The sequence below is a fragment of the Hordeum vulgare genome, chromosome 2H (assembly GCF_904849725.1).
Source record: "Hordeum vulgare subsp. vulgare chromosome 2H, MorexV3_pseudomolecules_assembly, whole genome shotgun sequence".
Lineage (NCBI taxonomy): Eukaryota > Viridiplantae > Streptophyta > Magnoliopsida > Poales > Poaceae > Hordeum > Hordeum vulgare.
This window is the reverse complement of record NC_058519.1, coordinates 363,478,818-363,622,996: the sequence shown is the minus strand read 5'-3', so window position 1 is coordinate 363,622,996 and position 144,179 is coordinate 363,478,818. Positions and strand designations below refer to the sequence as shown.

At 45.9% G+C, this 144,179-nt stretch overlaps 1 protein-coding gene across 1 annotated transcript; it reads right to left on the bottom strand.

Annotated features, from left to right (window-relative positions):
• Positions 1-18,759: 18,759 nt before the first annotated feature.
• Positions 18,760-21,020, bottom strand: LOC123426303. The gene is made up of 2 exons (XM_045110111.1): positions 19,985-21,020; positions 18,760-19,899 (listed from the first exon to the last, which is right to left on the bottom strand). Exons 1-2 carry the CDS (start codon positions 20,629-20,631, stop codon positions 19,173-19,175), a joined length of 1,374 nt encoding a protein of 457 aa, XP_044966046.1. The 5' UTR covers positions 20,632-21,020; the 3' UTR covers positions 18,760-19,172.
• Positions 21,021-144,179: the final 123,159 nt, after the last annotated feature.

Genomic DNA, 144,179 nt, shown 5'->3' with positions numbered 1-144,179 from the left:
CAACCCCGATCGTGTTAGGAGCGCTCAATTATGGAACATAACACCGGTAGCCGAAAACTAAGGGGGCAAAGGTGGAACAAAACACCAGACTAGAAAGGCCGAGCCTTCCACCTTTTAACAAGTATATAGGTGCATTAAATTAGATAGCATTTAATAGGGTGATATTACAAGGAACCCATGTTATCACATGGAAGCAACTACACCTGCAGCTAGCAACGCTAACAACATGGATAAGCAAGCGGTAACATAGGCAAACAGTGGTTTGCTAGGTTGAACAGGTTGAAGGTTTCATGGCATTGTAGAGAGGTTGATATTTAACATGTGGTAGGCAACGAGACATAAACGATAGAAGCCGTAAAACTAGCATGGCAATGATAGTAATGATATCTGGGGAAATGGTCATCTTGCCTGAGATCCCGCTTGGAAGAAGAACAACTCCGAGAAGTCGGTGAACCAACGTAGTCGAACGGATCCTCACATTCTAACACGCTTGCGGAACTCTATCGAGACGGAACAAACCGGAAACAAACATCAACACAGATATTCACCACACGATGCACAACATGATGCACACCCTACTATGATGCATGATCAGCTCAATTATGCAAGGCATGGCATGGCAATTCACCTCACGCAAACACTACACGTTAAGTGAAGCTCGATATGCAACGAGTTACATATCGACAAAACTCCATGTTTAATTATTTAGTTCACTCCCGTTTAGTACACACAATATTAAAATGTTGTTAACATGGCAAGGGATGAAGCGGGTGATTCTACATGTCATTCTAGACGGTTAACATGCGGAACATAGAACGGAGCTACGTCACAAGAAACATGCAACACAAGGTATCATGCCATGAATGCGTCATGCATGCGAGTTCATAACATCACGGCAAGAAGAGAAAGAAACATGTGTCGCCACAGCGAGCGAGAGGGAACCATGGCGGCAAGACGGAAACGATGCCACGGCAACGTTCCTATCATGATAACCCAACGAGATATCGGTGCCAACGAATAGGGAGCGTGTGCGGGACAAACCAAATAATGATGGGGTGATCCCGTTTATCGGGTTCCCATTTGTCGGGGGCACAACAAAAGAAGAACACATGCAACGGACAACAACTATAGGCGCAAACATACGGTTACAACTCATACATCACATGCACACGGTACACGACACGTTCCAACGATATACCTTCGAAGCGTGCGTTCGGGCGGATCAGGTCATTGCGGCGAAAGCATAGATTGTCGTGGTCGTCGTGGAAGTAGTAGAAGTCACGGTACTCCGGTCTCATCGACGGTAGTCGTACTCTTGCGTCGGCAGACGGGTCTTCGGCGACGGTAGTTGAACACGCTCTGCAGATGTCCGGGGGTCGTCAAGGACATCGTGGTACTCGTGAACTTATCGTCGGGCCGCGGTGGCGGGATGGAGCACGCGGTCTTCGGCGACGGTAACCAGCGTCAGCAGCAACAGTGGAATAGCAACAGCAACACGCTATGGCAACTAGCAATGCTAGCAACCTACAACGGCCTAGCAACTAGCAGCAATAGCATCGACGCCAGCATGCAACTAGCATTAGCAATCTAGCAGCAGCATCAGCGGCTAGCGGCAAACAACGATAGCAGCAACACGACAGCAGCATCAAGCAATGGCAGCAGCAAGGCACAACAACAGCAATCGCCAGCAGCGGCAAGGCATCAGCAGACAGCAACAGCACAAGCAGGAAACAACTATTAGCAGCTACAGTCAGCAGCAGCATCTACTAGCTAGCAGCAAGCTACAACATGCAGCTAGCAACATCATTAGGCAACGGCAACAGGGCATCGGCAGCAGCTAGCAGCAGGCTACGCAGCCAAGCAAAAGCTAACAGCATCACCAACACGCAAGCTCGGCAGCTGCGACAGCACAAGGCGACAGCAGGCAAGCTGGCAGCAGCAAGGCAGGCAAGCATCAGGCACACAGTGGTAGCATAGCAGCAACAGAACGCAGCAGGCCAGCAAGCAACCGCAGACAGCGAGCAGGCAGCAGCCACGGGAGCAGCACCAGCAACATCCAACAGCACGCAGCAGCATCAGGCAAGCACATCGGCGACAAGGCGGCGCACCGACGAGCAGCAGCAGCAGTTGAGGCCAAGGGCGAGGGCGAGGGGAGGCCGTGGCACGGGGCCTGGAGGCGGCGACCGGGGCGCACACAGGAGGCGTCCACGGTGAGAGGAGGCGGCCGGCGGGGGCTGCGCGCTCGGGACGAGGGAGGCGAGGTCGAGGCCAGGAATTCTCCGAGGGGCGAAGACCATGGCGGGCGGCGCGGGGAGCAGCACGGCGGCGCGGCACCGGCGCGGGCGACATGGCGAGCACTGGAGGGGCGAGGCCGAGGGGAGCACAGGAGGGGAAGAGGCTGACGGCGTTGGGGAGCTAGGCAGGCGCAGGGAGATGAGAGCGAGGCGGTGCGGCGAGGTGAGCCGGCGAGGCGCAGCGACCAGGGGAGGAGAGGGGAAATCGGGAGGAGAGAGATGGCACGGCACACGGGATCGAGAGGGGAGGACGACGGCGCGGGGGAAACAGAGGGAGAGGGATCGGGCTGGGCGCTAGGGTTGGAGGGGACTTGGGCCGGCTAGGCCTTGGCCTTGGCAGACTCCTCCTCTCCCTTCTTGCTCCTTTTCCCTTTTTTTAAAACAGAAACACACACAAAGAAAGGTCTGAAACAAAAATAAATAAAAAAAAGAAAAAAAATACCTTTGACTCCTTAAAAACATACCCCGACTATAAAAATAGATTGGGAATTTTTTTAACGAATAAAAATGAAACCTTTTTGAAGAATAAAATAAAACCTCTTTTATAAATAAAATGAGTCTCTAGTTTTGAAAATAAACAAAAGGAAAAAAATAAAGGAAACCCAAGGGGTTGCCCCCACATTTAATAAAAAGATTTTAAAAGAAGACGAACTTTTAAAAGGGGGTTAAAACTGAAATCTTTTACGCAACCACAAAATAGAATAGAGAGGAGAGAAGGGTTTTACGTCCTCGCTGCAACAGGGTTTTGAAGTGGCTCTGTTGCACCCACTCTCACTACTGGAATCAGAGAATTTTCCATCTGCTGCTTCTTTGTCGCGTGCTGGCTGATGGCAAAGACACTCTTTGCCATCAGCTACCCAAAACCAGACGGCAAAGAGCAGGCTGATGGAAAACATCCTCTTTGCCATAAGTGTACTCTTTGCCGTCTGCCAGCTGACGACAAAGCACATGCAGGCAGACGACAAAGAACCCACCCCACACCGCCCTCTAACCCATGACGGTCCAACACTTTGCCTTCAGCCTGTTACCACTTTGTCGTCGGGGGCAGACGGCAAAGAGGCAACTAGACCTAACGTTGTCAACCCCCACCCCACCCCCTCTCTCTCCCCCATAACGGTTCACCGCAGCCCCCTTCTCTCTCCCCGCGCCGCCGCTGGAGCTCGCCCCCTCCTCCTCCCCGTGACCTGCCGCCGGAGCTCGCCCTTCTCCCCGTGACCCGCCGCTAGAGCTCGCCCCCTCCTCCTCCCTGCGACCCCCTCCTCCACCACCGTGCCCTTGCTCCACCACCGCCCCCTCCTCTCCGTGCCCTGCTCCACCATCGCCCTGGTGCCCTCCTCCCCGCGACCCCCTCTCATCCACCATTGTGCCACCCCTCGCACTGGTTCCCTCTCCTCCCCGCGACCCCCTCCTCCACCAGCTCCGGCCAGGTCACCCACCGCCCCGACCGTCACCACCCCAACTGCCCACTACTAACAAGGTGATTTTTTTTTCTTTTTTGCTAATTAATAGATTTAGTGGTATATATAGTTTAGTTGGTAGGTTAGTTAATTAGTAGATTTAGTGGTAGTTTAGTTAGTCGGTAGATTATCTTTAGTTAGTTGGTAGTTTAGTTAATTAGTAGATTTAGTTAGTTAATTAGTAGATTTAGTATGTAGTTTAGTGGTAACTTCTGTTTTGTTAATTAGTGGTAGCTAGATTCTTTTTTAGTTACTTAGTGGTAGATTATGTTTTTGTTATTTTTTTGTTGTTTAGTGTTGTATAGGTTTAGCGATAGGTTTAGTTAGCTTGGTTAGTTAGTTAGTTAGCTTAATAGAAAGAAGAGGAAGAAGTAGAAGAAGAGGAGGAGGAGGAGGAGAAGAAGAAGAAGAAGAAGAAGAGGAGAAGAAAAAAACAAGAAGGAGAAGAGGAGAAGAAGAGAAGAACAAAAGAAGACATAATTAGCCCATTTAGCTCTAAAATGCCATAATAAGTCCAAAATGGCATAAGAACCTTGGTTAGCTCATGAATATTATATTCTTAGCTTGTTTTCCTATAAAATGGTATAATTAGTCCATATAGCTCCAAAAAGACATAATTAGATAATTTAGCTCCAACAAGAGGAGAAGAGGAGAAGAAATAGGAAAAATGAAAAGAAAGAAGAAGAAGAAGAAGAAGAAGAGAAGAAAAATACCTTCTCCTTCTTCTCCTCCTCCTCCTTCTCCTTCTTCTTGATTTCTTCTTCTTCTCCTCCTCCTCTTTCTTCTCCTCTATCTTATTCTCCTGACCTTATTTTCCTCAACAATGAGATAATTAGACCATTTAGCTACAAAATGGCATAAAAACCTTGGTTATCTCATGAATATTATATTCTTAACTTGTTTTCCTCTAAAATGACATAATTAGAATATTTGTGTTGATCGGGTGGATTTACATGTGATAGTTGTCTCGTCGCTGTGAGGTCTGCTGTGCGAATACCTGCCCGTGCGTTGTACGAGCTCCGCCCCTGCATTCGTGGGTCACTACAAATTTCATCTCCTTCCCGCCCCTTCATTTACTCTGGCTCGGTTTCCGGATGAAACTTTCTAGATTTAGGTAATTAAATTAATTTATCAGTATGCGTGACCAGTATGTGTCTCCTGTTCGAAAGGGCGACATCTATAAATATGCATGTCTTTGCATATTTATAACTGCCATCCGTTCGAATTGTCCAACATTATCCATGGACAACCCGAGTATGTGTAGATTGGGTTCGTTTTCCCATATGCTGTGCTCTGGATCCGATGCGGAATTTCGTCAGTGCCTCCCTGTTGTTCTCCGGATGCATATCCTCTCTGTTTATTGCGGACACGTGTATCAAGAGAATAGCGGGGAGGTGCTGCCGAAATTTTGCGTTGGATCCGGAGCAGACCATGGGAAAATGAACCCAATCTACACATACTTGGGTGGGATTAGGACCTATCTTTACCTATTAGCGTATAGGTTGCCTGGACGTAATAAAAATGGCGAACCTGATTAACCGATGAATATAAATGCTAAATTATATATAAATATATTTCTTTTGTCTTTAGTAGCTATGCAAGATGAGTGATTGTGCGTGGATGTATACCGGTCACCCTAGTCAGAAAGAGATGACGAAAGAATGGTTTGTAAAAACAAAGGAATTTAAGAAAGACGCATTCCCAAATGGCCAGGAAAGAAACTATTGCCCCTGTCCTGGATGCGACAACTATAAAAAGACGACAGAGGCTGTAATGATTAAACACCTGCAGAGGAGGGGTTTTAAGCCTAATTATACGGTGTGGACATTTCATGGTGAGTCTATACAATGCACAAGAGCTGAGGTGGTCTGTCGTCGCACGGACGAGCATGGTACCGGGATCAAAGACATGGTGTAAGACTTTGATGATGCTCGGGATTCGGAAGATGAGATGGAGGAATCTGCAAAGGCCTTTTATGAAATGTTGGAGTCTTCAAAACGTCCTCTCCATGAGCACACTGAGCTCTGTCAGCTTGATGCAATTGCACAAGTAATGGCTCTGAAGGCTCAGTTCAACTTGGGAAGAGAATGCTACGACGCGATGATGACACTATTTGGATGCTTCCTACCCAAAGGCCATGTCATGCCTGCAAACCTGTACCAGTCGGACAAAATACTTCGTGTACTTAAGATGCCCTATGAGAAGATAGATGCATGTCAGGAAGGATGTGTCTTATTTAGGAAGGAGTATGCACACTTGGACTATTGTCCCAATTGCGAGTCTTGCAGGTATCTTGTGGTAGAAAACGGTATGGGTGAGAAGAGGCAGACCAAAATCGCAGTTAGTGTTCTTCGGTATATGCCAGTCGTACCAAGACTTCAACGTCTTTTCATGGTCGAAGAGACAGCCAGACAGATGACATGGCACAAATTGGGCAAAAGAACCGAACTAGATGCGGATGGGAATAAGATGATGGTACACACATCGGATGGGGAAGCGTGGAAACATTTCGATGGATTGCATCAGGATAAAGCGGCAGATCCAAGAAATCCTCGAGTCTGTGCCGCCACTGATGGTTTTAATCCCTTCGGCATGACGGCAACCCAATACAGTTGTTGGCCTGTATTTGTCATTCCACTCAATCTCCCCCCCGGGCAGATTATGCAAAGAAAGAACATATTTTCTGACGTTGATAATTCCAGGGCCCAATTATCCGGGGAAGAATATGAATGTGTACCTGCAACCGCTTAAGGATGAATTGTAAGAAGCTTGGGATAATGGTGTCAAGACATACGATGCCGCTAGAAAAGAAAACTTCAAAATGCATGTGTGGTACATGTACTCTATGCATGACTTGCCAGCGTATGCGCTATTCTCTGGATGGTGTGAGCATGGAAGGTTCTCGTGCCCCCAATGCAAGGCAGCTCTTCAGTTTCATTGGTTGCAGGAGGGTCGGAAGTATTCTTGCTTTGACTTGCATAGACAGTTCCTGGATCGTGACCATCAGTTCAGAAAAGACAAGAAGAACTTTACCAAAGGTAAAGTTGTCAAAAACTTGGCACCACCTGCGTTCACAGGCCAACAGATCCTGGATCAGTTAAACGCCCTCGAGCCTGATCCAGAGCATCCAGGGTATTTCGAGGGGTATAATTCAAAACACGCCTGGACTCACAAGCCATGCTTCTGGGATCTGCCTTACTTCAAAGACCTCCTTCTTCCACATAATATCGACATGATGCACATTGAAAAGAATATCGGAGAGGCTATTTTTGGTACATTGTTCGACATAGATGGGAAGACAAAGGATAATACTAAGGCTAGAGTTGATCAAGAGACACTATGTCATAGACCGTTACAAAACATGCGAGAAGGCAAAGGAAAGCAGAAGTGGTCGAAGCCAAATGCCTGGTTCAATCTTGGAAGGCCAGCTATGAGGGAAATTATCTTGTGGGTCAAAATGCACTTGATGTTCCCCGATGGGTATGCAGCAAATCTAGAGAGGGGAGCGAGTCTTGAAAAATTAAAAATCTTTGGTCTCAAGAGTCATGATTGGCACATATGGCTAGAGCGGGTAATGCCGGTGATGTTACGTGGCTTTATTCCTGAGGATGAATGGCTAGTACTGGCGGAGCTGAGCTATTTCTTCCGTGTTCTTTGTGCGAAAGAATTGTCGCCTGGCGTGGTATAAGACATGGAGGAGTTTGCACCGGAGTTGTTGTACAACTTAGAGAAGATCTTTCCACCGGACTTCTTTAATCCAATGCAGCATTTGATTTTACATCTACCGACCGAGACAAGATTGGGTGGGGCCGTGCAAGATCGTTGGTGCTATGCAACTGAGAGGGTGCAGAAGACCCTTCGAGCTAAATGTAAAAATAAGCGTAGAATTGAAGCATCGATGCCTGAGGCATTCATTACTGAGGAGGTGGCAAACTTTGTGACAACACACTACGAAGCCAAAAATCATCATTTGCATAATCCGAAGCCTCGGCACAATGATGCAGACCCTAAAAAAGGTGGGTCCAACCTCAGCCTATTCAAAGGGAAGCTCGCACCAGTCAGTGCTTCGAAACCAATAACGTTGGATGTCGAAGAATGGCGGAACATTTCGTTGTATATCTTCAACAACCTAACAAAAGTGCGGTCGTACATCGAGTGAGTTCTCAGCACATTTTCCCATAACTTCTAATTCATTTGAACTGCCCTTATTCTCGGATATTTCAAACAACCGTTACGTCGCCAAATTCTTGGATGAAGCGGCGATCGAAAATGATTCCATCGAAGAGTATGAGCTTCTGTCAAAGACAGGAGGCAGCTATCCCGGTTTCATCTCTTGGTTCAAACAAACGGTAATTATCAATAATGGACCATTTCATTTCTTCGTCTAACTTGCGGCTAATGCAACAATCGTTTCGTATTAAACTTGTAGGCTAATTCAGAGTCTATGGACGCCGAATTGAGACAAGTCGCTAATGGTTTTAAATATAAGGTTCGTTCATTTGAGAAATACAACATCAACGGGTATCTCTTTCGTACCTTTGGCAAAGAGCTATCTATGCCCGACCGGAAATCTACAAATTGTGGTGTCTCTGCTATCTGCGAAGGTGTTATCGAGTATTATGGAAGAGTTGAAGCAATTTATGAACTTCAATTCTATGGTGAAAACCCACCGAACGTCGTAGTCTTCAAATGTTATTGGTTCCAGCTGAAGAAGACTAGAAGGACTCATGAATATATAGGACTAGTCGAAATCAATCCAAACACCCATTTAGATGTTCCCGATGTCTATATTACGGCTCAACAAGCGACCCAAGTTTTCTATCTACCGTGGGCATGCCAAACGGATAAGAATCTGGAAGGTTGGTATGTTGTTTATGAAGTGCCGCCACATGTCAGACCACCTCTCCCAAATGAACAGGATTATGAACCTCACATTAACCCAGACACATATGATGGAGAATTCTTCCAAGAAACACGTCTTTCCAAGAAACGTTTCAAGAACCGCCGTGCTTCACCCAAGAACATGGAAGTAGACAGCGACAATGAACCCGACTCCAGCCCTGAGCCGGAACCAGAAGACCTGGAAATAGTAGAGGTTACTGATGCGGATGACCTGTCAATGCTTCAACGATTAAAGGAAGGCCTTTCACAACTTCACGCCGTTGAACCCGACGAGCACGTCATTCATGAAGAAATGCGTGATAGTGATGATGATGGTGCATTTATTGATGATGATTATTAGTTTGGAAGATTCACAACTTAAATTATATATTTTTTAATCTTTATTATTCATGTACATATTATTATTTATGTCAGTTATTCAAATTTTTTATGTTGTACTAATTTATTTTAATCTTTATCATGGCAGGTCACCAGGTGTGGAAAGATGGTGGGCGCTGGTCCAGATCGCTCGACAGGTTCTTCCGAGGCGCCCCGCACGAGGGGTGGTACTTCCCTTCCACCCCTATCTCTCCGTAGAGCCTTGGCAGACAGTCTGTCGACACCACTCGTGGGTTCTTCTTCGTCGGCGGCATTGCCCACTGGGAGAGGTGTTGGTCGGGTAGGGAAGAAGGGGAAGGGTACAGGGAGAGGTGGTGGCCGCGGAAGATCCAGGAGGACTGTTGTGCCGTCCTCGCCACCACCACTAGCTCATTCACTCGAGCATAGGACTACTATGGTCGACCCGTTTGCGGAGGAGGCTACGGGGACTCCGTTCCAGGAGCCTGGTGTTGAAGGGCATTCGTCCCATGAGACTCCGGTCTAGGAGCAGCCTCGGGTCGAGATGCATTCGGCCCTGGAGACTACGGTTCCGGAGGCTTCACCCGACGTGGAGAGGCCCGGATGGGAGACCTGGCCGGATCGGACCGAGTTGCCGGATTGGGCCGAGGGTCCGGGTGGCTCAGGGGGCGGGGATGGCGGGGATGAGCTTACAGATAGTGAGGGTGATGTGCATGTGGACGGGGCCACCGTGTACAAGCGTGGTAGTACACATCTCCCAGTCGTGCCGGCTACCCGCAAGCAGAGGCTGTTGATTAAACCTGAAGGAGATAGGTAAGTACATTTACTATTTTTTTAGCTTTTGCCTTCAAGTTTGTTCAAATATCTAATGCGTTGACCTTATCATACTGCAGGGGATGGGTACACCCTCTTGGAGTCCGCAGGCCGAACTCCCTCCTTGGTGTGCTTTGCCGGACAAATTTCCCGGGGTTTGTCACGTTGCCTGGTGAGGGTCACGTTCCTACACTAGGATTTTCCTGGGAGCACTACCAGGCTGCGCAGGCCCTGCCGGAGGAGATTATAGATGGTATCTTGTGCCACACGAGGGCCAAGATGGTGATCAAGAGCTTTTGGGTAAATTATCCTTTTACAGAATCTAAAATTAACAATATAGCTAATTATTGTACTAATCGGTGTTTTCACGTTTGATTGCAGACCTTCTATAGGTGTGAGGATGGATATGAGGAGGAGGCGGCCAGGGTTCTCGAGGCCGAGTGTAGGCGGTTACTAAAGAACTTACGCCACGAGGCTCGGCCGCAGGCTATTCGAGATTACTACGCCACGCGTGGTATTAAGAAGCAGAAGAAGGATTGTCGCAGAAAGTTTCTGAAGAAGGAGCAATACATGAAGGTAATTACCTATTCTTAAGTCCTTCTACATAGTTTTCTTGATTTCATTCATAGGCGTAGCGCTCAAAATTCTTTCTAATAACTTACAGGTGCCCCCAAGATGGTGTGCGGATAAGATGGATTGTTGGGAGGCGTTGGTTGATTAGTGGTGCACAGGCAACTGGCGAGCCGTCCACGAGAATGCAAAGGATCGGCGTAGCCAAATGGTTGGTGTGCCACACCATCAAGGCAGCACCAACTTACTTCAGTTCGGACGAAACTGGGTATGTGATTTGCTTCATGATTCATGTAATTCATTCTTCATGCTAATATTTTGTTCCTCTCTTTTAGGCGCATCACAATAAGACGGAGATGCCACACTTGTACGACCTTTATGGCATGGCCCATACTGCCTCGTACAAGAAGGCGGAGGCATTCTCTGAGTCTGAACTGGATGATCCCAATAACTTCACCAACATATCATCCCACCAGAAGCTCGTGGCATAGAGGGACGCGGGGAAGGCTACGAAAGGGGATGACTTTAACCCTAGCCAGGAACCTTTGGATACAGAGTTGGTGATGATATCTGGTGGCGGGAGGCCCCATGGCTCGATAGCCATTGGAGATGGGATAATACGTTGTCCACTCACTCTCCCGAAGATCAAGGCGTGCCAGTCGAGCAGCTGTCCTGAGATAATGCGTCGTCCACGGCCAGTCGATCTTGCCATCGAGGTTAGTTGTACGGACTAAGAACACTTTCATCCATTTCATTATGTGTGTAACCATAGATCATTACTGTGGTAACGAGGAATGGTGTTTCAGGGTGCTCTTCGGAAAGAGAGATTGGAAAACCAGGCTGCTCTTGAGAAAGAGAGGTTGGCAAGCCAGGCTGCTCTTGAGAAAGAGAGATTGGCAAGTCAGGCTACTCTTGATGAGAGGGACCAGACCACGGCACGATTGATTGAGGAGGAGAGGTCCCGGAATGAGGCGGGTCAACGGGCCCTGTACGAGCTTTTTGTGGTAAGTTTTTTTTCACATTAGCCAAATCATGTGTGTAATGTCTGTTTCATTACTAACTAATACGACCCACTCTTCAGGGTCTGTGCGAGAAGAGCGGTCAAGTCCCTCCGCCGATGCCCGTCTTCTCTTCGATTGGCACGGTGAGTTTCATTATAAACTAGTATTAATAATTGAGTGTCATCATGCTAACTGAGACATTGCAAAATATCTATTCTGCAGAATAACTCCCGAGCGGCATTGCACGACCCTTCTCCACGTGTTTCTCCTCCTTGATGACCACTACGGTAAGTTTCTCTTCTCCTCTTTCATATTCTCCTTGCCTTAATTTCCCCAACAATGACATAATTAGCCCATTTAGGTCCAAAAAGACATAGTTATCTAATTTAGCTCCAAGAATAGGAGAAGAGGGGAAGAAATAGGAAAAATGAAAAGAAAGAAGAAGAAGAGAAGAAGTAGGAGGAGGAGGAGGAGGAGAAGGCCAAGGACCTTCTAGTCCTTCTCTTCCTCCTCCTCCTTCTCCTCCTTCTTCTTTATTTCTTCTTCTTCTCCTCCTCCTCCTCTTTCTTCTCCTCTTTCATATTCTCCTTGCCTTAATTTCCCCAACAATGACATAATTAGCCCATTTAGCTCCAAAATGCCATAATAAGCTCAAAATGGCATAAGAACCTTCGTTAGCTCATTAAAATTATATACTTAGCTTGTTTTCCTCTAAAATGAGATAATCAGCCCATTTAGCTCCAAAAAGACATAGTTAGCTAATTTAGCTCCAAGAAGAGGAGAAGAAATAGGAAAAATGAAAATAAAGAAGAAGAAGAAGAAGAAGAGAAGAAGGAGAAGGAGGAGGAGGAGGAGGAGGAGAAGGCCAAGGACCTTCTAGTCCTCCTCCTCCTCCTTCTCCTCCTTCTTCTTTATTTCTTCTTCTTCTTCTCCTCCTCCTCTTTATTCTCCTATTTCATATTCTCCTTGCCTTAATTTCCCCAACAATGACATAATTAGCACATTTAGCTCCAAAATGCCATAATAACTTCAAAATGGCCTAATAACCTTGGTTAGCTCATTAATATTATATACTTAGCTTGTTTTCCTCTAAAATGGGATAATGAGGCCATTTAGCTGCAAAAAGACATAGTTAGCTAATTTATCTCCAAGAAGAGGAGAAGAGGAGAAATGAAAAGGAAGAAAAAAAAGAAGAAGAGAAAGAGAAGAGAAGGAGAAGGAGAAGAAGGAGGAGGAGAAGAAGGAGAAGGAGGAGGAGGAGGAGGAGAAGGAGGAGAAGGCCAAGGACCTTCTAGTCCTTCTCCTCCTCCTCCTCCTCCTTCTCCTCCTTCTTATTTATTTCTTCTTCTTCTCCTCCTCCTCCTCTTTCTTCTCCTCTTTCATATTCTCCTTGCCTTAATTTCCCCAACAATGACATAATTAGCCCATTTAGCTCCAAAATGCCATAATAAGCTCAAAATGGCATAAGAACCTTGGTTAGCTCATTAATATTATATACTTAGCTTGTTTTCCTCTAAAATGAGATAATTAGCCCATTTAGCTCCAAAAAGACATAGTTAGCTAATTTAGCTCCAAGAAGAGGAGAAGAGGAGAAGAAATAGGAAAAATGAAAAGAAAGAAGAAGAAGAAGAAGAAGAGAAGAAGGAGAAGGAGGAGGAGGAGGAGGAGGAGAAGGACTAGAAGGTCCTTGCCTTCTAGTCCTTCTCCTCCTCCTCCTACTCCTTCTCCTCCTTCTTCTTTATTTCTTCTTATTCTTCTCCTCCTCCTCTTTATTCTCCTATTTCATATTCTCCTTGCCTTAATTTCCCCAACAATGACATAATTAGCCCATTTAGCTCCAAAATGCCATAATAACCTCAAAATGGCATAAGAACCTTGGTTAGCTCATTAGTATTATATACTTAGCTTGTTTTACTCTAAGATGGGATAATTATCCCATTTAGCTCCAAAAAGACATAGTTAGCTAATTTAGCTCCAAGAAGATGAGAAGAGGAGAAGAAATAGGAAAAATGAAAAGAAAGAAGAAGAAGAAGAGAAGAAGGAGGAGGAGGAGGAGGAGGTTGAGGAGGAGGAGGAGAAGGAGGAGAAGGCCAAGGACCTTCTAGTACTTCCCCTCCTCCTCCTCCTTCTCCTCCTTCTTCTTTATTTCTTCTTCTTCTCCTCCTCCTCCTCTTTCATATTATCCTTGCCTTAATTTCCCCAAAAATGATATAATTAGCCAATTTAGCTCCTAAAAGACATTATAAGCACAAAATGGCATAAGAATCTTGGTTAGCTCATTAATATTATATACTTAGCTTGTTTTCCTCAATAATGACATAATTAGCCCATTTAGCTCCAAAAATACATAGTTAGCTAATTTAGCTCCAAGAAGAGGAGAAGAGGAGAAATGAAAAGAAGGAAGAAGAAGAAGAGAAGAAGAGAAGGAGAAGGAGGAGGAGGAGAAGAAGAGAAGAAGAAGGAGAAGGAGGAGAAGAAGGAGAAGGAGCCCTCCTTCTCCTCCTTCTCTTCTTTTTTCTTCTTCTCCTCCTCCTTCTCCTTCTTCTTCCCCTTCCCCTCCTCCTCCTCCTCCTCCTCCTCCTTCTTGTTTTTCTTCTCCTTGTTATCTTCTTCCTTCTTCTCTTTCTTCTTAAATTTAGCTTATTTGTCATATATATGTTGTTGTTCTTCTTCTTCTGACTTTCTTATTCCCATTTTGCAGATTGGATGTACTACATGCATGGAAGTTGGCATTGGAGTGCTTTAGTTTCCCTTTTTATTTGAGTTGATGAACAATGTGGAACTATATGTATATGTATATATGGATGAACAATATATGTGCAACTATATGTATGTATATATGGATGAAACTTTGTATGTGTTGGTTCTTTTGATATATGGGATGTACGTTGATGAACAAATGGCACTGATGAGCTTTATATGTATATCATATATGTGTTGTGACCTATTTATCATATATGTGCTATGAATTATATGTATATGTGCTGTGAAATAGAAAAAATAAACAAAAATGTGACAATATAGGCTCTTTGCCGTGTGCCAGCTGATGGCAAAGGCCTTTGCCGTCAGCTGGTCGACGACAAAGGTGCCACGTCGCGCCCAGCTGTGCAACCTGGGCAGTAGCAGCTGGTCATATAGTATCTTTGTCGTCTGCTTCCAGGGGGGCAGACGGCAAAGAAGAGGGCACAGAGGAGGGGTGGAGGAGGTAGAGGCTGACGGCAAAGAAGAGGAGAGGGGAGGCAGACGGCACAGAAGAGGGGGAGGCAGACGACAAAGAAGAGGGGGAGGCTGACGGCAAAGAAGAGAGGGGGGAGGCAGACGGCAAAGACTCCGTTAGCCCCTAACGGAGGCAACGCCTGTCGGCTTCCGTCTCGACCACTTTGTCGACTGCTCCTATGAAAAGCTGACGGCAAAGCTCTTTGTCGTCTGCTTTGGGGAGACAGACGGCAAAGAAGCTACGATGCCGTCGTAGGCTGAAGCAGAAATTTTGCTGGCCGTGAGATTCTTTGCCGTCTGTGATATTCTCTTTGCCGTCTAGGATTTACTCTTTGTCGGCTGTGATGGCAGACGGCAAAGAAGCTAATTCCTGTAGTGTCTCATCATTCCAACAAAACAGCGCCACTCACAAGCATTAACACCCAACAACACGGAGCAACAAGCAACACTGACAAAACACAGTTAACATGATGCCATGCATGATGCCATGATGCAAACTAAATGACGATGCAACAAATATAAATAACACACGACGGAAACGAAATAGAATGGGAAATCTTCTGGAACGTCAGCATCGGGCTGTCACATATCTGCAGACATTTATCTTTCATTTGTCGTGCGCCATACATTGCTAACATGTATGTTTAATTGCAGTTGGGCCAGGCACCAACGAGGACAAAATACACATCTTCATTGTGCGGATTTGTGTGGAGCCTCTTTGTGTGGATGTGGGAGTGGTTGCCGGTTGGACGGCTCGTGTTAAAGAACCCCAATAAGCCAAACCCCAATCCGCATGAAGGGCTTCATGATCAAAATCCATATCCTCGCCCCCACAATTGCCTATCATTGGGATCAGGTGTCTGTTTACACTGGAAGCTCTCATGTGCAATACAAGTGCTATGTGAATGAGCTGGACACCTTAACTGCTGAGCAGGTACCAACATTTCAGTTCCTTATATTGTAGGTTTTCTGGCGGCCATATGAGAATGTGTACCTAACATCTCATCTCATCCTATTGTAGGTTTTTTGGCATCCTTATGATGATGATCATGAGTTCAACCTCAACCAGATGTGCACGCGTGATAATCATATTTGGAGGTCTAGGTGTCCAATGATATTCTTTTACATTGTCAAGTATCACTTTGTAGACCGTGTTGCAAGGCAATTTGGGAAATGACAAGGTATTCCAATTGAGGAGAGCAAGGAGAAAATCACGATGTTGCATCGGTGAGCAAAAATGTGTACGAGATTTCTACTACAACATTGTGAAAGTCTATGTTTGCTAATGGTTTAAAATGTGCATCATTTGTAGGTTCAGTCGAAGGAACAATCATGATACATCGGAGGGCGAACAAACACCATAACTGGATAGCATTGTGGAATCAGAAGGAGAAGTTAGTGGAGTCAGAGAATAGACCCCACAATGACTCATCCTACCAGAAATATCTTGTGTGGTATGGGCAACATTACCTGTTGAAGCTTAAGCCCGGTTGGACTAAGGAGGAGTGGTCTGAGTTGGTGTCGAAAGATCGATCAACTGCAGAAGGTTATCATGACTTCAACATGGTTGTGTGAGAGACCGGAGGGAGTCAAGTTAACTACGCACCCATGCATGATGAATTGGTAATTGAATAAACCAGAACCAACTTGCATTACCTTGTCTTGTTCAAATATTAACATTTGTTGTGTTAATGAATTGCAGGACAGAGAGTTCCTTATGTGCGTGAATGATGTCAATGTAGCACTAAGTCATCCCTCGGGAAGTGGATTATCTGAGGGAACTCTTAGGACCATAGTGCATGTATGACCATGTTTACAAATGCTTGTCTTAATGGATTAGTTATTTGCATCTGACATATTGTGTTGTATTGTCGCGGAAGTTTAAGACAAGGTTCCACAAGTGGGAAGCTATGCTTTCTTGCCATGGTCATCAGTCCGTGGACGTGTTTACAGTTGGTACTAGCCTCTCCTCCAGAGCTAGACGTTGTCATCTCACCATTGATGATACAGAAGAAGAGGAACAAATACAACAGGAGCAGGCATAGGAGAATGAGATAGATATTGATGCTCCACAGCCGTCACAGCCGGCGACGAAGAAGAAAGGCAAAGATAAGACACCACGTGCGCCGAGAAAGAAGAAATTTAATGCTCGTTATTGTAGTCCGGAGTATCCTCATAAGCTCTTGCCTAAGGCTATGGGTAGAGAGGAATCTAGCAAAGAAAAGGAGGAGAAGTCTACCGAAGAAGAGGAGGAAGAGGAGGAGTCTAGCGAAGAAGAGGAGGAAGAGGAGGAGTCTAGCGAAGAAGAGGAGGAGCAAGTGCCTACGAGAAAGGGGAAAGCCACGAAGAGAGGAAGAAGGAAGTGAGCATGAAAGCTCCTTCGTAGTCGTGAAATGAATTTGTCGTGTAGTGAACTTCTTGTGTTATCTTGAAAGGTCCTTCGTAGTTGTCCTGAAGTGCACTTGATATGTTAATTTTAATTTGTGAACCTGTCGTGAAGTGAACTTCTTATGTTATCTTGAATTTGTGAACTTGTCGTGAATTGAAGTGAAGTGCACTTGATATGTTCTATTTAATTTGTGAACTTGTCGTGAAGTGAAGTGAAGTGCACTTGGTATGTTATATTTAATTTGTGAACTTGTCGTGAAGTGAAGTGCACCTTCCTCTTCTTTCTATGTCATAAAATGATCTGCACGGAGTTCAAACAATAGAACATCATAGAGATTACATAGTTCAATATGACATACAACACCAATATCTTCACACAGTTCAAATGATAAAGATTACATAGTTGAAATGAGAACAAGTTATGCAAATGGGTACATGTCATTGTAGTTCCAAATGACAAATATTACATAGGCCCATGGTAATGAACATACATTTTATTTGGCATAAGGTCCCGAATTGCAGCAAAGAACATCATTTCTTTCTTTGACCCATGCCCAACGAGATGCATGCTTCGGTTTCGACGAAAAAGGTTGCCTCAGTAACCAATCAATGACCTGGCCATGGTTTTTCATGTTAAACTGCTCATGTTCTTCCCTTGTTGCACAAAATGCAACTTACATTGCAAGATCACGCCTACAATCTTTTTCCGTCTTTTTGAGCTTGGTGATCTCCCTCTCTTTTTTGTCGATTAATTTTTGCGTAGCGTCCTTACAAAAATAGTAGTTTGAAAAGGCTTTACATGCCGCGTTCAACGCATCAACGGCTGCCACCCAGCGGTTCATCTTTTCCTCAATAAATTGCATTCACGCTTCGCCGCCGCCTCAAAAGAACCTCAACATAAATGAACAGTCTCATCCTGTATTTCAATAAATTCTACTCATAAAATAAATAAATCAAATATATTACCAAGGATGGGCTAGGGTTTCTCTAAGATGTAAAAAAAATCTAAGATGTAAAAAATCTAGCATAATAAGAAGACTTAACAAAAAAAATTGGATGATTCAGGAGAGATTACTGCAAGCAACAAAGTTATGGAAAGATCCATGTAAGGGAAGCACCTTTTGGAGAGGATTCGATGGAGGCCTTGAGGGGTAGGGGAGGGGATTTGGAGAGGCAACAAAGAACAAAGTGATGGAAAGATCCACGAAGGGAACCACCTTTTGAAGAGGATTTGAGGGGTTGGAGAGAGGGGAAGAGGAGAGTGAGAGGAGAAAGCTCGAGCGGGAATGGGGTGGGTCTCATCCACTCTCTCGTGGGATGTGTAAGTTACCCGGACCAGACGTCAGAGTGCGCGGCATATGGGTCTAGCGACGAGACGTCGGGGTCCCTGACGTCTGGCCCTTTGCCACGCCAGCCGGTCAACAAGGGAGGAGGGGTCGAGCGGGCCCGTATCAGGCATCATGGTACTTGGCGTCTCCAATGCAATTCAGACGTCAGGAATGTTAGATTCGATTTTTTTTTTAAACTGAGGTTAGATCTGGATTTGTTAGCCTCAAAGATTTTTAAAAAAATGTCCAGCCATGCACACAGCAAGTGTTGAATGGCAAAGAAGTGGACGAAACCTGGTACCAAGACATCCCATGTGCACTTGCAAGGCGCCACACTGCAGGCGTTGCCCCCTCCCTCCTCTTTCCCAGCTGGGAGGAATGCCGCCACGTCCCGCCAACCGCCTGCATCGCAAAAGTAGTACTACCAGCTATACAACTCATCACACAACTACAGTACAAAAGAAGTTCTTCATTCTGCAATGGGTTTTATGACCACATCTGTTCTACACCCCTTCATCATGGCAAAAAGAAACTTGAAACTGGATGGACGATCGGGACGGGAACACGCACACAACACGAACTCTTTCCTACGGCTGATTGATGATTTTCTTCTATAGATAGAACTTTAAAAGGCAGCTACTAGAAGGCTAAAAACTACTGCCAGTGACGGATTTTAAAACAAGAACACGCCTCACCAAAAATCACGAGAAGTGATCCCAAAGAACAGTTTGATCTCTCACGGACAAAAACAAGAACAAGAGACCAGAACCACCGCCATCAACTCCCTCGATCTCGCCACTACCGCTGTACAATTTGTGGTGGCATGCGATGCCAAATCTCTTGGCCTTTGGCGCTCGGTGGGTCTCCTCACCGCAGTGGGTCGGAGCGGGTGCTGGAGAGCTCCCTGCGGAGGCGGTGCGAGAAGAGCCTGCACGCGTCCATGCTCAGGTCCACGGCTGCCGCCAGCGCCACGAACGCCGCCGCGTCCTCCGCGCAGCCGACGTGCGGCACCCCCACCTCCACCGTTGGCCGGCTGCACCGCCCTTCGCCCTGCACTGCCGCCGACATCACGAACCCGCGGTAGCTCCCGAAGGGCCAAAGCCCGTACCCGCCGCTGAAGTCACCGCTCCCGCGCGGGCTGCACCCAGGCGACCCGCTCCGCCCGAAGGGCTGCGCCGCCGTCAGGTCAATCACGAAGCGCCCGCCGCGGGAGGTAGGGACGTTGGACTCGGCGACAGAGACGCCGACGCCCATTCCGGTGGGGTCAGGAATCAGGAGCTCGAACCGGTACCCGAGGCTGTCGCCGGCCGCGCCAGCGCCGCGCTCGCGCCAGCATTCCAGGCGGCCCCACGGCTTCCAAGTGCCGTCGCCGGGCCGGAGTACAAGCCACGCACCCGGGTTGGACCGGCTCACGCGGTCGGAACCGGGGGACGCCACAAACGGCGTGACCATGGACGCCAGTGCCACTGGCGAACCGGACAGGTCGTGCACCGTCACCGACCATCCCTTCCGCTCCTTCCCTGCGCGCTCGCGGTCGGAACCAAACGACATCAGCCAGTTGCGGCCGCCACTCCCTGGATCGGAGTGCATTGATCTGGAATACCGAAAATTTGACGAATTCCGTCAACATTTGTTTGGGAATTCAAGTTGAATTGTTGAGCATGACGACGAGGACTCACCGAGAGCGGAGGTCGCTGTTGCTGCGACAGGAGAACTTGCAGGTGAACATGGGCTGCATCATACCGCCCTGCACCTGGAGCACTTGCGGGCTGCACTCGGGCTCGCCGTCGAACTGGAACACGAAGCGCGGGTCGGGCTCGGCGCGAACGGTGAGGTTGAGCTGCGCGGAGCCGGAGACGGCAGAGGCCTTACGGCCGCGCTTGTTGATGGGGACCCAACCGCTGTGGAACACGATGGGCTTCCCCACCGCGGTCTTTAGGTCCAGCGGGATGACCACCTTCCCGAGCAGCCGGCCGGAGTTGACCCCGCAAGTGGTGCCCCGCCGCCCGGCGTACACGGCAACCTTCAGCCTCGCGGATCGGGCGACGAACAGGGACGGCTTGGCCGTGACGCGGTCGAGGTCGGCCTTGGAAAGGTGGAACGCGGCTGCCAGTGCGCCCGTCGCGGCGGGACCCTGCGTCATGTCGTCCGAGGGCAGCAGCGGGGCCGCGGCACTCTGAAGCGGCAGCTTGTTGAGCCGGATCGTGCAGTAGCACGGCGACGTGGTGGGGTGTACGCCGGCGCCGGCGCCGGCGGGGCGCGGGGCGACCGGCATTTTGAGGGCCAGGTTGCCGACCAGCACCCGTACGAACGGGCACGGGTCCATCTCAAGGCCCTGCTTCCACTTTCACTGCGACCACCTCGTCCTTGTTATCTTCTTCTTCTTCTTCTTGGCCGTGGCTAGCCTCTGTATCCTCCTTCTGTTTCTTGGCAATGGCGATGGCGGAGCAAGAAAAGGTTGATGTTCTGGAGAGACGATGCGGAAGGTGTGGTGACGAGGGATAATAGGGTATAAAGGCCGGCTTTGGGTGTAGCCAGCCTGGATCCCCTTAGCTGTGACCGGGGCGGGGCCTCCTATTCCAACCCACCCACCTCGCGTAACACCTACCTACACATACACATGGGTCCGAGCATACCTGGTCCACCAGTCATCGGCTTAAAAAAACATCTAAAGGCGGTGTCAGTGGAAAAGCGGCCTCCGCGGAGGTGTCACACGCGAACTGCGGCCGCACTAGATCCCGCCATGCGGAGCTCTCCCCTGCACTCTAGCGCTAGCGACTTTTCCCCACACCCAGAAGCAAACGTTCCCCTGTTTTCTGTTCTTTTTATACGCAAAGTAGTACTCCCTCCCTTCCTAGATACTTCCTTCGTTCCAAATTTTTTGTCTTTATATCTAAATACTAAAACTTAATTAGATACATTCATGTATAAACAAATATAAGACAATAATTTTAAGACTGAGGGAGTATAAGTCTTTTAAGAGATTTCATTAAAAAAACATACGGATATATATAAACATACTTTAGTGTATAGATTTATTCATTTTGCTCTGTACGTAGCCCCTTAGTGAAATCTCTAAAAAGATTTATATTTAGGAACGAAGGGAGTAATATACTACTCTGTATTAGTTTACGGAAGGAATATTATATAATTAGGACGCTGTTAGCATCCAGATAATTTCAATCATCCGTCTGCACAGCACTCCAATCCTTCCCTCACGGCCATTGAATTGACAGTGAAACAACAAAACACGAGTCGTTTCACAAGCAACGCCACACTTCGCAAGCAGGATCCGCAATCCCTCGTCGACGGGATTGGGCGTTCGACAACAACAACAGCACGGAAATGCTTCACTGCAGTCGCCGACATCGGCGAGGCGGCCCTCCAACGGAGCACCGGCGGCCCATCGCAGCTTCGACCATGCTTCATTGTAGCCATGACACCGGCATGCCGTCCTGCAATGTAGCGTCGATGACCCGTCGCACCTCCGACCATGCTTCATTGCAGCCACGACACCGGCACGAGGTACTCCAACGCAACATTGGCGACCCGTCACACCTCCGGCCATGCTTCATTGTAGCCCCTACACCGACACGCGGTGCTCCATTGCAGCGTCGGCGAGCCGTTGCAGCTCCAGCATGCAGCAACGCAACTCCGCCGCTTTGGTGTGCATCACCACGTTGGTTCATTGTAGCTCATTCGCATCCCCACGCAACACCACGTTGTTGCACTACAGCTCCGCCGCCACATCGTCGTGTTCCACGTCTGTTGTGCTACAACTCAGTCGCTTGCAGCTTCGTCATCCGCCGAGACCTGGGAGGGCGCCACATCTCGTGCGTTGTGTGGGAGCAACCCAGTTGCGGACGAGATCCAACGCTTGCAGCACTCCTCTCTCAGCAACACCTACACATTGCAAACACCGGCCACGGTGAAGCAACGTTGCTGCCCGGCGGAGCTTGGTGTTGTGCAGCAATGTGGGAGATCCCCCCCTCTCCCATAGATTGCAGCTAGGGAGGATCAGGTACGAGCCATATTAGATAGCATGGTTAGCGGCGGTGGCTCACACCAGCTGCAGGCGACTATGTCCATGGCGGATGCGTAGCAGTGTGTGGGAGGAGAGCGGGTAGGTTGCAAAGAGAGGTGAAGGGAAAATAAGTAAGAAGATGAGCGGCGAGAACGGCTCGGGAAAACATAAGGAAATGTGGAAGAGTGCTGGATCGGTCTCATGGAAACACATGTTAAGCGGGGGAGACAATTTATGAAATAGAGAAATCAGCCGTTTGGTTTTAAACAATTTTCATATAATTAACGTTACACTGGGTTTACTTTAAGTTTGCCCACATAGCAAGGAAAATCCCGTGTGAAATGGTCGCACACATCATTCTCACATGTTTGCTTGAGGCGGGTCTAAAAGAGAACCAAGCATTCACTTAGTCGCTACTGCTATCTTGTAGCAGTAGCGCTGGTTGGCACGCGCTATTGCTATCCTTATGTAGGAATAGCATGTGTTTATCCAGCGCTACTGAAAACTGGGTTAGTAGCGGCGCGCTTTCATAAACAAAGCTACTACTAATAGCGAGCTTTTAGAAACCGCGCCACTACTAAACGCGCGTATTTCCTTTTTTTATTTATGTTGTATTTAGACAATTTCATACATATTAATATACATTATGCATAAAATAATATTAGATTAAAGTGGGTGTATGCAAGTGATCAAATTGAATTAGAGAAAAATACGAGCACAATATCATATTTTCCTATAATTCAACTTGGTGACTTGCATTCATCTAGTTTAATCTAATATATGTCATATAGTTTATCATCCTCTTAATCATGCAACAACTCATCACCATCTTAATCATCTAACAATTCATCATCCTATTAATCATTAACAACTTATCATCATCTTGATCATCTAACAACTCATGACAAGTTAACCATTATTACATAATGTCATAAACTAAAAAAGGTCCTCTCTCTTAGGTAGAAGATATTATTCGCTCCGAGATAGAACCAATTACTCTCTACTAGGTAAAATAACATAAAACAGGTAAGCTCATCTCTCTCCATTGAGATCTACCTATCTTCCACATGTGGTCTGCGTAAATTCTTCGCGTCTCCGCCAAGTGGTTGTCTGCGGTCTTTCATTACTTTGCTAGTCCTTTGAGCTTCAGGCTTCCATGCCTTCTAGAAAACGAGTATGTATTGCGGAAACATGTAGACCGTCATGGCCATAAGCTGATAACATTCAAATGATGACCTTCTATAAACATCATTTCAGGTACAACCTCTAGCGGGAATTTCTGTTAAAGAAGATAATAATAACATAGTTAACAATCTAGTTTTGCTTAAAAAAATTAATGTATGCAAAATATGGACTAATTAATTACACAATAATTAAAAATAATCTTACCATGTTATCTACATGGAAGTTACTAGGGTTCAACTCGTGCCCTAGTGACACGTATTCAGAATAACTTTCGCAAATATCTTCATAATTAATCTAACAATTATCAACATCATCAACAAATGAGATCACATGATTTTTCTCCGACCAAGTTAGATCGGAGCCAGGACTATAGTAGGTCATGTCTTCTATCTTTTGAGTTTTTTTAAGAAGGGAAATAAACTTTCAATTAAAAATAAACAAGTTAAGTACGGATGAACACCAACTATTTTTAAATAAACAATGCAAATTACTTAACAAATATAGTTGACAAACTCACATAAAGGTAAAGCTGAAAGCATATCGACATCCACCCAAATGTCAGTATTTCCTTCAATATCATCTTAAGGACGAATATCAAAGGTTATTTCCATATCCTCGTGAAATCCATATGCCTTGCCTAGAGCTTCCCAATTCGAGCAACCAAAATGCGTTTGATAAACTCCATTGTATAGTTTAACCAGAAATGTGAAACCATGTTTAGTCTTCACGTGAGCTCTTCTCGTCTCCATATTCTCCATTTCTTGAAAAATGAGCTTCTCCAAGACGTATCGTCTTGTATGGCAGGGGGTGCACTAGTCGGATTGTAAAAAAGGAAATTACACGTCGAAGCAAAGAAACGCAATGCAAAGAAGCAAGAACAGTTGTCATCGTTGCGTACCGTCAAAACATCAAAGGTTTCATTAACCTTGATGGTCAAGAACCTGTCATTTCACACGTGAGGGATCTTCACCACAAAAATCACACTCACGGATCCCCTCATCGTCAGACATTTCCGATGTTCATGATTCAAAATTTAAAATCAACGATAATTATACGAGAAAGTATTCAACATGGGTTGTGATTTGATATGTCGAGGCTTTCCATGAAAAACTCTCATATCCCATGGTGTATATGGTGCACACTTTATCACACTGATATGGTGGTGTATGTTGGTGGACACTCCCTCACACTAATTTTTTGACCGTCGGTGATGGTCGCACCTCTTCTTGTCTCCTCACGCATTATACCAAGGTATATATCATGGGAAGAGAAGAAGAGGAAGCGACACCCACAACAACAACCGGTATTCCTTCATCAAGAACATACTAAAAGTCACACAAGGAGCTTCGAGAGACTAAAAGTCAACCATATAAGCATTACTCAATTAACATTACATTTGTGGAGTAACGACATCAAAATGACCCATGTTTTGCCGGAATATCATCTAGTTCCTATTTTGACAAAATTTCGGCATAAACTTTTCATAAAACGGGACACGCCGAGCGCATGAAATCCGCTGGAACTGAAATTAAACAACATTCCGGCAAAACATAGGTCACTTAGAGGTTTCATTTTCATTTTCATTTTTGTTTTCACATTTTCATTTTTATTTCTTGACATGTTCAAACAGAGTCAAGTTCCTTACATTTTCATTTAAAAAAAATCATATCTTCACATTTTCATTTGAAAAAGAATACTAAAACTATCCTAGTTCTAACCATGACATCTATCCATCCATTCTAGTTCTAACCCTAGAGGTGGGAGAGAGGGAGGGAGGGATGGAGGGAGAGGGTAGGAAGGAGGGAGTGAGAAGGGAGGGATGAAAGAGAGAGGGTGGGAGGGAGAAGGGATGTATGAAGGGGAGGGTGGGAGGGAGACATATCGAGAAGGCGGTGGTGGCAGCACGGACGGCGGCGGGGGGGCGGCAGCGGCGGGCAGTGGCTTCGCGCGACGGTGGCAGGGGGCGGCACCAGCGGGAGGCTGCGGTGGTAGAGGGAGAGGAAGACTAGAGAGGGAAAATGAGGTCGTGCATGCAGGACGTACATAAGGTGGGATTTGCAGTAGTGTGGGTCTGTCCCGCGCTACTGCTAACCTACCTAAAAGTAGCGTGTTTCATCGGCGAGCGCTTCTGCTAAGTTAGGCTGGTGAGCTGCGCCCGGGCTGGATGTAGTAGCAGTGCTCGGTGTGCTCCCGCGCTACTCCTAAGTGAATAGTAGAGGCGCTGGTTTTGGAAGAGGGCCACTACTATGGGCAGCCCCGATGGATGACTATGGGACGACTTAGCAGTAGCGCCGACTTACTGCTCAACACTACTACAACATACATGCGTGTAGAGCTTGTTGTGTTGGGGAACGTTGCATGGGAAACAAAAAATTTCCTACGCACACGAAGACCTATCATGGTGATGTTCATCTACGAGAGGAGATTAGATCCACATACCCTTGTAGATCGCTAAGAGGGAAGCGTTAAGAAACGCGGTTGATGTAGTGGTACAGCTTCGTGATTCAAATCACCGTCGTCCCATGATCCGTTCCAATCTAGTGCCGAACGGATGACACCTCCGCGTTCAGCACACGTACAGCTCGATGACGATCTCGGCCTTCTTGATCTAGCAAGAGAGACGAAGAAGTAGATGAGTTCTCCGGCAGCGTGACGACGCTCCGGTGGTGGTGATGATCTACTCCTGCACGTCTCCGCCCGAGCTCCGCAGAAATCCGATCTAGAGGAAGAACTACGTGGTATAGGTTTGAGTTGCACGTGGCAAAGTTGTGTCTCGAAAAGCCCTAAACCACCAATATTTATAGGAGGAGGGGAGGGGCTAGCCTTGTGGCTCAAGGGAGTCCCAAGGGCGCCGGCCCAGTGGGAGGAGGTGGACTCCCACCCCAATTCGGTTTGGGGGAAGGAGTCCCCTCCTTCCTTCCCACCTCCCTCTTTCCTAGTTTTTTTCCTTTCTTTTGGTATTTACCACTTGTGGCACCATGGCCCTATTGTGCTGGACTCACCAGCCCAATAAGGGCTGGTGCGCCACCCTAGGGTCACTGGGCTCACTCCCGGGTGGGTGGGCCCCTCCCAGTGAACACCCAGAACCCATTCGTCACTCCCGGTACACTACCGGTAATGCCCGAAACTTTCCGGTGACCAAATGAAACCATCCTATATATCAATCTTCGGTTTCGAACCATTCCGGAAACCCTCATGTCGTCCGTGATCTCATCCGGGACTTTGAACAACATTCGGTAACCACACATATAACTCAACTATACTAAAACATCATCGAACCTTAAGTGTGCATTGCGGGTTCGAGAACTATGTAGACATGACCCGAGACACTCCTCGGTCAATATCCAATAGCGGGACCTGGATGTCCATATTGGATCCTAAATATTCTACGAAGATATTATCGGTTGAACCTTTGTGCCAAGGATTCATATAATCCCGTATGTCATTCCCTTTGTCCTTCGGTATGTTACTTGCCCGAGATTCGATCGTCGGTATCCGTATACCTATTTCAATCTCGTTACCGGCAAGTCTCTTTACTCGTTCCGTAATACAAGATCCCGTGACCTACACTTGAGTCACATTACTTGCAAGGCTTGTTTGTGATGTTGTATTACCGAGTGGGCCCCGAGATAGCTCTCCGTCACACGGAGTGACAAATCCTAGTCTTGATCCATACTAACTCAACGGACACCTTCGGAGATACCTGTAGAGCACCTTTATAGGTACCCAGTTCGTTGTGACGTTTGATACACACAAGGTATTCCTTCGGTGTCAGTGAGTTATATGATCTCATGGTCATAGGAATGAATACTTGACACGTAGAAAACAATAGCAATAAAATGACATGATCACATGCTACGTTCATAGTTTGGGTCTAGTCCATCACATGATTCTCCTAATGATGTGATCCAGTTATCAAGTGAGAACACTTGCGTATGGTCAGAAAACCTTAACCATCCTCGATCAAGTGGCTAGCCAAATAGAGGCTTGCTAGGGACATTGTTTTGTCTATATATCCACACATGTATCTATGCCTTCATTCAACACAATTATAGCATGGATAATAAACGATTATCCTGAAACATGAAATATAATAATAACTATTTTATCATTGACTCTAGGGCATATTTCCAACAGTCTCCCACTTGCACTAGAGTCCATAATCTAGTCCTCACATCGCTATGCGATTTACATTGTAATGAATCTAACACCCATACAGTTCTGGTGTTGATCATGTTTTGCCCGTGGAAGAGTTTTAGTCAGCGGATCTGCAACATTCAGATCTGTGTGCACTTTGCAAATATTTACGTCATCTCCTTCGACGTAGTTGCGGATGAGGTTGAAGCGTCGTTTGATGTGTCTCGTCTTTTTGTGAAACCTTGGTTCCTTTGCTAAAGCAATGGCACCAGTGTTGTCACAGAACAGAGTTATTAGATTTAGTGCGCTCGGCACAACTCCAAGATCCGTCATGAACTGCTTCATCCAGACACCCTCCTTAGCTGCCTCCGAGGTAGCCATGTACTCCGCTTCACATGTAGAATCTGCTATGACGCTTTGCTTGGAACTGCACCAGCTTACCGCACCCCCATTAAGAATAAATATGTATCCGGTTTGAGACTTAGAGTCTTCTAGATCAGTGTCAAAGCTTGCGTTGACGTAACCCTTTACGACGAGCTCTTCGTCACCTCCATAAACGAGAAACATTTCCTTAGTCCTTTTCAGGTACTTCAGAATATTCTTGACCGCCGTCTAGTGATCCATTCCTGGATTACTTTAAAACCTTCCTGCCATACTTATGGCCAGGCTGACGTCCGGTCTAGTGCACAACATTGCATACATGATAGACCCTATGGCTGAAGCATAGGGGACGATACTCATCTTTTCTCTATCTTCCGCAGTTATTGGACACTGAGTCTTACTCAATTTTATACCTTGTAATACTGGCAAGAACCCCTTTTTGGACTGTTCCATTTTGAACTTCTTCAAAACTTTATCAAGGTATGTGCTTTGTGAAAGTCCTATCAGGCGTCTCGATCTATCCCTATAGATCTTAATGCCTAGAATGTAAGCAACTTCTCCTAGGTCCTTCATAGAGAAACACTTGTTTAAGTAATCTTTTACGCTCTCTAAAAACTCCACATTGTTTCCAATCAGCAATATGTCATCCACATATAATATTAGAAGCGCCACAGAGCTCCCACTGACTTTCTTGTAAATACAAGATTCTTCAACAACTTGTATAAACCCAAACGCTTTGATCACTTCATCAAAGAGCTTATTCCAACTCCGAGATGCTTGCACCAGTCCATAAATGGATCGCTGGAGCTTGCACACTTTCTTAGGATTCTTTGGATCGACAAAACCTTCGGGTTGCATCATATACAACTCTTCCTTAAGAAAACCGTTATGGAACGCCGTTTTGACATCCATCCGCCAGATTTCATAATTGAAAAATGCAGCTATTGCTAACATGATTCGGACAAACTTAAGAATCGCTACCGGTGAGAATATCTCATCGTAGTCAACTCCTTGAACTTGTGAAAAACCCTTTGCCACAAATCGAGTTTATAAACGGTCACATTACCGTCCGCGTCCGTCTTATTCTTAAAGATCCATTTGTTCCGAATAACCTTTCGTCCTTCAGGTAATACTTCCAAAGTCCACACTTTGTTTTCATACATAGATCCTATCTCGAACTTCATGGCCTCTAGCCATTTGTTGGAATCTGGGCCCACCATTGCTTCTTCATAATTAGCAGGTTCATTGTTGTCTAATAACATAATTGATAAGACACGATTACCGTACCACTCAGGAGCAGTATGTGATCTTTTCAACCTGCATGGTCCGATAGGAACTTGATCCAAAGTTTCATGATCATCATCATTAACTTCCTCCTCAACCGATGTCGCATCGACAAAGGTTTCCCCTGTCCTGCGCCACCATCTAGAGGGATTAGAGGTTCGACAACCTCATCAAGTTCTATCTTCCTCCCACTCAATTCTTTCGAGAGAAACTCCTTCTCAAGAAAAGCTCCGTTCTTAGCAACAAATACTTTGCCCTCGGATTTGAGATAGAAGGTGTACCCAACTGTCTCCTTTGGGTAACCTATGAAGACGCACTTTTCCGCTTCAGGTTCCATCTTTTCAGGCTGAAGCTTTTTGACATAAGCATCACATCCCCAAACTTTAAGAAACGACAACTTTGGCCTCTTGCCACACCACAACTCGTATGGTGTCGTCTCAACGGATTTTGATTGTACCCTATTTAAAGTGAATGCACCTATCTCTAATGCATAACCCCAAAACGATAACGGTAAATCGGTAAGAGACATCATAGATCGCACCATTTCTAACAAATTACGATTACGACATTCGGACACACCATTACACTATGGTGTTCCAGGCGGTGTTAACTGTGAAACGATTCCACATTGTCTCAAGTGAGCACCAAACTTGAAACTCAGATATTCACCCCCACGATCAGAACGTAGGAACTTGATCATCTTGTTACGATGATTTTAAACTTCACTCTAAAATTGCTTGAACTTCTCAAACGTTTCAGACCTGTGCTTCATCAAGTAGATATAACCATACCTACTCAAATCGTAGTGAAGGTGAGAAAATAATGATATCCGTCGCGCCTCCACACTCATCGGACCGCACACCTCGGTATGTATGATCTCCAACAAATCACTTGCATGCTCCATTGTTACGGAGAACAAAGTCTTAGTCATCTTGCCCATGAGGCATGGTTCACACGTGTCAAGTGATTCAAAATCAAGTGACTCCAAAAGCCCATCGGAATGTAGTTTCTTCATGCGCTTTACATCAATATGACATAAGCGGCAGTGCCACAAAAACATGGCGCTATCATTGTTAACTCTACATCTTTTAGTCTCAATGTTATGTATATGTGTATCATCACAATCAAGATTCAATATGAACAATCCTCTCACATTGGGTGCATGACCATAAAAGATATTACTCATAGAAATAGAACAACCATTATTCTCTGACTTCAACAAGTAACCGTCTCGCAATAAACAAGATCTAGGTATAATGTTCATGCTTAACGCAGGCACTAAATAACAATTATTTAAGTTCATAACTAATCCTGATGGTAACTGAAGTGAGACTGTGGCGATGGCGATTGCATCAACCTTGGAACCATTTCCCACGCGCATCGTCACTTCATCCTTTGCCAGCCTTCGTTTATTCCGCAGTTCCTTCTTCGAGTTGCAAATATGAGCAACAGAACTGGTATCAAATACCGAGGCACTACTACGAGAGTTGGTTAAGTACACATCAATAACATGTATATCAAATATACCTGGTTTTTCTTTGGCCGCCTTCTTATCAGCCAAATACTTGGGGTAGTTGCGCTTCCAGTGACCCATTTCCTTGGAATAATAACACTCTATTTACAGCTTAGGTCCAACCTTGGTTTTCTTCGTCAGATTGGCAACAAGCTTGCCACTCTTCTTGGAGTTACCCTTCTTGCCTTTGCCGTTTCTCTTGAAACCAGTGGTCTTATTGACCATCAACACTTGATGCTCTTTCCGGAGTTCCGACTCTGTGACTTTCAGCATCGCAAATAACTCGTCGGGTGACTTGTTCATCCCTTGCATGTTATAGTTCAACACAAAGCTCTTGTAGCTAGGTGGAAGTGATTGAAGAATTGTGTCAGTGATAGCCTCTTGCGGGAGTTTAATCCCCAGCTCAGCTAGACGGTTTGAGGACCCAAACATTTTGAGAACATGTTCATTGACAAACGAATTCTCCTCCATCCTGCAAGCATAGAATTTGTTAGAGGTCTCATACCTCTCGATCCGGGAGTTCTTCTGAAAGATGAACTTGAACTCCTGGAACATCTCATATGCTCCATGACGCTCAATGCGACGTTGAAGTCCCGGTTCTAAGCCATACAAGACTGCACATTGAACTACTGAGTAATCCTCCTTGCGCGATTGCCAAGCGTTCAAAACATCTTGGTCAGACGTAGCGGGTGGTTCATCTCCTAGCGCAGCATCAAGGACATAATTCATTTTCCTAGCTTGTAGGATGATCCTAAGATTACGTGCCCAGTCTACAAAGTTGCTTCCGACATCTTTCAACTTAGCTTTCTCTAGGAACGTAGTGAAATTGAGGGTTGCTACTGCGTGAGCCATTGATATACAACATAAAATATTGCAAAGTGGACTTAGACTATGTTCAAGATAATTAGAGTTTAACTAATAAAATTACATAATAAACTCCCACTCAAAAAGTACATATCTCTAGTCATTTGAGTGGTACATGATCCAAATCCACTAACTCAAGTCCGATCATCACGTGAGTTGAGTATAGCTTCAGTGGTAAGCATCTCTATGCTAATCATATCAACTATACGATTCATGCTAGACCTTTCGTTCTCTTGTGTTCCGAGGCCATGTCTGCACATGCTAGGATCGTCAAGTTTAACCCGAGTGTTGCGCGTGTGCAACTGTTTTGCACTCGTTGTATGTGAACGTTGAGTCTATCACACCCGATCATCACGTGGTGTCTTGAAACGACTGAAAGGATCGATATGGTTGACTAGAGGGGGGGGGGTGAATAGGCAACTACAAATTTATAGCTTTTCTTAACAAATAAGGATTAGCAACATAAAGGTTCTCTAAAATAGCACTAGGTGAGCAACCTATATCATGCTACTTACAACGAGTAAAGAAGCAAGTAAAAGATACTCTACAACAATAACAAATGCAAAGTAAAGGTAAGAGATAACCACAAGTGGAACCGATGAAGACGAGGATGTGTTACCGAAGTTCCTTCCCTTTGACAGGAAGTACGTCTCCGTTGGAGCGGTGTGGAGGCACAATGCTCCCCAATAAGCCACTAGGGCCACCGTATTCTCCTCACGCCCTCGCACAATGCAAGGTGCCGTGCTTCCACTATAGGTGCCCTTGAAGGCGGCGATCGAACCTTTACAAACATGGTTGGGGCAATCTCCACACAAAACTTGGAGGCTCCCAACAAGACCACGGAGTTTCGCCACAATGTAATGTGGCTCCGAGGTGACCTCAATCGTCTAGGGTGCTCAACCACCCAAGAGTAACAAGATCCGCAAGGGATTAGTAGGGGGAATCAAATATCCTTTGGTGGAAGTGTAGATGAAGGCCTTCTCAAGCAATCCCTAGAAAATCAACAAGGTTGATTGGCTAGGGAGAGAGATCGGGCTAAAATGAGCTTGTGGAGCAACAATGGAGCTTGGAGGGGTTAAAGGTAAGCTCTAGGAAGAAGAAGATGCCTTTATATAGTAGGGGGGCACATCCACCCGTTACCCACCTACCACATAAATGCACGAGCGGTACTACCGCTCTTGGAGCGGTACTACCGCTACCTAGAGCACTACCACCACTCCTAGGAGCGGTACTACCGCTCAGCTTCTCACCAACCACTGTAGTACCGGGATACTACCGTGCCACCACCTCCGTGGAAAAGTATGCGAGAAAAAGCCCGTCGACGCGGTAGTACCTCCCTTGGAGCGGTAGTAAAAAACTACTACCGTACTTCGGGCGGTAGTACCGCTCCTGGAGCTGTAGTAAAAGTTTACTACCGCACCTAGGGCGGCAGTACTGCTCTTGGAGCGGTAGTAAAAATTTACTACCGCTGTGCAAGCGGTACTATCGCTTACCCTTTTCGCATAGGCATAGAAAACACATATTGGTGCTCCATTGAGGCCAAAATATGGGTGGGTGCATGAAGTGTGTGCGTGAGGATTCCACCCAAACCTTTCCGACGCGGACCCCATCTTAATAAGAAGACTTTCCTATGACTCAAACTAGGAAGAGAAATGTAGAAGAAAATCCGTCTTCGAGAACCTCCGAGGGGCGTCGAGTCATCTTGTGCCTAGAAGAGAATATTCTGAAATGCTCAGGACACAAGATTAGTCCGCACAACAATTGTCATCAATCACTAGAACCACTTAGGAGAAATATGCCCTAACAATCTCGCCCTTTTTGGTGGATTGATGACAATGTTGGATTTGCACAGAACAATATAGATAGGCATATGCAAACTCCAAAGATATCACAAGGGGACTAGTTTCCTTTGGGTATGTGCATACCAACAACTAACCATAGAGAGAACACTCCCCCTATATTATATAGACCAAGCCATCCTTAGTACATATGTACGAGAGATGTAAGAATATTGAAGCATGGCAAAGCATGTGAGCAAAGGAATACTGGCACAAGATACTATGTCTCACAGGCTAATAACAAGATAGATAAAACTGATAATACTGAGACAAAAGATAAGGAATATAAAACATATATCTCACATCATGATAGGGTCTGCCGACTCACAGTCTCAACCATAAAGCAAAAGCAACGAATGAAAGCAATAAAGTTTTATCAAACCAAATAACCAGAAAACCTAGAGAACGAGCAAATCCTACACCCTCTCCCCCTTTGGCATCGGAACACCAAAAAGGCAGAGAGGAGCCCTATGACCCAGGTGGTAGAAACATCAGTCGGTGTCCTCCTCATCACGATACTCCTCATCTGAGTCATCGTTGGTGTCCTCCTGAGATGCAGCCCACTGAAACCGGTGCTTCGCGATCCATTCAGCCTCTGGGGTGATCTCGCGCTCAGAACCGCTAGAGAAGGGCAGGTCAAGCTTCCTCATGATCAATTTGTCGCGCTGGCGACTCTCCTTCTGAGCAACATGGGTCCTGTACTGGCCCTTGGCCTGCATGCAGAACAGGGTCTTCATCCTGTTGGTGAGCCGTGTGGCCCATGATGGCTCCGCAGAGGCAGGCGTGTGGGAACCCTCACCCTGTCGGTGAGCCTCTGGAGGGGCCTCATCCTCAGCCACATCCTCATCAGAATCCCATGGGGCAGCAGGACGAGAGGAGGTGTTTGCCCATTTGTCCTTCTGGCGCAGTTTGATGGGCTCATGGTGGACCCAATCAGGAGCAAGAAACTCAGCCCCGGGAGAAGTGTTGGTCCAAGTGGTCTTGATGAAGTAGAACAGGTAGGGACCGTAGATTGGGACCTTACGGTTGATGACTGCGGAGTACATCTCACTCCACATGACATGGGAGACATCAAGGGGCTGGCACTGGTGATTCTTCCCCTTCTGACACATTAGAAGCATGTCTACCAGGTAAGAGTGAACCTGGTCCTTGTTGCCAACCCTGGGAAACAACGTGTTGCGAAAAATGCGGTGCATCACATCCAAAAAGGGGTTCATGACATAAGATACCTTGCCAGCTGGGGTGTGCTTCACAATGAGGTAAGGGTGCAACTTCTCCTTGGCAGCAGCTTGAGGCTTGGCATGGGGGCGCAAGCCAACAGGAGTATTGAGGCCCTCATCCCTAACCTGAAGGAGATCCATGAAATCCTTCCACGTAGCCATCAGCTGCACTCCATTGGTCAACCAAGTCGTAGTACGAGCATCATCTTTCTGAAAGTGCACTGTAGCAAAGAAGTGAGCCACAATCGAAATATCAAAATCTTGGTGAAACGAGATGAGGTCCGCAATCTGAAGTTATTCCACCATAGAGATGGCCTCCCCAAAGTAAGACATGTCCTTCTTCAAGTGATCAAGTTCAATCCATTGCACCAGTACATATAGGTTCTTCTTCGATCTGAGAACGTCTTCATAAATCAAGAACTGATCGCGATTCCAAAATAGTTAACCGCCAGGGAATGTCTCCCTATTGCTAGCATAGGGGTTGAGCTTGCGACGGTGTCGAAACTCAGCAAGCGGCATGGTGTTCCAGTTGACTGAGGGCTTCTTCGGAGCAGGCTTCTTGAAAGTGCGCTTGGGGGCATTGGACCCTTCAGATGGATCGGAGGAAGGTCGCTTGGGGCTGGCAGTGCGAGACGGGTTGGAACGCCGGGAACCACCACCTGGGACACGCAAAAAAAAACACACAAATCACGAAAGAAAAGAAAAACAAGTCAAGGGAGAGATCAAGAAAGTCCGGAAAACCCACAGAACACAAGAGAGAAGTGTGTGTGTGCACAGAGGGGAGCGGTAGTACCGCAGATGGAGCGGTAGTAAAATTTTAATACCGCTCTGGGAGCGGTAGTACCGCTGCTGGAGCGGTAGTAAAATTTTACTACCGCTCTATAAGCGGTAGTACCGCACCATGAGGGGCGGTAGTACCGTACGGGAGGCCTAATCACAGATCTGTACATGATTTTTGAATAGTAAAACTTGTGAATGACGATCTAAAGCCTCAGATCTGGATCCTTTGCACTCCTGGACACACACACCTCCTATGCCAAGGAATCATACTAACCAAAAACTGCCACTAAATCCCAATCACGGTGCCATGAGACCATATGCCCTAACCCTAGATAGAATCAACAAGAAAGCACAAGAACGCAGATGAGCGGCAGTACCGGGGTCCATGGCGCGTGGGGAAGAGTCCCACCGATCGGAATCGGAGGACGATGGCCGGATAGGGAGATCCGGCAATGCCTTAGGGCAGTTCTTGAGGAGAGGAGAAAGAGAGAAAGAGATGAACTCGGGGCCGAGGGGAAAAGAGAAAGGCCTCCCAGCCCTTTAAATAGCCCCTAGGTCGAGGCAGCGCGGTACTACCGCAGTCATCGCGGTAGTACCGCTCCCCAAGTGGTAGTACCGCGCCCACAACGGTAGTAAAAAATTACTACCGTGCGGGGGGCGGTAGTACCGCTTCCCCAGCAGTAGTAAAATTTTACTACCGTGCTGGGGGCGGTAGTACCATGCTGTAAGTCACAAAACAGCCACAAAATGAACTCTCTACTCCTTAGGTGGTAGAAAAATCCTGATCAAGCCAAGAGAAACAAAACACGGGAACAAGAAAGGATCACCGAAAGAAAACAATCAACATAGAGTGTCCAACGGAGAGGACGGTGGGCGAGGCCACCTATGTTTGAGACAAATGGTATGACACCGCGAAGAATTATCCTTGGGTTCATGACCATATCTCATCTTTGAAGCACAAGTGCCATTTAGTAATGGCCAGAGTGAAAGACTTGATCGATCTATGCATAATGGGGGGAGGGAAAGTTCATTGACAGAACAACACTCCCCCTATGTCCATGCCTACATCTTGAGCAAGATGTAATGTAGAGTGAGGTGCAAAGTGCCTAGTTTCAGTCCACATTACTTGAATCAATGATATTTAGCTCATGCCTTAACTCCCGGAACCTTGCTTCATCTAGGGGCTTAATGAAAATATCTGCAAGTTGCTCTTCAGTGTTGATGAAGTGAATCTCAATATCACCTAGCTTGATATGTTCACGAATGAAGTGATGGCGAATATCAATGTGCTTGGTCTTGCTGTGTTGTACCGGATTGAGAGAAATCTTGATAGCACTTTGATTGTCACATAGAAGAGGCACTTTGTCACAAGTGACACCGTAGTCCTTTAAAGTTTGCCTCATCCATAGCAACTGGGCACAACAACTTGCAGCTGCTACATACTCAGCTTCGGTGGAGAATAGTGAGACACAATTCTGCCTCTTTGAAGACCAACTTACCAGTGAACGACCAAGGAATTGGCATCCTCCAGAGGTTGACTTCCTCTCCACACAGTCTCCTGCCCAATCTGAGTCAGAATAGCCCACTAGGTTGAAGTTTGCTCCTTTGGGATACCATAGACCAAAGTTTGGGGTATGAGCCAAATATCGAAAGATTCGTTTGACAGCCATATAATGGCTTTCCTTTGGTGCGGATTGCAACCGTGCACAAATCCCTACACTCAACATGATATCCGGTCTAGATGCACAAAGATAAAGGAGGGATCCAATCATGGAGCGATATACCTTTTGATCCACTGCTTTACCATTGGGATCACTGTCAAGCTTGCATCTTGTTGGCATGGGAAACTTGACCGACTTGACATCCTCTAGCTCAAACCTCCTGAGAATGTCTTGAGTGTATTGGCTTGTTTGATGAAGGTCCCTTCTAAGCCTTGTTTGATCTCGAACTCGAGGAAGAACTTCAACTCACTCATCATAGACATCTCAAATTTCTCGGTCATCAGTGCATCAAATTCTTCATTGAAAGATTCGTTAGGAGAACCAAAAATGATATCATCAACATATAGTTGGCATATGAACAAATCCCCTTTGACCCTCTTAGTAAAAAGATTGGGATCAATCTTCCCAATTTCAAACCCACGATCTTGTAACAACTCAGTAAGATACTCATACCACGCACGTGGGGCTTGTTTAAGGCCATAGAGTGCCTTATTGAGTTTGTACATATGATTGGGGAGCTTGGGATGTTCGAACCCCGGGGGTTGTTTGACATAGACCAACTCATTTAAAGGACCATTAAGAAAGGCACTTTTCACATCCATTTGTTGCAATTTGAAATTATGATGAGAAGCAAATGCAAGCAGCATACAAATAGATTCTAGACGAGCAACAGGGGCAAAGGTTTCACCGTAGTCGATACCCTCGACTTGGGAGTAGCCTTGAGCCACCAATCTTGCCTTGTTTCGAATCACAATCCCACTGGCATCTTGCTTGTTTTTGAAGATCCATTTGGTCCCGATGACATTATGTTCCTCCTTTGGCCTTGGCACTAAATCCCAGACTTGATTACGCTCGAAGTTGTTGAGTTCTTCATGCATGGCCATAAGCCAATCCTCATCATCAAGCGCTTCCTGTACCCGTTGAGATTCACAATACGAAACAAACACTGATGCTCACAATAATTACAAATTTGTTGACAAGTGGATACTCCCCTTTTCAAACTACCAAGTACATTCATCATAATATGTGACTTGAGTCTCTTGTTCGCAATCTTGGCTGCGCGATGCTCCAAGAGTTCTGCATTGGATAACCGGGGAGCATCGACTGGATTGCTTTTCTTGCCCTTGTGTTTTGATCCTCCCTTGGCACCAGTAGCCTTCTTAGGCGCCGCGGAAGCGAATTGGGAGACAACATCCTGATCAACTTGATCTTCGACTTGAGCAGGTTCACTGGTTTGTCCTTGTTCTTGTGGTTGCTCTTGATCTTGATCTTGTGCTTCTATTTTGTCTGGATCGTGTAGTTGCACTTGATCTTGATCTTGAACAGATTCGGAACCTTGTGAAAGCACTTGTACATCATGGGACACATCACCATCTTTGAGCAATTGATCTTGTCCTTGAGTTTGTTCAATTGGTTGAGGGTCTTCTCTTTGTTCATCGGAAGCGTGTGGGGCTTGTGAGGATGATGGCTCCACTTGAGTAGAGCATTGTCCTTCTCCTTCGGTCACAAGGGGTTCCTCAATGGGGAGTATTTGACCAATCCCCATTCTTCATATGGCTTGGGGAGGAATTTCATCACCTACATCACAAAGACCACTTTGCTCCATTTGGGAGCCATTATTTTCATCAAACTCCATGTTACATGTCTCCTCAATGAGCCCGGAGGACTTGTTGAGGACACGGTAAGCATGAGAGTTTGTAGCATAACCAACAAAGATGCCCTCATGAGCTCTAGAATCAAATTTAGCTAAACGTGCACCTTTCTTGAGAATAAAACACTTACACCCGAATACCTGGAAGTACTTGAGATTGGGTTTGTTTCCGGTGAGAATCTCATATGGGGTCTTGTTCAAGCCTTTGCGGATATAGAGACAATTGGACGCATCACATGCTGTGTTGATGGCTTCGGCCCAAAAGTTATATGGATATTTGAATTCCGCCATCATTGTTCTTGCAGCGTCCATCAATGTCCGGTTCTTCCTTTCCTCCACACCATTTTGTTGAGGGGTATATGGTGCTGAATATTGATGTTTTATTCCCTCATCACCTAGAAACTCATCCAAGGTGTAGTTCTTGAACTCGGTGTCGTTGTCACTTCTAATCATCAAAATCTTTGCTTCATGTTGACGTTGAGCTTTGTTAGCAAAGTTGATAACAGTTTGTTGAGTCTCACTCTTCCTCTTGAAGAATATACCCAGGTGTATCTTGAGTAATCATGAACAATCACCAAGCAGTACTTTCTGCCCCCAAGACTATCAAATGATGGGGGACCGAAGAGATCCATATGAAGGAGCTCCAACGGCCTCTTAGTGTAAATGAGAGTCGTTGGACTATGAGCAGTTTCATGAATCTTTCCTTCAATGCAGGCACTGCAAGCACGATCTCTGGCAAAACTCACATTTGTTAGTCCACGAATATGGTCCCCTTGGAGGAGACTTTGCAAAGATCTCATATTGACATGAGCTAGTCGGCGATGCCAAAGCCAGCCCACATCAACTTTAGCCATTAGACAAGTCGCAGTCTTAGTGGGTCGCTTTGAAAAGTTCACCACATAGAGACCATTTTCGACATATCCAACATAGGCTACTTTAAGAGTCTTGCTCCACAAAAGGACCGCAATATCAAGATTAAAAAATGTGGAAAAGCCCATAATTGCAAGTTGACGAACCGAGAGTAAATTGTAAGCAAGGGACTCAACAAGCATGACCTTCTCAATAGATAACTCTTGAGAGATGACCACCTTACCAAATCCCAATACCTTTGACGATGAAGCATCGGCGAATTGGACATGGTTGGGCATAGATGGGGAAGGATGCACATCCACCACTAAGTCCTTGCTTTTGGTCATATGATTTGTTGCTCCACTATCGAGCAACCATGACACCCCACCGGAAGCAAACTCCTGCAATAGATCAAGGCTTGGTTTTAGGTACCCATTTTTCAATGGGTCCTTTAATGTTAGAGACAAGGGTCTTAGGAACCCAAATAGCACATTCAATGAACTCATAGTAAGAACCAACAAATCTGGCATAAACATGCCCATCACCAGCACGACATAAAACATAGGAAGGATTGAGTTTGCCAGCTGTGTTGGTAGGAATGGTTTTGCCCTTCTTGATGCTCCCATTTTCCACCTTGTTCCTGTTCACCTCCGGAGTCCCTTCGCCCTCTTTGACAAAGATGTCCATGAGGGTGGGGGTCGGTTGTTCATGTTCTTCCTTTTTCTTTTAGACTTGGATGTAAGTCCAAGTCCCTCCTTTCCTACCACACCCTTTTGATTGCTCAAAAGGTCGTTCAGGCTCTTCTTGCCTTGGATGCATGACACAAGGCCCTTCTCAAGTTTATCCTTCAACTTGGCATTTTCCTCCACAAGATGTACATGCTCACAACAAGGGTTAGTTGTACAAGCATTATCAATTAATACAAAAGGAGGACAAGTAGAGATTTCCTTGGTAAGCTTTGCTTGGAGTTGATCATGAGACTCTTTTAGGGAGAAATGACTACCTTTCAAGACCTTGTGAGCCTTGTCAAGTGTGTCAAACTCCACTTTGAGTCTGTCATGGTCAACCCCAAGAGCATCCTTTTCAGACTTAAGCATACGAGTAAGCACAGTAGCATGATCTAGTTTCTTTTGCAATTTAGCGCAGTCATCGTTGTATGACTCCTCAGGAGCCAAAAAAAGAGTGCGCTCCTTTTCTAGTGCAATAGATAGTTCAACAATCTCATCGGCATAGTCACGACTATGTCCTTGCATCTCGGAGATGGTCTCCTCATGAGACTCGATGAGGTCATTGGCCTCATCCAGTTGTTCCAAAAGAGCAACAAAGTGCCTTTTGGTTTCTCCTTTGATAGTACATAGAAATTTGTCAAGATCATGCTCATTAAGTGCCACAACATCACTATCATCAACACAATTCAACAATGAGGGAGCACTAGTGATGTTGGTCTTAATGCTGGGTGTTACCTGATCGATACCTTTAGCCATGAGGCACTTGGCAATGTGATTATCGTTGGGGGCGTTGAAGAGAGACACATTCTTGGGAGAAGGGGTGGCAATAGCGACAGTCGCAGTTGCCACCATGTCATCATCATCATCATCATCATCGGGGGGGTACTCTTCAAGCGCCACCATATCCTTTGGATGGGGTTTCTTGACAAAGTTGTTCTTGCTTGGGAATGACTTTGTTTTGTCTTTGAGAATGAGCTTGCCTCCGTTGTCTTCCCTCTTCTCATAGGGACATTCCGCCACGAAGTGGATCACATTACCGCAGTTATATCATGTCCTCACTCGTTGCTTGGGTTTGAACCCACTTGAGTTGTTGTTGGTGAAGTTGGGTCTTGAGTTCCTCTTGTTGCCCTAGAATTGCCTTGACGCAAGAGCCATGTGCTCGTGATAAGCATACTTAGTGTCTTCAGGGCAGCTCTCCTCTTCCTCATCCTCTTCTTCTTCTTCAGAAGCAGCCTTTGCCTTTAAAGCAAGGTTAGGTGAAGGTGTCTTTGACCGAACTCAAGCAAGTGCATTGTCAGCGGTCTCGTTCATGATTGACATTGCAATGAATCCATCCAACACCTCACTGGAAGAAAAGGAGTGGAAATCTGGTCGTTGGCGAATGACTGATGACATTGCTTTGTTGAAAGGCATGATGGCCTTGAGAAACTTGCGCTTGATCCATGTGTCATCCACATCCTTGCTCCCATGATCCTTGAGAGAAACAACAATAGCAGTCACCCTTCGATACAGATCACGAGGGTGCTCATCTTCCTTCATCACAAACTCATCGGCCTTATCAAGTACCACTTCATAGTTTGACCGTTGAATGCTTGAGCTTCCCTTGTACAGCACCATAATGTGCTCCCAACAATCCTTAGCGAGAGTGAAGGGGCGCAAGTGAGGGAGATCTTCAGGAGATACTGCGGACTGTAGAATAAACAATGCGGAGTGATTATATTGATTGTCCGCTTCTTCTCTTGGAGTGAGGTTGCTTGGGTCATGAGGATAGTAGCCTTGCTCGATGATTCTACCTCCACCACTTGATCTTTTGTCAGAGGCGCGAATGATGTAAAGGTCAATTATGTGGTCTCCTAAGAACAACAGACCACCCGTGAGTGCCAAGAACATGCAGTGAATACTTGAACAAATTGAAAACTTAACCTATCGGTTTGCAAGTTCTTAACAATTTGTAAGTCTAGAACACCCTACACATGCAAGTCTACTACTCCCTCCGTCACAGTTTAGACGATGCACATGAGGTTTCTCAGCACCCAAGGTTAGCACTATTTGCCTATAAAATTCATTGCCCATGACTTAATTTTAGCATCTCTAGTTAGACCCACATGTGCTGCAACACCCAATAGAATTGTAATTATCTCCTCAACCAATAAAAAGTGCATTCATTGGGTCCATGCAGATTCCCAACAACGTTCACACCCACACATGTAGCATATACACCGGAGAAAGGAATAGGGAGGAGAGGAGACTCCGGTTACTCATGCCCTAATTAAGCCAGCAATTAATACAATTACGCCTAAAATCCTTCTCGACCTGAAAATGCATGATTTTGAAACCGCGTCATGTAAACTATGATGGAGGGGGTAGTATAGTTGCAGAAAATAATGACATTACAAGTGTACGTAAAGGAGGGTAAGGGAGTTCAAAAACAATGAAGACACACAGATTTTTGGCGTGGCTCTGATAGGTGGTGCAATTTTGCGTCCAAGTTGATGGAGACTTCAACCAACGAAGGGTAACGACTATGTGAGTCTAAGGAGGGCTCCACCCACAAAGGATCCACAAAGAAGTAACCTTGTCTATGCCATAATGTCTTATGTCTAAGAAGGACTACTCTCACTCGGGGTAGATCTTCATGAAGTAGGCAAACTCCTTGCCCTTACAAACTTCTTGGTTTAACTCCACATGATTTGGAGGCTCCCAAGAGACACCTAACCAATCTAGGAGACACCACTCTCCAATAGGTAATATATGGTGTATGGATGATGAACTCGTTCTCTTGTGCTTCAATAGATAGTCTCCTCAACACTCAAACACTATGTCATAGAATTTGTCTTGGTAGAAGAGGATGATTGGGTGGAAAGCAACTTGGGTAGGCTAGAAATCAATATTCATACAAGATTCATATGGTTGGATTAAAATATCTTAATCTCAACACATGAGTAGGTGGTTCTCTCTTAGAAAATGAATGGTGGAAGTGTGAAAATGTTTTCAGGGCTCTCTCCACGAAAGGGAGGGGTGGGGCGGTATTTCTAGCCATCTCCAAAAATCCGACCGTTACAACATTATTGCCCAACTCAGACTAAAAACTCAGTTCAACCGACTAGTGCAAAATGTCCTAAATTTTGGGTTTTGGGTGAGATCGAATGATCAACTCGGTGAGACCGATTCAGTTGGCCATGAGTAGATCCGCAATTTGGTGCGACCGAGATATAAAACTCGAAAATTCCAAAATCAAATATCCTCATACTAGAAGGTTGGTCACTGGTTTTTTGTTCTACCGAAGCAAATCTCGATGTTACCGAGGTGGTAGGGTTTTTATTGGGTGTTGTCTAAGGATAGCTCGGTGGGACTAATATGAAATTGTTGGTGTCATCAAATTTAATAGTTTAGGTTTTGGACATAATATATTTGTGAGAGTTTCGCTGAACTTTTTGGTGGCATATCTCTAAGCACTCGAGCAACCAGATCATCATTAGTACCTCATCCCCTTTTAATAGTATTGACTTCCCTATGTGTCGAGGCAATGATCCTGACAATGAGTACCAGGGGTACGAACGAGAGACAAAGCCTAGCAATGGCACAAGCGTTCACTGGGATTTAGCGAGTTTGGGTCCCTCTCGTGGAGGTAAAGACCCTATGTCTTGTGTTCGGAGTCTTGTGTTTTCTATGAGGGTGTATGAGTACAATGGCTGTTGAACCCTTGTCCAGGAGCTCAAGGGTGGCTTGTATAGAGTTCGCTTGGACCCATTGAGCGTGATTACAAGGGTGAGTTAATGTCATTATGACAACAGTTTCTAGTATCGTTAGCCTTTATCTACAAGAGTTACTATGTAATGCCCCAGATGTAACCTTGTCATATTTGGAAACCTTTCATGTTTGGATCCATGATGTCATGCTTTGGAGTTATCATTTCATGTGATCATGTGGCTTACTTTCATGTCTTCTCTTTGCATCATGGCATTCATTGCGTCTATCTCTTTTCCATGTTGTGTAGATGTTGTTGCTTGATTCTTCATGAGTGAATGTCGTATGTGGTGTGATGATGTGGTGTTTGCAAAGCTTGGTTTCAAACTTGGGGGTTTTAAAACTAGATTTCAAATAAAGCCCTTCTCCCTATTTTGTGAGCTCATGTTTGAGTTGTTTTAAACCTGATTTAAAAATGTAGATCATTTAGTGCTTTTCTTGTGGATGTGGAGATGTGACTAGGGATTTTCAAAACTTTGCTTAAATGGGGTTTTATCTACAAAACAAATTAAAATAATTCTGTTTTGTAATTAATTTATTTGCTCCAAAAATCAGCTTGGTATTTTAATTTAATTGGGTCATAATTCCCTTATGACGAGGGTTATTTTATTTTTATTTTTGGGACCCCAATATGCCCTAGGTGATTTTATTTGGCTCTGTATTGATTTAAATAGAAAACCCTTTGGGTTTTCTCTCTGGTTATCTAGCGCCAGCAGTGGGCTTCCTCCTGTCTGCTAGCCCATTCTCTCCTCTCCTTCGGGCGCGCAGGCCCAACCGACGTCCCTCTCCTCCCTCCTCGCGACGTCACTGTGTACGACGCCTCCTCCACCACCGATCCTCCTTCCCCTTTGATCTGGTGGCCCCAAGCTCGCCGGTCATATAAGCAGCCGGTGCATCCCTCCTGCGGCCAGGGTTCCATTTTCCCCTCCTCTTCTCCCTCTAGCGCCGCCAGGAGCATAGCACGACGTCCCCATCGCCATGGAAAGCTTCGGCCCGAGCTCGACGCCGTCGTAGTCTTCGACCTCGCCTCCTCCCCGAAGCTGCCAAGAGCAAGAGGACCCAGGAGGGGTTCCATTTTTGCTCAGAGCGGGAGCGGGGTCTTCTTCCGCGACGTCCACGACGGCCGCCGTCTTCGTCAACTTCGGCGGCCTCTCCCTGCACCAGCTCGTCGTCGGGCCTTCTTCCTCCAGCGACGAGATCCTCTCCTCTCCTTCCTCTCAGTGAGCCGCGCTTCATCCCCTCTCTTCCCTCTCTAGATGCGGCGTAGGGATGAGCTCGTCGCCGTGGCCTCTCTGTTCGGTTGCGGTAGAAGCAGAGCGCGACAACAGCAGCAGTGCAGTAGATGTCGTTGCGCCGCCGTGGTGAGGCATCTCCGGGTGAGATCGGGGCAGGGATGGAATCCCCCGTGGTTCCCACTTCTCCCCTGTATCGTGTAGCCATAGTCTGGTCGCCGTGTTGTCGCCGCCTTCCTCCTCTATTTCGGCCGCCGACACAATAGGTTGTAGCAGAAAGGATGCTTAATCGAGCACTCCCCCTTCTCTATCAAAGACCGTGCGAGTAGCAGAGTGGCATATGTGGGTTGACGCTTCGGGCAGGTTGTGGGTTCGAACCCCGCCAAGCCCCCTTTTAATTCCTGTATTTTTTGTGGCATTAGATACTTGGCAGAAGGGATTAACTGGCTCCATTCCCCTTGTCTGTCGAGCCAAGGGTAGTAGCCCAGTGGCAGTGTTGGTTGCTGAATTCCAGGGGGTCCTGGGTTCGATCCCGGAGACTCCCCATTTTTTTGCTGCTTGTAGCTTATATTTGCATTATTCTTTGCTTGATAAGCAAGCTAGATGCTTTCTTTAGCTAGAGCCTTGGATTGTATTTATTTACCGCCTAGGTTTTATTCTTGTGTGTGTGTATATAGTGTGTGTAGGTGTTCATGCATGTGTGTATTAGGTGGTATATGTGCATATGTGTGTAGGTGAGTAGAGAGATGTATGTGGGAATGTGTGTGTGTTCCCCACACACATGTGCAAGTATGCACAACCAAGAGGTGATAGCTTCTTATGCCTAGAACTCCTGTAGTGTGTGTATGTGTGGTGTAAGTGTGCGGGTAGATGTATGTGCATATGTGTTGTGGCATGCATATGTGTGGTGTGAGTGTGTGTGCATGTGGATGCACACATTAGCTTGTGCATGAGGGTCTACGCCCTCATGAAGCTATTCTTGTGTGGTGGTGTATGAACCTTGTGTGTGTGTGCATATGTAGGAGTAGTGGATGCTACAAGTGCTCAGACACATGTGATAATGCTCCTATATGCTTATAGTGATTTCTATGTTGATTTTCGAGCTAGCTTTGTGCCTACATGTTCCACACAAGTACCCATGTATTATATATACTTTTGGGGTAGAATCATCCCAGGAATCCACTAGTGGAATCATATTTCTCTTTAGAGCAACTTCATAAACTGTCATTTTTCTGTCTTGATGCCATGTTTGGAGCTTAGTATCATCTAGTGCTTTGACCCTTTGAGGACGAATCCTTGATGTGGCAGTAGTGGGTGAACCCCTCTATAGCATGTGATCTTTGTTTTATTCATAGGAGTTTGCATGCACTTGTTGTGCCTTGCCAAAGTTGACACTTGGCTGAAATTGTCAGCTTTGTGAAAATCTGTGATTTTCACAAAGTCCGAGAATCTGCTGTTATTTCCTTGCCTTGTTGTTTTATTTGCACAAGCTCATGTGTTGAGAATCAGTGTCACGCCCAAGATGCGACCCTATCCTCAATTTGGCACGAGGGCCTCGTGAGGGATATAAGCGCATCTCGTCGTGTCGCAAGAATAGATATCGTTACAAGTACATGTACTGAAGTAAGAGATATATACATAGGTTTGGCTTACACTCGCCACAAGCTACATCAGAGTCACATAAGTACAATACATAAACATCACGAGGAAGAGCAGGGTCCGACTACGCACAAAAACAAACGAGAAAAGAAGAACGACGTCCATCCTTGCTATCCCAGGCTGCCGGCCTGGAACCCATTCTAGATTGATGATGAAGAAGAAGAAGAAGCAAGTCCAAATGAACAATCAACGCACTCGCGTCAAGAACCTTTACGTGTATCTGCAACTGGTGTTGTAGTAATCTATGAGCCACAGGGGACTCAGCAATCTCATTTCCAAAGGTATCAAGACTAGCAAAGCTTAATGGGTGAGGTAAGGTTAAGTGGTGAGGTTGCAGCAGCGGCTAAGCATTTATTTGGTGGCTAAACTTACGAGTACAAGATATAAGAGGGCGAAGAACTACGCATAACGGACGTAACTACTGATGATCAAATGAATGATCCTGAACACCTACCTACGTCAGACATAACCCCACCGTGTCCTCGATCGGAGAAGGAACTCATGAAAGAGACAGTCACGGTTACGCACACAGTTGGCATATTTGAATTAAGTTAACTTCAAGTTATATAGAACTAGTGCTAAACAAAGCTTCCATGTTGCCACATAAACGCGGGCACGACTTTCCGAAAAGATTTAACCCTGCAGGGGTGCTCCAACTAGTCCATCACAAATTACCACAAGCCGCATAGAAATCCTCAATCACGAAGCTCGTGATCTCGTCGGATTCCCTAGTGGAAAACCTCAACTCTGAGATTATCCAAAGCATCACCGGAATCCTGATGCACAAGATATTTCGTCAAAGGTAAAACTAATCCAGCAAGGCCGTCCGACGTGTCAACGATGCCGATAGGAGCCGCGTATCTCGTTCTCAGGACACGACGGATGAGCTAGACATCGGGATCGCTAAACCTCTGGGTGACCAGAGGGGCGCCGGACATTGCTCAGGTGGGACCAACACTCATGAGGAGCACTGGCCCGGGGGTTGATTAAATTTCCTCGGGTTTATTACTCCCTATGCAGTTCATTAGTTGTTAGGCAAATGTAGTACCAAAGTTGGGCTTTGCCAGACCAGCTTTAATCTAAAACGAATTATCAAGGGGGTCCCCATAACAACCCCGATCGTGTTAGGAGCGCTCAATTATGGAACATAACACCGGTAGCCGAAAACTAAGGGGGCAAAGGTGGAACAAAACACCAGGCTAGAAAGGCCGAGCGTTCCACCTTTTACCAAGTATATAGGTGCATTAAATTCAAATAGAAATTAATATGGTGATATGACAAGGAACCCATGTAAACACATGGAAGCAACTGCACCTGCAACTAGCAACGCTAACAACACGGTTAAGCAAGCGGTAACATAGCCAATTAGTGGTTTGCTAGGTTGAACAGGTTGAAGGTTATCATGGCATTGTTGAGAGGATGATATTTAACATGTGGTAGGCAACGAGACATAAACAACAGAAACGGTAAAACTAGCATGGCAATGATAGTAATGATATCTGGGGAAATGGTCATCTTGCCTGAGATCCCGCTTGGAAGAAGAACAACTGCGTGAAGTCGACGAACCAACGTAGTCGAACGGGTCCTCACATTCTGACACGCTTGCGGAACTCTATCGAGACGGAGCAGACCGGAAACAAACATCAACACAGATATTCACCACACGATGCACAACACGATGCACAACCTACTATGATGCATGATCAGTTCACTGATGCAAGGCATGGCATGGCAATTCACCTCACGCAAAAACTACACATTAAGTGAAGCTCGATATGCAACGAGTTGCATATCGACGAAACTCCACGTTTAATTATTTAATTCACTCCCGATTATTTACACGACAATATTAAATTGTTGTTAACATGGCAAGGGGTGAAGCGATGATCCTACCTGACATCCTAGTCGGTTAACACGCGGAGCATAGATCGGAGCTACGTGACAAGAAACATGCAACACAAGATATCATGCCATGAATGCGTCATGCATGCAAGTTCATAACAACACGGGCAAGAAGAGAAAGAAGCAGGTGTCGCCACGGCGAGCGAAAGGGAACCATGGCAGCAAAACGGAAAAGATGCCACGACAACGTTCCTATCACGATAACTCAATGAGATATCGGTGCCTACGAATAGGTAGCGCGTGCGGGACAAACCAAATAATGATGGGGTGATCCCGTTTATCGGGTTCCCATGTGTCGAGGGCACGACGAAAAGGAAGACAATGTGCAACGGGCAAACATATGGCGCAAACATACGATACATCTCATACATCACATGCACACGGTTCACGACACGTTCCAGCGGTATACCTTCGAAGCATGCATATAGGAGCGGTTTGGATCGTAGCGGTGAAGGAGAACAAGGATCGTCGTGGAAGACGTGGTACACGTCTCGTAGGGGAAGTAGTCGATCTCTTGGCGTCGGTACACGGGTCTTCGGCGACGTTCCCAAAAGGCAACCGGGTAAGGCAACAGCAAGCGGCGACGGCAAGCGGCAACACAAGTTACAGCAAGCAACACCTAGCAGCTAATAGCATGCACCCGAGACAGCCACTTCATCAGCAAGCAGCAGCAGCTAAGCAACTAACAACAACAACAACAAGGCAACAACTAACTCCAGCAGCGGCAGCAGGCAATAGCTACTGCGACTAGCAAAGCGGCAACTAGCACTAGCAATTACACTCACGCACAACATCTAGCAACCTAGCAGCAAGCTACGATAACTAGCAATGCAGCTAGCAACCTACATCAACTAGCATCATCAACCAGCAAACAGCAGCTAAGCAAGCTAGCAGGATGCACTATAGCAGCAACTAGCAGGCAAGCAAGAAGCATCCAGCAAGCTCGACAGCTACTAGCTAGCAGCAAGCAACTATTAGCATTGGCTAGCAACAACAGCTAGCAGGAGCACGCTACAGCACCTAGCAGGCCGCTACAACTAGCAGTAACAACAACAACAAACGGCTGCAGCTTCAGCAAGCAACGGCAACACAAACAACAACCCGCAACAGCATAGCATCAGGCAGCAACAACAGCAACTGGCTCGATAGCAACAACATCATACACAGGCAAGCACATCAGCAGCTTCGCGAGCTCGGCAGGGGAACGGGCGGCCATGGGGAGGTTGGGCACCGAAGGCGCGGCGACCACGGCGGGCGGCGCGGCGACCACGGCGGCCACCGGCAAGAGGAGGCGAGGCCTGGAGGGGCTGGCGCTGCAGGGACAGGAGGAGGCCGCGTCACATGGCTCCGGCGCGGGAGACTTCGGGGGCCTGCCGGCGTGCAGGGAGGCGAGCACGGCGGCGGGGACGGAGGCTGGCGCGCGATGATGGGAGGCCAGGGCGACGGCGTCCTTGCGACGGCGACATCCATCAGGGGCGTGGCGAGGACGCGCGGTGGCACGAGCACGGCTCCGACAGGGGAGCTTCGGCGGGGCGGCGCGAGCACGGGACGCCAGGGGCGTCGCGGGGCTGGAGGGGATTGGACCTAGGGGAAACGGCGCAGGGGAGGAACGGGGAGAGGAGAGGGATGAGGCTGCGCGAGGTGGAAGGCAAAGAGGGGATCACGACGAGGGGCCCTGCGCGCTAGGGTTGGCCATGCAGCTGGGCTGCGGCCCGGGTCAGGCATGGGCTGGCTCCTCCTCTCTCCCTATTGTTTTTTTAAAACAGAAACTCACCAAAAGAAAAGGATTAAACAAAATAAAAAAAAATGCTTTTGGGCTCCTTGAAAAATATACCCCAACTATAAAATACATTGGGCATTTTTTACGAATAAAAATGAAACCTCTTTGAAGAATAAAAGTAAAGCTCTTTTAAAGGAAAAAATGAGACTATGTTTTAATTAAAACAAAATAATAAATAAGGAAAAACTAGAAGGGTTGCCTCCACCTTTAATAAAATGATTTTTTTAAAAGAAGACGAACCCTTTTTTTTATTGGGGTTTAAATTGAAATCTGAACGCAACCACAAAACAAAATAAGAGGGGAGAGAAGGGGAGTTTCCTATTGCTCTAAAGACTCTGAGAGCACTCACAACTCAGATCACACCACACAACAGATGATGCAAGATGCCATGCATGATGCCATGATGCGCAAGATGAATGCGCAAACAAAAATAACCACACGACGGAAACGGAAATAAAGGGGAATCTTTTGGGGCGTCGGCATCGGGCTGTCACAACTCTCCTACACTACAAGAGGATCTCGCCCCGAGATCCAAGAATTAAAGTGGGAGAGGATGAGAAAGAACAAGAGGTAAAAACTTAGTCGCTTCTTTGACTAACGAGTGACACCAACAATCCTTGAAAGTTGCAAAGAGATGAGGAATGATGTGAGTGACAAGCAAGAATTCACGGAAAATTTCGGTAGCACTTCGGTAGGAAAATGGGACAAAAAATTCGAAAAGATGGAAGAATTAGACAATATTCATAACAAACAACTAAATAGAACAAGGGAACACCAAGATCTTGACACGACAAGATGATAGACCCAAAATAGCAACATCATGATGCCTCCGGAACAAGAGAATATGAACTAGCTCAAGCGGAAGAAGAGAATGAAGAAAAGAATGACAACTAACATCCCAATAGAATTGAAGAGCCTCTGGACAGAGAATTGATGTAGTAATTGGAAAACCAACAACGAGAAACAAGATAGTAGTGGGCTTATGAAGATCATCTCAACATTTATGAGGTGACAACCAACCACTAAAAAGAAACAAGGATAGATTGGGAGCAACAAGATATGAACACTTCTTACACCAAGAGGATACCTTGAGAACTTGGATCAATGATAAACACCATAATAGCAACATCCTTAGACAAGCTTTAGGTGAAGTCCAAACCAAGATAGCTCAAAGAAGAAATTATGGGTTGAAATATCTCATGATCAAAGAATTGGTGGATTTAATTATCTTATTCTTGAAAGGAAATCTCTTCAAGACTCCTACACTAACAAGAATGCTATAATACCACCTCAAAGGATAACGGAAGAACAAATGCACTTGGAAATGCAAGAGAAGAAAACTCGAGGTTCTCCAATAAGAATCTTGAAGAACACTTGAGAAAATCACATCCTTGAAGAACCACCATGACGAGCCTCCGTATCAAAAGGAAGACGCAAGATATGAAGGATGAAAGAATAAGATTGAAGCCTTGCAAAGACTTCGATGAAGCTTCACAAAGATATACTTAAAAGAACTTGGAACCCCGGAAAAGAAAGATGGCACTTGAGAAAAAAATTGATATCTTGAGCCACTCCGGAAGAAGAATTTAAGTAATTTTGAAACAGGAATAAGAATTATGTTATGCTTATCCTTCATCAAGTTTAATTGATGACAAGCAATGAATTAAGCATACAACTCATTCTTCTTGAAAAAATCTTGAAGGGCCAGAGAGATAAGCACCACTTGAGGCATAATTGAAGGAAGCACCGGTAAGAATTCACAATTGAATGGAATATCAAGAAAGCATGGAGACACATGAGAATGAAGAGATCATGATCCACCTGATAGAAGAAAACTTAAACAAGACACCGGAATAATTGAGAGACGAACGAAGAGACAACAGTTGAGAGAAATTGAGGATGAAAGCTGAAAGCTGAGAATGAAGAATCTTCTAAAATGATGGCCTTCGGAGGAACGAGAAATAAAAACAACTCAGAACGGCACCGGATAGCAAGAAATGAATAAATCATGATCGACAACAATTAAGATGATGGCACAAAGCTGAAATGACGAATCTCCAAGAGAATGGACCAAGATTCGAGAGAAACACTCCTTCGGATTGCAAGCTGAGAATGATGACGAGAACAACACCAAGAATTACTGAGACACTCCGGAATAATGAAGAATGAAAGGTTGAGCCAATATGAGAATTAATACAAATAGATATTGAAGAAGTAAACAGACTGATGAAATTCATACTTACGTCATAGTTGAAAAGAATTAGAGATCTCCGGAAAAATTAGAAGAGACATATAAGATCCTGGGAAAAACTGTGGGTTATGGGCCTACTCAAAGAAACCACCATTAGAAAAGATTGCTTAGAAGAGATGTATTGCACCGGTATGAAGAGAACTAGATGAGGTTAGCACCTCGAAATAATTGAAAAGATTGGAAACTAGAACTTCTAAGATAGCTTCAATGCTCCGGATCGAAAAGAGAGGAATAATTAAACAACATAGGTTGATAAGAATTCCCAACATAGGAAAGAATTAACAAGGATGAAAAGGATATGATGAACACGGACAACTGAATTAAATTCACCGGTAAAGATGACAAGAATGACCAAATATGACACGAATCTCGTGAGAATCTTCACAATGAATCGCCGGGTAAGAGAGAAAAGAACAGACAACGGAAGCACAATGAAAAGAAAACTCTTGGATGAAAATTGAATCATTGAAGAAAAAGGGTGGGAGGGCGGGGAAAAACAAAGACAACTTGAGACAGATGAGATGAACTCCGGAAAGAATTGAGAGAATGATGTGCAAAAACTGGAGAAGATTGAATTAACTGAAGAGAAGCACACTCGTTGCAAAAGAATTAACATGAAGACTCCGGTTGACAAGAAATGAAAAGACAAGTTGATAACGCAAAAGGATTAGCACTCTCATAAAAAATATGAGAACACCACTTTGAAAAGATCTAAAATCACCACTTGACATCGAAGCAACACGAATAACCATAACCAACAAAACAAAGGGAGAGGCTTATGAAACAAGCCAGAACAAAATCATGAGAGAGATTTCCGTTCGATATTTTCATGGACAGGATCGCACGGGCTCGATCGTTACAGTAGCTATCAAGTGCAAGGCAGTGCACCCGACATACGAAGCGTCCCCGAGTCGTAGCAAGCAACAAGGACTCTTTAAGACACAACGAGAACCGCTATAAGTCGACCGTCAACAAACGAGTCCACTAGATGTGGAACCCCAACCTAACATCATGCATTTGTTGGAAGATTGTCCTATAAGCAACTACTTGAATTCCCACCTCAGAATTCCCGAAATATCTGGTCGTGCAATCTGGTACACGGATACAAGGAGTAATATTCACAAAACTCCTATACTAACCCGTCACCTGTATCACATCCGTCAACACACAACCAGAATCTCGGACCTTCATCTACAACAGACCCTCATGATCACAACGATACAAAGTATGGCAGTACTCCCGAACAATCTGCACCAGTACTTGGGACATCGGGGTTATCTCGCCACTACTAGTATTGAAGCAATTACGAACATCCTTCGTTCTGAGATACTAAGAAATCTGAATGATAACGATGTGCTCGACAATCCCCTGGCGCTCAACTCCCCGGAAGAAATCAAGTCAGACAGGAGGCACCAAGACAGAACTCCGTCACATCGGCATCATATAGATTCCAAAAATATCCGCGTGATCCTAATTTTTTTTTGAGTGAGAAGAGGAGTAGAATAAAAATATTTACGTCAAGATTCCTCACCAGAGCATAGAAGAGGAGAAAAATAATCTTACTCTCCGATATACAACTAGACTCAAAGCAGTTTTTTCACTAGACTCGACTCGGCCAAGTTCGATCAATCAAGGGGGCTCCTAGGTCGGTACTGCTCTGATACCAACTTGTCACGCCCAAGATGCGACCCTATCCTCAATTTGGCACGAGGGCCTCGTGAGGGATAGATGCGCATCTCGTCGTGTCGCAAGAATGGATATCGTTACAAGTACATGTACAGAAAAGAAGAGATATATACATAGGAATGGCTTACACTCGCCACAAGCTACATGAGAGTCACATCAGTACAATACATAAACATCATGAGGAAGAGCAGGGTCCGACTATGGACGAAAACAAACGAGAAAAGAAGAATGACATCCATCCTTGCTATCCGAGGCCGCCGGCCTGGAACACATCCTAGATCGATGAAGAAGAAGGAGAAGAAGAACCTCCAAATGAACAATCAACGCGCTCGCGTCAAGAACCTTCATCTGTACCTGCAACTAGAGTTGTAGTAATCTGTGAGCCACAGGGGACTCAACAATCTCATTTCCAAAGGTATCAAGACTAGCAAAGCTTAATGGGTGAGGTAAGGTTAAGTGGTGAGGTTGCAGCAGCGGCTAAGCATTTATTTGGTGGCTAAACTTACGAGTACAAGATATAAGAGGGAGAAGAACTACGCATAACTGACGTAACTACTGATGATCAAATGAATGATCCTGAACACCTACCTATGTCAGACATAACCCCACCGTGTCCTTGATCGGAGAAGGAACTCACGAAAGAGACAGTCACGGTTATGCACACAGTTGGCATATTTTAATTAAGTTAACTTCAAATTATCTAGAACCAGTGTTAAATAAAGCTTCCACGTTGCCACATAACCGCGGACACGACTTTCCGAAAAGATTTAACCCTGCAGGGGTGCTCCAACTAGTCCATCACAAATTACCACAAGTCGCATAGAAATCCTCAATCACGAAGCTCGCGATCTCGTTGGATTCCCTAGTGGAAAACCTCAACTCTGAGATTACCCAAAGCATCACCGGAATCCTGATGCACAAGATATTTCGTCAAAGGTAAAACTAATCCAGCAAGGCTGCCCGACGTGTCGACGATCCTGATAGGAGCCGCGTATCTCGTTCTCAGGACACGACGGATGAGCTAGACATCGGGATCGCTAAAACTCTGGGTGACCAGAGGGGCGCCGGACATCGCTCAGGTGGGACCAACACTCATGAGGAGCATTGGCCCGGGGGTTGATTAAATTTCCTCGGGTTAATTACTCCCTATGCAGTTCATTAGTTGTTAGGCAAATGTAGTACCAAAGTTGGGCTTTGCCAGACCAGCTTTAATCTTAAACGAATTATCAAGGGGGTCCCCATAACAACCCCGATCGTGTTAGGAGCGCTCAATTATGGAACATAACATCGGTAGCCGAAAACTAAGGGGGCAAAGGTGGAACAAAACACGAGGCTAGAAAGGCCGAGCCTTCCACCTTTTACCAAGTATATAGGTGCATTAAATTTAAATAGAAATTAATATGGTGATATGACAAGGAACCCATGTAAACACATGGAAGCAACTGCACCTGCAACTAGCAACGCTAACAACATGGTTAAGCAAGCGGTAACATAGCCAATTAGTGGTTTGCTAGGTTGAACTGGTTGAAGGTTATCATGTCATTGTTGAGAGGCTGATATTTAACATGTGGTAGGTGATGACCCACAGGTATAGGGGATCAATCGTAGTCCTTTCGATAAGTAAGAGTGTCGAACCCAACGAGGAGGAGAAGGCTGTGATAAAACGTTTTCAGCAAGGTAATAACTGCAGGCACTGAAAGTAGCGGTAAGAAGTGAAGGTGTAGTGAGGTGAAACGTAGCAAGCGAAAAGTAACAAGTAACAAGTAGTAGCAATGATGCAGCAAGTGGCCCAATCCCTTTTGTAGCAAGGGACAAGCCTGAACAAAGTCTTATAAGAGGAAAAGCGCTCCCGAGGACACACGGGAATTTCTGTCATGCTATTTTCATCATGTTCATATGATTCGCGTTCGTTACTTTGCTAGTTTGTTATGTGGGTGGACCGGCGCTTGGGTACTGCCCTTACTTGGACAAGCATCCCACTTATGATTAACCCTTCTCGCAAGCATCCGCAACTACGAAAGAAGAAATAAGACAACGTCTAACCATAGCATTAAACTAGTGGATCCAAATCAGCCCCTTACGAAGCAACGCATAGACTGGGGTTTAAGCTTTTGTCACTCCAGCAACCCATCATCTACTTACTACTCCCCAATGCCTTCCTCTAGGCCCAAATATGGTGAAGTGTTATGTATTCGACGTTCACATAACACCACTAGAGGAAAAGACAACATACAACATATCAAAATACCGAACGAATACCAAACTCACATGACTATTATTAGCATGACTTATCCCATGTCCTCAGGAACAAAAGTAACTACTCACAAAGCATAATCATAATCATGATCACAGGTGTAATGAATAGCATCAAGGATCTGAACATAAACTCTTCCACCAAGTAATCGAACTAGCATCAACTACAAAGAGTAATCAACACTACTAGCAACCTTACAAGTACCAATCGGAGTCGCCAGATGGAGATTGGTTACAAGAGATGAACTAGGGATTGGAGAGGAGATGGTGCTGATGAAGATGTTGATTAAGATGCCTCCCCTCCAACGAGAGGAGTGTTGGTGATGACGAAGGCGACGATTTCCCCCTCCGGGAGGGAAGTTTCCCCGGCAGGATCGTCCTCCCGGAGCTCTAGATTGGATCTCCTCAAGTTCCGCCTCGTGGCGGCGGTAAAACCACGAAAAAGCTCCCGAATGATTTTTTATGGAACGAAACCCTTCGTATAGCAAAAGAGGCGGGCTAGTGGGCCGCCAGGGTGCCCACAAGCCCTGTTGCCGCGGCCAGGGGGGTAGGCCGCGGCAACCAGGCTTGTGGGCCCCTGGTTGCTCCCCTCTGACACTTCTTTCGCCCAGTATTTTTTATAAAATCCAAAAAAATCCACGTTGATTTTCAGGGCATTTGGAGTTGCGCAGAATAGAGCAGTCAGAGTTGCTCCTTTTCCAGTCCAGAATTCCAGCTGCCGGTATTCTCCCTCTTCAAATAAACCTTGCAAAATAAGAGAGAAAAGGCATAAGTAAGGTTCCATAAGTATAATAACAGTCCATAAAGCGATAAATATCAACATGAAAGCATGATGCAAAATGGACGGATCAACTCCCCCAAGCTTAGACCTCACTTGTCCGCAAGCGAAAACCAAGACCGAAAACCTGTCCACATGTTTAGGGATGAAGGTGTCGATAAAACAAAATACGGACATGAGGGCATCATGATCATACATAGAACAACAATGCATCATAGAGATTCTTATGGGAAAGTAACAATTCCTTCACAAAGCAAAGTATGAAACAAAAACCTTATCGAGAAGTAGCCAACAACAGTCCATAGTCATTGATGCAATTGCAATTTATCATATTATCAAAAAGAGTCAAATAAGAGCTTGTAAAGCAAATCCACATACTCAATCATCTCTTTTGCTTTCCACAATTGTTAGAACTCACGTGGTACTCATGGTATTGAAGTTTCAGTTGGACATAGAGAAAGATAGGGGCTTATAGTTTGCCTCCCAACCATTTACCTCAAGGGTAAGTCAACAATAATAAAGCATAAGTACTCAACTCCAAGTTGATATATGAATATAGATCTTTCCCGAGCATATGGCGTTCACCAAGAAAAAGGCTAAATAAGCAATTGGTGAAGATCACCATGACTCTTACAAGGGAAAAAAGTAAAGGTACAAGATAGGCCCTTCGCAGAGGGAAGCAGAGGTTGTCATGCGCTTTTGAGGTTTGGATGCGTGTCCTCTTAGTGCGGAGGAATGTCACTTTATATTGCCTCCTGTGATAAAGAACTTTATTATGCAGTCTGTCACTTTTATGTCTTCCTCATCACAGGTTCGTACAAAGCTTATTTTCCACACACTAATAGATCATACATATTAGAGAGAAATTTTTATTGCTTGCACCGATGACAACTTACTTTAGGGATCTTATTCAATCCATAGGTAGGTATGGTGGACACTCATGGCAAAACTAGGTTGAAGGTTTATGGATGCACAAGTAGTATCTCTACTTGGTGTGGGAGTTTTGGCTAATATGAGGTGGAAGCAATCGTCACATGCTAAGGGATCTCTAATCATATAACATTGTTTGGAACTAAGCAAAGACAATTCATTATGTTGTCTTCCTTGTCCAGCATCTACTTCTAGGCATGTAATAGTTTGGTGAGTGCTCACAATTATAGAAAGTGTCTAAGATGATATATTTATATGTGAACCTCTCTTTCCTTATTAGTTCTTATTAATTGCAACAATGACTGAGGTCTATGTTGGTCTACTCTCAACAAGTTTCAATCATCATACTTGTTATAAGTGAAGCTATCACTTTCCATAGGATCATTTCATGATCTTTCATGCTATCGTTCTTTTCATACTTTTGATCACGACACAAAACAAAGCCCTTGACTAAGATACTATTTATTATATAGCTCGCAAGCTCGAATACATCAGGGGAGAGACAAAAGTAAAAGACTCAAACTAAAATACTAAAGACTTATTCCACTAAGAGAAGAAATAAAAACTGAAAAGGAAAGAACTAAAACAAAGGTAAAAGCAAAAGATATAACGGTGATACGATACCAGGGCAACTCCCCCAAGCTTGGCAAAAGCCAAGGGGATTTCCCATACCAATGCTTAGTTGTCTTCCTTTGGTGGTGATGGTGGTGGTTTTGTTGAAGCGGTCTTGAGCTTGTTTAATTTCCACTTGAGCAAAAATTTCTGCTCCCTCAGATCGTCATTTTCCTCCTCAAGCTTCAACACTCTATGGCAAAGTTTTTGCTTACTTTCCTGCAAGAAACGAGAAGGGATAAACAAGGTCTTAGGCTTCTTCCTTAGGTCAGGGAGGCTTGACTTCTTGAACTCCACATGAGTGCGTCCAAGTTGGGGTAGAGGATCCTCCTCTTCATCGGAACTCATTTGTTCCTTCCCCTTGGGCTCATAGTCCTCTTCCTCGTCAGTGGTCCAGCCATAAGGTTCCAAGTCCCCATTAATCCTGGAGTTAGCACGATTATCGACCGCATAGATATCTTCTTCTGAATCTTGAGAAGACATCTTGACCTAAATCTGTGGCAGACAACATGCTCGAAACGAAAACAGAGGAAAACTGCGCGATACGGAGATCAAAACCCTCGGGCGTATATATAATGATTTTTTCTGGACCAGAAGGAGTGCTCCGCAAGAAAAGGAGTCCGGGAGGCACACAAGCTGCCCACAAGCCTTGTTGCCGCGGCCAGGGGGGAGGCCGCGGCAACCAAGCTTGTGGCCGCCTCGTGCGCTCTCCGGACTGCTTTTTATTTTTCTAATTTTCCATAAATTCCAAAACGGAGAAAATTTCCTATTGGAAAAGTTTCGGAGTCCAATTACTTACCGAAACAGATACTTCTTGGTTTTCAGGGTCTGAAACATGCTGATAAACATCCCTTATGTACTCCTCTGGAGTTATGACATTGATGATATTGGTCTCAACATTTATGGGAGTACCAGAGATATAATGCTTTATTCTTTGCCCGTTTCCCACTCTAGGAAAATTTCCTTCCGTGTTATTGATTTTGATGGCACCGGAACAATATACTTCCTCGACAACGTAGGGACCTTCCCATTTAGAGAGGAGCTTACCTGCGAAGAATCTCAAACGAGAATTGTATAGTAGGACATAGTCACCTACATTGAACTCTCGTTTTTGTATTCTTTTATCGTGCCATCTCTTAACTTTTTCCTTGAACAACTTGGCATTCTCATATGCCTGGGCCCTCCATTCATCTAATGAGCTGATATCAAACAACCGCTTCTCACCGGCAAGTTTGAAATCAAAGTTGAGCTCTTTGATTGCCCAATAAGCTTTGTGTTCAAGCTCAAGAGGTAAATGACAGGCCTTACCGTATACCATTTTATACGGCGAAATGCCCATGGGATTCTTATAAGCAGTCCTATAAGCCCATAGTGCATCGTCAAGTTTGCTAGACCAATTCTTCCGAGATCTATTGACAGTCTTTTGTAAGATCAATTTGATCTCCCTATTGCTCAATTCCACTTGACCACTAGACTGAGCATGATAAGGAGATGCAACTCTATGGTTGACATCGTACTTAACGAGCATCTTGCGGAAAACACCATGAATGAAGTGTGAACCGCCATCAGTCATCAGATATCTAGGGACTCCAAATCTTGGGAAAATGACTTCTTTAAGCATCTTAATAGAAGTGTGGTGACCATCATTTTAGTGGGGATAGCCTCCACCCACTTAGTGACATAATCCACAGCAACTAAGATGTGAGTGTACCCATTGGAACTCGGGAAGGGTCCCATATAATCAAAGCCCTAGACATCAAATGGTTCAATGACAAGTGAATAGTTCATAGGCATTTCCTGACGCTTACTGATGTTCCCTATTCTTTGGCATTCGTCACAAGACAAGATAAACTTACGGGCATCCTTGAAGAGAGTGGGCCAATAGAAACCTGATTGCCATACCTTATGAGCAGTTCTGTCTTGAGCATGGTGTCCTCCGTAGGCCTCGGAATGACACTTCTGCAGGATCTGTCCCTGTTCATGTTCACGCACACAACATCTAATGACACCATCTACTCCTTCCTTATAAAGGTGAGGATCATCCCAAAAGTAGTGTCTCAAATCAAAGAAGAATTTCTTCTTTTGCTGGTAGGTGAAACTGGGTGGTATGTATTTGGCTACGATATAGTTTGCATAATCAGCATACCACGGTACACTATGTGAAGTGCGGATGACATTCAATTGCTCATCAGGAAAGCTGTCATCAATAGGTCGTGGGTCATCAAGGACATTCTCCAGCCTAGACAAGTTATCTGCTACAGGGTTATCAGCACCCTTTCGGTCAACGACGTGCAAATCAAATTCCTGTAGTAGGAGAACCCATCTGATTAGCCTAGGCTTAGCGTCCTTCTTCTCCATGAGGTACTTAATAGCAGCATGATCAGAGTGAATAGTGACTTTGGAGTCAACTATATAAGATCTGAACTTTTTACATGCAAACACGAGTGCTAAAAACTCCTTCTCCGTAGTGGCATAGTTTCTTTGGGCACTGCCTACAGTTTTACTAGCGTAGTGAATGACATTCAACTTCTTGTCAACTCTTTGTCCTAGAACAGCACCAACGGCATAATCACTAGCATCGCACATGATTTCAAAGGGCAAGTTCCAATCAGGTGGTTGAACAATAGGTGCGGTTATCAAGGCCTTCTTAAGTATTTCGAAAGCTTCCTCACAATCCTCATCAAAAATAAAAGGAACATCCTTCTGTAAGAGGTTGGTAAGAGGCCTAGAAATCTTAGAGAAGTCTCTAATGAACCTTCTATAGAAACCAGCATGACCTAGGAAACTTCATATACCTCTGATATCTGTGGGGCAAGGCATTTTCTCAATTGCATCAACCTTAGCCTTACCAACTTCAATGTCCCTCTCAGAGATTTTGTGTCCTAAGACGATGCCTTCATTAACCATGAAGTGGCACTTCTCCCAGTTCAAGACAAGGTTGGTATCTTTGCATCTCTGTAAGAATCGATCAAGGTTGCTGAGTCAATCGTCAAAGGAAGAACTGTAGATGGAGAAATCATCCATGAAAACCTCAACAATCTTTTCACAAAATTCAGAGAATATAGCCATCATACATCTTTGAAAGGTGGCTGGTGCATTGCACAAGCCAAAAGGCATGCGTCTATAAGCAAAGGTACCGAAGGGGCATGTGAAGGTGGTTTTCTCTTGATCAGATTGTGCAACAGGTATTTGCGAGAAACCTGAATAACCGTCTAGAAAGCAGAAGTGTGTGTGTTTAGATAGCCTTTCTAGCATCTGGTCAATAAACGACAAAGGATAATGGTATTTCCTAGTTGTCTTGTTCAGTTTCCGGAAGTCTATCACCATCCTATAGCCTGTAATAATCTTTTGTGGGATTAATTCATTCTTATCATTAGGAACGACGGTGATACCTCCCTTCTTAGGTACGCAATGTACTGGGCTTACCCAATCACTATGAGCAACAGGATAGATGATTCCTGCTTCCATAAGCTTTAATATTTCTTTTCTCACGACCTGTTTCATCCTAGGATTTAATCTCCTTTGATGATCAGCAACTGGCTTAGAATCAGGATCGGTTTTAATCTTGTGCTGACATAGAGTGGGACTAATACCCTTAAGATCATCAAGAGTATATCTAATAGCCTCACGGTGCTTCCTCAAAGTTTTTAATAACTTCTTCTCTTCGTGACTCGAGAGGTGAGCACTAATAATAACAGGATATATCTCCTTCTCATCAAGATATGCATACTTAAGAGTATCTGGTAGCTGTTTCAGCTCGAACACGGGATCACCCTTTGGTGGGGGAGGATCCCCAAGCAGTTCAACAGGCAGATTATTCTTGAGAATAGGATATTGTTCTAAGACAATTTTATCTATCTCATCTCTTTCTTCCATATGCATATCATTATCATGCTCAAGCAGATATTGCTCTAAAGGATCTGTAGGAGGTACGGCAATAGAGGCAAGAGCAATGATTTCATCCCTAACAGGCGACTCTTTTTCATGGGGTTGTCTTCCAAACTTGGAGAAGTTAAATTCATGAGACACACCCTCGAAACTAACAGTGACAGTCTGTTTAATGCAATCAATGTGAGCATTGACAGTGTTGAGAAAGGGTCTACCAAATATGATGGGACAAAAGCTATCTTGTGCAGTACCAAGGACGAGGAAATGAGTAGGATACTTCGTCTTACCACACAGGACTTCTACATCTCTCACAATTCCCAGAGGGCAGATAGTGTCTCTATTAGCTAGCGTAATAGTGACATCAATGGGTTCTAACTCAGCAGGTGCAATCTCATCTTTGATTTCATCATATAGGGAACGGGGTATTGCACTAACACTAGCACCCATATCACATAAACCATGGTAACAGTGGTCTCCTATCTTGACAGAAACAACGGGCAGGCCAACTACAGGTCCGTATTTGTCTTTCGCTTGAGGTTTAGCAATTCTAGCGGAGTCCTCACAGAATTTGATAACATGCCCATCTATGTCTTCGGCTAATAGATCTTTGATAATAGCAATACTAGGTTCAACTCTAATATCCTCAGGGGGTGCAAGTGGTCTAATGTAACCCCTACGTATCATAGTTGGATCTTTAGAATAATCCTTTATCCTAACATGGTAAGGTGGTTTCTCAACGTAAGCACAAGGAACAACAGGATCACTAAAAGCAATGACTTTCTCCTCAACTAGATTGGTTTTGGCTATGTTGCTTTCTACAGGAGCATGATATTTAAACCACTTCTCTTTGGGAAGATTAACATGAGAAGCAAAAGATTCACAAAGAGAAGCTACTATCTCGGAGTCAAGTCCATACTTAGCGCTAAAATATATAGAAGTGTTTGTTTCAACAAAAGATTTAACGCAATCAAACTGGAAATTCATACCTGACTCCTTACCTTCCTCCAGCTCCCAATCTTCAGAGTTACGTTTGATTCTTTCAAATAAATTCCACTTGTGGTCAATATCCTTCTTCATAAAAGAACCGGTACAAGAAGTGTCAAGCATGGTACGATCTTCATAAGAAAGCCGAGCATAAAAGTTTTGAGTGATAATTTCTCTCGAGAGCTCATGATTGGGGCATGAATATAGCATTGATTTAAGCCTCCCCCAAGCTTGAGCTATGCTTTCCCTGTCACGAGGCCAAAAGTTATAAATATAATTCCGATCACGATGTACTAAATGCATAGGATAGAACTTTTGATGAAATTCCAATTTCAACCGATTGTAGTCCCATGATCCAGTATCATCACATAGCCTATACACTGTTAACGTCTTATCCTTAAAAGATAAAGGAAAAACTTTATTCTTTACCTCATCCTCAGGCAAACCTGCAAGCTTAAATAAACCACAAACTTCATCTACATAGATTAGATGCAAGTCTGGATGTGAAGATCCATCTCCTGTAAAAGGTTTAGCCAGCAGTTTCTCAAGCATACCCGAAGGGATTTCATAAAGAGATATTTTCAGTAGATACCTCAGCTTGAGGAACAACTCGTGCTTCTGTTCGTGGTGAAGATACCCGAACAAACTCCTCAAAGCAACAGTTTCAATAGTGACAAGCGACAATAAATTTCAGCACAGTATATAAATGTTTCCTTACCAAATTCCACTTATCAAAGGCGCTTCCCTCCCCGGCAACGGCGTCAGAAAAGAGTCTTGATGACCCACAAGTATAGGGGATCAATCGTAGTCCTTTCGATAAGTAAGAGTGTCGAACCCAACGAGGAGGAGAAGGCTCTGATAAACGGTTTTCAGCAAGGTAATAACTGCAAGCACTGAAAGTAGCGGTAACAAGTGAAGATGTAGTGAGGTGAAACGTAGCAAGCGAAAAGTAACAAATAACAAGTAGTAACAATGGTGCAGCAAGTGTCCCAATCCCTTTTGTAGCAAGGGACAAGCCTGAACAAAGTCTTATAAGAGGAAAAGCGCTCCCGAGGACACACGAGAATTTCTGTCATGCTATTTTCATCATGTTCATATGATTCACGTTCGTTACTTTGATAGTTTGATATGTGGGTGGACCGGCGCTTGGGTACTGCCCTTACTTGGACAAGCATCCCACTTATAATTAACCCCTCTCGCAAACATCTGCAACTACGAAAGAAGAATTAAGACAACGTCTAACCATAGCATTAAACTAGTGGATCCAAATCAGCCCCTTACGAAGCAACGCATAGACTGGGGTTTAAGCTTCTGCCACTCCAGCAACCCATCATCTACTTACTACTCCCCAATGCCTTCCTCTAGGCCAAAATATGGTGAAGTGTTATGTAGTCGACGTTCACATAACACCACTAGAGGAAAATACAACATACAACATATCAAAATACCGAACGAATACCAAATTCACATGACTATTATTAGCATGACTTATCCCATGTCCTCACGAACAATAGTAACTACTCACAAAGCATAATCATAATCATGATCAGAGGTGTAATGAATAGCATCAAGGATCTGAACATAAACTCTTCCACCAAGTAATCCAACTAGCATCAACTACAAAGAGTAATCAACACTACTAGCAACCTTACAAGTACCAACCGGAGTCGCGAGACGGAGATTGGTTGCAAGAGATGAACTAGGGATTGGAGAGGCGATGGTGCTGATGAAGATGTTGATGAAGATGCCTCCCCTCCGACGAGAGGAGTGTTGGTGATGACCAAGGTGATGATTTCCCCCTCCGGGAGGGAAGTTTCCCCGACAGGATTGTCTTGCCGGAGCTCTAGATTGGATCTGCTCAAGTTCCGCCTCGTGGCGGCGGCGAAACCACGAAAAAGCTCCTGAATGATTTTTTCTCGAACGAAACCCTTTATATAGCAAAAGAGGGGGGCCAGTGGGCCGCCAGGGTGCCCACAAGCCCTGTTGCCGTGGCCAGGGGGGTAGGCCGCGGCAACCAGGCTTGTGGGTCCCTGGTTGCTCCCCTCTGACACTTCTTTCGCCTAGTATTTTTTGTAAAATCCAAAAAAAAATCCATGTTGATTTTAAGGGCATTTGGAGTTGCGCAGAATAGAGCACTCAGACTTGCTCCTTTTCCAGTCCAGAATTCCAGCTGCCAGTATTCTCCCTCTTCAAATAAACCTTGCAAAATAAGAGAGAAAAGGCATAAGTAAGGTTCCACAAAGTATAATAACAGTCCATAAAGCGATAAATATCAACATGAAAGCATGATGCAAAATGGACGTATCAATAGGCATAAATGACAGAAATGGTAAAAGTAGCATGGCAATGATAGTAATGATATATGGGGAAATGATCATCTGGCCTGAGATCCCGCTTGGAAGAAGAACAACTCCGTGAAGTCGGCGAACCAACGTAGTCGAACGGGTCCTCACATTCCGACACGCTTGCGGAACTCTATCGAGACGGAGCAAACAGAAAACAAACATCAACACATATATTCACCACACGATGCACAACATGATGCACAACCTACTATGATGCATGATCAGTTCACTGATGCAAGGCATGGATGGCAATTCACCTCACGCAAACACTACAGGTTAAGTGAAGCTCGATATGCAACGAGTTGCATATCGACGAAACTCCATGTTTAATTATTTAATTCACTCCCGATTATTTACACTACAATATCAAATTGTTGTTAACATGGCAAGGGGTGAAGCGATGATCCTACCTGACGTCCTAGTCGGTTAACACGCGGAGCATAGATCGGAGCTACGTCACAATAAACATGCAACACAAGATATCATGCCATGAATGCGTCATGCATGCAAGTTCATAACAACACGGGCAAGAAGAGAAATGAGAAAGTGTCGCCACGGCGAGCGAAAGGGAACCATTGCGGCAAAACGGAAACGATGCCACGGCAACGTTCTTATCACGATAACTCAACGAGATATCGGTGCCGATGAATAGGGAGTGCGTGCGGGACAAACCAAATAATGATGGGGTGATCCCGTTTATCGGGTTCCCATGTGTCGAGGGCACGACGAAAAGGAAGACAACATGCAACGGGCAAACATATGGTGCAAACATACGATACATCTCATACATCACATGCACACGGTTCACGACACATTCCAGCGATATACCTTCGAAGCGTGCATATCGGAGCGGTTCGGATTGTAGCGGTGAAGGAGAACAAGGATCGTCGTGGAAGACGTGGTACACGTCTCGTAGGAGATGTAGTCGAGCTCTTGGCATCGGTACACGGGTCTTCGGCGACGTTCCAGAAAGGCAACCGGGCAAGGAAACAACAAGCGGCGACGGCAAGCGGCAGCACAAGTAACAACAAGCAACAGCTAGCAGCTAATAGCATGCACCCGCGGCAGCCACTTCAGCAGCAAGCAGCAGCAGCTAAGCAACTAACAACAACAACAAGGCAACAACTAACTCCAGCGGCGGCAGCACGCAACAGCTACTGCGATTAGCAAAGCGGCAACTAGCACTAGGAATTACACTCAGGCACAACAGCTAGCAACCTAGAAGCAAGCTACGACAACTAGCAATGCAGCTAGCAACCTACATCAACTAGCATCAGCAACCAGCAAACAGCAGCTAAGCAAGCTAGCATGAAGCACTACAGCAGCAACTAGCAGGCAAGCAAGCAGCATCCAGCAAGCTCGACAGCTACTAGCTAGCAGCAAGAAACTATCAGCATCGGCTAGCAGCAACAGCTAGTAGGAGCACGCTACAACACCTAGCAGGCCGCTACAGCTAGCAGTAACAGCAACAGCAAACGGCTGCATCTTCAGCAAGCAACAGCAGCACAAATAACAACTCGCAACAGCATAGCATCACGCAGCAACAACAACAACTGGCTCGACAGCAAAAGCATCAGGCACAGGCAAGCACAGCAGCAGCTTCGCGTGCTCGGTAGGGGAACGGTGACACGGCTCCTGCAGCAGGCGGCTCGACAGAGGAACGAGCGGCCATGGCGAGGTCGGGCACCGGTGGCGCGGCGACCACGGCGGGCGGCGCGGCGACCACGACAGGCACCGGCAAGAGGAGGCGAGGCCTGGAGGGGCTGGCATTGCAGGGACAAGAGGAGGCCGCGGCACATGGCTCCGGCGTGGGAGACCTGGGGGGCCTGCCGGCATGTAGTGAGGCAAGCACGGCGTCAGGGACGGAGGCTAGCGCGCGACGACGGGAGGCCAGGGCGACGACGTCCTTGCGGCCGGCGACATCCGTCAGGGGCGTGGCGAGGATGCGGGGCGGTGCGAGCACGGCTCCGATAGGGGAGCTGCGGCAGGGCTGGAGGGGATCGGACCTAGGGGAAACGATGCAGGGTAGGAACAGGGAGAGGAGAGGGATGAGGCTGAGCGAGGGGGAAGGCAGAGAGGGGATTAGGACGAGGGGCCCTGCGCGCTAGGGTTGTCCATGCAGCTCGGCTGCGACCCGTGTCAGGCATGGGCTGGATCCTCCTCTCTCCCTATTGTTTTTTTTAAAACAGAAACTCACCAAAAGAAAAGGATTAAACAAAGAAAATGCTTTTGGGCTCCTTGAAAAATATACCCCAACTATAAAATAGATTGGGCATTTTTTACGAATAAAAATGAAACCTCTTTGAAGAATAAAAATAAAGCTCTTTTAAAGGAAAAACAATGAGACTCTGTTTTATTAAAACAAAAGAATAAATAAAGAAAAACCAGAAGGGTTACCTCCACCTTTAATAAAATGATTTTTTTAGAAGAAGACAAAACCTTTTTTTATTGGGGTTAAAACTAAAATCTGAACGCAACGACAAAACAAAATAAGAGGGGAGAGAAGGGGAGTTTCCTATTGCTCTAAAGACTCTAAGAGCACTTACAACTCAGATCACACCACGCAACAGATGATGCAAGATGCCATGCATGATGCCATGATGCGCAAGATGAATGCACAAACAAAAATAACCACACGACGGAAACAGAAATAAAGGGGAATCTTCTGTGGCATCAACATCGGGCTGCCACAATCAGCCCATGCAACAAACTAAGGTTTGTGAGATTTTGGGTTTGTCTAGCTCTCTGTTAAATTTCATGCGTTTTCACTTCCTATAGATGTCATTTTGGGGGCTGCCAAAATGCTTGAGAGCATAAGCAACTCATGAAAATCTCAGATTTTCACTAAGTCCCAGAATCTGTTATTTTTGTCCAAGTTTGTGTCCATAGATCTCCTCATGTGTGATGCCTTTGCAGTATCTTCTTGCTCAGGATTGTAGAGCTTTCGAATGGCGTTTGCGACATATCTTTTTTGGCTCATTTGGGTGGCTGCACGTACTTCGAATGTTGTAGACAAAGTGCTACGATGCTGTTAGAATAGATTGCATGTTTTAGTTGTTTTGAAGCTTGTGTGGGCATTCTTGATGGTGTGGTGTGTTCCCAGGCACCACCCCACTTATATTTGTTTGTTGGATCATGTGGCAACCTGGGAACACCAGAAGAGTGCCATTGGAGTGTGCTTGTGGTGGATTTGAACTGTAGGATTCCATATCTTGTTTTGTAGTTTCCGGTTGATCCGTAGCTCCGTTATCTACGTTCTTTATATGATTTTGCATCGTTTTCTCGTGATGCACCTGTTCATGCCATTCTCATGCATGTCAAGATAGCTTCGTATGAAGTTCTGTCCAGAAGTTTATCAACTCATCTCATGCATATGAAAGTGACTAGAATAGTGGTGCATGCTTCCTTATCATCTCATGCATCATATTGTTTGTTGCATCATGTTGTGTTGGTGTTCATTGGATGTTATTTTTCTCTTGAGTAGCACCGGGATCGGAGAGCGAGTACGTGGACTCTAGAGAGTCCGTGCAGGACGATCAAGAGCAGTTCCAAGCTGAAGACATCACACGCAAGATGACCGTGACCTTGATACCGTATCTAGCTTTGTTATGCTTAGAATCACGTTTCCTTCGATGTATGCTCGCTGCCTACCACCTGTTAATGCCATGAAACCCAAACACCTTCCCCTCCTAGCTAATGTTGTTTGGCTAAGTAGGCTTGCACAGCTTCTAATGATTAGCTTTGCTAGTAGCAGGTGCTAGCCGTCTCATGTGATAACATGAGTATTTTGATATCATTATGATTAAACTACTATTTAATTTAATGCACCTATATACTTGGTAAATGACGGAAGGCCTAGCCTTTTGCTGGGTGATTTGTTCTGTTATTGTCGCCTTAGTTTCGATTACCGGTGTTTGATTCCATAACTGATCCCTCTTAACACGCTCGGGGTTGTTATGGGGACCCCCTTGATAAATCGTGTAGTGATAAGGCTTGTCCGACAGGACCCAACATTGGTTTTAATTTGCTAATCACCTAATAATAATTTGCATAGGGAATAGCTACCCCGAGGATTGAATCAACAACCCGGGCCAATGCTCCTCATGAGTGTTGGTCCAAACTAGAGCACTGTGCGGGGCCAACTTAGGGCAACTTGAGTGATTTCTATCAGGCCATCGTGCACATAGCTTATCCGTCGTGTCCTGAGACTGAGATACGCGACTCTTATCAGGGTCGTCGACACGACAGGCGGTCCTGCTAGATTATTCTTACCTGAGCGATATATCTTGCGTATAGGAATCCCGGTGAAACTTTGGGTCTCCTCAAAGTTGAGGATTCCTCTAAGGAATCCGAGGAGATCACGAGATTCATGAGAGAGGATTATTTTGGGGCTTGTGGCAGTTTGCGATGGACTAGTTGGAGCACCCCTACAGGTTCTAATCTTTCGGAAAGCCATGCCCACGGTTATGTGGCAAACATGGATATTTTGTTAACATTCGGTTCTAGACAACTTGAATTAACTCTAATAAAACTGCCAACTGTGCGCGTAACCGTGACTGTCTCCTTCGAAGACCTCTCTTCGATCGGGAACATGGTGGGGTTATGTTTGACGTAAGTAGGTGTTCAGGATCACTTAGTGATCATCTAGTCTTCGACCGCTCGCGTAGACCACCATATCAAATACTCAGATAGTCGTAAGTTAGCCACCATATATGCTTAGGATGCTGCAACCTATACACTAAACCTTCCTCACCTAATAACTTGACTAGTTTCGGTACCAAGGTCATCCGATTGCTGAGTCCCCGTGGCTCACAGTTTACTACAACACCCCAACACGTACAGGTATGCCCGACGCAGGAGATCCTTATGGCACGCAGCTGGCGTGGCAGTACGATGAGGAGTCTGACCGACTGTACGTGAACTATCCGGAGGACTGAGGCCATGGTCGTGATCGTGGGCCAGCATGCGGGATATCATAGTATTTTCCTTGTTTCATGTTGTCCGTAGTGGGACTAACTTGGTCTGAATAATTGTGTGGATGTAAACCTTATGTTATACTATGTCAGATGGCAAGTGTATGCCCTTCTTGTCATTCTTTGAATATGTAATGTTATGATTTTCTCGCTTGCGAAACATTTAGATGCGCCTCTTTCCCTCTTGGGGCATCGCCTCCAAAATAGGAAAGGGCCGCATCTTAGTCGTTACAAGTTGGTAATTAGAGCCTTACGACCATAGGAGCCTTTGTGTGATCGAACTTGGCCGAGTCGAGTCTAGTAAAATGTTTTGAGTCTTAGTTATATCGGAGAGTAGGTTTCATTTTTCTCCTCTTCTATGCTCTGGTGAGGTTCCCAACTTAGGAAATCTTAATTCTACTCCTCTTCTCGCTCAATTTTTTTGAGGATCACGTGGGTATTTTGAAATCTATATGATATCGATGTGACAGAGTTCTCTCTTGGTGCCTCCTGTCTGACTTGATTTCTTCCGGGAGTTGAGCTCCAGGGGATTCTTGTGCACATCGCCATCATTCAGATATCTTAGTATCTCAGGACGAAGGATGTTCGAAATTGCTTCAATACTAGTAGTGGCGAGATAACCATAATGTCCCTAGTACTGGTGTAGATTGTTCGGGAGTACTGCCATACTTTGTATCGTTGTGATCACGAGGGTCTCTAGTAGATGAAGGTCCAAGATTCTGGTTATGTGTTGACGGATGTGATACACTAGACGGGTTAGTATAGGAGTTGTGTGAAATATTACTCCTTGTATCCCTATACCAGATTGCATCACCAGATTTTTCGGGAATTCATAGGTTGGATATCAAGTAGTGACTTATAGGACAATCTTCCTACAGATGCCTGATATGAGGTTGGGATTCGGCATTCAGTGGGTATGTTTGTTCATGGTCGTCTTGTTGGAAATATGCCCTACAGGCAATAATAAATTAGTTATTATTATATTTCTTAGTTCATGATAATCGTTTATTATCCATGCTATAATTTTATTGATTGGAAAGACAATACTTGTGTGGATACATAGACAAAACACTGTCCCTAGTAAGCCTCCAGTTGACTAGCTCGTTGATCAAAGATGGTCAAGGTTTCTTGGCCATAGGCAAGTGTTGTTACTTGATAACGGGATCACATCATTAGGAGAATCATGTGATGGACTAGACCCAAACTAATAGACGTAGCATGTTGATCGTGTCATTTTGTTTCTACTGTTTTCTGCGTGTCAAGTATTTGTTCCTATGATCATGAGATCATATAACTCACTGACACCGGAGGAATGCTTTGTGTGTATCAAACATCGCAACGTAACTGGGTGACTATAAAGATGCTCTACAGGTATCTCCGAAGGTGTTCGTTGAGTTAGTATGGATCGAGACTGGGATTTGTCACTCCGTGTGACGGAGAGGTATCTCGGGGCCCACTCGGTAATACAACATCACACACAAGCCTTGCAAGAAATATGACTTAGTGTAAGTTGCGGGATCTTGTATTACGGAACGAGTAAAGAGACTTGCCGGTAAACGAGATTGAAATAGGTATGCAGATACTGACAATCGAATCTCAAGCAAGTAACATACCGAAGGACAAAGGGAATGACATACGGGATTATATGAATCCTTGGCACTGAGGTTCAAACGATAAGATCTTTGTAGAATATGTAGGATCCAATATGGGCATCCAGGTCCCGCTATTGGATATTGACCGAGGAGTCTCTCGGGTCATGTCTACATAGTTCTCGAACCCGCAGGGTCTGCACACTTAAGGTTCGACGTTGTTTATGCGTATTTGAGTTATATGGTTGGTTACCGAATGTTGTTCCGAGTCCCGGATGAGATCACGGACGCCACGAGGGTTTCCGGAATGGTCCGGAAATGAAGATTGATATATAGGATGACCTCATTTGGTTACCGGAAGGTTTTCGTGCATTACCGAAAAAGTTTCGGGCTCATCGGTAGTGTACTGGGAGTGCCGGGAGGGGTGCCGGGGACCATCAGGAGGGGTGTCACGCCCCAAGGGGTCTCATGGGCTATGGGAAGAGATAAACCAGCCCCTAGTGGGCTGGAATAAGTTCCCACTAAGGCCCATAAGGTTTGAGAAGGAAAAAACACAAGGTGGAAAGAGTTTCCAAGTGGGAAGGTGGAATCCTACTCCAAGTAGGATTGGAGTAGGACTCCTCCACCTCCAATTTCGGCCAAACCATTAGGTTTTGAGGCTGCCTCCTCCCCTCCCCTCCTCCTATATATATGGAGCTATTAGGGCTGATTTGAGACAACTTTTGCCACGGCAGCCCGACCACATACCTCCACGGTTTTACCTCTAGATCGCGTTTCTATGGAGCTCGGGCGAAGCCCTGCTGAGATTAGATCACCACCAACCTCCGGAGCGCCGTCACGCCGCCGGAGAACTCATCTACCTCTCCGTCTCTCTTGCTGGATCAAGAAGGCCGAGATCATCGTCGAGCTGTACGTGTGCTGAACGCGGAGGTGCCGTCCGTTCGGCACTAGATCGGAGCGGATCGTGGGACGGATCGCGGGACGGTTCGCGGGGCGGATCGAGGGACGTGAGGACGTTCCACTACATCAACCGCGTTTCTTAACGCTTCTGCTGTGCGATCTACAAGGGTACGTAGATCGGAAATCCCCTCTCGTAGATGGACATCACCATGATAGGTCTTCGTGCGCGTAGGAAATTTTTTGTTTCCCATGCGACGTTCCCCAACAGTGGCATCATGAGCTAGGTTCATGCGTAGATGTCTTCTCGAGTAGAACACAAAAGTTTTTGTGGGCGGTGATGTGCATTTTGCTGCCCTCCTTAGTCTTTTCTTGATTCCGCGGTATTGTTGGATCGAAGCGGCTCGGACCAACATTACTCGTACGCTTACGAGAGACTGGTTTCATCGCTACGAGTAACTCCGTTGCTCAAAGATGACCGGCGAGTGTCGGTTTCTCCAACTTTAGTTGAATCAGATTTGACCGAGGAGGTCCTTGGATGAGGTTAAATAGCAATTCATATATCTCCATTGTGGTGTTTGCGTAAGTAAGACGCGATCCTACTAGATACCCATGGTCACCACGTAAAACATGCAACAACAATTAGAGGACGTCTAACTTGTTTTTGCAGGGTATGCTTGTGATGTGATATGGCCAACGATGTGATGTGATATATTGGATGTATGAGATGATCATGTTGTAATAGTTAATATCGACTTGCACGTCGATGGTATGGCAACCGGCAGGAGCCATAGGGTTGTCTTTAAACTAACGTTTGTGCTTGCAGATGCGTTTACTATATTGCTAGGACGTAGCTTTAGTAGTAATATCATGAGTAGCATGACAACCCCGATGGCGACACGTTGATGGAGATCATGATGATGGAGATCATGGTGTGACGTCGGTGACAAGAAGATCGTGCCGGTGCTTTGGTGATGGAGATCAAGAAGCACATGATGATGGCCATATCATGTCACTTATGAATTGCATGTGATGTTAATCCTTTATGCACCTTATCTTGCTTAGAACGACGGTAGCATTATGAGGTGATCTCTCACTAAAATTTCAAGACGAAATTGTGTTCTCTCTGACTATGCACCGTTGCGACAGTTCTTCGTTTCGAGACACCATGTGATGATCGGGTTTGATAGACTCAACGTTCACATACAACGGGTGCAAAATAGTTGCACACGCGGAACACTCGGGTTAAGCTTGACGAGCCTAGCATGTGCAGACATGGCCTCGGAACACATGAGACCGAAAGGTCGAGCATGAATCGTATAGTTGATATGATTAGCATAGAGATGCTTACCACTGAAACTATTCTTGACTCACGTGATGATCGGACTTGAGATAGTGGATTTGGATCATGTACCACTCAAATGACTAGAGAGATGTACTTTTTGAGTGGGACTTCTTAAGTAATATGATTAATTGAACTAATTGTCATGAACATAGTCTAATGGTCTTTGCGAATTACGATGTAGCTTGCGCTATAACTCTACTGTTTTTATATGTTCCTAGAGAAAATTTAGTTGAAAGTTGATAGTAGCAAACTTTGCACACTGAGTCTGTAAAACCGAGGATTGTCCTCGTTGCTGCGCAGAAGGCTTATGTCCTTAATGCACCACTCGGTGTGCTGCATCTCGAGCGTCGTCTGTAGATGTTATGAACATCCGACATACATGTTTCTGATGACTACATGATAGTTCAGTGCAAAATACTTAATGGCTTAGAAGCAAGGCGCCGAAGACGTTTTGAAACGTCATGGAACATAAGAGATGATCTAAAGAGATGAAATTGTGATTTCATGCTTGTGCCCTTGTTAAGAGGTATGAGACCTCCGACAAGATTCTTTGTCCACGAAGTAAAGGAGAAAAGCTCAATCGTTGAGCGTGTGCTCAGATTATCTGAGTACGACAATCGCTTGAATCAAGTGGGAGTTGATCTTCCAGATAAGATAGTGATGGTACTCCAAAGTCACTGCCACCAAGCTGTGAGAGCTTCGTGATGAACTATAACATATCAACGATAGATACAATCATCCTTGAGCGATTCGCGATGTTTGACACCGCGAAAGTAGAAATCAAGAAGGAGCATCAATAGTTGATGGTTAGTAAAACCACTAAGTTTCGAGAAAGGCAAGGGCTAGAAGGGATACTTCGTGAAACGGCAAAGCAGTTGCTGCACTAATGAAGAGACCCCAGATTAAACCCAAGTCCGAGACTAAGTGCTTCTGTTATGAGGGGAACGGTCACTGAGGCGGAGCAACTCTAGATACTTGGTAGATAAGAAGGCTGGCAAAAGTCGAAAGAAGTATATTTGATATACATGATGTCGATGTGTACTTTACTAGTACTCCTAGTAGGACGAGGGTATTGGATACCGGTTCGGTTGCTAAGTGATTAGTAACACGAAATGATAGCTACGACATAAACGGTGAGTAGCTAAAGGCGAGGTGACGATACGTGTTGGAAGTGTTTCCAAGGTTGATATGATCAAAACGTCGCAGGCTCCCTCTACCATCGGGATTGGTGTTAAACCGAAATAATTGTTATTTGGTGCTTGCGTTAAGCATGAACATGATTGGATCGTGTTTATTGCAATACGGTTATTCATTTAAAAGAATAATGGTTACTCTATTTGCTTGAATAATCACCTTCAATGGTTTATTGAATCTCGATCGTAGTGTTACACATGTTCATGATATTGGTGCCAAAAGATATGAGGTAATGATGATAGTACCACTTACTTGTGGCACTGCCGCTTGAGTCATGTTGGTATACATTGCATAAAGAGGCTCCATGCTGATGGATCTTTATACTCACTTGATTTTGAATCACTAGTGACATGCAAATCATACAACATGAGCAAGGCCTTGTTTTCATTGAGATGAAACAAGATAGTAACTTGTTGGAAGTGATACATTTTGATGTATGCAGTCCAATGGGTGCTGAGGCACGCAGTGGATATCATTATGTTCTTACTTCAATAACGATTTGAGTAGATACAAGAGTATTTACTTAATGAATCACAAGTCTGAAATATTGAAAAGTTCAATTCTTTTTCAGGAGTGAAGTTCGTCGTAACAAGAGGATAAACTGTCTACGATATGATCATAGAAATGAATATCTGAGTTACGAGTTTTGGTACGCAGTTAAGACAACGTGGAAATTGTTTTGCAGTTCATGCCACCTGGAACATCATAGTGTGATGATGTGTTTGAATGTCATAGCCACACACTATTTGGTATGGTACATGCTATGATGTCCCTTATCGAATTACCACTATCGTTTATGGGTTATGCATTAGAGACAACAGCATTCACTTTAAATAGGGCACCGCGTATTTCCGTTGAGATGACACAGTATAGACTGAGGTTTAGAGAAATCTAAACTGTCGTTTCTTGAAAGTTTGGGGCTTCAACACTTATGTGAAAAAGTTTCAGTCTGATAAGCTCGAACCCAAAGTGGATAAATGCATCTTCATAGGATATCCAAAACAGTTGGGTACATCTCCTATCTCAGATCCGAAAGCAAAGTGTTTGTTTCTAGAAATGGATCCTTTCTCGAGGAAAGGTTTCTCTCGAAAGAATTGAGTGGGAGGGTGGTAGAACTTGATGAGGTTATTGAACCATCACTTCAACCAGTGTGTAGCAGGGCGCATGAAGTTGTTCCTGTGGCGCCTACACCAATTGAAGTGAAAGCTGATGATGGTGATCATCGAGCATCGGACCAAGTTACTACAAACCTCGTAGGTTGACAAGGTCGCGTACTACTGCAGAGTGGTACGGTAACCCTGTCTTGGAGGTCATGTTGTTGAGCAACAGTGAACCTACGAGTTATGGAGAAAGCAATGGTGGGCCCAGATTCCGACAAATGGCTGGAAGCCATGAAATCGGAGAGGGGATCCATGTATGAAAACAAAGTGTAGACTTTGGAAGAACTACTAGATGGTCATAGGACTATTGAGTAAAGATGGATCTTTAAAAGGAAGACAGACGATGATGGTGATAAGTCACTATTAAGAAAAGCTCGACTTGTCGCAAAGATGTTTCTGACAAGATCAAACAGTTTACTATGATGAGACTTTCTCACTCGTAGCAATGCTGAAAGTCTGTTAGAATTATGTTAGTAGTTGCTGCATTATTTATGAAATATTGCGCATAGGATGTCAAAACATTGTTTCCTCGACGGTTTCCTTGAGCAAACATTGTATGTGATACAACCAGGAGGTTTTGTCGATCCTAAAGATACTAACACGTATGCAAGCTCCAGCGATCCTTCATTGGACTGATACAAGCATCTCGGAGTTGGAATATACACTTTGATGAGATGATCAAAGATTTTGGGTTTGTACAAGGTTTATGAGAAACTTGTATTTCCAAAGAAGTGAGTGGGAGCACTATAGAATTTCTGATAAGTATATGTGGTTGACATATTGTGGATCAGAAGTAATGTAGAATTTCTGCAAAGCATACAAGGTTGTTTGAAAGGAGTTTTCAAAGGAGTACCTGGATTGCGCTACTTGAACGTTGAGTATCAAAGATCTATGGAGATAGATCGAAAGCGCTTAATAGAAGTTTCAACAAGATGCATGCCTTGACAAGTTTTTGAAGGAGTTCAAAATAGATCAGCAAAGAAGGAGTTCTTGGTTGCATTGTGAGGTGTGAATTTGAGTAAGACTCAAAACCCGACCCCGGCAGAATAAAGAGAATAGACGAAGGTCGTCTTCTATGCCTTGGCCGTAGAATCTGAAGTATGCCATGCTGGGTACCGCACCTGATGTGTGCCTTGACTCAAAGTCTGTTGAGAGGTACAGAGAGTGATCCATGATTGAATCACTAGCAGCGGTCAAAATTTATCCTTAGTAACTGATGGACTAAGGAATTTTTTCTCGATTATGGAGGTGGTTAAAGAGTTCGTCGTAAAGGGTTACGTCGATGCAAGCTTTGACACTAATCCGAATAACTATGAGTAGTGAAACGGATTCGTATAGGAGAGTAGATATTTGGAGTATTTCCGAATAGCACATAGGAGCAGCATCTATAAGATGACATAAAGATTTGTAAAGAACACACGGATCTGAAAGTTTCAGAACCGTTGACTAAAACCTCTCTCACGAGCAAGACGTGATCAGACCCCAGAACTATATGGGTGTTGGATTCTTTGAAATCACATGGTGATGTGAACTAGATTATTGACTCTAGTGCAAGTGGGAGACTGTTTGGTGATGTATGAAATATTACTCCTTGTATCCGTATACCAGATTGCACCACCAGATATTTCGGGAATTCATAGGTTGGATATCAAGTAGTGACTTATAGGACAATCTTCCTGCAGATGCATGATGTGAGGTTGGGATTCGACATTCAGCGGGTACGTTTCTTCACGGTCGTCTTGTTGGAAATATGCCCTAGAGGCAATAATAAATTAGTTATTATTATATTTCTTAGTTCATGATAATCGTTTATTATCCATGCTATAATTTTATTGATTGGAAACACAATACTTGTGTGGATACATAGACAAAACACTGTCCCTAGTAAGCCTCTAGTTGACTAGCTCGTTGATCAAAGATGGTCAAGGTTTCCTGGCCATAGGCAAGTGTTGTTACTTGATAACGGGATCACATCATTAGGAGAATCATGTGATGGACTAGACCCAAACTAATAGACGTAGCATGTTGATCGTGTCATTTTGTTTCTACTGTTTTCTGCGTGTCAAGTATTTGTTCCTATGACCATGGGATCATATAACTCAGTGACACCGGAGGAATTCTTTGTGTGTATCAAACGTCGCAACGTAACTGGGTGACTATAAAGATGCTCTACAGGTATCTCCGAAGGTGTTCGTTGAGTTAGTATGGATCGAGACTGGGATTTGTCACTCCGTGTGACGGAGAGGTATCTCGGGGCCCACTCGGTAATACAACCTCACACACAAGCCTTGCAAGAAATGTGACTTCGTGTAAGTTGCGGGATCTTGTATTACGGAACGAGTAAAGAGACTTGCCGGTAAACGAGATTGAATAAGGTATGCGGATACTGACGATCGAATCTCAAGCAAGTAACATACCGAAGGACAAAGGGAATGACATACGGGATTATATGAATCCTTGGCACTGAGGTTCAAACGATAAGATCTTCGTAGAATATGTAGGATCCAATATGGGCATCCAGGTCCCGCTATTGGATATTGACCGAGGAGTCTCTCCGGTCATGTCTACATAGTTCTCGAACCCGCAGGGTCTGCACACTTAAGGTTCGACGTTGTTTATGCGTATTTGAGTTATATGGTTGGTTACCGAATGTTGTTCCGAGTCCCGGATGAGATCACGGACGCCACGAGGGTTTCCGAAATGGGCTGGAAACGAAGATTGATATATAGGATGACCTCATTTGGTTACCGGAAGGTTTTCGTGCATTAATGGAAAAGTTTAAGGCTCATCAGTAGTGTACTGGGAGTGCCGGGAGGGGTGCCGGGGACCATCAGGAGGGGTGTCACGCCCCAAGGGGTCTCATGGGCTATGGGAAGAGATAAACCAGCCCCTAGTGGGCTGGAATAAGTTTCCACTAAGGCCCATAAGGTTTGAGAAGGAAAAAACACAAGGTGGAAAGAGTTTCCAAGTGGGAAGGTGGAATCCTACTCCAAGTAGGATTGGAGTAGGACTCCTCCACCTCCAATTTCGGCCATACCTTTAGGTTTTGAGGCTGCCTCCTCCCCTCCCCTCCTCCTATATATATGGAGCTATTAGGGCTGATTTGAGACAACTTTTGCCACGGCAGCCTAACCACATACCTCCACGGTCTTACCTCTAGATCGCGTTTCTGCGGAGCTCGGGCGGAGCCCTACTGAGATTAGATCACCACCAACCTCCGGAGCGCCATCATGCTGCTGGAGAACTCATCTACCTCTCCGTCTCTCTTGCTGGATCAAGAAGGCCGAGATCATCGTCGAGCTGTACGTGTGCTGAACGCGGAGGTGCCGTCCGTTCAGCACTAGATCGGAGCGGATCGTGGGACGGATCGCGGGACGGTTCATGGGATGGTTCGCGGGGCGGATCGAGGGACGTGAGGACGTTCCACTACATCAACCGCGTTTCTTAACGCTTCTGCTGTGCGATCTACAAGGGTACGTAGATCGGAAATCCCCTCTCGTAGATGGACATCACCATGATAGCTCTTTGTGCGCGTAGGGAATTTTTTGTTTCCCATGCGACATTCCCCAACACGTCTTAAAGAGGTTCTTGTTGTGTCTTAAAGAGTCCTTGTATTTTGCTACAACTCGGGGATGCTTCGTAAGTCATGTGCATTACTTTGCACATGATGGCTACTGTAAATTCGAGCCCGTGCGATCATATCCACGAAGATATCGGATGAAATCTCGATCATTCGTTTGTTCCGAGCAGTTCTAGCTCATACTTGGTTTGCAAGTGGTCCTTAATCAGAATTTTGTCGACAGTCACTTTGAGGAAGAATTCTTAATATTTTGTTCGAGTGCAATTGCTAATATTCCTGTTCATATATTCCTGCGTTTTTATTCAGCTTTACCTTCAATATTGTTCTCTGGGCTAATGTGTTGTCCGTCTTCAGGATGGCTCCACCAACTCGTCAGAATCCGGGTCGTGAGGGTGCTGAGATGCCGCCACCACCCCCTCCACCCCTCCTCCGCCACCGCCTCCTCCCGCAGAGGCTTGGCAAGTGGTGATGGCTGCAACAAATGCTAACACTTAGATGTTAATCCAGCTGTTGCAAGGGAGGACTAATCAGCAGCAGGGCAATTTCAACCATGGTGGTGTTCAGTTTGCTACTCCGAGTCAATTCCTGGCAAACGAATCGAAGACATTCACGTCGTGTGATCAGCCGTTTGACGCTGAGGACTGGATTCGGGACATGAACAAGCATTTTGAGTGCAGCAATGTCCGTCCAGAAGACTTCGTCAAGTTTGCAACATTCCAGCTCAACGTGAAGGCAACAGTTTGGTGGCAGCAGTTGAAGGACTCTAGGGGTGCCAGGGTGATCACTTGGGATGAGTTCTGCAGAGATTTCAGGTCCCACTATATCCCATCTAGCTTTGTGGAGGAAATGCGTGAGAAGTTCAGGCGCTTGAATCAAGGTGGTTCCTCTGTGTACAAGTACAACGTCGAGTTCCACGAGCTAGCCCGATATGCCTTGTAGGACATTCCAGATCAGAAGAGCAAGATCTATCAGTTCAGAGGTGGTTTGAAAGAGGACTTGCAGCTGGCCCTCGCCTTGCACGATCCTGATGAGTTTGATAAGTTCTACAACTTGGCTCTCAGGGCTGAGGCAGCTTTGCTCAGGGTGTAGAATTCGAAGAAGCGTTTCACAGATTCCAGCTCGTCGTCCTATACTCAGGTGGTTGAGAAGGAACAAAAATATTGGGTGTCTCCTCCTCCTCCTCGGCACACGCAGCAGTTCAAGCAAGCAGGTGGTCGTGGTTCTTCCCACCCACCCAACACAGCTATCCAGCAGAGGTTTCAGCAGCAGAAGCAAGGGAATCCTCAGACACAGTTCCGTCAGCCGGCAGATGTTACTTGTCACAAGTGTGGGCAGAAGGGTCACTATGCCAACAAGTGCACCTCTCAACTGTGTCTTCCGCCTCCTCCTCTAGGCAAACCTCCAAGCAATTCTATAGTGAAGTTCACCCCAGGTCTGCGAGATTCAATATGGTGACTGCAGTTGAAGCAGAAAACTCCTTAGACGTGATTATGGGCAATCTCCTCGTTAATGATATTCCTGCAAAGGTTTTATTTGATTCTGGTGCTTCTCATTCATTCATGTCTAGACCATTTGAATGGAAGCATGGTTTCGTTTCTAAGACGTTGGACAAACCTTTCCGTGTGGTTTCCCCGGGCATGTTGATGAGTTCTAATGTCGTAATTCCGGATGTTTCTGTCAAGATGGGTAAATATGCTTTTCTGGCTTCTTCTATTGTCCTTGGCAACTCTGATATTGATTTGATCCTTGGGATGGATTGGTTGGCTATGAACAAGGCGTCTATTGATTCTGAAGCTAAACAAGTGAAGCTAACTCATTCTTCGGAGGACGTGAATATCTTCGCAGCGCGTGATGACACGGTCCGTCTGTTTTCCTTCAATGAGAAGGGCGTGATCTCTCCAATTTCGCAAGTCCCATTGGTGTGCGAAAATGAAGATGTTTTTCCGGAAGAACTGCAGGAATGCCTCCGCACCGAGCAGTTGAGATCGTAATTGAGCTTGAACCGGGTACTGAGCCTGTGTGCAAACGACCGTACAAACTAGGTCCAGAAGAGGTGAAGGAGCTGGAGAAACAACTCGATGAGCAGGAGCGTCTCGGTCTGATCAGACCAAGTTCATCTCCTTGGGGCTGTGGAGTTCTTTTCGTCAAGAAGAAGGATGGTATGGAACGACTCTGTGTCGATTACCACCCATTGAATAATAAGACGATTAAAAACAAGTATCCACTTCCTAACATCAATGAGTTGTTCGAGCAATTGAAAGGGGCTAAGATCTTCTGGAAGCTTGATCTCAGAATGGGTTATCATCAGATTCGCATTCGCGAAGAGGACATTCCAAAGACTGCCTTCAGGATAAGCTTTGGCTCGTATGAGTATACAGTGATGTCTTTTGGTCTGGCAAATGCTCCACCGACCTTGTGTCGAATGATGAATTATATCTTCTCCCCATTCAAGAATGAATTCGTCTTGTTGTATCTTGATGATATTCTGGTCTTTTCGGAAACTGAGGAAGAGCATGAAGAACATCTCAGACTGGTGCTTGATAAGCTAAGAGAGCATAAGTTCTATGCCAAGTTTTCCAAATGTGAGTTCTGATTGAAAGAAGTTGTCTACCTTGGGCACATCATCTGTGCCGAGGGCATCAAAGTTGATCCGTCGAAGGTGCAGGCCATTGTTGAGTGGGAGCCTCCGCAAAATGTGAAGCAGCTTCGAGGTTTTCTCGGGCTTGCAAGCTATTGTAGTAGATTCTTGAGAATTTCTCCAAGATTGCTAAGCCTCTCTCAAGTCTTCTTCAGAAGGGTGTGAAGTATGTCTGGTCTGCAGAGTGTCAGTTGGCTTTCGACACACTCAAAGAGAAGCTCACTTCTACTCCAGTCTTGGTTCCTCCTGATGACTCCAAACCTTATCAAGTGTTCTGCGACGCCTCTCTTCAAGGTCTTGGTGCACTGTTAATGCAAGACAAGAATGTGGTAGCTTATACCTCGAGGCAGTTGAAGCCAAGTGAGAAGAATTACCCCACTCATGATCTTGAGTTGGCGGCAGTGGTACATGCTGGGATGACTTAGAGACACCTCTTGTTTGAACGAAAGGTTGAAGTGTTCACCGATCACAAGAGTCTCAAGTACATCTTCACCCAGCATAACCTCAATCTTCGGCAAACTCGTTGGGTGGAAATGCTCCAAGATTTTAATCCAAGCGTTGAGTACACTCCAGGCAAAGCTAATGTCATCGCAGATCCTTTGAGCAGGAAGGCTTACTACAACAGTCTCATTCTAAAGCCTCTCCAGCCTGACCTTTGTGAATCTTTCTGAAAGCTCAACCTTTAGTTAGTACCTCAGGGATTTCTTGCAAATCTTCAGATCTCTCCTACCTTGGAAGACCAGGTCTGACAAGCTCAACTCCTTGATGCAATGGTGAAGAAAGTTAAGATTGGCTTGGCAAAGGGAGTACCCAAATATAAGTGCTTCAGTGTTGATGCCAGAGATACATTATTCTTTGAGGATCATCTTGTCGTTCCGAAAGGGGATCTCAAAAAGGTTATCATGGAAGAAGCTCATAACTCTCTTCTCTCCATACATCTAGGAAGATCCAAGATGTATCAGGACTTGAAACAGACCTTCTAGTGGACTCGCATGAAGCGTGAAATTGCTCAGTTAGTAAATGAGTGTGATGTACGTCGAAGGGTGAAAGCAGAGAATCAACGTCCAGCACGTCTTTTGCATCCATTGCCCATTCCAGAGTGGAAGTTCGACCATATTGAGATGGATTTCGTAACCGAGTTTCCGAAGTCCAAGATGGGTAACGATGCCATCTTCGTCGTCATCGACAAGTTGAGCAAAGTAGCTCATTTCCTTCGATTCAAGGAGTCTATGTCGGCAGCTCAACTTGCAGAGTTGTACAATTCGAGGGTAGTCTCTTTGCACGGCGTGCCAATGTTGATTTCTTCGGATCGCGGAAGCATCTTCACTTCCAAGTTCTGGGACTCTTTTCAGTCTGCGATGGGTACTAAGATTCGATTCCGCACAACCTTTCATCCTTAGACTAGTGGGCAAGTTGAAAGAGTCAATCAGGTCCTCGATGATATGCTAAGAGCCTGTGTCATTTCCTTTGGCATGAAGTGGGAAGACTACCTACCTTTTGCTGAGTTTTCATATAACAACAACTATCAAGCTAGTTCAGGCAAAGCTCTATTTGAGATTCTCTATGGCAGGACATGTCGTACCCCGCTCAATTGGTCCAAGACAGGCGAGCGTCAGATTCTTGGGAATGACTTGATCGAAGAAGCAGAAGAGATGTGTCGGGTCACTTGGGATAATCTCAGAGCAGCGCAGTCCCATCAGAAGAGCTACTATGATAGCAAGCATCGCGACATGTCTTATGAGATCGATGACTTCGTCTATCTCGAAGTGTCTCCTATGAAGGGCACTCGGCGTTTTGGCATCAAAGGCAAGCTTGCTCCTTGTTTTGTTGGGCCTTTCAGAATTGTTGGCAAGAGAGACGACCTTTCTTATGAACTTGAGCTCCCTTCAAACTTCGCAAATGTGCATGACGTGTTCCATGTCTCTCACCTCCGGAGATGCTTCAAGAATCCCGAGCGCACAATTGATCTTCACGATATCGACCTTCAACCCGACCTATCCTATCATGAGCATCCAGTTGCAGTTCTTGAGACGACTGAGCACAAGACCCGCAATAAGTCAATCAAGTTTCTCAAGGTGCACTGGTCACATCATTCCGATAAAGAGGCCACTTGGGAGCGCGAGGATCACCTCCGTTCCGAATTCCCAGAGTTCTTTCAGTCCTAGATCTCGGGACGAGATGTTCTTGTAGTGTGGGAGAGTTTGTAATGCCCGAGATGTAACCTTGTCATATTTGGAAACCTTTCATGTTTGGATCCATGATGTCATGCTTTGGAGTTATCATTTCATGTGGTCATGTGGCTTACTTTCATGTCTTCTCTTTGCATCATGGCATTCATTGCATCTATGTCTTTTCCATGTTGTGTTAATGTTGTTGCTTGATCCTTCATGAGTGCATGTGGTATGTGGTGTGATGATGTGGTGTTTGCAAAGCTTGGTTTCAAACTTGGGGGTTTTCAAACTAGATTTCAAATAATGCCTTTCTCCCTATTTTGTGAGCTCATGTTTGAGTTGTTTTAAACCTGATTTAAAAATGTAGATCATTTAGTGCTTTTTCTTGTGGATGTGGAGATGTGACTAGGGATTTCCAAAACTTTGCTTAAATGGGGTTTTATCTACAAAACAGATTAAAATAATTCTGTTTTGTAATTAATTTATTTGCTCCAAAAATCGTCTTGGTATTTTACTTAATTGGGTCATAATTCCCTTATGACCAGGGTTACTTTATTTCTATTTTTGGGACCCTAGTATGCCCTAGGTGATTTTGTTTGGCTGTGTATTGATTTACATAGAAGAACCCTTCGGTTTTGCTCTCTAGTTTTCTGGCACCAGGAGTGGGCTTCCTCCTGTCTCCTGGCCCATGCTCTCCTCTCCTTCGCGCGCGCAGGCTCAACCGACGTCCCTCTCCTCCCTCCTCTCGACGTCACTATGTACGACGCCTCTTCCACCACCGATCCTCCTTCCCCTTTGATCTGGTGGCTCCAAGCTCGCCTCCCGAGATCATATAAGCAGCCGGTGCATCCCTCCTGCGGCTAGGGTTCCATTTTCCCATCCTCTTCTCCCTCTAGCACCGCGAGGAGCATAGCACGACGTCCCCATCGCCATGGAAAGCTCCGGCCCGAGCTCGACGCCGGCGTAGTCTTCGACCTCGCCTCTTCCACGAAGCTGCCGAGAGCAAGAGGACCCAGGAGGGGTTCCATTTTCACTCAGAGCGGGAGCAGGGTCTTCTTCCACGACGTCCATGATAGCCGCCGTCTTCGTCAACTTCGGTGGCCTCTCCCTGCAGCAACTCGTCGTCGGGCCTTCTTCCTCCAGCGACGAGATCCTATCCTCTCCATCCTCTCGGTGGGCCACGCTTCATCCCCTCTCTTCCCTCTCTAGATGCGGCGTAGGGATGAGCTCGTCGTCGTGGCCTCTCTGTTCGGTTGCAGTAGAAGCAGAGCACGGCAGCAGTAGCAGTGCAGTAGATGTCGTCGCACCGCCGTGGTGAGGCATCTCGGGGTGAGATCGAGGCAAGGATGGAATCCCTCGTGGTTCCCACTTCTCCGCTGTATCGTGTAGCCATCGTCTGGTCGCCGTGTTGTCGCCGCCGTCCTCCTCTGTTTCGGCCGCCGACACAATAGGTTGTAGCAGAGAGGATGCTCAATCGAGCCACTTCCCCTTCTCTGTCAAAGACCGTGCGAGTAGCAGAGTTGCATATGTAGGTTGACGCTACGGGCAGGTTGTCGTTTCGAACCCCGCCAAGCCCGCTTTTAATTCCTGTATTTTTTGTGGCATTAGATACTTGGCAAAAGGGGTTAACTGGCTCCCTTCCCCTTGTAGGTCGAGCCAAGGGCAGTAGCCTAGTGGCAGTGTTGGTTGCTGAATTCCAGGGGGTCCTGGGTTCAATCCCAGAGACTCCCCTTTTATTTTTTTTGCTGCTTGTAGCTTATATTTGCACTATTCTTTGCTTGAGCAGCAAGCTAGATGCTTTCTTTAGCTAGAGCCTTGGGTTGTATTTATTTAGTGCCTAGGTTTTATTCTTGTGTGTGTGTATATGGTGTGTGTAAGTGTTCATGCATGTGTGTGTTAGGTGGTATATGTGCATATGTGTGTAGGTGAGTAGAGAGATGTATGTGGGAATGTGTGTGTGTTCCCCACACACATGTGCAAGTATGCACAACCAAGAGGTGATAACTTCTTATGCCTACAACTTCATGTAGTGTGTGTATGTGTGGTGTAAGTGTGTGGGTAGATGTATGTGCATATGTGTGGTGGCATGCATATGTGTGGTCTGAGTGTGTGTGCATGTGGATGCACACATTAGCTTATGCATGAGGGTCTACGCCCTCATGAAGCTATTCTTGTGTGGTGGTGTATGAACCTTGTGTGTGTGTGCATATGTAGAAGTAGTGGATGCTACAAGTGCTAAGACACATGTGATAATGCTCCTATATGCTTATAGTGATTTCTATGTTGATTTTCGAGCTAGCTTTGTGCCTACATGTTCCACGCAAGTACCCATGTATTATATATGCTTTTGGGGTAGAATCATCCCAGGAATCCACTGGTGGAATCATATTTCTCTTTAGAGCAACTTCATAAACTGTCATTTTTCTGTCTTGATGCCACGTTTGGAGCTTAGTATCATGTAGTGCTTTGACCCTATGAGGATGAAACCTTGATGTGGCAGTAGTGGATGAAGCCCTCTACAACATGGGATCTTTGTTTTTTTTCATAGGAGTTTGCATGCACTTGTTGTGCCTTGCCAAAGTTGACACTTGGCTGAAATTGTCAGCTTTGTGAAAATCTGTGATTTTCACAAAGTGTGAGAATCTGTTGTTATTTTCTTCCCTTGTTGTTTTGTTTGCACAAGCTCATGTGTTGGGAATCAGCCCATGCAACAAACTAAGGTTTGTGAGATTTTGGGTTTGTCTAGCTCTCTGTTAAATTTCATGCTTTTTCACTTCCTGTAGATATCATTTTGGAGGCTGCCAAAATGCTTCAGAGCATAAGCAGCTGGTGAAAATCTGAGATTTTCACGAAGTCCCAGAATCTGTTATTTTTGTCCAAGTTTGTGTCCATAGATCTTCTCATGGGTGATGCCTTTGAAGTAGCTTCTTGCTCAGGCTTGTAGAGCTTTTGAATGGATTTGGCCACATATCTTGTTTGGCTCATTTGGGTGGCAGTACGTACTTTGAATGTTGCAGACAAACTGCTACGATGCTGCTAGAACAGATTGCATGTTTTAGTTGTTTTGAAGCTTGTGTGGGCATTGTTGATGGTGTGGTGTGTTTCCATGCACCACCCCCACTTATATTTGTTTGTTTGATCATGTGGCAACCTGGGAACACCAGAAGAGTGCCATTGGAGTGTGCTTGTGGTGGATTTGAACCGTAGGACTGCATATCATGTTTTGTAGTTTCCGGTTGATCCGTAGCTCCGTTCTCTACGTTCTTTATATGTTTTTGCATCATTTTCTCGTGATGCACCTGTTCATGCCATTCTCATGCATGTCAAGATAGCTTAGTATGAAGTTCTGTCCAGAAGTTTATCAACTCATCTCATGCATATGAAAGTGACTAGAATAGTGGTGCATGCTTCCTTCTCATCTCATGCATCATATTGTTTGTTGCATCATGTTGTGTTGGTGTTCATTGGCTGTTATTTTTATCTTGGGTAGCACCAGGGTCAGAGAGCGAATACGTGGTTTCTGGAGAGTACGTGCAGGACGATCAAGAGCAGTTTCAAGCTGAAGACATCACACGCAAGATGACCGTGACCTTGATACCGTATCTAGCTTTGTTATGCTTAGAATCACGTTTCCTTCGATAAATGCTTGCTGCCTACCACTTTATAAAAATGCCTCCTGTTAATGCCATGAAACCCAAACACCTTCCCCTCCTAGCTAATGTTGTTTGGCTAAGTAGGCTTGCACAAATTCTAATGATTAGCTTTGCTAGTTGCAGGTGCCAGTTGTCTCATGTGATAACATGAGTATTTTGATCTCATTATGATTAAACTGCTATTTAATTTAATGTACCTATATACTTGGTAAATGACGGAAGGCCTAGCCTTTTGCCGGGTGAATTGTTCCGTTATTGCCGCCTTAGTTTCGGTTACCGGTGTTTGATTCCATAACTGATCGTTCCTAACACGTTTGGGGTTGTTATGGGGACCCCCTTGATAAATCGTGTAGTGATAAGGCTTGTCTGGCAGGACCCAACATTGGTTTTAATTTGCTAATCACCTAATAATTATTTGCATAGGGAATAGTTAGCCCGAGGATTGAATCAACAACCCGGGCCAGTGCTCCTCATGAGTGTTGGTCCAAACTAGAGCACTGTGCAGGGCCAACTCAGGGAAACTTGAGTGATTTCTATCAGGCCATCGTGTGCGTAGCTTATCCGTCGTGTCCTGAGACTGAGATACGCGGCTCTTATCGGGGTCGTCGACACGACGGGAGGACCTGCTAGATTTGTCTTACCTTAGCGATATATCTCGCGTGTAGAAATCCCGGTGAAACTTTGGGTCTCCTCAAATTTGAGGTTTTCCTGTAAGGAATTCGACGAGATCACGAGATTCGTGAGAGAGGATTACTTTGCGGCCCTTGGCAGTTAGTTATGGACTAGTTGGAGCACCCCTACAGGGTTTAATCGTTCGGAAAGCCGTGCCCGCGGTTATGTGGCAAACATAGATAATTCGTTAACACCCGGTTGTAGACAACTTGAATTAACTCTAATAAAACTGCGAACTGTGTGTGTAACCGTGACTGACTCCTTCGAAGACCTCTCTTCGATCGGGAACATGGTGGGGTTATGTTTGACATAAGTAGGTGTTCAGGATCGCTTAGTGATCATCTAGTCTTCGACCGCTCGCGTAAACCACCATATCAAATACTCTGATCGTCGTAAGTTAGGCACCATATAAGCTTAGGATGCTGCAACCTATACACTATCTTCCTCACCTAATAACTTGTCTAGTTTCGGTACCAAGGTCATCCGATTGTTGAGTCCCCGTGGCTCACAGTTTACTACAACACCCCAACATGTAGAGGTATGCCCGGCGCAGGAGATCCTGATGGCACGCAGCTGGCGTGGCAGTACGATGAGGAGTCTGACCGACTGTACGTGAACTATACGGTGGACTGAGGCCGTGGTCGTGATCGTGGGCCAGCATGCGGGATATCATAGTCTTTTACTTGTTTCATGTTGTCCGTAGCGGGACTAACATGTTCTGAATAATTGGGTGGATGTAAACCTTATGTTATACTATGTGAGATGGCAAGTGTATGCCCTACTTGTCATTTTTTGGATATGTAATGTTATGATTATCTCGCTTGCGAAAGTTTAGATGCGCCTCTTTCCCTTTTGGGGCATCGCCCCCAAAATAGGAAAGGGCTGCATCTTAGTCATTACATAATGGTATCGACAACTATGACTACACTTGATGTATTGTTTCAGTCCTTCAGCCATTGCATCTCCCAAATTGTCCATGCCTTCTCTTTGTTTGAGTGCTGGAGCTTGGCCAATTGGCAGGGAGACGTGTGAGTGACTTAATACATCCGAGTGGATCTGATATATGCATCTGAATGAAGTTGTGGTCCCGAGACCTTAACAATTATGTGGGGCCCTAGCTACACCCTGGAATTTTGGTCCATGACCCTACCACTAGTTGGTGACCCCATCATTAGCCCTCGAATCAGTTGATGTTATATCGGTCGAGTGGATGACACCTTTAGAGTGACTTGGGTGCCTCGGGGGTACCAATCAGACTCAAGGTTCTATTCATTCGGGGCCAGGAAAAACCACAATGGATTCAGGACTGTGAGTTTTCGAATGATCAGATTGGGATGATTGTCGTGTGCAATCTGACAGCATCCGACTGTCCATAGGGAGAGACGGTCCCATGGTCCATGTGCGGACTTGCCAAGAATCTGAAGTGACTGTCTAGGAGCAAGTACTACTCCTCTTCGGGTCCTTGGGAGCTTCTTAGTTATTCAGATTAGTGACCGTCCGAGTGCATGAGGCCTCATGCAGGGCATTCGACACACCAAAGCATTCCTTTTCAGGAAAGAGGGCGCAGGAAATCACTCGGACCAATTTGCGGCGGATTTTCCATCGTTTTGAATCATGGGAGAAAGCGCGCGGAAGTGGTTACGCCATGGTAGTGGGTAAAGTGGGGGCACAATACCTCGATTTCGGCCCTGGAGTTCCGTCACGTGTCCCATTTGTCATGTACGCGGGATCTTGAGGATCTCAGGACACGTGCAGATTGACGGTCGGGGATCCACGGGTCTCGCCGCGCTTGCATATTGACGGTTGGGGATCCGCGGATTTATGATATAAGAGATGAGGGTCATGGAGAGAGGCTTCAAGATCCCCTTCCCATCTTCACTTTTCTCCTGTGCCATTGTTGGCAGTCCGCCGTTTCCTTCCATCGCAAAGTCAGCCTCTCAACACCGATATTTTTGGAAAAGATGGCAAAGGGCTTGACCACGAACCGTGAGCGGGCGAAGAAGGGATCGAGGGGGTCCTCATTAAAGACCAGCGCATCATCGGGTCGACTCCAAGGCGATTGGACCTTGTCACGAGTTATGCAGGCCCTCCTGCTAGATTTGAAGAGCCATGGGCTCATGGCCGCTGGAGGCACGCGAGCTCGAGCCATCATTGCAAGAGGACGAAAAGGTGCTCCTGGTGATGCACATCATGAGGGGTTTCTCTTTACCATCGTATCCTTTTTTCGAGTGTTTCTAAATTTCTTTGGGGCACAACTTCATCACCTACCTCCAAACGCCATCTCCTACCTAGCATCCTTCGTTTCTCTCTGCAAAAACTTCATATGTTGCCGCCCCCACTGGGGAATCTTCAAGCACTTGTTCACTTGTCGTCCGATGACCGTGAAGAAGGCCACTCCGAGTGGAGAAAAAACAAAACCAGCAGTGTGGGGGATTAGGTGTCCAACTTAGGGGGAAAGGTAGTTTCTCTGCCATTTCTTTTCCTGACTCGGTGAAGGGGTGTCAGAACACCTAGTTATATTGTAAGGATATCCCAGTCGCCAATGGTCAGTCGGGCCTCCCGTCGTACTCAACAGAAGGGGTGAGGTTCCCTCCATCCTTGACTGTGTCAAGGGAGAAGAACACGGACGTCGAAATCCTTGTGATGGCCCCCGTGGCAATAGTCAGGAAGGGCCTCACTAGGATGGACCTGCTAGAGGTTTTTATGTCGGGGAACGTTGCATGGGAAACAAAAAATTTCCTGCGCACACGCAAGACCTATCCATGGTGATGATCATCTACGAGAGGGGAGATCAGATCCTCATACCCTTGTAGATCGTTAAGCGGGAAGCGTTATGAAACGCGGTTGATGTAGTCGAACGTCTTCGCGATCCAAATCGCAAGCCATCCCACGAACTCCATCCCGATCTAGCGCGGAACGGACGACACCTCCACGTTCAACACACGTGCAGCTTGATGAAGATCTCCGCCTCTGGCAGCATGACGACATCGTGTTGATGGTGGTGGAGCTACTCCGGCAGGGCTTCGCCGTACCATACCAAACTAGCTACGGGGTGTCACAAAGTGGTGGAGGGAGAGAGGGCTGCGCCTTGGCTTGAGGTTCTAAAAGCCTCTCTCACCTCCACTATATATAGGAGGGAGGGGAGGGGTGGCGCCCTAGGGACAAGCCCTAGGGTTTGGCCGACAAGGAGAGGCGGAGGAGTCCTCCTCCAATACGGTTTGGAAGGAGGACTCCTCTTCCCCAACTTGGTTTGGCCCCACCCTCCTTTCCTTGTTCCCCTTGACCTAATAGGCCTCCTTGGGCTGTCCACCAGCCCACCAGGGGCTGGTGCACCACCCTTGGGCCTCTTTGGGTCCCTCCCGGGTGGGTAGACCCTCCTGGTGGAACTCCGGAACCCATTCGTCACTCTCGGTACTTTACCAGTAATGCCCAAAAATCTTCCAGAAGCCAAATGGACACTTCCTATATATCAATCTTCGTCTCTGGACCATTTTGGAAACCCTCATGATGCTCGGGATCTCATCCGGGACACCAACAACATTCAGTTACCAACATCAATAATTCAACTATACCTAAACATCACCGAACCTTAAGTGTGCAGACCCTGCGTGTTCGACAACTATGCAGACATAACCGAGACACTCTCGAGTCAATATCCAATAGCGGGACCTGGATGTCCATATTAGATCCTACATATTCTATGAAGATCTTTATTGGTTGAACCTCTATGTCAAGGATTTAGTTAATCCCGTATCGCATTCCCTTTGTCCTTCGGTATGTTACTTGCCCGAGATTTGATTGTCGGCATATCTATACCTATTTCAATCTCATTACCGGCAAGTGTCTTTACTCGTTCCGTAATACAAAATCCCGTTGCTAACTCTTTAGTCACATTGCTTGCAAGGCTTGTTTGTGATGTTGTATTACCGAGTGGGCCCCGAGATACCTCTCCGTCACACGGAGTGACAAATCCCAGTCTTGATCCATGCTAACTCAACGGAGACCTTCTGAGATACCTGTAGATCACCTTTATAGTGACCCAGTTACGTTGCGATGTTTGATACACACAAGGCATTCCTCCGGTGTTAATGAGTTACATGATCACATGGTCATAGGAATATATACTTGACATGCATAAAACAGTAGCAATAAAATAACGCGATTACATTCTACGTTCATAGTTTGGGTCTTGTCCATCACATCATTATTGTAATGATGTGATCCCATTATCAAGTGACAACACTTGTCTATGGCTAGGAAACCTTAACCATCTTTGATCAACGAGCTAGTCAACTAGAGGTTTACTAGGGACAATGTTTTGTCTATGTATCCACACATGTATTTGTGTTTCCATTCAATCAATTCTAGCATGGATAATAAACGATTATCTTGAAACAAGAAATACAATAATAACTATTTAATTATTGCCTCTGGAGCATATTGACAACACTTTATTCAAAGGAGGATCTAGCCCCTGGAGGCAAGGGCTCACCCTATGTGGGAGTATGCGGGCCGAGTGATCCTACCTGAGTACACCCGGAGGGGCTCGACACCGAGACGCTCGAGGCCAAGGTCATGGAAATCACTTCAGCACACGAAAAACCCTCAGGGACCAGAGTGATAGCTCCTTTTGACACAGAGCATCAAAAAATTGAGGTATTTCTGAACTTTCTTGGACCTAGTGCTTTCGTTGCTACAATTTAATTGTCACTCAGTCTATTGTCTTCTTTTTTGGCAAAGCTTCATGGTGATGATCAGTGAGGTGCCGGCTCTCGACCTCGTGCCCATGGATGTGGCGAGTGACATGGAGCACCAGGAGGGTGAGCGGGATGAGGACGACGACTCTTAGGATGACAGTGAACCTAAGAATGGAGACAAGGTGGATGTTTCTCCATTGGAGAACATCCACACGAAGGGCCGTTCCAAAGCACGTCACTAGCCTAGTGCTTGTGTTGCAACGCCAAAGGGCCGAGTGGCCCTAAGCCAACTACGATGGCTCCTCCGACCCGCGGCTTGAAGCATGGGCAATCTGAGTCAGCCTGGTCGCCTCAAAAGGCGGCCAAGCAGCCGAAGGTCCGAGCTGCCAAGCCACGAAAGACTGTCTTGCCGAGGATCAAGGTGAATGTGCCCGTGCCGTCAGCACAAATGTCTCGACCGATATTTTTTTATCTCAGTGAGTCTTTTTTGTCTAACATCTGAATGACCCGCCGGCCGCAGAGTTGATACTTCGACTGCCTCCCTTGACCCGAAGGCCACCAAGAAGAGCCATACGGAGGAGGATGCGGCGTCTTCTAAAGGTATTTGATGTATTCATCTTGCTTATGTTCCGAATGATATACTCCTCTAGTTTCCTCATGCCCGTGTGTGTGCAGGGCTGAATGAAGTGATCGAGCTCGACGGGGAAGACAAGGTTGATGCGCCGAGCCCTTCGGTCGACATGGATGTCGTGACGCAAGACACCCAGGCTGTCCGAGTGCCAAGAGTTTCTCTAATCAAGGCTCTTATCAAAATTGGCGGTCCGAGTGTGACGCCTAGGGCCGAGACCACATTCGAGGTTGTGACGTCCTCGCCTTCACTGGCTAAATACTGTGGTCAATCTCTTCCACTGCATCAGATCCCTGAGGACCAAGTGGGTGCGGGCAAGAAGGCCATGTTCAACGCGGAGTTGGTGCACAATCGACTGAAGGAAGCATACGACACCAACGTGAAAGCACTATTGCTCCCTAGGGTGGTTTCAATAATTGATCACAACATATGCATCATTAGACTAATATGTTTTCCAAGTATATTTCAGAAAAGTTCAAAAGATGCTATGGCTAAAGGCTTATGTGGAGATGCCCCTTGATGTAAGAAAGGAATAAGATTGGCTCAAGCTTCCATCTAGAAGACTCTTCATTTTATATTTCTGAGAAATCACTTTTGAGTCCATAGGAAAGCCAATACTATTAAAACGGGGTGGCGTAGTAAAATTAACTAAGTGCTCAAGTGCTCAAAGTTACCCACCAAAATACTCATTAATTTTTCCTACGTACCATTCCGTCCAATTCCACATACTCAAATTCGGTGTCACCAACTTTCACATTTTGGACCCACCGATTTTGACCTCAGACAGAAACTCTAGCCATTCCCACCAAATCCATGCAACCGAATCCATATTGGTGCTACCTTGTGTTAGGGCATATTTCTCCCTAAGTGGTTTTCATGATTGATGACAATGCATGTGCGGAGTAATCATGTGCATTGATCATTTCAGATAATTCATGATTAGGCACAAGACGATTCGGTGGCCCTCCGAGTCTTTCAAAGACGGTTGCTTTCTATGTTTCTCTTTGGTGGATTTGAGTCGTAGGAAAGCCGTACTCTTAAGAGGGAGTCGGCTTCGGATAGGTTTGGGTGGAACCAACACGTACACATTTCCATTGCACCACCTTTCCCTTGCTTGAATGGAGCTCCAACATGTTTTTCTCTGTCTGTGCAAAAGGGCCAACGATAGTACCACTGGTGCCAACGGTAGTACCGCTGGCAGAGCGGTAGTACCGCTCTCTAGGCGGTAGTAGTTTTTTACTACTGCTCTCTGGGCGGTAGTACCGCTCTCTAGGTGGTAGTAGTTTTTTTACTACCGCTCCGTCGGACTTTTTGCGCATCCTTTTGCCTCAGCAGTGGTAGGCACGATAGTAATTTTTTACTACCGTGGTTGGTGAACCTACCGTGCGGTAGTACCGCTCCTAGCAGCGGTAGTATCGCTCCAAACATCGGTGGTACTGCTCTGCTCATGCTTTGAGTGGGGGTAACAGTTGGATTGTCCCCCCTCTATATAAAGGGGTCTTCTTCCTCTGGAAGTCACCTCTTACCTCCCTAAGCTCCATTGTTGCTCCAAAGCTTATTTTCACCCGATCTCTCTCCCTAGCCGATCAAACTTGTTGATTTCATAGGGATTGGTTGAGAAGGCCCTGATCTACACTTCCACAAAGAGATATTTGATTCCCCCCACTAACCCCTTGCGGATCTTGTTACTCTTGCGTGTTTGAGAACCCTAGACGGTTGAGGTCACCTCGGAGCCACAATCCATTGTGGTGAAGCTTTGTGGTCTTGTTGGGAGCCTCCAAGCTTTGTGTGGAGATTGCCCCAACCTTGTTTGTAATGGTCTGGTCGCCGCCTTCAAGGGCACCAATAGTGGAATCACAACATCTTGCATTGTGTGAGGGCGTGAGGAGAGTAGGGTGGCCTTAGTGGATTCTTGGGGAGCATTGTGCCTCCACATCCCTCCAACGGAGACGTACTTCCTGTCAAAGGGAAAGAACTTTGGTAAAACATCCTCATCTCCACCGGTTCCACTTGCGGTTATCTCTTACCTTTACTTAGTACTTATTATTGTTGTGGTGTATTGCTTGTTTGCGCTTGTTCTCTTTGTTGTTAGCATCATATAGGTTTCTCACCTAGTTGTTCATCTAGAGAACCTTTTGTTGCTAACCCTAATTTGTTAAGAAGAGCTAAAAATTGGTAGTTGCCTATTCACCCCCTCTAGTCAACCATATCGATCCCTTCAATTGGTATTAGAGCCACGTCTCTTTATTAAGGGTTTCACCACCCGAAGAGTATGGTTGATGATGGTGTGGCTGGGCATGAAGTGCCCGAGGCCATGGAGTTGAGTTCGATCACACGGGACGACTTGAATGAGGCTATGGCCTCACTCAAGACATCCATGACGACCAAAGTCAAGTCCATGCTTAAAGAATTACTTGAGGGGATGAAGAATACTCCCGACTTGTTGCTTGCGGTTAAACCGACCACATCAGAGTCGGAGGCCAATTCCGAAAAAGAAACGACTAAAGGTACTCGACCTTCTTCCCCTCTTGACAAGAATGGGACGGGAACCTTTGCCTCGGTTCCTCCTCCCCCGGTCTATGGAGGACCGTCCCTACACCGCATATTAATAACCTTGGTCCTCCTCCTAAACTTGTTAAAGGTGATTTCGCTAATTGGGTCTTTTGCATCAAGTCTCATTTGAATCACAACTCAACAAATCTTTGGAGAATCATCAAACAAGGCTTCTACCCACCTGATCCAAACAACCTCACTCCAAGAGAAGAGGCGGACAATCAATATAATCATTCCACTTTGTTCATCCTTCAATCAGTTGTTCCTCCCGAAGATCTATCTCACTTGTGCCCCTTCACCCGTTCAAGGGATTGTTGGGAGCACATCATGGTGTTGTACAAGGGGAGCTCAAGCATTCAATGGTCCAACTTTGAAGTGGTTCTAGATGAGGCCAATGAGTTTGTGATGCTAGAATATGAGGACCCTCGTGATATCTACCGAAGGGTGACTGCTCTTGCCGTTGCTCTTCAGGATCATGTGAGCAAGGATACAGATGACACTTGGATCAAGAGCAAGTTTCTCAAGGCCATCATGCCATTCAACAAAGCCATGTCCTCCATCATTCGTCAAAGGCCGGATTTCCACACCTTCACCTTAAGCGAAGTGTTGGATGAGTTCATTGCCATGAATATCATGAACAAGACCACTGACAATGATCTTGCTTGAGTCCGGTTGAAGATAGCCTCACCCAACCTTGCCTTGAGAGCCAAGGTCATCACTGATGATGAAGAAGAAGAAGAGGAAGAAGATGGCTGCCCCAAAGACACAAAGTATGCTTATCATGAGCACATGGCTCTTGCATCAAGGCAATTTTGGGGCAACAAGAGAAACTCAAGGCCCAACTTCTCCAAGAACAACTCAAGTGGATACAAGAACAAGCAACGAGTACGGACATGCTACAACTGCGGCAATGTGAATCACTTTGTGGCAGATTGTCCTTATGAGAAGAGGGAAGACAATGGGGGCAAGCTCATTCGTAAGAACAAAGCGAAGTCTTTCCCAAGAAAGAACATCTTCACCAAGAAGACTCCTCCAAGGGGTTTGCTGGCCCATGAAGAGTACACCTCCGATGATGACGAAGATGATACATGCCATGAGGGGATGGCAACAGCTACCGTGGCCATTGCCACTTCCTCCCCCAAGGTGTCTCTCTTCGGCGACACCAACGAGAACCGCATCGCCAAGTGCTTATGGGGAACGTTGCATGGGAAACAAAAAAATTCCTACGCACACGAAGACTTATCATGGTGATGTTCATCTACGAGAGGGAGATCGGATCTACATACCCTTGTAGATCGCTAAGCGGGAAGCGTTAAGAAACGAGTAAAATTGCGATGTTTATAGTCACCCAGTAACGTTGCGACGTTTGATACACACAAGGTACTCCTCCGTTGTCAGTGAGTTACATGATCTCATGGTCATAGGAATGAATTCTTGACACGCAGAAAACAATAGCAACAAAATAACACGATCACATGCTACGTTTATAGTTTGGGTCTTGTCCATCACATCATTCTCCCAATGATGTGATCTACTCATCAAGTGACAACACTTGCATATGGTCAGAAAAACTTAACCATCCTTGATCAACTGGCTAGTCAACTAGAGGCTTACTAGGGACATTGTTTTGTCCATATATCCACACATGCATCTATGCTTTCATTGAATACAATTATAGCATGGATAATAAACGATTATCTTGAAATAGGAAATATAATACTAACTATTTTATCATTGCCTCTAGGGCATATCTCTAACAAGTGCCTCATGGCGAAAGGTATCAATAAGGTAACCCCCAACATAAAGACCACTATCACTACTTTCCATTCATTGTTAGACTGTGTTGATGATAGTGATGTAGTGGAGCTTGATGAAAATGAGTTTAACGAATTCCTGTGTAAGATCAAAGGTGAAACCAAGAAGCAGTTTGTTGCTCTTTTGGAACAACTTGGTGAGGCCAATGATATCAATGAGACTCATGAGGATACTATCTCAAAGTTGGAGGGACATAGTCGTGATTACGTTGATGAGATTGCAGAACTATCCGTTGTTCTAGAGGAAGAGTGTGGTCTTCTTTTGGCTCTTGAGGAGTCACACTATGTTGATCATGCTAAATTGCAAAAAGATCTTGATCATGCTATTGTTCTTACCCGTGTGCTTAATTCCGAGAAACTTGCACTTCGGGTTGGCTATGATAGTCTCAAGGAAGAATTTGATACACTTCACAAGGCCCACAAGGTCTTGAAAGGTGCTCATTCCTCTCTTAAGAAGTCTCATGATCAACTCCAAGTAAAACTAACCAAGGAGATTTCTACTTCTCCTCCTTCTGTTCAAATTGATAATGCTTGTGCTACTAACCCTTGTTGTGAGCATGTGCATCTTGTGGAGGATAATGCTAAGTTGAAAGCACAACTCGAAAAGGGCCTTGGTGTCATGCATCCAAGGCGAGAAGAACCTAAATGACCTTTTGAGTAATCTAAAGGAAGTCGTAGGAAAGAAGGGACTTGGGTTTGCACCCAAGTCTAAGAAGAAAAAGAAGAACAAGACCAAGCTATCTTCCACTCTCAAAGATATTTTTGTCAAAGAGGGTGAGAGTAATCATAAGAAGATGAAGAGCAAGGAAGGGGTGATAATGCCAAGAAGGGCAAAACCACCTCTACCAACAAAGAAGACGACTTTAACCCCTCTTACGTTTTATGCCATGCTAGTAATGGGAATGTTTATGCTAAATTTGTTGGTTCTTATTATGAGTACATTGAATGGGCTATTTGGGTTCCTAAGACCCTTGTTTCTAACATCAAAGGACCCATTCAAGAATGGGTATCTAAATCCAAGCATTGATCTCGTGTAGGAGTTTGCTTCCGGTGGAGTGTCATGGTTGCTCGATAGTGGAGCCACAAATCATATGACCGGGAGCAAGGACTTGGTGGTGGATGTGCATCCTATTCCATCTATGCCCACCCATGTCCAATTTGCTGATGCCTTAATGTCTAAGGCAATGGGACTTGGCAATGTGGTCATCTCTCAAGATTTATGTATAGAGAAGGTCATGCTTGTTGAGTCCCTTGCATACAATTTGCTTTCCGCTCGTCAGCATGCAATTATGGGATTTGCCACATTCTTTAATCTTGATACCGTGGCCCTTTTGTGGAGCAAGACTCTTAAAGTAGCCATTGTTCGACATGTCGAGAATGGTTTCTATGTGGTGATCTTTTTGGAGGGACCCACTAAGGTCGCGACCTGTATAATGGCTAAAGTTGATGTGGGTTGGCTTTGGCTTCGCCGACTAGCTCATGTCAATATGAGATCTTTGGAAAGTCAACTGAAAGGGGACCATGTTCGTGGACTAACAAATGTGAGTTTTGGCACAAACCGTGCTTGCAGTGCTTGTATTGAAGGAAAGCTTCATGAAATGGCTCACCGTCCCACAACTATCATCTACTCTAAAAGTTCTTTGGAGCTCCTTCACATGGATATCTTTGGTCCTCCATCTTTTGATAGTCTTGGGGGAAGAAAGTATTGCTTGGTTATTGTGTATGACTACTCAAGATACACTTGGGTATACTTCTTCAAGAGGAATAGTGACACTCAACAAACCGTCATTGACTTTGCTAATGAAGCTGAACGTCAACATGAAGCAAATTTATTGATGATTAGAAGTGACAACGGCACCGAGTTCAAGAACTACACCTTGAATGAGTTCCTTAGTTACGAGGGGATCAAGCACCAATATTCAGCACCCCATACCCCTCAACAAAACGGTGTGGTGGAGAGGAAATAACCGGATGTTGATGGACGCGGCTGGAATCATGATGGCGGAATTCAAATCTCCATACAACTTATGGGCCGAAGCCATTAACACCGCATGTCATGCATTGTCACATCCCTGACACCTTTAGCAAGTTAGCTTTGTGCTCATGTTTTCTTTGCATTGCATCTAGGAAATTTTCAACAAGAACAAGCAAGTGATGAAGGAAAATGCTAAAACCCTAGCCACTTCTAAAAATAAAGGAAAAATTCAAACTAGTTAAAATCAATGAACCCAAAGTGGCCTCAAGAAAAGTTCAATCTTTCTGATAAATCATGAAAGTAAATAAGCAATGAAGAAAACCTTTTTCTTGACACTTTAAGCATTTTAAATAAATGCAAAAAGCTACTGGTTTCAAGTTTTAAATTTGAAATCAGAAACTTTAAACTTTCAAAAATGTTGAAAACTTTAGGAATGGTTGGAAATATTCCAAAAAATATTCTGGTGTGTTTAAAATAGCTTTTACAAACTATTTGGGAGCTGAAATAAATAGCAAGTTAATGAAATAGCAAAACAGAAACAAATCAGAAAAAAAGAGAGAAAGAAATTACCTGACGCTCACCTGGCCCGGCCCATCTTCTCCTCTCGTCTTCCTCCTCGCCAGTAGGAGCAGGAGGTGGCCGCCGTGTCGCCGTGCGCCTCCACGCAACTCCCTGGCTGCCTGGCCGCCGCCTCGCGCTGGCAAGCACGGGGATATCCACCCCGAGCCCGACCCTATCCGTTCGCTAGCTCCAGTTTCCCCCTCCTCTCGGGATCTCTCCTCCCTCCTTCTGCCGCCATTGCCACGAGCTCGAGCTCGAGCCTCCGCGCCTCTAGCCACAGGACCCCCCTTCCGAGTAGTCCAGTAGCTTCGCCTCATCGAGCTGGCTCTCTCTGCAACGGCCGAAGTCTCCCGCAACTCTGCAACGTCCCCAACGCCATCGTCTTCAACCTTCGGTCGCCGGCAAATCGACGGTGAAATGCCGGCAACAGCCCTTCCCCGAGCCATCTAAGCCCTGCTCTGCACTCCCCGTGAGCCTACGATCACTTCCCCTCTCTTTCCCCTTGGATCCGAGCCCCCTAGCCACTGGACAATCGAACCCGTACTCCGGCAGCCGCTCCGGCTCGTCGCCGGCTTACTCCGGCCACCTATAGCTCTCCCTGAGGCCAGCAATGGATGTGGTCGAGCCTGGAGATTACTCCAGTGCTCTCAGCCTCCTTTTCCGAGCACCACAACACGTTTTAGCGTGTCTCCGGCGAGATTCTGCCACGGATCTGGTCGCCGCCGGCCAGGCTCCGGCGAGGGCCGACGTGGCCAGCCTAATCGAGTAGTTTAAATGCTTAAACACTCACTGACAGTGGGCCCAAGGCCAAGTCAAACACACTTAGGGGCTGGTGAGCGCGGGATTAACCCCTGAGAGGCTGACCAGTGGGTCCCCCCTGTCAGGTTTGACCTGAACAGGTGAGTTGACCTGCTGATGTCAGGCTGACGCAATAAAGGGATTTTCCAGTATAAGAATAATTCCAGAAATGTTTAAAACTTCAAAAATTCATAGAAATTAATCTGTAACTCCAATAAAATAACTTATATATGAAAAAGTATCAAAAAAATTCAAGGAATCTGAATATGTCATTTTCAAACATGTTTGAAAATGTTACTGAACCCAAACATGTAGATTATTTAATAAGTCAATTCTTATAAATACTTTATAAATGGAATATGGAAAATATTTGAATTTCACTATGATTGACATGATCAAATACTGTCCTAATTACAAACCAGCAACCTAACATGTCATCCCATGCATGTTAACCTCAAGGAGGAATACCTCGTTTGAAGTGATATTTGAATTTGATTCAAACCAACTTCAAACCTAATACATCCTAGCTATATTAGTTTATCACCTTGCATCCTCATGCCATGCTCATGCATCATCTTGATTGCATATGTTTGTTATTCATTGTTGTCTTTCCTTTCGGTAGGCTCCGCTCCCCCGGATTCCACCGAATATCCGTCTGACGGATATTGTCACTCCTCTGAGCAACAAGGCAAGCAACCATTTTTGATCATCCCGATAAATCCCATGTTCTTGCTTCTGCACTTACTTATTGCATTAGGATCAAATGCTTCAAATGCTTTTGCCACGTTAGTTGAACCCACTTCCTTTGCATGACCTATCCTTGTCACAGTAAATAGCTGAACCTTGCAACCTAGCATACCTGGTAGTTGCTTGAGCTGTGATGTGCCTTATCCTGGTATGCATGCTATGCTTGAGTTGTGGATGGTCTGTCATCTGGGAGATGAACAGAATCGTGAGAATGTGTTCGGTAAGAAAAGGTTGTGTGTTGAACCTGATTTGGTAAAGGTACCGGTGAAAAGCTGTGTAGGAGTACATGGCAGGTTGTTTCATTGGAACCGTCCTTAGGAACTGAGTTCCGTGTATGTAATCCAAGACTAGATACTACCACACGTTGGGATACTTAATTGACCCTCTCTACTTATTAGTCGCTTAGTGCTCGGTCCAGGAGTTGCAAGTAGTTTCTGGTGTTTATACTCATGTTGGATGCCGTGCATAGTGCTGACCTGAGAGGTGGGCTATGATGCGGTAGGCAGTGGCACGGTGTACCAAGTGGCACCCAGATGGTGGTCTTGGGAACCCTGCGCACATCGTTTGAGGCCGTGGCGGAAACCTCGGCCGGACTTCCGTACGGGTTACTCTCAGATAGGCGATAAACCTGGACTAGGTACTAGTGTGGTTAACGGTCATGGCCGACTCCCTCGCTAGGCTTCCACTTGAAGGTTGCCGAGGTGCATGACGTGCACATGGCGATAAGTGGCGAGAGCGTGTGTGACGAAGTACACCCCTGCAGGGTTATGATCTATTCGAATAGCCGCGTCCGCGGATATGGACTACTTGGAGACATATGTTGTTCATAGATAACTTAAATGGCTACTCATAAAATTGTCAAGATAAGCGTGAGTGTCGTGGACGACATTTCCGTATGGAGACGGAATGATTCCACGATGGTGTATTGTTGTGGTGTTAGTGGACTCGTGTGCGAGAAATAAAGTTGTCAAAATTATTTAAAAATGCAAGTTGTCTAGCCACGAGTCAAATGTTGGCTTCCCGCATGAAACCCCACCATACCTTGTTGATATCTTGCATGAGTAGTTAGTTATCCTAAAGTCTTGCTGAGTACTTCCGTACTCATGTTTGCTTAATAAATGTTGCGGAGGTTGCTAATGACCCTAACGGATGGTTCTTCATAGACATCGACGACGACGAGTAGCTGGTGTTCCAGCTACGATCTGGCCCTAGGTTGGGTCTGTAGTATAGTCAGGCCATGTGCCTTCTAGTTGCACCTGTCTGTACTCAGAAAGTTTTAAAGTCTTCCGCTGGCTTGTAACTGAATGACTGCTATTATGGGTCATGAGACCCTTACTGTGTAATATTATGTGTGGGGCTCTTCCGATCCTCTTAAATAAAGCTTGTATGTTTATGGTTATGTTGTGATGCCATCGATATATCTATACATATCGGTATGCCATGCGTACATGTGTCGTACTTGATATGTATGGGGTTCGATTACCTAGTCGTGAATTTTAGTAGCAGTCCTTACAGGAAATGCCCTTTTGTGATCCAACGAGCCATGGTAGCTCGCTACTGCTCCGGACACATTGGTTTACCGGCATGTGTCCTTCTTAACTGCTGTGTCTGTCCCCTTTGGGGAAATGTCACGCGATGTAATGGAGTCCTTGTAGCTTGCTACGACTCGTCTACACTCGCTGGTGACCGACGCCTGCTTTGTTGGTCATGTATGCCTGTCCTTGTGCGGTACTGCCACTTTGGTTTATGACTAGACTTGTCGATCCGGGTTCTTTGACATTGGAATGCTAGCGATTCTATTGCATACGTGAGTCAAAAGACGCAAACGGTCCCGGCTAAGGTAAGGCTGCAGCCGTGGAGTTAACCGTGCGTGAGACCGCAAAGGGATGCAATGTGTTACAGGCTGGATTCCTATGGCTTAGGATCGGGGTCTCCGACAGCGTTGGTATCAGAGCCTGACTGACTGTAGGACTACTAAGCCAAACTGGTCGAAGTTGAGTCTAGAATTTCTTTAGTTATATATAGGCGAATTGTTTGTGGAAGGGAACGTAAGACTCTTGTTCTCTTCTCAAGTCATTCTATTCTGGTCATCCTCGTCTTTTCTGTGGGAATTAAGGACTAGGTTACTCATCTTCTTCTAGGCTCATGTTTCTGATCGGTAGATTATAGGACTGCGAGTCAAGAGATATTGGGTTTCTTCCATTCCTAGGAAAAAGGAAGTAAGTTTGATGATCACAGAGTTGAACTTGATAGTTGAGTGGATACGCTATTCCATTTTGGGTTGTCTCAAAATTTGTTTTGAGCATTTACAACCATTATGCTGCCCAATTTTGCATTCGGAGCGCTAATGCTTTTGCATTACTCTCTATTTACAGATGCCTGGCCATCCTTCTCGCCAGGTGGTACGTCTGACCAGGTGCATTGATGTACCCGGTCATACGGCCATGCTGGTCAGGGTGATGTCGGTGTGCGGTTACCGCTGGTACCCCGAGTACACAGTGGAGGAACAGTACCGAGACTTCAACCAGAGCCAGTATATCTGCACTGTTAGGGTATTTGCAGACTACCCTGGAGCTTAGGAGCTAATCCATTGGTCCTATGGATTGGGAGTCACTGTTGACATGGCAGTACAAGATGTTGCCTATTCAATGCTGACCATTATGAGAGCGAGACATGCACTGCTGCAGAATTCAGAGTTCTGCTATGTTCCCGCCTCTCAGCCTGGTGAAGAGGGATACCTCAGTGGAGTCTATTTTGATTCTTCTATGGAGGATCCACTACTGCAGTCCACTGTTGAGATGCTAGAGAACAGAGACAGGGATGCTCGTGCTCTCCGCATGGAGATTTATGCTACCCGTGCCCGTTTGTGGACGGCTTTGACGCAGCTGGGACCGGTAGTCCAGACAGGGTACGGAGATATGGAGATGCTGAACCCTGTTAGGACCCATCTTCCGGCCCACGTTGACTGGCCAGCTATAGGAGGAGTCACCCCTCTTCGGGCGCCCCTCTTACCACCAGTCAGGGGACCAAGGCCACATCTGTGTCCTTATAGATCCGAGGGATCTCAGGCTAGTGTGTTTCCTGATCCGCAGGTTGAGCTTCCAGGTCATGGAGGTAATCTCTATGAGATGTTCTATGCAGATGCCTGAGCTGTGAGCGGAAGGATAGTATGATAGTAGCCGTACGTTCACAGTCCTTTGTGACTTGTGAAGTATGTTTGTGATGTGAAATGAATTCCGGAGGCCTAGATAAATAATGTATAGGAAGCTTGTAAGCCTCTGATGAGTAGTTTCATAATTTCAGTAGTTTGCTCTTCGGTTAAGGTTGTACTGAACTATGTAAGGGTGTGTATGAACCATGGTGTATATATAGCAGTTGCTTGTTACCATGCTGTTCGGATATTCATTTCCGCATTCCGTGTGTTTAGTACATTCTTAATCCATAGCTAGTATTGATATGATATTGGTCTAAGCTGTGAGTTTGTTTGTCAGGATGGTGTTCACCAGGTTGAACCGTGCCCCTGGTCATGAGCAAGGAGAGGGTAGTCAAGCGTCGCAGGAAGACCTGCCTCACCCGCCCTCTCTGGCGGAAGTTATGCTTGAGGCAGGGAGAAACAAAAGGGAGACCAACCGACTGTTAGAGCGTATTGAGCAGAATACGGCTCGTCAGCCTAGGAATGCTGCAGTGACCCTCAACGACTTTGTGAAGCTGAATCCTCCAAAGTTTCATCATTCCGTCGATCCCCTCAACGCTGATGACTGGCTGTGCAACATCGCACGCAAGATTCGCTCTGCGAATGTTTCTGAGGCCGACAAGGTGACCTTTGCGGCGTATTTCCTGGAAGGACCCGCCAATCTGTGGTGGGAGAACTTTGAAGCTATGCGTCCTGCTGAACCAGCAGCCACATGGGCAGACTTCAGTGCAGCTTTTCGTCTGCACCATATTCAAGAGGGCCTGATGGACAGAAAGAGAGATGAGTTTTGTGCCTTCAGTCAGGGCAAGTTGACCGTGGATGCCTATAGCCGCGAGTTCGGTAACCTCGCCCGCTATGCAACAGAGGAGGTGTCTACTGACGCCAAGAAGCAAGCAAGGTTCCGTAAGGGTCTGATCCCTGAGCTTCGTCGTGATCTACGCCTCCACGAGTGTGCAAGCTTTCAAGCCCTGGTCAACAAGGCGATCAGTGCCGAGACTGGCCATACTGACTTTGAAGCCACAAGGAAGCACTCCCGTGACTTTGGCTCGTCTTCTGGTTCCGCGTTTCCAAAATGTAGGCTGTGGGTTCCGAACAGTTCTGTGCCGCCAAGATACACCCCGAGGCCATCCTACGTGGCGCCTCAAACGAATCAGACCAACCCTCCAGCAAAAACTTATGGTGGTCCAGCTAGCAATGCTGCACCACGTGCCAACCAAGTGATATGCTACAAGTGTGGAGAAGCAGGGCACTACTCCCGTGAGTGTCCTCAAAATGTGGGTGCCAAGCAACCTGGAAAGTCCTTCGGGCAAGGCAAGTCGGGCAAAGCTTACTATGTGAAGCCAACTCCTGCACGTGGCCGTGTGAACTATGTCTCAGCAGAAGAAGCTGCACAGGATCCCGACGTCATGCTGGGTACGCTTCTTGTTAATCATCACCCAACGTCTGTTCTCTTTGACACCGGGTCTTCTCATTCCTTCATTTCAGAAAGTTATGCACAGTTGCATAACATGTCTTTTTGTGATATGCCAATTCCATTGGTTTTCCAAACTCCTGGTAGTAAATGGCAAACCTCTAGGATAACCTATGACAATGAAATTCTAGTAGACAGGCTAGTTTTTCTAGCCTCATTGATAGCCTTGAAATCTTCAGATATTAATATCATCTTGGGCATGGACTGGATGTCAGCTCACTATGCCAAGATTAATACTCAGTCTAGAATTGTCCAGCTTACCCATCCCTTGGGTGAGATAGTAAATGTCTCTACTCAGGTTGCCAAATGCCAACTCTATTCCCTAAATGCCAACCCTCTTCCAGAACTTGAACACATTCCGGTAGTCCATGACTTCCCGGATGTTTTTCCAGAGGAACTGCCAGGAATTCCACCTGACAGAGATGTAGAGTTTGTGATAGATCTTGTTCCGGGAACTGTCCCAATAGCCAGAAGACCATATAAGATGGCACCCCTGGAGCTAGACGAACTTAAGAAGCAACTAGATGAGGCCTTGAATAAAGGTTGCATTCATCCTAGCTCTTCTCCTTGGGCTTGCCCCGTCCTCTTCGTCAAGAAGAAAGACGGAATGGATCGGATGGTTGTAGATTACCGACCAGTCAATCTGGTCACCATAAAGAACATGTATCCGCTCCCCAGGATCAACGATCTGTATGATTAGCTCGCTGGATCCTCAATCTTCTCCAAAATGGATTTGAGGTTGGGATACCATCAAATCAAGATCAAGAACGGGGACATTCCAAAAACGGCTTTTGTTACTCGTTATGGCCAATACGAGTACACCGTCATGTCCTTCGGTTTAACCAATGCCCCAGCCACCTTCTCTCGTTTGATGAATTCAATCTTCATGGAGTATTTGGATAAATTTGTCGTGGTATACCTCAATGATATTCTCATCTACTCGAAGAACGAACAAGAACATGCCGAGCATCTAAGGCTGGTATTGATGAAACTTCGAGAGCATCGCCTTTATGCCAAGTTTTCAAAATGTGAATTTTGGTTACCAGAAGTGACCTATCTAGGTCACGTAATCTCTGGTAAGGGTATTGGTGTCAATCCCGAGAGAGTTCAAGCTGTCCTTGATTGGACTCAACCTGAATCGTTTAAGCAAGTTAGGAGTTTTCGTGGTCTAGCGAGCTATTGTCGCCGCTTTGTCGAGAATTTCTCCAAGGTTGCAAAGCCTCTAACTGAACTCCTCAAGAGGGATAAAAAGTTTGAGTGGACACCACAGTGTGAGCATAGTTTTCAGGAACTGAAAAGACGCGTGACTTCCGCACCTGTGTTGCTACCACCAGATTTTTCTAAGGACTTTGTTATCTATTGCGACGCCTCGCGACAAGGATTAGGTTGCATTCTCATGCAAGATCGTCATGTGATCTCATACGCATCTCGACAGTTGCGTCCACATGAGGATAATTATCCCGCACATGACCTTGAGCTTGCAGCTGTGGTCCATGCACTAAAAACCTGGCGACATTACCTTCTGGTTAATCGTTGCCGAAATATTCACTGATCACCAAAGTCTGAAATATATCTTCACCCAGCCGGATTTGAATCTCAGGCAAAGACGGTGGGTTGAGTTGATCTCGGATTACGACTTAGGGATAACTTACACCCCGGGGAAGGCCAATGTTATGGCCGATGCACTAAGTCGTAAATCTTATTGTAACAATTTGATGCTACAACAAGGTCAACCACATCTCTATGAGGACTTTCAGAAGTTGAATCTTCATATTGTTCCTCAAGGATTCCTTTCTACCCTGGTGGCGAAGCCTACTCTTAAGGATCAAATCATAGCCGTGCAGGCTTATGATAAGGGTATATCCTGGATCAAGGAGAATATTGCTAGCGGTAACGCTAGGGATTTCTCCATCAATGAGAAAGGTGTTGTGTTCTTTCAGAACCGTTTAGTGGTTCCTAAGAGAAAACGTCTGCGGCAATTGATCCTTAAGGAGGCTCATGATTCTCCTCTCACCATTCATCCCGGTAGTACTAAGATGTATCAGGACCTATGCCAAAGGTTCTGGTGGACTAGGATGAAGAGAGAAATTGCTGAGTTCGTTGCTAACTGCGACGTTTGTCGTCGAGTTAAGGCAGAACATCAAAGGCCTGCTGGCACCCTTCAACCTCTAGCTATTCCTGAATGGAAATGGGATAAAGTTAGTATGGATTTCATTACCGGATTTCCCAAGTCCAAGAAAGGAAATAATGCTATCTTTGTGGTCATTAACCGTCTTTCCAAAGTGGCTCATATTCTTCCCGTTCGTGAGAGTATAACAGCTAGCCAGCTAGCAGAGTTATATATCTCTCGAATAGTGTCTCTTCATGGTGTTCCCCTGGAGATTAACTCGGACCGTGGGAGTATCTTTACTTCTCGCTTCTGGGAAAGTTTTCAGAATGCCATAGGGACTCATTTGTCTTTTAGCACTGCTTTCCATCCCCAATCAAGTGGTCAAGTAGAAAGAGTGAATCAAATCCTAGAAGATATGCTCCGAGCTTGTGTTATATCATTCGGTATGAATTGGGAGAAGTGCTTTCCATCCGCCGAATTCGCTTATAACAAAAGTTATCAATCAAGCTTGGGCAAAGCTCCTTTTGAAGTTCTCTATGGACGAAGATGTCGAACACCTCTTAATTGGTAAGAAACCGGAGAGAGGCAACTCTTTGGCCCGGATATGATCCAGGATGCAGAAGAGCAGGTTCGTATTATTCGTGAAAATTTGAAAACAGCCCAGTCTCGTCAAAATAGCCAATATGATCGTCATCATAAGGCTGTGACCTTTGAAGTTGACAAGAAGGCTTACCTTCGGGTTACACCTTTGAAGGGTACCCATCGATTCGGTATCAAGGGCATGTTGGCTCCTCGCTACATTGGTCCTTTTCGCATTCTTGCCAAACGAGGAGAAGTTTCCTATCAGTTGGAACTTCCTTCGCATCTTTCCAAGGTTCATGATGTCTTCCACGTCTCGCAACTCAGGCGTTGCTTTTCGGATCCTTTCCGTGAAGTGGACCACGAAACGCTTGATCTCCAAGATAACCTTTCATACCGAGAATACCCCATGCGTATTCTTGATCAAGCTGAGCGTACCACTCGACATCGAAACCTCAAGTTTCTTAAAGTTCAATGGTCAAATCATTTTGAAAAGGAGGCAACTTGGGAAAGAGAGGATCGTCTCCGACTTGAGTATCCTGCGTTATTCACGACGACTTCTAAATCTCGGGACGAGATTCTTTTGAGTGGGGGTGAGTGGTCACATACCTGACACCTTTAGCAAGTTAGCTTTGTGCTCATGTTTTCTTTGCATTGCATCTAGGAAATTTTTAACAAGAACAAGCAAGTGATGAAGGAAAATGTTAAAACCCTAGCCACTTCTAAAAATAAAGGAAAATTCAAACTAGTTAAAATCAATGAACCCAAAGTGGCCTCAAGAAAAGTTAAATCTTTCTGATAAATCATGAAAGTAAATAAGCAATGAAGAAAACCTTTTTCTTGACACTTTAAGCATTTTAAATAAATGCAAAAAGCTACTGTTTTCAAGTTTTAAATTTGAAATCAGAAACTTTAAATTTTCAAAAATGTTGAAAACTTTAGGAATGCTTGGAAATATTCCGACAAATATTCTGGTGTGTTTAAAATAGCTTTTACAAACTATTTGGGAGCTGAAATAAATAGCAAGTTAATGAAATAGCAAAACAGAAACAAATCAGAAAAAAGAGAGAAAGAAATTCCTGATGCTCACCTGGCCCTGCCCATCTTCTCCTGTCGTCTTCCTCCTCGCCAGTAGGAGCAGGAGGTGGCCGCCGCGTTGCCGCGCGCCTCCACGCAGCTCCCTGGCTGCCTGGCCGCCGCCTCGCGCTGGCAAGCACGGGGATATCCACCCCGAGCCGGACCCTATCCGTTCCCCAGCTCCAGTTTCCCCCTCCTCTCGGGATCTCTCCTACCTCCTTCTACTGCCATTGCCACGAGCTCGAGCTCGAGCTCGAGCCGCCGCGCCTCTAGCCACAGGACCCCCCTTCCGAGTAGTCCAGTAGCTTCGCCTCGTCGAGCTGGCTCTCTCTGCAACGGCTGAAGTCTCCCCGAGCTCTGCAATGTCCCCAATGCCATCGTCTTCAACCTTCGGTCGCCGGCAAATTGACGGTGAAACGCCGGCAACAGCCCTTCCCCGAGCCATCTAAGCCCTGCTCTGCACTCCCCGTGAGCCTGCGATCACTTCCTCTCTCTTTCCCCTCGGATCCGAGCCCCCTAGCCACTGGACCATCGAACCCGTACTCCGGCAGCCGCTCCGGCTCGTCGTCGGCTTACTCCGGCCACCTATAGCTCTCCCTGAGGCCAGCAATGGATGTGGTCGAGCCTGGAGATCACTCCAGTGCTCTCAGCCTCCTTTTCCGAGCACCACAACACGTTTTAGCGTGTCTCTGGCGAGGTTCTGCCGCGGATCTCGTCGCCGCCGGCCAGGCTCCGGCGAGGGTCGACGTGGCCAGCCTAATCCAGTAGTTTAAATGCCTAAACACTCACTGACAGTGGGCCCAAGGCCAAGTCAAACACACTTAGGGGCTGGTCAGCGCGGGATAAACCCGTGAGAGGCTGACCAGTGGGTCCCCCCTGTCAGGTTTGACCTGAACAGGCGAGTTGACCTGCTGATGTCAGGCTGAAGCAATAAAGGGATTTTCAAGTATAAGAATAATTCCAGAAATGTTTAAAACTTCAAAAATTCATAGAAATTAATCTGTAACTCCAATGAAATAATTTATATATGAAAAAGTACCAGAAAAATTCAAGGAATCTGAATATGTCATTTTCAAACATGTTTGAAAATGTTACAGAACCCAAACATGTAGATTATTTAATAAGTCAATTCTTATAAATACTTTATAAATGGAATATGGAAAATATTTGAATTTCACTATGATTGACATGATCAAATACTGTCCTAATTACAAATCAGCAACCTAACATGTCATCCCATGCATGTTAACCTCAAGTTGATCTGAGCATCACGTCGAATCAATTAAAATGGTATCCGAGAATACCTCGTTTGAAGTGATATTTGAATTTGATTCAAACCAACTTCAAACCTAATGCATGCTAGCTATATGAGTTTATCACCTTGCATCCTCATGCCATGCTCATGCATCATCTTGATTGCATATGTTTGTTATTGATTGTTGTCTTTCCTTTCGGTAGGCTCCGCTCCCCCGGATTCCACCGAATATCCGTCTGACGGATATTGTCACTCCTCTGAGCAACAAGGCAAGCAACCATTTTTGATCATCCCGATAAATCCCATGTTCTTGCTTCTGCACTTACTTATTGCATTAGGATCAAATGCTTCAAATGCTTTTGCCACGTTAGTTGAACCCACTTCCTTTGCATGACCTATCCTTGTCACAGTAAATAGCTGAACCTTGCAACCTAGCATACCTAGTAGTTGCTTGAGCCGTGATGTGCCTTATCCTGCTATGCATGCTATGCTTAGAGTTGTGTATGGTCTGTCATATGGGAGATGAACAGAATCGTGAGAATGTGTTCGGTAAGCAAAGGTTTTGTGTTGAACCTGATTTGGTAAAGGTACCGGTGAAAGGCTGTGTAGGAGTACATGGCGGGTTGTTTCATTGGAACCGTCCTTAGGAACTGAGTTCCGTGTATGTAATCCAAGACTAGATACTACCACACGTTGGGATACTTAATTGACCCTCTCGACTTATTAATCGCTTAGTGCTCGGTCCAGGAGTTGCAAGTAGTTTCTGGTGTTTATAGTCATGCTGGAGGCCATGCATAGTGCTGACCTGAGAGGTGGGCTATGATGCGGTAGGCAGTGGCACAGTGTACCAAGTGGCACCCGGATGGTGGGCTTGGGAACCCTGCGCACATCGTTTGAGACTGTGGCGGAAACCTCGGCCGGACTTTTGTACGGGTTACTCTGAGATAGGCGATAAACCTGGACTAGGTACTAGTGTGGTTAACGGTCGTGGCCGACTCCCTCGCTAGGCTTCCGCTTGAAGGTTGCCGAGGTGCATGACGTGCACATGGTGATAAGTGGCGAGAGCGTGTGTGACGAAGTACACCCCTGCAGGGTTATGATCTATTCGAATAGCAGCGTCCGTGGATATGGACTACTTGGAGACATATGTTGTTCATAGATAACTTAAATGGCTACTCATAAAATTGTCAAGATAAGCGTGAGTGTCGTGGACGGCATTTCCGTATGGAGACGGAATGATTCCACGATGGTGTATTGTTGTGGTGTTAGTGGACTCGTGTGCGAAAAATCAAGTTGTCAAAATTATTTAAAAATGCAAGTTGGCTAGCCACGAGTCAAATGCTCGCTTCCCGCATGAAACCCCACCATACATATCGGTATGCCATGCGTACGTGTGTCGTACTTGATATGTATGGGGTTCGATTACCTAGTCGTGAATTCTAGTAGCACTCCTTACAGGGAAATGCCCTTTTGTGATCCAACGAGCCATGGTAGCTCGCTACTGCTCCGGACACATTGGTTGACCGGCATGTGTCCTTCTTAGCTGCTGTGTCTGTCCCCTTTGGGGAAATGTCACGCGATGTAATGGAGTCCTTGTAGCTTGCTACGACTCGTCTACACTCGCTGGTGACCGACGCCTGCTTTGTTGGTCATGTATGCCTGTCCTTGTGCGGTACTGCCACTTTGGTTTATGACTAGACTTGTCGATCCGGGTTCTTTGACATTGGAATGCTAGTGACACTATTGCATACGTGAGTCAAAAGACGCAAACAGTCCCGGCTAAGGTAAGGCTGCAGCCGTGGAGTTAACCGTGCGTGAGACCGCAAAGGGATGGGATGTGTTACAGGCTGGATTCCAATGGCTTAGGATCGGGGTCTCCGACATGCATCCAACCGGCTCTACCTCCGCAAAGGCTTGAACAAGACTCCATATGAGATTCTTACCGGGAACAAGCCCAACCTCAAGTACTTCCGGGTGTTCGGTGGTAAGTGTTTCAGACTCAAGAAAGGTGTTCATTTGCCTAAATTCGAAGCTAGAGCTCATGGGGGCATATATTGTTGGTTTTGCTACAAACTCTCATGCTTACCGTGTTCTCAACAAGTCCACCGGACTCATTGAGGAGACGTGTAATGTAGAGTTTGATGAAAATAATGGCTCCCAAGTAGAGCAAAGTGGTCTTTGTGATGTAGGTGATGAAATTCCTCCTCAGGCCATAAGAAGAATGGGGATTGGTCAAATACTCCCCATTGAGGAACCCCTTGTGGCCGAAGGAGAAGGACAATGGTCTACTCAAGTGGAGCCATCACCCTCGCTGGACCCACACGCTTCCGAAGAACAAAGTGAAGGCCCTCAACCCGATGAACAAGATCAAGGACAATATCAACCTGATGAAGATGGTGTTGCACCAAATGATGTCCAAGATCATGCTCAAGACTCCGAGTTTGCTCAAGATCAAGTGCAACCACAAGATCAAGGGAAAACTAGTGGGCGAGATCGACACAGTACTCAAGATGATCAAGAAGACGCTCCTCAATTACCCAGTAAGGAACTCTTGGAGTGCCGCGCCGCCAAGATAGCTAACAAGCTCCGATTTCGACAATATATCTTCAAGAATGTGCTTGGAAGCTTCAATAAGGGGGTCAAGACTCATAAAAAATTATCAAACTTTTGTTTGCATCACGCGTTTGTTTCGTGTGCTGAACCTCCAAAAGCTACATCAAGCGCTCGATGATGAGGATTGGCTTGAAGCCATGCATGATGAACTTAACAACTTCGAGCACAATCAAGTTTGGGAATTAGTGCCAAGGACAACGGAGTAACATAATGTCATTGGAACCAAATGGATCTTCAAGAACAAGCAAGATACAAATGATGTTGTTCTTCGAAACAAGGCAAGATTGATGGCTCAAGGATACTCCCAAGTAGAGGGTATCGACTATGGTGAAACCTTTGCCCCTGTTGCTCGTGTTGAATCTATTCGCATGTTGTTTGCATTCGCTTCTCATCATGATTTTAAATTGCAACAAATGGATGTGAAGAGTGCATTTCTTAATGGTCCCTTTAGTGAGCTGGTATATGGCAAACAACCCCCGGGATTCGAGGATCCCAAGTTCCCCACTCATGTATACAAACTCAAGAAGGTGCTCTACGGCCTTAAACAAGCCCCATGTGTGTGGTATGAGTACCTTACCGAGTTTTTGCAAGATCGTGGGTTGGAAATTGGGAAATTGATCCCACCCTTTTACCAAAAAAGTCAAAGGTTTTTTTTTCATATCCCAACTATATGTTGATGATATTATATTTGATTCTCCTAATGAATCTTGCTGCACTAATGATCAAGAAGTTTGAGATGTCTATGATGGGAGAGTTGAAATTCTTTCTCGGGTTTGAAATAAAACAAGGAAGAGAAGGAACATTCATCAAACAAGCCAAGTACACTCAAGACATGCTCAAGAGGTTCGAACTCGAGGACATCAAGCCGGTCAAATTTCCCATGCCAACCAAATGCAAGCTTGACAATGATCCCAATGGTAAAGGAGTGGATCAAAAGGTATATCTCTCCATGATTGGATCCTTGCTTTACCTTTGTGCATCTAGACCAGATATCATGTCGAGTGTGGGAATTTGTAGACAGTTTCAATCTGCACCAAAGGAAAACCACTATGCGGCAGTCAAACGAATCTTTCGATATTTGGCTCATACCCCAAACTTTGGCTTATGGTACCCCAAAGGAGCAAGCTTTAGTCTAGTAGGTTACTCTGACTCAGATTGGGCCGGAGATTGTGTCGGAAGGAAGTCAACTTCAGGAGGATGCCAATTCCTTGGTCGCTCTTTGGTAAGTTGGTCTTCGAAGAAGCAGAACTGTGTGTCACTTTGTTCCACCGAGGCCGAGTATGTAGCTGCCGCAAGTTGTTGTGCTCAACTATTATGGATTAGGCAAACTTTAAAGGATTACGGTGTCACTTGTGACAAAGTGCCTCTTCTATGTGACAATGAAAGAGCCATCAATATATCTCTCAATCTGGTGCAACATAGCAAGACCAAGCATATTGATATTTGTCATCATTTCATTCGAGACCATATCAAGCAAGGAGATATTGAGGTCCTCTTCGTCAACACCCAAGAGCAACTTGCGGATATTTTCACCAAACCTCTAGATGAAGCAAGGTTTTGCGAGTTAAGGCATGAGCTAAATATCATTGATTCAAGCAATGTGGATTGAAACTAGGCACACCGCACCTCACTCATCATTATATTTTGCTCTAGGTGTAGGCATGGACATAGGGGGAGTGGTGTTCTCTCAATTAACTTTCCCTCCCCCCATTATGCATAAATTGATCACGTCTTTCACATTAGCCATTGTTGATGGAAGTTGTATTTCTAAGATGAGCTTTGGTCATGAACCCAAGGATAATTCTTTGCGGTGTCATACCATTTGTCTCAAACATTGGTGGCTCCGGCCACCACCCTCTCTTCGTCAGAAGATTTGGTTCTGTGTTCGTGTTGCATGCTTGTTTCATTTCTTATCTTCTCTTGGGTTCTCCTGTGCTTTTTCTCTTGTTCTGGCAAAGTTCAAAGTGTTTTTAAGAGGAGATGATACTACCGCTCCAGGCACGACAGTAAAATTTTACTGCCGCTGGACGAGTGGTACTACTGCTTAGCGAGCGGTAGTAAAATTTTACTCCCACTGGCCAAGCGGTACTACAGCGCAACCAAGGCCACGGGGAGTATATTAGGGTAGGGGGTAGTTCCTTCTCCCCACATACCCATTTAGCTCATGTCTCTCTCTCTTTCTGTCTCTCTTCTCAAGAAACGATGCCAGAGGGACTCGTCGGATCTCCTTCTCCGGCCACTCTCCTCCCATTCCATTTGGTGGGATCGTCTCTCTCCTCTCCCTCATGCCATGGACCTCGGTATTACCCCTTGTTCCCTTCTCTTTGCTTCGTTATTGTTGAATCTAGGGTTGGGGGCATATGCGTTAGTTCATCATTTCATGGCACAATATTTTTTTTTGACCGGCTACTGTAGGGAAAACCCCCCACAGCCATTTTCTGTATTGCAACTATGAAAACTGTATGGACAAGAGGTGGTATAGAATGTACAGAGAGGGGGGGGGGGAGCAGAGAGATACAGACCTCAAGGAGGCAAAAAGGAGATCCACTTAAGGAGATCATCCCTGAAACTAGCCTTAATTCTATGAGCTAATAAAGAAATATCATGGATAAATCCAGCTCTCCATTTCCTGAACTTTGGTTGTTCCTGGTTGAAGACTTTTGCATTTCTGGTGGTCCAGATATTCCAACAGGCAGTGAAAACAACCTCAGCAAAGAACGTATGGGGGAAGTTCTTTCTAGCTGCAGCAGTAGCAGTCCACATAGAAGACCCCTGCCAAGTGATCTGTAGGTAGTTCCAAACCCTGATACTGAACAGGCATGTGAAAAATAAATGATCTCTGTCTTCCTTGACTCTGGCATGGCATAACACACAGAGATTAGAATCAGAAACCTTCCAGTGACGCCGTTCCAGCATGTCCTGTGTGTTCAGCCTATCCATAATGAGCATCCAGGCAAACATCTTAACTTTCATGGTACAGCAACTTTTCCATATCCAGTTAAGCAGAGGGTTAGGCACAATATTGCTATGAACATGAGCATAGTAGGCCTTGGGTGTATAGCCCTTAGCATCTTTGCGCCATACCCATCTGTCAAAGGCATGGTGATCCTGATCCAGATCCAGAACTAAAGATTGGACAGCAGACAATTCCTGGTAAGCTTGAGCAGATAGTGGAAGGTGAAACAGAGAGAGCAGACAATCTGCAGAAAAAGCAGCAAAAACTTCTTGAGCTGTGCAAAAAGGATCAGCTACAAAGGAGAACAATCGCTGGAATCGAACTGCCAAAGGCATAGTGGAGTTGCCAAGTAGCCAGGAATCAGACCAAAACAAGAATGAATCACCCTTATTAGGCAAGACATAAGTAACAGCTCTGAATTGGTCAAGACGCTTGCATATGTCCTTCCACCAAAAGGAGCCACAAAGTGCAGTGCCCTGAGGTACAGTGTTTGAGAAGAAGAGCTTCATTCTGAACGGCTAGATTCACAATCCCTAACCCCCCTTTATTCTTAGGCCTGCATACCAGTGGCCAACCAGCAAGAGAGGGTGCATGATCATTCCCATTTCTTCGCCATAGGCATTGACGTTGAATCCGCTCCAATTGCTTCAGAATCCCTGGTGGCAGAGCCAGACTGCATAAGAAGAAGAGGGGAACAGCAGACAATGCTGAGTTGACGTATTGCAATCTGCCCCCCTGAGCAAGAAATGAGGAACTAGCACTGAGCCTTCTTTCCATTTTATCCACCAGAGGCATGAGGTCGATGATTCGGGGTTTAGTGATTCCAACAGGCAGTCCCAGATATGTGAAGGGTAGAGTTCCCACTTTACAGCCAATGGAATCCGCTAGATCCTGTAGATGCTGAGAAGGAATGTTGACAGGTAAGAGGGCAGATTTGTGATAATTGACCTGTAACCCACTGGACTGAGAGAAAAGCAAAAGCATTTCCTTAAGCTGCAGTAATTGTGATCTATCAGCTGGTAAGATGATGAGAGTATCATCAGCATATTGCACTATAGGGTAATCTGTATCATGGGTAGGAATGGGCAGCTGAATCAGTCCATCCACCCGCAGTTTATTGACCAGAGTTTGTAGAAAATCAGCAGCAATAGCAAACAGCAAAGGGGACAAAGGATCTCCCTGTCTGACACCTTTTTTGCACATGAACTTCTTCCCAGGCACACCATTGATTAGAACTGAAGAAGATCCAGAGGCTAGAAGCTCCTTGACCCAAAGGATCCATCGATCATTAAAGCCCTTGGCTCGAAGAATCTGGAAGATGAATGCATGCTCCACAGAATCAAATGCCTTTTCAAAATCCAACTTAAGGATAACTATAGGTTTCTTGGATTGATGACATTGATGCAGGTACTCGAGAGTCCAGCCCACACAATCCTGAATAGTTCTAGATTTGATAAAACCATATTGATTCTTATGAAGACATTTAACAATCTACAATTGTAGCCGATTGGCAAGCATTTTGGACAAAAATTTAAGACCCATGCCCGTAAGAGATATTGGTCTATAATCTCCCACCTGTTCAGGTGACCTGGTTTTGGGAATGAGTGTAATATAGGAAGAATTCATGTTTACTAACTGAGCCTGGCCAGCATGAAATTCAGCAGCAAGTTGATAAAACTCAGGGGAAATAATGTGCCAGCATTTTTTGAAAAAAAAGTCCATTGAAACCATCAGGTCCAGGGGCTTTGTCAGTAGGCATATGATGCACAGTTTTATCCATCTCAGATTTGGAAAAGGGCTCGGTGAGAATGCCGAGACCCTGAACTTCCTCCAGTAGGGAGTCAAGGTCAAAAGCCATATTAATGCCAAGAGAAGTTCCCATGCGATCCTTGAAAGATGACCAGAAGCATGCAACAATTTGATCATGATCAGAGATAATAGACCCATCAGTTAACTTGAGAGAGGCAATAGAATTCTTCCTGTACCTTTCAGTGGCCATAGCATGAAAGAACTTGGTATTTTCCTCACCAACCTTGATGAAACGAATAGTGGCCCTCTTCTTCTAGTATAAACATTGAAGGTGTAGTAGATGTTCCAAATGCAGTTTAACTAGATTCCTGAAGTTAGCCTCCGGCCTGAATAAGTATCTCAGCTCTTCCAACTCATCCAAGCATAGCACCACTTGGTTACATCTGGAAATGAGTTGCTTTAACTGAGATAGGGACGTCTGCCATTTCTTCAGAGCCTGGCGAAGATGCTTCATCTTATCCATGATAATAGCAGAGATGTGAGTCTTTCGTGAAGGAATGAGCCACGATTGCTGCACACATTCCATGAAGCCCTCCATTTCAACCCAGTAGTTCTCAAATCGAAATAAGTTGCATTTGGGGATGGAGGTGTTGACAGAGACCACACAGGGCACATGATCAGACGCAGTCTTTGCCAGAGGTAGCACTTGGGTGAGAGGATAAGAAGAGATCCAATTGGTGGATGTAAAGAACCAATCCAACTGCTCCAGAAGAGGATTGTCTTGCATATTGGACCAAGTGTAGGATCTACCTTTGATGGGAAGCTCCAATAGTCCCAAATGCCCAATAATTTCATTGAAGATGAACATGTCATTTACATCAGCCCCAGGGAGGTTTCTGTTGTCAGGGGATCTAATGAAATTAAAGTCCCCAAGAAGTAGCCAGTTAGCCCCAGTGGGTATATGAAGATTGTAAAGCCAACTCACAAAAAGATCCCAGGCCTCCCCATGACATGGTCCGTAGACATTAACCAAGGTCCATGATTCACTTGTGTGCTTAGAGGTAAAGGTGATGACTAAGCCATATGGGGTGCACTGTACTAAGTGACCAGTGAGAATAGAGGAGTTCCACAGGGTAATGAGCCCTCCTGATGCACCCCTGGAGGGGGAATAAGCAAATTGATCAAAACGTTTGGGGCAGAAACCTTTTACTGCTCGAAAATCAATAGACTACATCTTTGTTTCCTGCAGGCACACCACCGTAGCAAGGCTCTCATCAATTTTGTTACGGACCGCCCGTTGTCTATGATCTGAATTGAGGCCACGCACATTCCAGCAAAATACACGCCAACTCCTTGTGGAACGACTATCCATTGCAGATTAGAGATATAGCAAAAGCAAGGCTATGTAATAGCCACTACAATCGAAGTTTCAAGCACCAAACTACACCATAAGTTCGACAATACATAAAAACAGGACAATAGCAGCTTAACATGAGCGGATTAAACATCAGAAGATTTGGGTGCAGAGTCATCAGGATCTTCCATAAGACGATCCGCCGTGAGCTTCTCCGGGGCAATGCCCAATGACTACCCTACTTCTTGGAGTACTGGTATAGGAGTGGCCGGAGGTACATCTTCCGATTCCTGGGACGTTGAGGGCATAGGCTTGGCCTTCGGCTTCCTCTTCTTGGGGATGTGTGCAGGCAGCTCATGCAAAGTTGGCTTGAAGCCATCGCGTTTGATTGAGCCACGAGTACATCGCCTCACCGAGGAGTCCACCACTGGGGTGGCCTTCTTGCAGGACCCCTTCTTGGACGGAGCAGGAGAGCGGAAAGATAAGTCCTCTGAAGAAGAAACTGGGCTGATAGGGGATACCTCCTGTACAAAGAGCGAGGCAGGAGCAGGGTCCGACAGTGAGGGTCCTGGAGTGTCAGCATCAAAAGCCACGTCCCAAGATCGCTTGGGGATCAGGATGGGCTGAAGGAGTGGCATCTGGAACTGGCGTGGTATATGCAGAGCAGCAGCGGGGCCCATCAGATTCTCAAAAGTGCGTGTCCAGGACATCAATGGAGGCAAGGGTGGCCCAAATAAAACCCTAGGCACCTCAACAGTGATGTTGGACTGATCAGGTGGAGGGGCAGTATAGAGAACCATGGCCAGAGGGTCTGTTTCCTTCTCCTCCAGTCTAGGCTCTTCCGCCTCCAGCTCGGCCCCATTGGCCCGACCAGCAATAGGACCATCAACATGAGCCTCTAGCCCAGCATTGTCCGGGGCATCAACGAGAACAGCAGCATCAACAATTTCAACATCAATATTGGCGGCATCAGGAAGATGTAGGGGCAGCTCTGGAACGACCGGTTCCTCCACCATCAGACCCTGCTGTGGATCAAGGTCGACCAATTCATGAACCGAGTCCGAGGAGGAGGGTGCTGCAGGTGCCGCAGCATGTGCCCAGCCTCCTCCGTCAGCAGGTGGCTGACCCCAGTCTCCAGCCTCAAGATCGACGGGTGGATGGCCCCAGCCACCTTCATCAGCATCCGCAGCAGCAGGCCCAGGATCTCCTGGGGCTAATGGCACCGCATTCCATCCTAGAGCAGGATATGGGGGCAAAGCAAATTGCAGATTGTGATGAACAAGTTGCCCAGGGAGTGGATGAGGATTGCCATTGAGAGGCATCGGATCCTCATCATTGGGGAGAATCTCAGCAGCCGCCGTACCCAAAATGTACACAGGAGCAGACCAGGACACCCGTGCGCCACCCCAGGCCGAATATTCTGAGAAACTGATGCTGCGGGGTACTAGCCGGTCTTCAGGAAAGGCAGCAAAAACAATAGAGCGAACCAAATATGGGTCGTCTTGGACCCAATGATGAAACTCCCCGAAGGTGTTAACGGCCGCCCTAAGATCTTCGGTGTTACGGTAATCCAAAGGCACCCCCAGAAGCATGAGGCAGCCCTGGCGAAAACCCTCTTGGCCGCGGAAGCCGAGACCGTGATCATGATGGATGAATCGCACCACCGAGTTGGCAAGAGGCTGCGGTACCATGTGGACTGTAGCATAACTCTCCGCTGCATCCCGGAGCTTGAACAAACCTACCCCCTCAATCCAGGGCTGAGCAGACCGGACATGGAATCCTTGATGTAGGAGAAGGGCAGCAACTTCCTGTCGTACCTGAATCACCTCATCAGCAGGTGGCGCTGGATGAACCGTGGCAATGACGAAGCGCTCGTGGCGCCAGGTGATGGGTACTGCCGGCGTGGTGAAAGTCCGTGGCAGCCGATCGACCCCTCCATCAATGATGTTGTGACCAGGCGGGAGGAAGAACTCTGGATCAAGCTCGAAGTTTGCCATTGCTGGAGGTGGTGGCGGAGTGACGGGTGGTGTCGCCGAGGGAGTTCGAGGAGACGACGACGATGAGACAGGATGGAACTGCTTGGCAGGGGTTGCAGTTTCGCCAAGGGTATCAGCAGTTCCCGAGATATCAGCGACAGGGGAGGTGGTGGGTCTCTTGCAGTTCCCAGTAAGACAATTATTACACATAAAAGATACTCCGCTAGATCGTGCGTGGCCCACCATACTGTCAGAGTAGCCAGGCGAAGCCGTACAGTTCGCGGCTAGATGGCCCCGTGCGTTGCAAATAGAGCAAGAAAAGATATCCTCGACCATGCCATTAATAAGCTCGTCAAAGGCCATGTGGGCCTCTTGAGAAGAAGGAATATCCATCATCGATTGAGTGTCAGGCCCAGAGGATGAAATAACCTCAGCAGGCTCATTAATAGGAGTGGAGATTTTTTCAGAATCCAGACTTGCCCCCGACAACGGAATCCCACTATTCTCGGCTGGATTAGCTGTATCCTTATGCTGCGCCTAGGAGGTTCCGAAAATTTTGGCAGTTTGAAAATTTTCGCCGGAAGAACCGGGAGAGGAAACTTGGCAAGGAACGGTGCCAAACGTAATGTGCGGCGAGGCTACCGTCCACCGGAGTTCAGCCGACGGTGGTGCGGAGATGATCACACGTTCGGGGGTAGGCACCGAATAACCAGCGTGCTCAAGAGTGACTAGCTCATCATGGGAAACAGGATATCTATAACCCTTGCAAACCTCATATTGCTGTAGGGATGCAAAAGATAACTTCTTACGAACAGAAGATCCAGATTTGAGAGAAGACTTAAGAGGTCTGGAATGCATGGCCATCAGACCTAGAGAAGCCCTCCGCTTGGAGGGGCTCACAATAATCCACTCAGCATCACATTGCTTCTTCGAGAGAGCAAATTCCCGACGCCAATTAGGACCTCCATGTCCCCAAATATGGAAGAAGCACTTAAAATTTGAGCATGCGAAAGAGCGCAAGTCCAAAATATGAAAGCCAACTTGCATGCATGAGACCTTGAAAGAGAAAACCGAATCCGTGATTTGAGAAACCCGAAATTCAATAGCCGAACCACCAATCACCGATTCCAGAGCGGCAGCCACAGGGTCAGGCGATAGCCGGAAAACGTGACGTCCAAAAGAGATCACCATAATGAAGGGGCGACGATGCTTCATAGGATGCACCGTAAAACCCGAGTGGCGATAAACCCCATGAGAGAAAGCCAATCCGTGCGAGAAATCCAGATCCAACGTGGAACCTCCCATGCAGGCCATGACCGGTCACGAGAGAAGTGTAGAGAAGGTTCACCTGAGCAGATGGGCGGCAAGGGTGGAGATTCCGGCTAGAATTCCAGATCACCATTGAGTCGCCGCCCGGGGGGGGGGGGGGGTGGGAGGGAGACATCATCGTCGGAGCGCTGGCATGGAGAGTGCTTGTATGGTAGAAATTTTACCGAGTAGGATACAACATGTGTGTTTGGGTCTCGAGTAGTACCGCATCTGAACTTTTCCATGTCAAATCTGGTAGTTTATGCCCATGCGGTACTACCGATCCTCCATGAGTGGTAATACCACAGCGGAGGGGTACTACCTATGTCAGGGCGGTAGTAAATTTTTACTACCACTTCACCAGCGGTACTACCGCTGTCGGGGCGATAGTAAATTTTTACTACCGCTTGACCAGGGTACTATCGCTGTTCCCTGAACACACATGTTCTGTCCTCCAAGTTCTCATGTCTCTGGGGTTTTTTGATTTGCTTTCGTCTTTGCGTGGAATTCTTTTGTCATTTTCTTGTGTTTGCGTTGCATGTCATAGGTGTTGGCTCCACGCGCTCAAACCATTCTCAGGATACTAGTTCCAAGCGCATTCACACTTCAGATGCACCTGAGGGATCCAAGGCTCCAAAGTGCAACTTTAAGCGGCCCGCTCACAAGAACAAGGAGACCAGTGTCGATTGGGATGCTATGCCACAAGCCGAGTTTCAGCTTCGCCGGGAGCTCAATCCCTATGTCACCGATAGGGTTCATCTCCCGAGATGTGAACTGTTCTGGTCTAAGCAGCAGGCTCTCATTTATGAAGATGTGATCAAGACCAAGAAGAATATCTATGTACCATCTGAAGAAGGACCCGACGTACTTTGGTGAACCTATGAACATGGTGGAATAGCTTGGGATTGCGGAGCTCATTACGTTTGACCTTGACTTTGGTCCTGATATAGTGGCTCAGTTCTTTGGTACAATCCACTTCCACTTTTTTGCAGATCGCACTATGACTTGGATGACCAATGGGGAGAGGCTGTCTACTACTTGGAAGGAGTTTACGGATTTTCTGAACATTCGTGATGAGGGCCTTGAGCACCCAGTTGGTTTGCGCCCACACTCTAAGCCATCTGCTACAGCCACGGCGAAGTTGCTGCCCTACTTTATAGAGAAGTTGTCCCCATCTGGTGAGGCCTCTCACGTGCTGAACCCATTCTTTGATGTCATGCACCGTATCTTTCAGAACACTCTTTTTCTCCGCATTGGAAACAAGGACGAGGTTCATTCATACCTGGTGGATATGCTTTTGGTGTGTCAGAAAGGGTGGACTCGTGCCTTTGGACCGCTTGATGTGTCTCATGTCATGTGGAGTGAGCTTCAGTTGGCAGTTTTTCACGTAAGGTTCCCATCTATGGCCCTTATTTGCTTTACTTGATCCGGAAGACGTGGGCGGAGGCCTTGCTATATATAGAGTTCCAAGCTCCCGGGTGGATCCACCATGAGCCTATTAAGCTGCAAGAGAAGAATAAGTGGGGCAACACCACCACTACACATGCGGCTGCCACTGTGCATACTGATGAGGATGAGGTTGCGGCTGAGGACGAGGGCATTCGAGAGTCACATGTGCCTTCCTCTACCGAGCCATCTTGGGCCAATAAACTCAAGGACCAGATGAAGACCTTGTTTTGCATGCAGGCGAAGGGGCAGTACATGACTCATGTTGCTCAGAAGGAGAGCCATGAGCGCGAAAATCTGATTTTGAGGAAGCTCGACGTGCACATCTCCAGTGGGTCTGAGCAAGACATTACTCCTGAAGCTACATGGATGGACAAGTTCATTGGGCTGAGTCTAATCAGGAGTCTCATGAGGAGACAAAATACGAGACTGATGAGGAGTATGTTGACGAGTCCAATGGTTGATTCCTCTACATTTTGAGCTACCACCTATGCTGTAGGTGTCCTCTCTGCATTTTTGGTGTCCCGATGCCAAAGGGGGAGAGAGTGTAGGATTTGCGAGTTGCATCGTTTTCTATGTTGCTTTATTCGTTGAACTTTTGTTGCTATTTTGGTTGTCTTTTTCTTTGTGTGTGAGACGAGGAGACGTCGTACTTCATCATATGGTGTGAATCATATGCTATCACTCCTCTATCTTTATTGTCTCATTATTATCCAGTATGTTAGTAGTTTGTGAGTCTAATTATTTTGTGCCCTTATCTTCATGCTCACATGCTATGCCTTGCTTCCATTCTTAGTGTTTATTTAGTTTGTTGCAAGGAATGCCTCGTCTATAAAATCTAGGGGGAGTGCTATTCCTTGGTTGTGTGCTGGACAAACCATGACCTTTCTCTAAAGTATGCACACATCCAGGGGAGCCTGTCTCTAGTTTGTAGATTTTTGGTTTGCATATGTTTTTTATATCCTTTAGTGCAAATCCTGTATATTCATCAGTCCACCAAAAAGGGAGAGATTGTTAGGCTATATTTCACCCTAAGTGGTTTCGGTGATTGATGACAATGCATGTGCAGACTAATCGTGTGCATTGAGCATTTCACACAAATCATGACTAGGCACAAGACGATTCGGTGCCCCTCGGAGTCTTTCAAAGACGGTTGCCTTCTACATTTCTCTTTGGTGGATTTGAGTCGTAGGAAAGCCGTATTATTAAGAGGCGTCCGCTTCGGAAAGGATTGGGTGGAATCAACATGTACACATTTCCATTGCACCACCTTTCCCTTGCTTCAATGGAGCTCCAACATGTTTTTCCCCATCTGTGCAAAAGGGCTAGGGGTAGTACTGCTGGTGCCAGCGGTAGTACCACACGCACAACGGTAGTACCACTCTCTCGGCGGTAGTAGTTTTTTACTACTGCTCCCTGGGCGGTAGTAGTTTTTTTACTATTGCTCCGTCAGACTTTTTGTGCATCCTTTTACCTGAGCAGTGGTAGGCATGGTAGTAATATTTTACTACCGTGATTGGTGAACCTACCGTGCAGTAGTACCGCTCCTAGCAGCGGTAGTACCGCTCTGCTCATGCTTTGAGTGGGGGTAACGGTTGGATTATTCCCCTCACTATATAAAGGCGTCTTCTTCCTCTGGAAGCTCACCTCTTACCTCCCTAAGCTGCATTGTTGCTCCAAAGCTCATTTTTGCCCGATCTCTCTCCCTAGCTAATCAAACTTGTTGATTTCCTAGGGATTTGTTGAGAAGGCCCTGATCTACACTTCCACGAAGAGATATTTGATTCCCCCCACTATTCCCTTGCGAATCTTGTTACTCTTGGGTGTCTGAGCACCCTAGACGGTTGATGTCACCTCGGAGGCACATTCCATTGTGGTGAAGCTTCGTGGTCTTGTTGGGAGCCTCCAAGCTTTATGTGGAGATTGCCCCAACCTTGTTTGTAAAGGTCCGGTCGCCGCCTTCAAGGGCACCAATAGTGGAATCATGTCATCTTGCATTGTGTGAGGGCGTGAGGAGAATACGGTGGCCTTAGTGGCTTCTTGGGGAGCATTTTGCCTCCACACCGCTCCAACGGACACGTATTTCCTGTCAAAGGGGAGGAACTTCGGTAACACATCCTCGTCTCCACCGGTTCCACTTGCGGTTATCTCTTACCTTTACTTTGTACTTATTACTGTTGTGGTGTATTCCATGCTTTCACTTGTTGTTTTTGTTGTTAGCATCATAGAGGTTGCTCACCTAGTTGTTCATCTAGAGAACCTTTTGTTTCTAACCATAATTTGTTAAGAAGAGCTAAAAATTGGTAGTTTCCCATTCACCCCCCTCTAGTCAACCACATCGACCCTTTCACCGAGTTTGGGTGACCAACTTTCTGTTGCCTCGGTACACAAAATCAAAATTTCCGAGCTTGAGTATCGGTGCCACCGAATTTGGCCATCTGACCATTAGCCACCTTTTGGATTCCACCGAGTTATGTATATCTTTCCCACCAAGATTCAAAAGTTACCGCCTTTGTATGAATCGGTACCACCGAGTTTATAACTTTGGTGTCACCGAGTTTGCCACTTTAGGTGTAACGGTTGGATTTTGTTTGTTGCCTATATATACCCCTTCACCCACCTCTCACTCGTGGGAGAAGCACTCAGAACACACACTTCATTGCGTGATCCGTTTTCTGAGAGAGAGAGCCACCTACTCATGTGTTGAGACCAAGATATTCCAATCCAACCATCTCAAACTTTATCTCTAACCTCCCCAAACCGAAATCACAAACTCGGTTACACCGAGTTTCCCTCTCAAATGATAGTAGAGGAACTCGATGACACCAATTTCGTAATCTCGGTGACACCGACAGCGAACAAGTATATATTACAGCAGACGGGTTCTTAGAATTCTGATCGTCAAAACCATTTTGCCTCAAGCCCTAAGCTGCCCCCAAGACCCCTGGTCATCGCCTTTGTCACCCTGAGCACCTCCACCGTTGGGAATTGCCGCCATTGATGGATTGTTCACTGTCGCCGCCGCCGTAGCCGGACCGTCGCCAAGTTAGGGTATGGATCCACTTTTCTCTTGCGCCTCCTTGGTCAATCTCTTGCGCATTTGAAATTTTATCTACAAGCCACCATGTGTAAACCTCTCCTTCCACCAGAAGTTTCTGTAGATTAGTGGACGAGAATTTTTCTCGGTTTAGTCATCCGCAGAACTCATCTCGGTTCCACCGAGTTGCAAAAATCGGTTCAACCGATTTGAATCTAGGGTTAGTGAGAATGAACTCGGTGAGACCGAGTTGTCACTTTCGGTGCCACTGAAGTGATGACCAAGTTTCTGTAAATAAGTTCATTTGTCTCGGTGAATCCAAAAAGGTGCTACCGTAATGTGATATGTAGGAAGCTAAAACTAAGGATTCCTTTGTTCAAATTTTCAAAAACATCTGAATTTTGTGATGCTTAACCCTTTTGCCTTTCCTATATCTACTTCACAGGTTTGCTGGTTTGCTTGTAAGTTTCTGCTTGTCTGCCAGGATGTCTGGATCAGAAGATAGCCAGAATGATTTTAGAGAGCCAAGTGTTGAGATGGACTCAGGCAATAGTCGAGAAAAGACTGACTTTGACCCTGGATCTTACATCTCCCATGGCTTGCCCAAGGCAGCCACCAGGCAAAGGAAGAAACTAAACTCAGATGAAGAGGACTCAGACTTCTTGCCTGAGGAAACTTGAACTCCTCCAAAGGTTCCTAAGAAGACAGTCAGGAAAGAGTACGCAAGACCTGCTGATGTAAGAGCTCCTGAATTTGCAAAGCAGAGCACAACACTCTCCACAGATAAACTTACCAAGAAGGCTGGTGTGAAGAGAGCAAGGAAGAGGATAGTTCATGTTGTGGGGAGACATACTTCTATGTATGAGGACCATGAAGAAGATGCTGGTGAAGATGAGATCCCGGCTCCTCCTAAGAAGAAGAAGCTCATGGTCAATGCCATGCTTAAGAAATCTACTCTTAAGCCTCCATCCAAGGCAAAGAAAGATGTAGCTCATAGAAAGACTACAAAGGATATTCTTGCAGCTGCCAAGGAGAAATGTCGTGCTTCCAGTGCCTTTGCTATAGAGGAGGAAGAAGATGAGAATGCACCCATTCTCAGGAAGCTCCGACCAACCCTGCTAGTATACAATGCTGCTCACCCAGTAGCAGAAGATATGGTGAAGAGGAAGGATGAAGGTTTGAGGAAACAAAGAGCTGCAGATCCATATGCCATAAGGAGAAGAACTGATGTTGATCCGAGGTTTCACACCAAGGAACAACAAGATTTTTTTTAGATTGTCCTGTTTCACAAGAGTCCAGCTATTAGTGATATGAGATATGTTGATTGGGAATATATCAAAGAAAATGAAAATTTCTTTCCCCATGTTCAAGAAAATTCCAGGCTAGTGGACATTGAAGATTTTGTTGGAAAAGAGATGACCCCATGGAATAATGAGCTGATCATGCAATTTTACTCAACTGTTCATTTCTATGGAGATGGTTCTTTGGTCTGGATGAATGATGGTCACAAATATGAGTCTACGGTTGATGAGCGGGCCACCATCATTGGTGCCCCCAAGCATACATAGAGTGACGTGGATGTGTATTCTGAAGCAAATATGAGCCACAACACCACGACCAATATGTACAAGCCAATTCCTCACAAGGCTAGTCACAAGATGGGCTCAGTATACTTCTTGCAAGCAGGGATACCCACAACTAACACCATTTTGATACACACCTTGATGCCTAAATCAGGCGATGATAGGATGATTCAAGGACACTCCATCAATCTGCTGCAGCATTTGGACTCTCACACTAGATTCAGAGAGATGGACTTGATAGTAGAAACTATCCGGAGGACTTTTGCTGATCAGAAAAGATCTTGTGGATACGCCCCATACATTTAGATGCGTATCAATGCCAAGCTAGGCAAGCATGCATATCTTCTTGATCATGCCCATCTGCCACTTCGGCTAGAATTTGAAGACACTATTGTGGTGATGGATGAAAATGATCCCAGCTCAGCTGCAGCGAGAAAGGTAGCATATGCATCAGAAGTTAAGGCTGCTAGAAATGAGCCACCATGAGTTCCACAGCTCAGAAGTCAAGCAGAGAAAATGGCATTTCTAGTTAGCTCTGTCCAAGGTATGGAGAAGAACATCCAGGAGATAGTGCAAATTCAGAAAAGCCTTGAGAGAGACGCGGAAACTAAGTTTCATGACATGGATGTGAAGGTAACGGAGTTGACCACTATAGTGAAACAACTTCAACATGAAGTTGACTCAATGGAGATACCGCAATCAGATGACGATGATGATGATGAAGAAGAAGAGTCACCTCCTCTCACTACCACACAGTTCAGCACCCAGTCTAGATCAGCTGTTGTTCCTGCTTAGGAGACAAGACTAGCTCCAGCTCAAGCACCTCGAGTATCCACTCCTCCAACTCAACGACACTCAACAGATTCCTTCGTGGACGCTCTTCTGTCGACTCCGTCATCACCTGCCAAGATAGACGAGTAGTTCTATACGTTTTGAATTTTTTGGTAACTTTTTGGCAAAGGGGGAGAAATGTATGGATCATGGACTGAGAGAGAGAGAGAAAGAAAGAAAGAAAGAGAGTTTTTGACCTTATTTGCTCTCATTTGGTTTTAAAACATTGGTCTTTTGGATGACTTTATGCCGCTATATGTGTTCGATCTTACGCTTTGCTTGGTTGATGCTACATTATTATCCTTTTAGCTATCTATGTGATGATCATTCACTTATCTTGTTGGTGTCATGTGCATTACTATTCATTCTTATCTTGTATGCGCACCAGCAAGATGTATGTGACATGGAAGAGTAACCCATGGTCCTAATCGATTGTGCATTTGCATTCAAACGTAAATTTTTAAATAATGCACAAATTTAGGGAGAGCTCTTGATTTTCACATAGTTCTCAAAGCATCAATACTAATCATTGATTATATCTTTTGTCGAACCTTTGATCTATGCTATCATCAATTACCAAAAGGGGGAGATTGAAAGTACAATTGCCCCCTAGGGTAGTTTTTATAATTGATCACAACATATGCATCATTGGACTAATATGTTTTCTAAGTATATTTTGGAAAAGTTCAAAAGATGCTTTGGCTAAAGGATTATGGGGAGATGCCCCTTGATACAAGAAACGAATAAAATTGGATCAAGCTTCAAGCTAGAAGACTCTTCATTTTATATTTATGAGAAATCACTTTTAAAAGGGGGTGAGGTAGTAAAATGAACTAAGTGCTCAAGTGCTCAAAGTTAGCCACCAAAATACTCAGTCATTTTTCCCACATACCAGCGCCGAGTTTTACTTTAGATAGAAACCCTAGCCATTCCTGCCAAATCGATGCAACGAATCCATATCGGTGCTACCGAGTTTGGGTGACCAACTTTCTGTTGAGTTGGTACACAAAATCTGAATTTCCGAGTTTGAGTATCGATGCCATCGAGTTTGGCAATCGGATCGTTAGCCACCTTTTCGGTGCCACCGAGTTGTGAATATCGGTCCCACCAAGATTCAAAAGTTATCGCCTTTGTGTGAATCGGTACCACCGAGTTTATGACTTTGGTGTCACCGAGTTTTCCACTTTAGGTGTAATGGTTGGATTTTGTGTGCTGCCTATATATACCCCTTCACCCACCTCTCACTCGTGGGAGAAGCACTCAGAACACACACATCATTACCCGATCCATTTTTTGAGAGAGAACCACCTGCTCATGTGTTGAGACCAAGATATTCCAATCCAACCATTTGAAACTTGATCTCTGGCCTTCCCAAACAGCTTTCCACCAAATCAATCTCTCCTACCCATGCATATTCTGTGAGAGAGTGATTTTGTGTTGATGAGACTATCTTTAGAAGCACAAGAGCAAGGAGTTCATTGATATCTATTACCTTTTGGAGGGTGGTGCCTCCTAGATTGGTTAGGTGTCGCTTGGGAGCCTCCTACTTCGTATTGTGGAGTTGAACCAAGATGTTTGTAAGGGCAAAGAGATCCCTACTTCATGAAGATCTACCATGAGTAAGGCTAGTCCTTCGTGGGTGGAAGCCGTGGTGGAATAGACATGGCCGCTTCTTCGTGGACCCCTTGTGGGTGGAGCCCTCCGTGGACTCTCGCAGCCATTACCCTCCGTGGGTTGAAGTCTCAACTAACATGGACATACGATAGCGCCATCTATCGGAACCATGCCAAAAAAAGTACCGTGTCAACCTCATGCATTTGATATCCCTACCTTACTCCTTTACTTTACACTTGCATGTTTTACTTTCCGCTGTTACACTCTTAGAAATGCATGTGTAGGGTGTACTTGACTTCCTATAACTGCGAAACCTGCCTCTTAACCAAAATTGGGAAAAGGAAAAAAATTATCTTGTCAAGTAGTCTAATCACCCCCTCTAGACATACTTTCGATCCTACACAACGCGACTCTGAGGGCCAATGTTCGAGTAAGTAGTAACGTAAGTACCAATTTCAGTTGGGTCTTGACTTTTGCACGTGGTTTGTTTTTTTCGTGTGGTTTGCACAGGGCACACACACTAGGTTTTCTCATGTTCCAGTGGGGGCACGCTGAATGCACCCATTGGGTGTAGTCCACGAGACCGCAGCCGAATGTAGAAGTCGGCGGTAGCTAAGGTCGGTTGCACTATGCTATTGTGGTTGTTTATTCTTTCGCTCAAACGTGGCGAATGTGTGGCTGCTTATGCCGTCAAGCTTGTAGAAGTAGCGTATACCGACCTTGCGAGAGTAGCCGATTGAGCTTGTAGAAGTGGCACATACCAGCCTTGCTGGAGTAGCCGATTGAGCATGTAGAAGGAGCATATACACACATTGCCAGTGTGGCCGATTGGTATTGTAGAATCGGCGCATACATACCTTGCCGGAGTAGCCGATTGATCTTGTAGAAGTAGCACATACCGACCTTGCTGGAGTAGTAGATTGAGCTTGCAGAAGTAGTGCATAACGACCTTGCCAGAGTAGCTACAGTGGTACTCATTCTTGCATTCATTTCACTTTCCAGTGGGGGCGTGTTGAGCGCACCTATTCGGTGCAGTTCTCGAGACTGCACTCGAGTGAAGTAGTCGACGCTAGTCTTAGATCAACTTTTTTGCTGGCCGAATGACCTTCTCCTTCAAATCCGACTTACAATGCTCGCATGCTTTTATTTCATCTTATTGACAGAGTGTTTGTGAGTACATGACTCGGGACAATGTCCTTGAAAAGGAAGTGTTGGACCTTCAGATGAGCTTAGAAGCTGAGAAGATCAAGAGCGTGCGCGTGAAGCAGGAGAAGCGCTTGTTAGGAGGTGAGAAATTTCTTCTGACTGTGCTCCGTAATTCCTTTTCCTTCCAATTCGACTAAGTTTGCTTCGAAATATGTTTGTAGTGAAAACCTTCAACTTATAAAGAGGCCTAGGACTTCTATTACTTTAGTAACTACGAAGGAGACTCTCGATAAGAAGGACATCGAGCTCGTAGTGACATGGAAGGACGCCAATTAGAAAGCCAAGGTAGCTGAGGGGAAACTCAAGGTAGTCGGGAAGCTGGAGGAGGACAACAAGGTCCTAAAAATTACTGCAGAGAAATACAAAGTTGATGTTTCTGAGTTGAGGAAGAACTATGCCGAGTGGGAGAGAAAGAAAACGCATAGTGTGCTGTCCTCGAGGCTTACAAGAAAAAGTCGGACTTGCTTTCTGCCAAGAAGACTGAGTTGGAGCAATACATTGAGGACTTTGGCTTATAGATGAACGAGAACCTCAATGGTATGCCGTACGGCCGAGTGATCGTAACTTTGCTCTACGTCCCTTCTCCACCCCTGACTTCCATTGTGTTTTTGTGGCCAGACTTCTGTCGTGACCTCGAGTCAGAGACTGAGACAATTGATTAGGAATTGCATCCCGCACGACATCTCCTTAGGGATAGTTTTGCTTTGACCATGCTTCACATGGACGATCATCTGGATCATGCTTTATGCTATCTTATTCTGCTTCGAACGACCATCACAAATATTGACAAGGAGCACCGTCCCGGCAAGCAGCTCCCAAGCAATCTAGAATCCATCATGGCTCGATTGAACGAGGTCCAAGCTGAGTGTAGTCGTCGAAAAAGTCGGCGACTCGATGTGGTGCCGATATTACTCTCTCCCTTGTCCAAGTCCATTGCAAGGGCATGGATGAACATATTTATAGTCTGTCAAGGTCGTCAATAGGAAGAACACCATGTTTGAGGACTTCATGGAGACGTTGCACTAGGCTGCCACAAGGATATGCGATGCGTCAACTTTGGACACCTTTATTGACGATGTTGATCCAACGTCCTTCGAGCGATTGTTTAGAAAACTTTGGTTTTTTGTTGAATTTTCCTCGAAATGCTGAGTGGTTAATGTAAACATTGGACTTCATTTGAGGCCGGGGCTCCCACTATTTGACTTTTTGGTATGATAGACTCGCGGTTTGTTTGCTTTATCGCCAATGGAATGTTGAATGCATGTTGGGTTTATCCGCCTTATGTGATTTCTAGATCAAGGTCAAGTTATCGACTGTAAATTATGTTTGCAATAGGAGTGATTTTAACTTAGGCGATTACTGGATCATAGCTAAGTCTCCGAGTGTGCATTATGTCCTTGTGGCATTTTTAACTTACATGATTATTCGATCGCGGCTTAGTCCCCTAGTACGGATGATGTACTTTCTCGTAGTATTTTGACTTAGGAGATTACTAGGTTGCGGCTTAGTCCCCCAGTGTTGATGGTGTCCTTGCCGGGAGTATATTTAACGTAGGTGACCGTTGGGTCACAACTAAGCCTTCCGAGTGCGGAAATCATCCACTCTCGGAACGTATAGAATTTAGGTGAAATCTGGTTCATAGCAAAGTCCCCGAGTGTGGAGACCTTCCACACTCGGATTGTTTATGACTTAAGCGATTTTTGTATCGCTGCTAAGCCCCATGAGTGCAGATATCTTCGACACTCGAATTGTGTATAAATCAGGCAATTTCTGGATCGCAACTAATCCCCCCCACCCCACCCCCCCAAGTGCGGAAATCTTACACACTTGAATCGTTCATAACTTAGGCAATTTCTAGATTGCGGGTAAGCCCCCTGGGTGTGGAAATCCCCCGCACTCAGACCATTTATAACTTAGGTGACTTCAGGATCGCGACTAAGCCCCCCGAATGCAGAAATCTTCCACCCATGGAATGTTTATAATTTAGGTGAATTATCGATCGCGTCTAAGGTCCCTAGTGTAGAAATATTTCACACTCACAACACTTAGAACTTAGGCGAAATCCGGTTCACAGGAAAGCACCCGAGTGTGGAAATCTTCCACACTTGGAACGTTTCTAACTTAGGCAAAATCTGGTTCGCAACTGAGCTTCCCGAGTTTGGAGATTTTCCACACTTGGAACATTTAGAACATTGGAGAAATCTAGTTCATAGCAAAACCCCCAAGCGTGGAAATCTTCCACACTCGGAATGTTTCTAAATTAGACAAAATGTAATTTGGAGCTAAGTTTCCCGTGTGTGGAAATCTTCCACACTCACAAAGTTTAGAACTTAGGCGACATTTGGTTTGCAGCAAAGCCCACGAGTGTGGAAATCTTCCACACTCGGAATGTTCCTCACTTAGTCAAAATCAGGATCACATCTAAGCTCCCCGAGTTTGGAAAACTTCCACACTCGGAACAATGGAACTTAGCTGAAATCTGGTTCACACCCAAGCCCCCGAGTGTGGAAATCTTCCACACTCGGAACATTTTTAACTTAGGCAAAATCCTGTTCACACATAAGCTCCTAGAGTGTGGAAATCTTCCACACTTGGAATGTTTAGAACTTTGGCGACATCTGGTTCGCATCAAAGCCCGTGAGTGTGGAAAGCTTCCACAGTCACAACGTTTCTCACTTAGGCAAAATCTAGTTCGCAGCTACGCTCCCAGAGTGTGGAAACCTCCCACACTCAGAATGTTGTGAACATAGGCGAAATATGGTTCACAACTAAATCGTTCACCCACTAGGGGCGATAGAGCTTTTGAGATACAAAATTCACCAGAGTAAATTATAGTTTTGGACAAATTTTCAAGAAATATAGGAAAATCAAGACTTTTATTCGTCAATGTCACTCAAAAACTATTATAGAAATTAAAGTTTTATTCTAAGTGTAGAATTTGCACAACAAGTACGCATTGCAAGCTCGGGGCGCTTCCACACTTTTCTCGAAGTTACAGAGCCGAAAGGCTCCATTGTTGAGAAATTTAGAGATCGCGAAAGGCCCTTGCCATGTAGGCATTAGCTTATGAGGTTTCTGTTGATCCAGTCGAAGGACGGGGTCGCTTTCCTAAAAAGCGTGCCCTCTAACCTGCCTATAGTGGTATAGCCTGAAATCTTATTGGTAGATGGTTGATATCATGAGGGCTAGCTCCCATTCCTCTTCTAGGACGTTTAGGGTATCCTAGCGTGCTTGTTCAACTTCTATCTCTAAGTGTAGCTTTACTCGGGGGGAATTATGAAGTAACTCACTCGACAAGACAACTTCACATCCATACATCATGAAAAAGGGAGTGTGATTTGTGGACTGATTCGGGGTCGTCCAAATTCCCCACAGGACCGATGGCACTTCATCGACCCAAGCTGCTGTGGCATGCTTCACATCTTAGATGGGACACGGCTTCAAGCCTTGTGGAATCTTCCCATTAGCCCATTCTGCTTGTCTGTTTGACTGTAGGTGAGCTATAGAGGCATAGTCGACCCGCATGCCTTGGGTGTAGCAGAACTCGTATAATTCAACAGAGTCGAAGTTCGACCCATTATCCATGATGATACTATGGGGAGTCCAAATTTGAAGGTTATGTGCTTAATGAACTTGATGGCAGTCGTCGAGTCGAGGTTATTTATTGGCTTTGCCTATATCCACTTAGTGAACTTATCCACGACCACAAGCAGGTGAGTAAATCTACTTGATCCAGTCCGAAGAGGTCCTACCATGTCGAGCGCCCAAATAGCAAAGAGTCAAGTGAGCGGGATGGTCTTCAGTGCGGATGCAAGTTTATGTGACCAATTTGCGTAGAATTGGCATCTGACGCATTACTTGACTATGTCTCTCACCGCTTCATCGGAACGGGGCTAGAAGAGTCTCAAGGTGCGCGAAGGTTCTCAAGTGGATCTCATGTAGCACTTGTTGTCCCTCCTCCAAAGAAATTAAGCATTGAGTGATGTTGGAGATACTTTTATTTTATAGTTGGTCTCCCATCACCATGAAGGCCTTGGACTGACGAACGATGTGGCAGGCCTCCACCACATCTTTATGAAGTTCTTGCTAGAGCAAGTATGCTATGCACAGTTATGTCCACTCGGGGATGATTACCACCATCTCGTGGAAGAGGTCAACTACCACAGGGATGTCAACCTCAATCGGATTGGATGAGCCGATTGGCTGTGGGTGATCTTGCGTAAATGGATCTTCTTTGATAGTTGGGGCACATGATTCTTGATAAAGTCGATCTTGGCCACGTCATCTTGGCCAAGTCGTGTGCCGCATGATTCTTGATTCGGGAATGTGATGTAACTCCAACCCCTCAAAGTTATTCTCTAGCTTCCTGGTGGTGTTGCCTTAGCCTGTCATCGCCGGGATCCGGATGTCCCAATTTTTCATCACTTGGTTCACCAAGAGGTCGTTGTACACCATCAATCACCGGATAACAAGTGATATTGCCATGCACAGACCAGACAGGAGGGCCTCATACTCGACATTGTTATTGGAGTAGTCAAAATGGGTCTCGGGCATGTAGCTTAGCTGGTCTCCTCCAGGGGATACTAGGAACACTTCAGTTCCCGAGCCGTAGAGCATCTTGGATCTGTCAAACAACATGGTCCAATGCTTGGGGTGGTTCGGGGCCGACTACTCTTGTCAGGCCTCTGGGACCGGGGGTACCCAGGCCCCTCGGCTTGCGGCCGCGAGCGTGACATGGCTCGGCAAGCTTGATTCAGCCCATCAGCGAGCTTGGCAAGGAAGACCCTCGCGAGGGCCCTTGCCTCGCGAGGTGAGCACTTGAAGATCCTCACCAAGGGCCTCGAGAGGGCGCGTGTCGCGAGGATGCATCCCTAGGTTACCCCTGATACTCTTGCGGGGTGGGCCCACCAAGGGCAATCTTGGAGGGTCACGTGACCCTGCGCCTTCACGTGGATGATGTAGGTTGTGCAGGCGGCGCAGGAGCAGTGCGAGCAGGCACGAACGAGGATGATTTCATCTTCCATGCTAAGAAAGCCAGGCTAGGTGGCATGCTCCCGAAGCAACTCCCGAAGGTTTCTCGATTGGTTCAAGAGAACTAAGGTTGGGGACTCGGCAGGACGGGGGTCATCCCCGAGCCCACCAGCACATCATGAAGAGAAGCTTTTGCACGCAAAGACCACCTTTGTCAGGGCGGACACCAGTCCTATCCCCTTTCAAAAAGGCAGTCGTGGCAACCCTTCCCGTGAGTATTATCACAGGGGAAGAGGACCAAGAAGAATATAAAAGAGAGGCCCAACCTTTGTAGTAGAGGATCACAGCCCCATTATCTCCACTAGGGAAAGAACCCGCCTTTGTACTTGTCTTCCACCTCAAGCAATCCCAAACAAGCAGGAGTAGGGTATTACACCGCGAGGTTGCTCGAACTTGGGTAAACTGTGGTGTGTTCTAGTTCATTTCACTTAGCTCATGCCACCAGAGAGTCGCCATGAAGTTGAGAGGTAGACCAAGGTAGAAGAGCGAGAGCACCCCAGAGTTCGAACCTTTTCTGGGGTCTGCGGATCCCGATTCCAACATTTGGCGTGCCAGGTAGGGGCGCGCAGACGCTCTTCGGCTCCAGTTTCCCTCCGGCTTCATCGACCCCACGGAGGACGCTGACTACATGCGCCCCGGGAGGTCGACACTGGACGACCACTACCGGCCTGCCAGTGTCGTGGCCACCAACGTCTTTGCTCCCGCTGCTCACACGCATTTGGGCTTCCTGTGGCCACCGGTGCCGCAAGGCAGCCGCCCTGCTTCGTCCCCGCGTAGTCTGTCTTGGCCTGCGCTCATATGGGAGACCTGAACACGCAAGAAATGCTACTCATGGCGAGCGAGCCGCTTCGCCATCGCCCGAGCAACGAAGGGCATGACACTAGGGCGGACTACAGGGCCGTACTAGTCACTGTCACCAGGAAGGCCTTGGCGCCCTACGCCCCGCTTCGACCCCAGCCGCCAGAAGTAGAGGGCTCGATCAGCAATCCGCCCCCGCCCCCGCACGATGGCTCGCTCGGTCCGCACGACGAGGGGCCTGAGCAGTCCCTGCCTCACGTCGTGCTCCTGCTCCTCAGGGTCCCGGTGACCGGCTTCAAGCCTCCACCAGCACCTCGTGGCGATGCGCGTGGAGAGGACGACATGATGTTCTACGCCCACCACAACGTGCACACCAACAACATGGAGGATTGCCAGGCGGCAATGGTCCCCTACAAGAAGTACGCTTCTCGGCACCGAGACCATGCCATCACCGCTGACTGTAGAGGTGACTGCAGTGGCGGAAGAAGGGGCGACCTTGATGACCACCTACGCTGATCCCGCGGTGATGGTGGAAGCGGTCTACCCCAAAACGACGCTTCGCGCGGGAGCTCTCGTGATGCACGCCACCCGGACAGCACTACCTTAATGCCCGCGGCCCCCTGGCGAGAGGGTGTCGCGCCGGGCACTGGCATCATTAGCCTCGTGCTCCAAGACGTAGCTCGACCCCCCCGGTGGAAGGGGTACGCTTGGCATCCCCATCGGATCGGGCTTGAGGGCTCCAGCTTGGGGCCGCCGGGTATTGCCGGTGCGACGAGATGGCGCTTGGGAGCCCACGAAGGCACACCCCCACATGCCAGGAGAGTGGTGCTGAGCGCCAAGTTCATGGGAGTCTCCCGCTCAGGAGGCCGACAAGCTGCAAGGAGTTTAGGCCGTTGATGACGAGATGATGTATATACTTCTCGCACCCCGTTGCTTACCCCAATTGGAAGGTTGAGATGTAGTCAGCAACAAGTTTTCCCTCACACGGGAACTGTAAGGTTTATCAAACCAGGAGGACTCCTAGGATCAACAAGTAGGTGTCTTCCACCCTGGCGCTAGCAGAAGACGTGGACCTGCACACACAACAAATAACTTTGCTCCCAACGAGTACAGAGAGGTTGTCAATCTCTCCGTCCTTGTAGTTTGCAAAGGATCAAAACACAAGTGGGAAGATAATAGTGATTGCAACGGGAAAGTAAATGAAAGCGGTAAATGATGGAGGTGTAAACAATGATGGAGATATGGACCGGAGTCACATGATGTTCACTAGCGATGTCTCTCTCCGAAAAGACGATAAACAACTATGCTTGGGTAAAAAAATCATAGTTGGGCAATGGACAGAATTATGAACGCACCTGAATGCTAATTATGCAACTTGATAGTTAGAGGTTCAATAGTAATGTGCAGTACGCCAAGACAAGTAGACCGTTTATTCATTAGCATCTACTTACTAATCATCCACCTTGAGATATCTATCCAGAACATCTCTCCAGTTTTAAGTTGCGAGCCCCACCCAAAGTGTAAACTCAAAGCAACGAACAACTGCATTAACGAACTATGCGTAAGGTAAACAATCCCTGCAACCGTGGTCACAAGCACCGTTGTTTTCTCCTTGGTGGCAACAACACATCCCCTAGTCTCATGTTTTTGTCACTCAAGCTTGACATCGAGGGGGCATGAACCCACAATCATGTATAACACTCCCTCTTGGAGTTACAATCTACTACTCGGCCAAAGCAATAAATAGGAACGGAGAACATGCATGAATCACTAAGGAACACAATATAAACGTATAATCAAATATATAACTCATATCAATCTGAGCATAATCTCATAATCCATCGGATCCCAACAAACCGAGCATACAAATAGGAAAAGAATTACATGCATGCCTTGATCATGTAGGGCAGCTCACAAGGACTAACCATTGAAACACAAGATTGGAGAGAAGAAATCACATAGCTACTGGTCATGGACTCATGGTCCAAGGAGGACTACTCACGGCACATCCGGGAATCGTCCATAGTGGTGGAGAAGCTCCTAGAGGTCAATCCTCCCTCCGGCAGGGTGCCGGGAAGAGGTCTCCCGACACTCCCGATCTCGGAAGTGTTGCGGCGGTGCAACGATGGATAAATTCGCGATTCTAGAAGTTGTGGAAGGGTTTCCTCTCGGGACTCTAAATATAGGCCAAAGGAGGGCACCGGAGGAGGTGGGTCCCACCCAAGCGGCCCCCTGGCGCAGCCTAGGGCCTGGCCGTGCTAGCAGGTCGCCTGGGCAGCCCCTGGCCCCCTCCGGCCCATCTTCGGTGATCCGAAAGCTTATGTTTTGCTGATTTTCTATATATTTTTCCTGGCAATTTTTGGGCTTCCGAAAAATTGGGTAAAAGCCCCTGCAAAATAGACATCAGCAGATAGAAACTCGCACTTGGTGCACTGAGTTAGTAGGTTAGTCCAAATATGTGTAAAATGATATAAAAGTGTAGCAAAACATATAACAATATCACCCAAAAGATCATGGAACAAGCAGAAATTATAGATATGTTTGGGACGTATCAGCCGTGCGCACCTCGTGAGGTGTCAGGATCTCGCGGGTTCGTGAAGCGAGGGGCTAGAGGGATGGACCCCTGTGGCACGTAACGACATGCGGCCTGATGCACCCATAATGGTTGTGCCATGAGGTGAATTTCTAGATCGTTCGAGTTAAAGAGTTCTTGGTATTTTGTATCGCCCCAAGTTGATGCTACTGTATAAGTAATGTACTTGATTAATCTTCACTTGAGATGGTGTCGTTTGCCTTAATTCTAAGCTTTAGTGTCAAGCC

Excerpts from the sequence above, each read along its gene's own strand:
- LOC123426303 (XM_045110111.1), bottom strand. The coding sequence starts at position 20,631 with ATGGACCCGTGCCCGTTCGTACGGGTGCTGGTCGGCAACCTGGCCCTC. Across the intron at positions 19,900-19,984 it reads AACAGCGACCTCCGCTCTCG|ATCAATGCACTCCGATCCAG; the intron begins GTGAGTCCTCGT and ends TCGGTATTCCAG.